This window comes from Microtus oregoni, unplaced genomic scaffold, assembly GCF_018167655.1.
Source record: "Microtus oregoni isolate MIOR12 unplaced genomic scaffold, Mior012 000003F_ref0000135, whole genome shotgun sequence".
NCBI classification, from domain to species: domain Eukaryota; kingdom Metazoa; phylum Chordata; class Mammalia; order Rodentia; family Cricetidae; genus Microtus; species Microtus oregoni.
Genome location: NW_024543062.1, coordinates 9,219,101 through 9,340,996, shown reverse-complemented (window position 1 = coordinate 9,340,996; position 121,896 = coordinate 9,219,101). Strand labels below are relative to the sequence as shown.

Here is a 121,896-nt window from a genome sequence, read left to right as displayed (position 1 = left end):
ATTTTCCATCATGGCCCAAGTGCTTCCTAGTGTCAGAAGTTGGATGGGAGGGAGTGGTAAGACAAGGCTTTCCAAGATGAAGCTTTGAGGTTGGCTTTGAGCTTGAACCATTGGAACTTTGTCAATGTAAGGAGGATTTGATACCCGACCACAGGCATTATCTTAGATCAGCCCATTATCACCCGTGGCTGCTTGAAATGAGGCATCTCTGAAACCCAAGGCTTAGAAAGGATAGCTTGGGCTGACCATTTCCTCCTTCCTTCCCCTCTCCCCCTTCCTTTTAGCTTATGCAAACAAGTTAAGAGAAGTCACCTGAGCCATTTCTGTTCACAGAGAGCCATCACTGGGCTCCAGGTCCAAATACCTTGGTCTTGTTTTCTCCTATGGCCTGCAGTCTGACAAGCAGGGCATGACGTCCAATTCCTGTCCTTAAGTGTTGGAATTACAGGCATGCACTAGCACGATGGTTGATTAGGTTCTAGGGATCAAGCCCAGGGCTTTCTGCATGTTAGGCCCTCTACCAACTGAGCTTCATCTATTTTTCCTCCCCCAGAAGTCTTCAGACAGGGTTCTCTCTCTATTTGGAGTTGACCTTGAATTAATGGTAACTCTCCCATCTCAGCTCCCAAGTAACTGGCATTACAGGTTTGTCCCAGTGCACCCTGGTCCAACCTAGCTTCTGAAAAGCTTGCACAAGCTCTGGCTAGACCACTATCTGTGCTGTATTTGATGGACAGCCCTTCACTGCTCTCCCACCCCTCCTGGAACCTCTTCATTTGCTCTCACCAGCAGGCTTTTAAAATTAATTTTGTTGTTGTTTGGCTCTAAATTCAAGGCCAGCCTGGTTTACAGAGTGAGTCCAGGACAACCAGGGCTACAGAAAAACCCTATCTTTTTTTTTTTTTTTTTTCGAGACAGGGTTTCACTGTGGCTTTGGAGCCTGTCCTGGAACTAGCTCTGTAGACCAGGCTGGTCTCGAACTCACAGAGATCCGCCTGCCTCTGCCTCCCGAGTGCTGGGATTAAAGGCGTGCGCCACCATCGCCCGGCTCGAAAAACCCTATCTTGAAAAGAAAAATTATATATTTTGCCTGTATGTATGCATGTATGGTGCCTGCAGAGCCCAGAACTGAGGTTACAGACAGTTGTGGGCCATCACATGGGTACTGGGAATTGAACCTGGGTCCTCTGCAAGAGCAGTAACAGCTGTTGTAAAACCATCATCCCAGTCCACAAAGATTTATTTTTGTCTGTGTGTATATGCTCACTCACAAGTCCAGTGCCTGCAGAGAGGTCAGAAGAAGGTGACAGACCCCATGAAGTCTGTAAGCCAGCTGATGCTGGTCTGAGGAACTGAACTCTAGTCCTTAGTGAGAGCAGTATGTGCTCTTAACTGCTGAGCCACCTCTCTGCCCCACTCCACCCCACCCCACCTTAGGTTTCTTAATCCCTATCTTTTCTTGATTGCTCCCTCGGAGCCCCCAGACACATGAGGATGCAAGCCCTGCATGGGGAGCACAGAATTGATTTTATTGTTCTGAGTTATGGTTCATTCCTGTCACGGTCACTGGGCAGAGGCAAGTATGTCTTGCCTCCTTCTGTCTTGGTTCCACCAGGGTCTGCTCAGACTCTCTTCCATGTTCAAAGTGCACTGAGAAAGCTTCACAGTTTTAATACATCCTAGATGTTCAACTGAAGCAAAGTGAGGAAATGGCCCTCCCTCCCCCACCCACCTAAACAAAACAGAACAAAAACCAGAACAATCCCCCCCAAGCCCCCGGCAGCGGCTCCTACAGCCGTTATGAAAAAATAATACCAACTCTTCTTAAAAAATAGATCACACAGAAAGAACTCAGAGGGCAGAGGCACCCAAGGAGGACACGGGGCTGCTCCAGCCAGAGGGGAGAGGCCCAAGAAGGGTGCTGAGATGATCCTGGGGGCTGGGGTGCTGGTGGACGGCTGCCTCATCCCCTCTGCCCCTCTGCTGTGTGGGCTGGGACCTCCCTGTCAGCCGGATCCCAGGCATCAGCTGCCCTTCTCCCTCTAGGGATCCCTGCTCATCCTGAGGACTGGGTACCTGCTTTTCACTAAAGTGGCTTTAATCAAGAAATGAGATGAACCCCAAGTAAGAGCAAGGGCCACTGCCTGGCTAGTGGGCACGTGGGATTGGACCTCTCCTTGCTTTGGGGCTTAGATTATTGTCGATACCTGCTTCTATCTAGACTCCCCCAGGGGGATTCTGGACTCCCTGTTGGGTCCCTAGGAACATAGCCTCTCTCTTGGCAAAGAAAGACTCTCTGTGTCCAGCCATCACAGGGGCTCACTTCTAAAGCTTGTCTTCTAGCCCAGCCAAGCTGGGGAAGAGCTGCCGGCAGGTGCAGTGTGTGGATGGCTGCAGGCAATGCATGGAATGGGTCCAGCGTCCCTGGCCAGCTCATGCAAAGACAAGTGAGGGCGTGGCCCCCACAGAAAGGGAGGTAAGGCAGGGCAATGTGACCATGTGAGTGCAGCCTGGTGATTTGGGGGCCAGAGGCAGAGAGAGGCTAGGGGGCACCCTGCATGAGGGGAGAAGGCAAATCAGGGCCTGGGTCAGGGGTATGGGTCTGGGCACCACTACCCTGGCTGAGAGCTCCAATGTCTGGGCCACCTCCTGCTGAGGAATCTGGTGAGGGTGTATTCTCCAGAGGTGGGGATGAGAATGGCAGGGCCAACAGGGCTCAGTCAGGAACCTCAGGGTGGGCAGGCAGTGAGCTCTCGCCCCTCCGGTAGGTCTCCCAGAAGCCCCGCTCCAGTTGTTCCAGCTGTGGGCCCAGTGGCAGGTGACCAGCCAAGTGCATGCGAAGCGTTTCCAGCCATTGTTCCAGCTTAACAAAAGAGGGCCTGGGTGACAGGTGAGACCAGTGGCTGGTGAGTAGACTCTCCTGAAGACACACCCACCCCAAGGTGCTTAAGGCTGAGTATCTACCCCTCCAATACTCACCTTTTCTCAGGATCCAGGTCACAGCAGCGCACAGTGATGGGGAAGAAACTTGGGGGACAATTTGGTGGACAGTAGCGGTCCAAGAAACCCCGCACATTGAGGCCAAAGTCCATAGTCCGAGGCAGATAATCGGGGTCTGCATTCACACGCCCAATAATCTGTCCAGCACAAAGGCCCTGGTTAACGGGGGTCCCTGAGCCTGGAGATTCTGGGAGCCTGTCAAATGCTCTAAGGACAGTTCACTAGGAATGGTCAGTGACACACCATACCCCACTGTTGCCATGCTCTGGCTTTGGGGACCCATATTCCCTGGGTCAGAGGCCCCTGTGGACATCTAGCTGGAGGGTGGGAGGATTGAAGAGTGGAGAGGAACAGTGGGGTCTGGAAACCATGGCTACTCACGTGACCTACCTCACATAGGACAATGCCAAAGGAAAACACGTCCACCTTCTCGTCATACCTATGGCCTGAACAGAGACCAAGTGTCAGCAAGGGATGTAGGACAAGAAATGGTAATAGACAGGCAGGAAAACCACACTCTACTGAGTTCTAAGAGTACCAAGGCGCCAGAGATGTGGCTCAATTGGCAGACTGCTTTAGTGGCATGCATGAAGCCCTGGGTTCCATCTCTAGACAAGGCATAAACAGGGCATGGTGGTACATGGTCTGAGGCCAACCTGAGCTATGTAGGAGACCCTGTCTCAAAACAAAACAAAAATCAAACCCAAACCAAAAGAAAACCAAGGGCACCCCTAGCTCTACAGGGTCTGATATAATGCTGAGATCTTGGAGTGGTGAAGCAGTTTTAACTCTGCCTGGCTGCCATTTGGTCATATATAAAGATATGGATGTTACTTCACTGGGGAAAGGGTCTTGGAGTGGAGTGGGTTGCAGAGCATGGGCTTAGCATCAGAGGCATTGAGAAAGAAATTAGGGAAAGAGGTGTTTAAGGGTGTGTGGAAGTTAGCGTCTTGGGACAAGACATTGCTGGTTCTACCTGGGGCCTAAATACTATTTCAAACACCTGTTTGCTTTTCTTTTTTCTTTTTTTAGATTTATTTTTATGTGTATAAATGTTTTGCCTACATGTGTGTATGTGTACCACACGCGGAGTCACAGACGGTTGGTAGTTGCCATTCAGGTGCTGGCAACTGAACCTGGGTCCTCTGCACAGCATCCAGTGCTCTTAACCACTGAGCCACCACAGCCTGTTTGGTTTGTTTTCATGTTTTATTTTATTTTGTTTTTAGAGACAGGGTTTCTTTGTATAGCCATCCTTAGCTGTCCTGGAGCTCAATCTGTAGGCCACGCTGGTCTTGAACCCACAAAGATCCATAGGCCTTTGCCTCCCAAGTGCTGGGATTAATGACGTGCACCACCACTGCCCAGCACTTTATTTTTAGACAGGGTCTTCTCACTACGTAGCCCTCGATGGCCTGAAACTCTCCAAGATCAAGAAGGTTGGGTTTAAACTCAGAGATCCACCTGCTTTTGCCTCCCAAGTGGATCAAAGATGTTCACCAACATATGCCAGTTTTCTTGGGGTTTTGAGATAGGCCCTCACTCTAGCCCAGGCTAGCCTGAAACTCACTATGCAGCCCAAAATGGCCTTGAACTCACAGCAATCCTTCTGCTTCCATCACTCAGGTGCTAGGATTATAGATATGCACCACCACACCTGGCTTATGCGGTGCTGGGGATGGAACCCAGGGCCTCTTGCATGCTAGACAAGCACTCTATCACCTGAGCCCCACCACCAACCCCACAAACACCTTAAAAAAAAAACAACAAAATGACAAAGCCTGGAGGGGAATGGTGGCGCACACCTTTAATTCAAGCAATCAGGAGGCAAAGGCAGGTCGACCTCTGTGATTTCAAGGCCAGTCTGGTCTACATTGTGAGTTCTAGATCAGCCAGGGTTACATAATAGACGGGGCCTGTCTCAAAACAATACAATACAGGCTGGAGAGATGGCTCAGTGGTTAAGAGCACTGACTGCTCTTCCAAGGGACCCGGGTTCAATTCCCAGCACCCACATGGCAGCTCACAACTGTCTGAAGATCCAGTTGCAGGAGATCTGACACTTTCACACCAATGCACATAAAATAAAGTTAAATAAACCATAAAAATATTTTAAAAAAACCAATACAATACAAAACAAAACGACAACCCAACAACAACCCCAGTACTAAAACCCAAAATAACAACAAACAGAAAGAAGGGAAAGTCAGACAAGCATACAGTGCTCACTTAAAATCCCAGCCCTTTGGGCAGAGTGCTTATCTAACATATACGAGGCCCTGGATTCTACCCAGCACCCCACAAACTGAACACGGTGGCTCATTCCTGTAATCCCAACCCTGGAGGAAGAGGCAGGAGGATTAGGAGTGCAAGGTCATCCTTGGATACAAAGTAGGTTTGAGGCTAATCTGTGTTAAAGGAGACTCGGTCTTTCAAAAAAAAAAAAAAAAAGGTCAGGTGTTATGGTGTATGAATTCCAGGATAATCATGGCTACAGAGTGAGACCTTGCCTCAAAAAAATAAAAAAAAGAAAGAAAAAGGCCTGCTAGATGGAACACCTGACAATTTGAGCCAGACACTGTGAAAACCAAACCAAAACCCACCCAAAACTAAACAAAAGAGGGAGATGAGGAAAGATGAGGTGGGGGCTGGAGGGAGGTGGCCAAGGTCCAGTCAGAGGGAAGCAATAGAAGGAAGTATGGAACCCAGGGAAGGTCAAGGGGTGGAGGAGCCAGGGTGTGGGGTAGCTGCTGCCCCTCCTCCTGGGACTCCTAGAGCAAACACTCACCATTGATCATCTCTGGTGCCATCCAGTAGGGATTGCCCACCACTGTGTAACGCTTCTTGCGGTCTGGCTTCTTGAGGCTGCGCAAGTCTTCAGACTGAGTCTTCTCATCCACCATGAGTCGAGCCAGCCCAAAGTCGGCCACCACCACGTTCTTGTTCTGGAAATTTTATAAGACCTGGTCCTCACACTGTCTGCTTCTACCTGGGACCCTTTCCCTGTCATCCCAGATATGACAAAAGAATACACCCCAGACACCCAGGGACCTGTGTGAGGAAGGGACCTCCCTCTGTCCCAATACTCTCAGCTCTTGGCAAAGAGAGCTACCTGAAATTTTTAGTTTCCAGTGAAGAATGAGAAGTGGGGTTCAATTAGAGCCCCTGTCTAGAATCCTCCAATGAGGGGCTGGGGTGTGGTTCAGAGGTAGAGCACCTGCCTAGAATCCCCCAGTGAGGGGCTGGGGTGTGGTTCAGAGGTAGAGCCCCTGCCTAGAATCCCCCAGTGAGGGGCTGGGTGTGGTTCAGAGGTAGAGCACCTCCCTAGAATCCCCCAGTGAGGGGCTGGAGTGTGGTTCAGAGGTAGAGCACCTGCCTAGAATCCCCCAGTGAGAGGCTGGGGTGTGACTCAGTGGTAGAGCACCTGCCTAGAATTCTCTAGTGAGGGGCTGGGGTGTGGTTCAGAGGTAGAGCACCTGCCTAGAATTCTCTAGTGAGGGCTGGGGTATGGCTCAGAGGTAGAGCCCCTGCCTAGAATCCCCCAGTGAGGGGCTGGGGTGTGGCTCAGAGGTAGAGCATCTCCCTAGAATCCCCCAGTGAGGGGCTGGGTGTGGCTCAGAGGTAGAGCGCCTGCCTAGAATCTCCCAGTGAGGGGCTGGATGTGGTTCAGAGGTAGAGCACCTGCCTAGAATTCTCTAGTGAGGGGCTGGGGTGTGGTTCAGTGGTAGAGCAGCTGCCTAGAATCCCCCAGTGAGGGGCTGGGGTGTGGTTCAGTGGTAGAGCACCTGCCTAGAATCCCCCCGTGAGGGGCTGGGTGTGGTTCAGAGGTAGAGCACCTGCCTAGAGTTCTCTAGTGAGGGGCTGGGTGTGGTTCAGAGGTAGAGCACCTGCCTAGAATTCTCTAGTGAGGGCTGGGGTATGGCTCAGAGGTAGAGCCCCTGCCTAGAATCCCCCAGTGAGGGGCTGGGGTGTGGCTCAGAGGTAGAGCACCTCCCTAGAATCCCCCAGTGAGGGGCTGGGTGTGGCTCAGAGGTAGAGCACCTGCCTAGAATCTCCCAGTGAGGGGCTGGATGTGGTTCAGAGGTAGAGCACCTGCCTAGAATTCTCTAGTGAGGGGCTGGGGTGTGGTTCAGTGGTAGAGCAGCTGCCTAGAATCCCCCAGTGAGGGGTGGGGTGTGGTTCAGTGGTAGAGCACCTGCCTAGAATCCCCCAGTGAGGGGCTGGGTGTGGTTCAGAGGTAGAGCACCTGCCTAGAATTCTCTAGTGAGGGGCTGGGGTGTGGTTCAGTGGTAGAGCACCTCCCTAGAATCCCCCAGTGAGGGGCTGGGTGTGGTTCAGAGGTAGAGCACCTGCCTAGAATTCTCTAGTGAGGGCTGGGGTGTGGCTCAGAGGTAGAGCCCTTGCCTAGAATCCCCCAGTGAGGGGCTGGGGTGTGGTTCAGTGGTAGAGCAGCTCCCTAGAATCCCCCAGTGAGGGGCTGGTGTGTGGCTCAGAGGTAGAGCCCCTGCCTAGAATCCCCCAGTGAGGGTCTGGGTGTGGCTCAGAGGTAGAGAGCCTGCATAGAATCCTCCAGTAAAGGAATAGAGGATAGCTCAGTAGTAGAGTCCTTGCTTAGAATAGCCCCCCCCCCATTGAGGGGCTCAACGTCCTAGATTCTATCTCTAGAACTAAGAAAATCAAAATCCCTTGACCAATCTACCAACTAGCATCTTACCATAGGTGATGGAGTCCCAGCAGACACTATTCACCCAAGGTCACATCAGAGTGGGTGTGGAATGTGTGCTCAGTCCCTTCCCACCTGCTGTCCTTGAAGCTTTCTGGTGACTGTCCTGTGCCACTAGATGAACAGCTGAGGGGCCTTCCTTTGGGGTAAGCCTGGTCCTCTGTGTCCTGCCTTCTCTCCCTTTCTAGACTGTTTCCTACTGTTCACATGGAGTAGTTGACCCTGAGGCTATAAACTGGATGTAGGTCACCAACAATTTAGATAGCAAGACTAAGCAGGACCCATAAGGACTTGTCCAGCTCACTTTCATGGCACCAATGCCCAGGGTTTGAGGTTGACCCTCAGAGTGTCCCACAATCTGGAGTTTTCTATCTTGCTGGACAGTCCCAGCAATTCATATTGTTCTCTGGCAGGGTCCTGGGCAGGCTGAAAGGGCCTAGAGAATCCTTGAACCTAAAACACCGGAATCAGTCCTAGTTTTGTTTGGATCATAGCTCTGTATTGACTGGTTAGAAGGCCTTTGGGAATGTTCTTTTTGTGCATGTGTGGTATTGGAAGTTGAACCCAGGTCCTTGCACATGCTAGGCAAGTGCTCTATTGCTGAGCCACACCCCAGCCCCTCACTGGGGGATTCTAGGCAGGCGCTCTACCACTGAGCCACACCCCAGCCCCTCACTGGCGGATTCCAGGTGTATGCTTTATCCACCTGTACTTCCAGGATTTTGTTTTTCCACTTTTAAACTTGAGACAGGGTCTTGCTAAGTTTTCCAGGCTGTCCCTGACATGGCTCTGTAGCTCACACAGAACTTGAACATCCTATCTTAGCCTTCCTCAGTTCACATGCTGATTGTGGTTATTTTATTACAGGATTAGGACTTTAGGCACCTGCTCTCCAGTTTGGCCCGATCCTCTATGTTCTGTATAATACCTGGGAACCCTTTAGACACCAATGTATAATCTGGGGTTGACTGCCTCTATCTTTTGCCTCTGCTGAAATGCCCCTGCCAAGCCTCCTCTTCCCGAAGCTGTTGGTGCTGCCTGGGTAGCCTGTGCTACATCTACTATAGGTGGCTTCTATAAATGCTGCAGGGAAAGCTGGGGCTTTACATTTCAAAATCAGTCTTCCCTTTACTGATCTGTTGAAACCTTGCACTGCTGGTAGGTCTGAGGGCCAGTGCCATATTAGAAATGGCAGAGCCAGGACTGCAACTCAGGTCTGCCTGCCTCTTGTTCTTGTGCTGTTCACCTAACCTCCATCTTCGTGAAGCCCTCAGAGGAGCGGCTCAGGCTCCTTCTTTCTCCAGCTCACCCAGTTGCCCAGCACTGCTCACCTCACGGACCAGACAGTTGTGGGAGTTGAGGTCTCGGTGAATGATGTTCATAGAGTGGAGGTAGGCCTGAGGGAACGGGAACAAGGTTGTCAGCAAATGTTTGGCCAACAGACTCCCCAGCTCAGCCCTGACCCTCTGCGAGTTCCCTGCCTCCCACCGCAGTCCCAGCAGCCGATGGACTCTAGACCTCTGCTGTGCTGCTGAGCTGTACCCTGTGCTCCACTAGGGGATTGTAGGTAGTCACCTACATCACTGCTGCCACCTCAGAGCTTCCCCATGGGTTCTGCTCGCACATTCCTCATAGCAGACTGGGCCACTTGAGTGAGTGGTTGGTCACTTACCATCCCTGACGCAATGTCCTTGGCAAAGCTGACCCTCTGACTCCATGGGTACTGGCTGTCCTGGGGACAGGAAAGAATGGCTGGGAGGGAGCCCAGGGGAGCCACAGGCACAAGTGTGGTAGAGTCTGCAGGCTCCCAAGGCTCTGTACCCACAGCTGCCTACTAATCATCTTCCAAGTGCTGTGCATGCATGGCTCCAAGGCATCGTCCTCTTTGCTTGTCTGTCAGAGGACAACCTGGGGGACTCTATTCTCTCCTTCCACCATTTGGGTCTCAGGGATCCCACTCATGTCATTAGACTGGGGACAGCACCTTTATCTGCTGAGCTATCTCATAGGCCCTTGTTCAGCTTTTTGAGACAGGACGTCCTATGTAGCCCAGGCTGGCCTTGAACTTACATTTTCCTGCAATAGCCTCGGGGCTAGGGTTATAGGCCTTACAGGCATCTCACTGAAGGCAGAGCTCATGGATCTGCATAGGCTGCCTGGGCAGTGATCCCCAGAGAGCCTACCTCTAGTGATGGGCTTACAGTGTATACCACCATGCTGGGATTTTACATGTGTCTTTGGAGTGGAACTTAGGTCCTCTTGTTTGGGAAGCAAGCACCTTGCCCACTGAGCCATTTCCCCAGTCCCCATTTCAAGTTTGAAAACCAAGCTGAACCAATGTTCAGAGTCAAAGCTGAAGGTCCAACAAGCCACCTGCACTCCCAGCACCAGCTGCTGGGGAGAATGGGGCTCTGGTTCTGCCATGGTTAGGATCTGGAGTGTCCCCCCGAGACCCATGTATTCAAGGCTCAGTCCCCAGCATGGAACTAGTAGGAAGTGATGTCACTTTTCAGAGGCAGAGCTAATGGAGAGTTCTTAGGTTATTGGGGGTCACGGCCCTGCAAGGGGATAGTGCAATCCTGACCTCCTCATCCTTCAACTCCTGTTTTGGTTTTGGTGTTTATGTGTATTTAGAAAGGATGGCACGGAACTTGCTATGTAGACCAGACTGGCCTTGAACTCTGGCCACCTGTCTGTTTCCCTAGTGCTGGGATAAAGGAGGGTGCGATTACACCGGGTTTATGCAGTGCTGGGGATGGAACCCGAAGCCTCATGCATTCTAGGACAGCATTCCACCAACTAAGCCACATCCCCAGGCCCCAGTCCTGCTCACCATGCTTTTGATGATGCCCCGCAGGGTGCCGCCCTTGATGTACTCTGTGATGAAGTTCAGCCGCTTGTCCTTGTACAGCACACCAATGAACTTGAGCACATTAGGGTGCTCCAAGCACCGCATGACCTTCACCTGGAAGGGGACACACAGGCTGAGCCTGGATCTCCTTCCCCTTGCTCTATCCCACCTACACAGCAGGGCACACACTCAGTCTCTTCTCATCTGGTAAGCCACTATGTCTTCTTTTTTATGAGGGTGGTTTTGAGACAGGGTTTCTCTGTGTAGCCTTGGCTGTCTTGGAACTAGATCTGCAGACCAGACTGGTCTTGAACTCACAGGGATTCTCCTGCCCTCCTGCCTCTGCTTCCCAGATTAAAGGTGTGCGCTACCACAGTTCAGCTGTCTTCTGTTTTTTAAGAGTGTCTCTCATAGCTCAAACTGGTCTTGAACTAGCTTTGTAGCCGTGAAGGTCCCTGAACTCCTGATGCTCACACCATCATCTCCTGTGTTGGGCTGACAGGCTTGTACCACCAAGGTCAATTTTTGCATTAGAAGCCAGGGCTTCACGCATGGTAAGCAAGCATCCACCAACCTGCATTCCCAGCACATGGCTGTTCTGACTTTTGACATTGTCTGTTTTGAGTCAACGTCTTGCATAGCCCAGACTGAATTCTCTATGTAGCCAAGGAGTACGTTCAACTCTGATCTTCTTGCCACCATCTCCCAAGTGCTGGGATTACAGATGTGTAGTTCATGCCTGGTAGATGTGGTGCTGGGGATTGAACCCAGGACCTCATGTTTTCAAGGCAAGCACTCTACCACCTGAGCTACACCCACAACTCATGGAGCGATGTCTTTGCTCAAGCTGCCCTGTCCCCAGTGGGGCCTGAACCCTCTCATGTCTTTCAACAGGTGTGTGTGTGACTCATCCTCCAGGAACCCTCTGCCATCCCTTCTCACTGGGGAGGGGAGTGGCAGTCCCTCTCCACTGACCTCCTTGAGGAATGTCCTCTGGGTCTCCTCATCAAACCGGATAAGTTCCTTCATCACCATCACCTCGCCTGTTTCTCGGTGTGTGACCTATGTTGGGGATATGAAAGCACAAAAATCAAGACCAAGTGGGACATAGTGACACATGCCTATAACCCCAGCCACCTGGGAGGCTGAGGCAGGAGGATCTCATGTCCAAGGCCAGTCTGGGATATCTAGTGAATTTGAGGTTAGTATGGGAAACTTAAGAGAGACCTTGTCCTGATATGATAATTTAGCATCACTAGCATGTGTGACCCCAGTACTTGGGGGTGGAAGAGGAGTTCAAGGCCATCCTCAGTCACTTAGTGAGTTTAAGACCAGGTTGAGTTACGTGAGACAAAGTTCTGAGTCTATGCATTTAAACCCCCTCCCTCCTCTTAGCTCAGGGAAATCCAGGAATAGGAGGGAGTAACACTGCGCAGAGAGCACAGAATCTAGATGTGTTGGATTCCCAGGGGGGCAGTGTGAGGGAAGAGGTGGTCAGGTGTCACCCAGCCTGACCCTCTCCATTTGCATACCTTGATGGCCTGGCCGAAACAGCCCTTGCCCAACACCTCCCCATGGATGAGGTCAGATGGCCGGAAGATGCGATGTGGTCGGCAGACCACTCGGAGGGATTCGGAGCGACCCAGGTCCTTGCGCTGGGAGGCTGGTGAGCTGGCACTCGGGGACGTGTCAATACTGCAGCTCCTCCTGGGAAAGGCACACGGGGTCCCAGTGCCATGGGGAGGTGGCACCCAGCTCAGACACTGCCCTTGACTCCTCGCAATAAGTACCATATGAACCAGTCGATGCTCACACCCCCCATCCTGGGAGTAGGTGGTACAGCCTACCATGGCCTCCTCTGCTTGGTGGCCCGGTCTCATCCCTGCCTGGGATGCCCATTACACTGCATGTACACAGGTATCCCCTCCTATGGCCTGAGCTCTAGACAAACAGAGATGAAGGAGTACACGCCTTCGACAGTACATCCTCTTAGAAAGAGGGCTGCCCCTTAAAAGGCTTCTCCAAGAGTCCTGGGGAGGACTCAGCATAAGTGGGATAAGTAGCAGGCTGCCTCTGATTCCTTTTCTGTGTCCCTCTCTTCCTGCCTCTTCAGGTTCAAGGATAGAGGACTCATGGCACCTGCTGCCCGGATCACTGCTGGAGACCATTAGCCAACTCTGACCTGGACATCCCACATCAAATTCTGTCCTTATCTTGGACCACAGTAGTCTTTATGAAACACACCATTGTTTGGCAACAACCCTTCAGAGGAGACCTCAAGGCATGGAAAAAGGTCCAAAGTCTCCTGGCATAGCCAATGCCCTATCACCAACACTCCCATTACCCCAAGCCAATCACTAGCTGCTCCATGAAGTTAAGATGCTAGTCTGCATCCTATTTTCTCCAAAGCTTTGAATGAGCCTTCCTCATTAAGGCACTAAATGAAGAAGCTAAAAACCAGCTGGCTATGGTCAAACATACTTGCAATTGCCAGTACTTCAGAGGTGGAGGTAGGAAGATCACAAGTTCAAAGCCAGCCTGGGCTACGTAGGAATCAAACACATAAACTAAAAACCATAGTAAAACACTGCAGTTTGTGTGTTGTATGTATGCCTTCACGTGAGTGTGCATGCATATTTGTGTATGACATGTGGAGGCCATATATTGATGATAGGTATTTTCCTTACTCACTGTCCACCTTACTACTTATTTATTTTAAAGATTTATTATGTATCAACATTCTGCCTCCATGTATGCCTGCACACCAGAAGAGGGCACCAGATCTCATTAGAGATGGCTGTGAGCCACCATGTGGTTGCTGGGAATTGAACTCAGGACCTCTGGAAAAGCCAGTGCCTTAACCTCTGAGCCATCTCTCCAGTCCCAACCTTACTATTTTTTAGATTTATTATGTTTAATTATCCTATGCAATTTTATCTATGTGTAGATTTGTGTATGTGAGCACCACACTTGTGGAGGCCAGGAAAGGACATCAGATCCTTTAGAAATGGTAGAAGTGAGTGACCCAAAGTGAATGCACACATTCTTATTTCCCCACAAGACACAGTCTCACTGTGTAGACCAGGCTGTCCTGGAACTCAGAGATGCGCCTGCCTCTGCCTCCCAAGCACTGGGGCTAAAGTCATGTGCCACCACCGCCTGGCCTAATTCTATTTGTATTAATGCAACTATTTTTTTTTAAATTTAAGAATTGGCACATCAAAGTGATAAAATGCTTTTTTTTCTAATTTATTTTTAATAAATAGGGTCTCATGTAATCTAGGCTGGCCTCCAACTCACTAGGAAGCCAAGGGTGACCTTGAACTTCTGATCTTCCTGTTTTTACCTCCTGAGAGCTGGGATTACAGGGATGTGCCACCATGCCTGGTTTAGCTCTGTGTATGCTAGGTGAGCATTCTGACTACTGACCTATAGCCCAGTCTTAAAATATGTTTTATCTACGCTTGCTCCTCACTGATTCCTGCCTGCTCTGTTAATCTGCCTACTGAAAAGTAGTGCCAAAAACTGCCTTGCCTTTTAAGCACTTTAAATTTAGAGAGAAGGCCTGCATGATGGTTCAGTGGATACAGGAAACGATGTGGATACAAGCCACATCAAGCTTGACAACCTGAGTTTGATTCCCTGAACACAAGGCAGGGGCAGAGAACTGACTTCTATAAGATGCCCTCTGACCTCTACACAGGTGCTGTGGCATTCTCACCCCCCATCTCGGTGCACCCCTCCCCCCACAAAGTTAATGAATAAATCAATGCAAAATAATTAAAGTGAAAAAAAAAGATATGGGTCTGCCTGGGACAGTCTCTAACTCCCAGAGGAGAGGGGGCGCTGTCTGCCTGGGACTGTCTCTAACTCCCAGCAGGGGGCGCTGTCTGCCTGGGGCAGTCTCTAGCGCCCAGCTGGAGGGGGACACTGTCTGCCTGGGACTGTCTCTAACTCCCAGCTGGGGGCGCTGTCAGCCTGGGGCAGTCTCTGCACAGTCTCTAACTCCCAGCTGGGGGCGCTGTCAGCCTAGAGCAGTCTCTGCACAGTCTCTAACTCCAGCTGGGGGCACTGTGGGCCTCGGACAGTCTAACTCCCAGCAGGGGGCGCTGTCTGCCTGGGGCAGTCTCTAACTCCCAGCTGGGGGCGCTGTCAGCCTAGGGCAGTCTCTGCACAGTCTCTAACTCCAGCTGGGGGCTCTGTCAGCCTGGGGCAATCTCTGCACAGTCTCTAACTCCAGCTGGGGGCACTGTCGGCCTCGGACAGTCTAACTCCCAGTGGGAGCGCTGTCCACTGTTTCTTCTTTTTTATCCTCACATCTTCTCGAATCCCTGTACCACAATGATGGTGGGGCGGAAAAGATGAAACAGCCTAAGAACAGAAGCAAAGGAGCAGGTTGACTTACAAGACAGGTTTCTGCCGGGCAGAGCTGCCTGCCTGTCCACTGGGAGCGTGCACTGGGGAGCCCAGGGGGCTGGGTTCCGACCCTGGCCCGTGGCCCAGAGAATCATGGGGGTCATGCTCAAGGGTCAGCTGGAGCAGACGGCTGGTCTCCTGGATCAGCAAGTCGATCTGGGGACAGGGGAGTGTCCAGGTGAGTGTTCTGAGGTGGCGGTGGAGCGCAGGTGTGAAAGCTCTGCTTCCATCACTCCACCCTGCCCCAGCCTTGGATCCCTGTGGTCCTACCTCATCCAGTGGCACATTCCGGATGGGCGTGCCATTGATTTCCAAGATGCGGTCTCCAACGTGGATGGAATTCTTCACATCTGGGCTCATGCAGCCGGGGTCCACTCTGGGGATAAACCGGCGGTTAGACTGGTTCCCTCCTACTGGTGCCCTTTAGTCCCAATAGGAAACCAAAAGCCAAGATGACCAGAAATGGGGTGGGGAGGGAAATGATTCCACCTTGGTGAAAATCACATCTAGGTGGCCACAAGGGTGTAGAATCCTCTGGACCTGGAGTTATAGATGGCTGTGAGCCGCCATGTGGGTGCTGGGATTGGTTCTCTGTAAGAGCAGCCAGTGTTCTTAACCACTGAGCCATCTCTCCAGCCCCAGTCTCATCTTCTTATTAGCAGATATTAACTATGCTTAATGGTGGGCTTCACTGTGACACCTTCATGTGTTGTATAATGCATTTTGATCACTCCCCTCCATCACTGTTTCCCTCCACTTCTGCTGATCCTCTGAGTCTTTGCAATTAGTCCCCCTTCTTTCATGTCTTTCCTTTTTTTTTGGGGGGGGGTGGCCCAATGAGTTTCATTAATTGCTCACAGATCCAAGAGGACAACTCCTTAACTCCAGGATTATAAGTACAGCCATTTGTTTGACTTAAAATTATTTTTTATATTCATTTCTTTAGTGTGTATGTTTATGTGTATGTTTATGTGTATGTCTTGTGTGTGTATATGTTTATGTATATGAGCACATCTTGTATGTGTGTGTATGTTTACGTGTACGAACATGTCTTATAAGTATATTTATGTCTATAAGCATGTCTTGTGTGTGTATGTTTGTGTATGAGCATATCTTGTGTGTATGTTTATGGTATGAGCATGTCTTGTGTGTGTATGTTTAAGTGTATAAGCATGTCTTGTGTATGTTTGAGTGTATAAGCATGTCTCGTGTGTGTATGTTTAAGTGTATAAGCATGTCTTGTGTGTGTGTTTATATGTATGAGTATGTTGTGTGTGTTTATGCATATGAGCACGCCGTGTGTGTGTGTGTGTGTGTGTGTGTGTGTGTATAAATCAGGACAGCTTACAGAAGCTGGTTCTTTCCTCCACCCTGTGGGAGCTGGGAATAGAACTCAAGCTGTCAAGCTTGATGGCAAGCATCTTTACCTGATGAGCTATTTAACAGCCCTGGTTTTTGTAAATTGACTTATCTCAATTCCTCATGCTTCTAGTACCTGGGTATTTTAGGCCAGAAACAAACTTACTCAATGACTATGGACTGAACCCTCTGGAACTGTGAGCTAAAATCAATCTTTCCCCACTTAGGTTGTTTATGTCGAATATTTTGTTATAGCAACAAAAGGCTAACTAATACAACCAGGTTGCTACAGCAGAGCCCATCCAGCGTGGCAGCCCACTCACCCTTGGACTCGAACAGTGTGCGAATGCTCCGTGCCACAGCCTGGTGGGCCATGAGGGGGGTCGATGGAGACGGACAGGCCTCGCTTGCCATGAGCAGAGGCTGGGATGGACACTAGGGTGACTGTGTGGGGCAGGTGGGAGCCGGGTGAGTCTGGCAGGATCTGTTCAATGACTGGAGTTATCACAGTCTGGTAGTAGCAGCGCCCACTATGAAGGCCGTCGGTAGTGCGGATGCAAAGAGGAGGGGAAGAAGAGAATCAGGGAGAAGTCAGTCATGCTTCTCTGCAGCAGGCTTCTCCCTCCTCCCACACTCCTCCCCCAGCAAAGTGATGGCACTCAGGGCAGGACTGGGTGACCAGTTGTCTCAGCCCTCCCAAATCTGGGTCTCAGTTATTGTGGTAAAAAAAAAAAATTATTTGTTTCAAAATTACATTTATTTATGCATGTGTTTGGTCAAGTATATGTGTGCCAAACTGTGTGTGTATATATATGGGGGTAGTTTAAAGGACAATTTAGAGGAATCAGCTCTCTCCTTCCACCACTTTGGTCATTAGGCTTGGCAGCAAGCACCTTTACACACTGAGCCATCTCGCTGGCCCCATTCTGGCTTGTCTATTCTGTGATGTTGTCAGATGGCCAAGATAAGGCGAGGCCCTTGGGGATACATCTCGTTTGGGAGGAAGTCATTAAAAACCCATTTGGGATCAGGTCCTGTTGTTCTCAAATCCAGCCTTGTTGGTGTTTCATAAGAGAGAATTTGCCTGTTATTTTGTCCTGGCTCTGGGGAGAAAGACTCTAAGTCCTTGGAACAGGGGGATCTTTGTTATTTATGAGCCCCTTGGAGGATGCTCGAGTCTATGCAAATGAGATGAGTCAGATCAGGGCTGGTCCCACAAAGATAGACCATGACTGAAGGCTTGGGGCTTCTAGCCAGCCTGGGTCCCAGGAGCAGGCTAGAGACAGAGTTTAATCATGTGGCCAGATTACTTATAAGGAAACCTCAATGAAATGCTGGACCTCAGTGTGGCATCCTGGTTAGTAAACGTAAGATGGGCTGGGGGAGAGATGGAAGGTGTCCTCACTTGGTGGCTCCTGGGCTGTGTCCTTTGTAATGCAACTGTGACCCAAAGCACAGCACCCTTTGGAGTTCTGTGCATCATTTAGCAAATTACCAAACTTGGGGTCACTGGATTGGAAGCCAATTGCTCTAAGTGTTTGAGGGCCCTGGGGGGTAGTGTGCAGCTGGTGTGTGGAGCAGGAACAGACCTGCTGGTAATGGTATCTGTAGCTGGTAGGCTCTGTGTCAGCTCTGTGGCTAGAGCCAGAACCATACTGCAAAGGCAGAGAGAAGGGGGCTGGTGTTGGGGGCATTCAGGCTTTTGTCATTTTCTTTCTTTTTTAATAATACTGAGAACTGAACCTAGAGCCTTACATATGACATGGAAGCCTTCACTGGGGTAATTCTAGGCAGGGGCTCTACCACTGAGCCACACCCCAGCCCCTCACTGGGGGATTCTAGGCAGGGGCTCTACCACTGAGCCACACCCCAGCCCCTCACTGGGGATTCTAGGCAGGGGCTCTACTAGTGAGATGCACCCTCAATTCTCTTTTTACTTCTTGAGACTGGGTCTCACTAAGTTGCCCGATTGGCCTAGAACTTACAATCCTCTTGCATTAGCCTTCTGAAAAGCTGGGGTGACAGGCACTACAATTCTTGCCATGTCTACAAGGTAGCAGGGAGCTACAGCAATTGCCCTCTCCTATTTTCCCATGTGGAAATAAAAGCCTGAGTAGGGCAGCCTTGATGACAGGTGCAGGCACCTAGGTTTGAAGAGGCCCACAGTACTCACCAGTACAGCTTCGAGTGCTCCACCAGTGTGTAGGTGTCCCCATCGCCGATGAAGGTTCCGCAGGTGAGGCAGATGAAGCACTCAGGGTGGTATTTCAGCTCCCCAGCCACCTGTAGGTGGGGACACAACACAGCTTAGTGGTACCTGCAGTCTCCTTCCCGACCACCATTCTCTATTCAAGGGAGAAGCAGGGCAGCCTAGACAGACAGAGGACTGAAGGATCTGAACAGGCGAAGAAATGGGCTTAGAATGCACAGGGGACGGTGGCAGGGAGAGAGTGCATGCTCACCTCAAGAGGTGGGGCAAGTAGGAGAAGGTGGCTCACCATGACCAGTCCTTTGGTGATGTGTTCAGAGCACCCATGGCAAGACTCGCCATAGCGGGCCCAGTAGTCCTTCTTGCAGAAGAGCTGTCCATCCTTCTCATAGTACTGGTGTGAAAGGGAGATGCTACACTCACAGCACCTGGGTGGAGAGGGGCGGGGCTGAGGTGGCCACATCTACTCTCTCTGCACAGCTTTACTCATGGTGTATGCCTGCTTGTCATCCTGTGTGTGTGGTGCCTGAGGAGGCCAGAGGACACGAGATACCCGCTAGAATATATACTTGGGAGCTTTGCAAAACTAGCAAGTATTCTTGACCCTGAAGCCATCTCTCTAGTCCCCACGTATAGGTATTTATCTTTGGCTTTTGCTTTTAGAAAACTGAAACAAACTAGGGGCTGGAGATGTACTTCTGTTGGTGGACAGCTTGCCTAGCATACACAAAGTCCTGTCTCAAAAAAAAAAAAAATAGCCGGGCAGTGATGGCACATGGCTTTAATCCCAGTATTCGGGAGGCAGAGGCAGGCGGATCTCTGAGTTTGAAGACCAGCCTGGTCTACAGAGTTCCAGGACAGCCAGGGCTACACAAGGAAACCCTGTCTTGAAAACCCAAAGAAAAAAAATTAAACAAACAAACAAAAAGACTAAGAGAAAGGTAGCTGGGTGTGGACGCATAGGCAGGCTATCATTTCAGCAGCTGGGAGGCTGAGGAGGGATCTCAAGCTGCAGTAAGCATGGGCTACACAGATCTTGTCTCAAACAAACAAACACACCAAGTATATTGTAGCCCAATATATTGTAGCCCACCAAGTATATTGTGGCACTTACCTGTCATTCTAGCACTCAAGACACAGTGGCAGGAAGGTTAGGAGTTCAAGTCATAGTTGGTTATATACTCTACAGTGAATCCAGGTCAGAAAGGGACATGAAATACTGTCTCGAAAGTAAAAGAAGGAGGGGCTGGAGGGATGGCTCAGTAGTTAAGAGCACTGGATGCTCTTCCAGAGGAATCGAGCTTGATTGCTAGCATTCAGATGGTGGCTCACAACTATTTGTAATGTCCATTCCAGGGGATCTGACATCCTCTTCCGGCCTTTGCGGGTACCAGGCACACGCATATATGTGAGAAAAACACCCATACACATAAAATAAAATAAACACTAAAAAGAATAAAAGAAAGGAATGTGAGTTTGAGGCCAGTCTGGGCTACATGACAAGTTCCAGACCAGGCTGGGCTACACAGTAAGACCCTTTCTCTAATTAATAATTAAAAAAAAAACTTAAAAAGTAAAAGAAAAATAAGAAAGAACTCCAGCTTTAGAAAGCTGTATCTATGAACACAAGCGGCCTATATGCAAGTCCAGAGCTCAGACTGTGAGAACAGGGAGAGGACTGCACCCCCACATCGCTTTCTAAAAAATGATTATTAATGGCTGGGCACAGTTGTACACACACTTCTGATCTCACTACTTGGAGGCAGAGGAAGATGGTGAATTTGAGGCCAGCCTGGTCTACACAGCCTGACCCAGGACAGCCAGGGTTTCATGGTAAGACCCTACTTGCACAAAATATCCTAAGTGTGTGTGGGGGTACAAGCCTCAGTGTAAATGTAGCGATCACAGGACTCTGAGAAATCAGTTCTCCCCCTGGACTCTTACAGGAGTTCTGGGGCTTGAACTAGTTCATCAGGTTCTTGGGACCAGCCTCTTTACTGGGACCAGCTGAGCAGTCTAGCTGCTTCATCCCTCCAGCTTTTCCCCTTTTTGTTTTGGAGACAGGGTCTCTCTATATAGCCCTAGCCGTCCTACAACTTTCTATGTAGACCATGAGTGCCTTGAACTCACAGCTACCTGCCTGCTTCTCCCTCCTTAGCACCAGGATTAAAGGTGTCACCTCGCCCAGCTCCCTCTAGAGCTTTTCGGCGCACAGCCTGTACAGCCATCCATTTCAGCTCTGCCTAGATGGAGTGGAGGATCTGGCTCGCCTGCTAACCTCAGATGCAAGAGCAGCTTCTAACCCAGGTCTCTGTCTCCTCATGCAAAGAAGATGGCTCAGAAGGAAGGTGACTTGTTTTTGGTTACCAGCCAGATGGATAGAGGAACAGAGGCTGGGAACACGGAGGGCATGAAGCAGACCACAGGCCTCATACATGGATCGGTTGGCTTTCTCCTGTAGGAGTGCAGAGGTCTATAACCCTTTAGAACTGAATGTCAGCACCTTCCTGTTTTAGCACATGGGAGGCAGAGGCAGGTGGATCTGTGGGCATTCAATACCAGACTGTAGAACCGTCGGGCACTGGGAAAATACCAACCCAAAACAAAAAGGAAAATGAAAAACCCAACCAAATACCTTAAGGGGAGCACTGGCTATCCTGTCTCATTGAGGTGTGAAGTAGGTATTGGGCTCAGGATGCAGAGACAGGATCCTGCCAGTGAAGATGCAGGATGCTGTTTCTCCCCAAAGCTCAGCATCCCTAGGCCTTCATGAGCATGCCCAGAGATCAGCTCAGTTCTTGCTACTACCTACCATTAAATCTATGTCCCTGTCTTTCCTCAGGAAACAAGCCCAGCGTCATCAAAGCCAGCAGTCCATCTTAGTCTAAGAGACAACCAGGGAGGCTGGGGTAGGGGCTGAAGGGCAGGGAGGGGGGGGTCTTTGCCTGGCTTCTCCTGGTCCAAGCATCTTGGTGGGACTGGGACTCTCCTGTGAGTCTATGGAGAGCTTAGGGTTCTGTGTGCCTAGATATGCCTGGGCCAGAATGTACACCTGAGCAGAAAACGGGCTGCATATGCAGCTGGTTCTGCTTACGGGTCACACAGGACCTGGAGGAGCTGTGCTGTGCTGGGGACCAGTGCAGGAGAGAATATGTGGGTGAGACTGTTCACTCCACTCCCCAGTGCTAGGACCTGCTGTAACTGGAACTGAGAACAGGACAGGGAGGAGAGCTGTACAACAGCTGGTGGGACACTGTTCCTTTAAGAAGATCCTAGCTTGTTTCCCATTGTCTGGGTGTTTGGCCTGCAGGGAGGGGCTCAAGCTGGGGAAACACAAAATGTCAGAATTTAGTTGTAAGTGGGTGGGGATGTACTCAGGAAAGGGGCCTGATGAGGTGTCCCTGGGGGAGTCAGAGAGCAGAGGAGGAGAGGCTGAGTGCAGGGCAGGAGTCATGATGTCATGCTTACTGGCCCAACTCCCCTGGCAACAGTCCAAGGCAGACTCCAATAGGGGAGAGGCTTTGTACCGCTGGGAGCCGGGCAGTGGGAGGAGGCTCTGAATGTAGGGCCCCAGTACGCCTCTCCTAGGGTTTTCAAACCTAATAGAAGATGCCATGGAAAGAGGTAGCAAGGATCCTGTCCTTTCTAGAAGGTCCCCAGTCCTACACTATCAGTGACTTGCTTCCTGTCCCACGGCTAGGTCACAGGAGTTTCACAGAGGTCTGCCCATCGCCCATCGCTGGTGTCACGCTGCAGGAAGCAGGGCCTCTGCAAGCCTGCTCTCCCTGTGGGTGTGGGCTAAGAACCAGTTACATCCCACCCTGGGAGAGAAAGCTCTTAAGTTCATCTAGAAGGAAACTCCCCAGCTCCTCCTCCACCCACTCATTCATCACAGTCCGCAGCCACTGCTGCTGCGGGGAGCGATCTGACCCTGACTGGCTCACAAGTTCTGCTCAGCATATCCCCTACTAGGTCACTACTTCCTTGAAGCCTCTCCCGGCCCTTACTGCTACACAGCAGCAGCACCACAGCCTCTGTAAATGCACCTTCAGGAGGGGGCTGATCCCACCCAGCACCCTCAGTACTGCTTAGGCACCTCTCTGTCATCTGTGTGCTATGGTTCCCTGGTGGCCTTGCTCTCTGTTGACAGAGGGTCTCATACAGCAGAAGCTGGCCTTGAATTCACTACACAGAAGAGGATGACCTTGAACTGATCCTACTTCTACCACACAGTGCTGGGATTACAGGAAAGTGCCTTGAAGCTTAGTTTGTCCATGCTGGGGGATAGAACCCAAGGATTCATGAAAGCTAGACACATCCCTAGCCTGACCCTGAGTTCCCCATCCTTCTGCCTCTACCTCTCCAGTGCTGGGATGACAGGTGTGTCCTACTCTGCTGGCTTCTGTCTCTGTTTAGAGCAGTTAAGGCTTTACTTGGGCTCAGGATGTGGGCTCACACAAAGGTGTTAGTGGCTGGCCCCAGGCTTCAAAAGACTTTTGCCAACAGAAGGTACAAAGGAGCTTCTGACCTGTCCAACCCCTTAATCCTCAGCCTACATCTTGACAGCAGCAGGAGAAGGGAGAAAGAGGAGCCGCCAGCGGGCGGAGCCATCAGCTTGGGTCTCACAATGCATGTTGAGATGGGCTGGGCACGTGGGTCAAACGGTAGAGTGCTTGCTTCGTAATCAGAAAGCCCGGTTCCATCCCCAGCACCACTATAATCCCAGGACTTGGCAGGTGGAGGCAGGAGGATCAGGAGTCTGAGGTCATTCTGGGCTACCTGGCCAATTTGAGGTCAGTTTGGGATATATAAGATTCTATCTCAGAAAGAGCCCTCCATGTCAAGAGAGGAAGGCTCATTAGATAGCACACATGGCCAGCCAGGTAGAACTCCTAACTAGACTGTCCCGGGTCTTCTCTAGCAGAGCCAGGCTGGGGCATGAGGAGAGAACCCTGCAGAGAAAACAGGTGTATGGGGCTCTGTGGCAAGAAAGCCTGGGTCAAGTGTGTCACAGGGACAGCAATGAGGCTCCTCCCACCTCATTCCAGGACACCAGGGTGAAAGAGTGAGCAGTTGGAAGGTCAGGCTCACTGGGAGAAGGTACCAGATGGCCCAAAAGCTCAGCAATGGCCTGAGTCCCCACAGCCGGTAGACCTGACCAGAGAGTTTCAGTTCTGCCTCACAGTCATCCCCAGATGGGCCTGTCCTTTAGCTCCCTCCACCTTCAGCCCCAGCCTCTCTAAGCCAGGGACCCAGGACAGGTAGGGAAGGGGCTTTCTACTTACTTAGCCCCACGGAGGTAGCGGATTCTTCTCAGAGCCAAGGCTGGTAGCATCCTCTGCAGTTACAGAAGGCTCTGGAGGCCTGTACGAGCCCATGGGCGGCCTGGCCAGAGCTTCCCCATCCTACTACAGGGACTCAGGATTGGAGGCTGCAGGGGGTAGGGCCTGTGTGGCCACACCACAGGGGAGGAGGCAACAGTGTGGGTGAGGAAGGACTCTTTCTCAGCCTGTGACAGGAAGCAGCCAATGTGCTTTCTGCTTGGGCTTTGGAGCAGGGCGTGAGGGAGAGATCTAGCTCTAATCAGGTAGGAGTAAGCAAAGAGTGGTCTCCATTCTGAACGTAGGCAGAGGGGAAGGCAGGGAAGGATCTAGGCTCTGACTATACGTGGGGAGTTGGGAAAGGAGTGACCTAGGTTAGGATAGGACTACAGGCAGAGGAAGTGAAAAGGAGTGGTTCAGTCTACAAGCCCAAGGAAAGAGGCAGGGAGAGGGGACCTAGGCTCTGACTCTAAGAAAGAAGGTGGGAAGGGAGGGAACTGACTTGGCTGTGACCCCCCCCCCCCCCCGCAAAGGTGGGAAGGAGGGCTTTGGCTACAGACAGGGAGAAGGATATAGGCGCTGACACCAATTAGGGAGGCAGGGAGGGATCTAGGCTCTAACTGCACTACTCTGTTCCTAGTCCTCTCGATCTGGAGAAGGGAATCCTGTGTGTTCCTTGGTCTCTTCCTGGACAAGGCACTGAGGGCTTGGGTCTCTCTAGGGACAGAAAGCACCAGAGCAGCTGCCTCTTCCGGTGCTGTCCCCAAGGGAACAGAGACCAACTTCCCTCCTTACAGGGAGGTTCCTCGACTGAGCGCTTTCTCCCCACTGAGGCTACACTACCAGCACACCGCTCATTCACTATTCCCTGCTCAGGGCTACCCCACCCAGCCTCCAGGGAGATTACCCAGGCTACAAAATCTCTAGGAATTGTGCGCTCAAGGCTTTTGGGAAAAGGACCCTGCAGGCATGGCATACAGGAATAGCAGCTGGGCCCCGGAAACCTGGACCACTGGCCTGGCTCTAATCTTCTGGGAGGCAGAGCCAACAGGAAGTGTGGCGGTGGGTAAGGATGAAACCTCAGGGCTAATGCTCACACACCATGAGCTGTCTACAGAGAGCATCCTCAGAAAACACGCGTCCTGGCTCAGCAGGCGTCTGACACAGCATCTAAGGCCTTCCTGGTAGACCAGCCCAGGATTTACTCCAGGTCAGGGGCACTCAGAGAGGACGCACAGCCAGGGAACCTTCCGCAGGTTCCTCCAGCTTCCCCTGGCCCAGTGCTTCTCAACCTTCCTAATGCTATGAATCATAATATAAGTATCTGGTATGTGACCCCCAAAGGGGCTGCGATGGACAGGTTGAGAACTGCTGCCCTAGACACACATCGATACAGCTGGAAGGCTGGGACATGGCACAGTAATAGGGCTTTTCCCTGGTATCCATGAGGCCTGGGTTCAGTCCAACCCTCCCTGCCTCCCGAATTAAGAAATGTGTTGTTTTATTATAAACAGATAGAAGTAAATTTCCCCTTAGCTCTGGGGAACAAGCATGCTAGGTCAGTAATGTATCTATCACTGAGAGATTACTCCGGATGCTCCCCCCCCCCCCCCCGCCTTTATATAAACATTAGTGGTTGGAGATATAGCAGAGGGATTGCCTAGCAAGCTCCAGGGTCCTGGGTTTGGTCTCCAGCATGGCGGGGGGTGGGGAGTGGACGACAAAACAAAACCCAAGGCTGGGTGATTCTATGGCAGCCCCACTGTAAGTCAGTCCTGCAGGGCCCTAGCTGATCCCCAGCCATAGCTATCACGTCCCACCTCAGTGCCTGTGGGCATGCTGAGTTCCTCCCTCACTTCCTTCCACTCTGTGCTTAACTGTCACCTCCTTAGAGGGCCGTCTCTGGCCTCTGACACTGCTCTGTCTCTTCCCTGGCTTTCCTGCTAGAAGGCAGGAGACCACGTCTGGGAGGGGTGGGATGGAGTCCTGAGGACATGGGTTACATAGGGCAGGCTTTTCAGTTAAGCCCCACGGGAGACCTTGGACACGTAAGTGACCTCTGTGCCTGTTTCCTCATCAGTTAAACTGCTTCAGTAACAGCACTTGACTTGCAGGTTGTCCTGAGGGGCCTGTGGAGGACAGGTGCTTAAGAGCGGCTGACTCAGAGGCCCCCGGGGATTCCACCTAGAAGGGCATGCAGAAAGGCAAGGAAGGCAGGGAGTGGGATAACTCATGAAGCTGTCCCCCACCTGTGGCTGAGAAGTGGGCTGTCCAGTCCTGTCACACAGCCCTCTTGCTATGGCAGTTTTATCAATGGCAAAGGGAACAAAGGTTTCAATGTCACTAAGAGGTTTGTGTCATTGGAAATGGAGCCTCGGGTGTCCTGTGAAGAGTTAGGTTAGTTGTCTGTCAGCCATGTACCCAGAGCAGCTGCGATCTTTCTCATAGCTGTTTTCCTAACTGTGGGGGGCAGGACACTGTAGTTTTACCCAGCTTCGGTGAGTGAGCATACACCCCTGGGCCGGGTATGGGGAGGCAGCGATGGGGATCCAGGCTCTGATGATGAATGGAAGGGTGAGGAGGGATCCAGGTTTAGATGACAGGCAGGGAGGTGTGGAGGTAAGGATCTGGACTTTGGCTGTAGGAGAGGAAGCAGAGACAGGAGGATCTAGGCTGACTATAGGCAGGTAGGGATCCAGGCTCTGACTGTAGGTGAGGAGGTAGGGAAGGATGGATCTGGGTTCTGACTATGATATGGGAGCTGTGGGTCACACTGCCTGTGGGCCCTTCCTCACTTTGAGGCCCTTGTGTCCCTCCACTTCAGAGACAGCTGAACATGCTTGTTCCCCGCATTCCCCAGCTGGGTCTCACCCCTCTCTTGGTGGTATGGAGTGGGCCGTCCAAAGCCAGGGATCCTTGCCTCCCTTCGGTGCTGCAACAGAGGGACTACCCTTGGGACTCTCTCCTACCTTCCTTCCCTGCCAGTTACAGGGTCCCCTAAAGACAATTCCTTGATTCTTTTTGGCCCTATTGCCATTCTAATGTTACTAAAGCAACAGGCATAACTAACCTGCCCCCCAACTCTGCTGACAACAGCTATCCTCTCCCCAGTGCAGACCTGCTGCTCATCAGCACCCTTAAAAGAGCCCATTCAGCTCTGCAGAGGTACATAACGTGTAAGAGACAGTCAGATGCCACTTCAAGCAGTGACAACCTTCACTGAGGTACTTGCTGTGGCCGAATCCCTATTTCTCACATGAGAATAGGCAAATATACCCTTGATGGTTATGGTAGAGGCTGGATTAATACTAAAGAATGCTTGAGGACTGGAGAGATGGCTCAGTGCAAGCATGAGGACCCGAGTTCAGATCCCCAGCATCCATGTAAAGCTGGAACAATGGGGGACATCTGTATCCCAGTGTGGATGGGTGGACACAGGAGTACCTTGAAGGTTCACCAGCTAGCCAGCCTAGCTGAAATGGCAAGCTCTAGCTTCAGAGAGAGACCTTATCTCAAAAAAGCCAGGTAGAGGGTGGCAAGGTGGCTCAGTGAGTAAAGGCAGCTGCTGCCAACCTGACCCACCTGAGTCTGATCCTCAAAGACATGGTGGGAAGGAAGATACCCACAGCCAACCTCTGATAACAAGTTATCCACATGCACACCACCATGGCATGGGAGTGAGCACACACGTGGGTATGGCTGATCAGGTTGGCCTGCAGTATAAGCCCAAGGATTTGTCTCCACCTGTGGTGTAAGAGCTTCCTCAGAGATTCAACATTCCCTCCTTCAGGAAGATCCTTAGGCAGAAAGGCAAACAATTGAAAATAGCTTTTACCCTGACTGCTCTTCGGGCTGATGAGGGAGGGGGAGTTGATTGGGGGAGGGGGAAGGAAATGGGAGGCGGTGGCGGCGGGGAGGAGGCAGAAATCTTTAATAAATAAATAAATTTTAAAAAAAAGAAAGTAGCCTCAGGAAGTCCCTGAAACTGACCAGATTCACTCCCCCCCCCCCCCCAGTAAGCAATAAAAGCTGAATTCCTCTCTGAAGAGCAAACCCAAGCTGCAAAGATGACTCTTACACATGTAATGAAACTCTCAGACAAAACTAGCTGCCTGGATAGAGGTTAAGACCGATAAATACTCCTGGAAAGGACACTTTCCCACCTGTTGAGCTGCCTGTAGGCTGTGCAGTGTGCTCCAGGTTCCCAGCTTTGAGAGTATCACCCATGCGGGGCATTGGTGATACAGCTGTCTTGAATCACTTCTGCTCCTGTAAGTAACCCTTCAACCATATTTTTCTGTAAATAACTCCAATAACTCATTGATTCTCCAAGTTGTACTTTGGTGGTATCCGTATTTGGTCTGTTGTGGGTTCCCTATCTGCCGTTGAGTAGACATGTGTGTTGCATCGCCGTAGGAAGAGTTTATCACACAACACTACTTCCCCAGTGCTGGGACTATACATGTACACCCTTTCATCTGGGGGTTCTGGGGCTGGAACTCAGGCCCTCAGGCTAAGAGGACTCCCCAGTCATCTATCAGCCCCTCCTCATCAGAGATCCTCCCTCCTCAGTCACGGTCCTAAGTCAGGCTTATGAGACAGACCCCTGAACTACGACAGTCTCGTCCTGCCAAGCTGCGCCATCTGCCCACGAGAATGACAATCTTCAATAAACAGCAGGCTGCCCAACTAGCTGCCTGCTGCCTCTCTATTGTCTTCAGAAGGGCCTAACGCTGGCATTTAATGCCCACACCAGCTCAGTCTCCACTTGGTCTCCTAACTGCATCCCTTGACTTTTTCACCACCAATAGTCCCCACAGTCTTGTCTCCCTGAGTCTTTCTGTGTGTCAAGATTCCCTCGTGAGCCTCCCTGAGAGACCTTCTGAGCATATGTTTTGAATCCCTGGATGTGTTGCCTGCCTTTCTTCTGGCCTCAGAGTGGGCACTGTGTTTTCCTAGTGCTTCCTGGTCATGTGACTTCAGGCAGAAACACAAACCTCTCTGTGCCCCAATTTTTCTTTGGAGATACAACTAGTATCTATCTATGCAAAGTGTTCAGAATCCTCAGTGTTGGAAAAGGCCGCCTTAGTCTTCTGTTTGAAACAGGGTCTTAGGTAGCTCAGGCTGGCCTTAAACTCAGGATATAGCACAAGGTTGCCTTGCATATCTTTCCTCTTTGTTTCTTGGAATGCTCCTAGTGGGACTCTGGGTCACCTCTAGGTGCCCACTTCTCTACTCAGTCTTTGACCACAGTCATGTTCTGTGTACAGCTGGAGGCCAGGGCTGTTTTCACTGGCAGACACATGTGTATAGCCAGTTATCTAGGGACAGTAGCTAGGATTCCCTTGAGAGCTGGTGTGTCTTTCCCGTCCCTGCAGCAGGAAAGCTCAGGGAAGCTAGGGCAGGTTGCCCTATCCCTCCTCTTCTGCCTGTTCCCGCTCCTCTATGGGTTCCTCTTGGTGAATTCTACCAGCTTCAGACTGAAAAACAAAAAACAAAACAAAACAAAAACCGCATCCTGGCGTGGGGTGAGGTGGGGAAATACTCAGCTGGTAAAGTGTTTGCCCGGATTCAGTCAGATCCCCAGCATCAAAAAACAAAAACAAAAACACCACCTCAACACATCAGTGTGCACCTGTAACTCCAGCACTGGAGTTGGAGGGGGCAATGTGGAGATGGGAGGATTCCTAGATCTCACTGGTTAGCTAGTCTAGGCAAACCAGTGAACTCCTGATTCAGTGGGAGACCCTGCCTCAAAAAGTACAGTGGATAGCAACAGAGGAACCCACCTGCTATCTACCTCTGGCCCCCACATACATGTATGTGTACCTGCACACATACATGTACACAAACATACACACATACACAACTACGTAGTGTAGCTGGACTTTTTTATTATTCCATAAACAATATTGTGTAACGACTGACGTAGAATATAAATTACCTTAAATGTAAGTCACCTAAGGAGGATTTTGTTTGTTTGAACTCACTACACAGCTGAGGAGGAGCTTGGATTTCTAACCTTCCATCATCTCCTAAGCGCTGGGTTTACAGGCATGTGTTACCATGTCTGGTTTATGTGGTGTTGGGGATCAAACCTAGGGCTTCATGCATGCTAGTCAAGTACTCTACCAACCAATACATCCTTAGCTCCTAAGTAGGATTTAAAGTCTACTAGACAAGCTGAGGTATGGTAGCATGTACCTGTAGTCTTAGATACCGTCGAGGCTGAGGCAGGTGAACTGCTTGAGCCCAGGAGTTCCAAGCCAGCCTGGATAAAACATACACACACACACACACACACACACACACAGGTGTATATGTATATATAGAGATATATACATAAGTAAACATACAAATGGAGATAATTTAGTAGGTAATGGTGCTTGCTGGGGAAGCCTGACAACTCAGGTTTGATCCCTAGAACCCATAGAAAAAGCTAGATACAGTGGCAAGCACCAATAATCTCAGCTCTCCTACTTCCGATGGGAGGAGACGACAGGAGAATCATCTGGAAGCTCTCAAAACTGCTAGCCTGAATTAGCTGCACAGTGCCAGACGCAGCCTTAACAAGGTGGAGTTGAGAAGTGACTTTCAAAATCTGTCCTCTGACCTCCATGCACAATGTGCTCCTGAAATGCACATGCCCCCCTCAATATAACAACGCAACAACAAACATACATACCACAGAAAAAGCAAGCTGCTTGTTTTAAGAAACTGAGGCTGAGGACCCTCTAGAGATAACAGGCAAGGACAGTACTAGGAGAAACATCCAGGTCACAGGCAGGCCTTGCTGAGGGCACCCACCCGTTGGCCAGCGCGTCTTACCTGAAGCAGTCTGCATGCCAGTCAGCGTTCAGGGCCTGGAGGTACTGGCCGTCATAGATCTTCTGGCCACAGCTAGCACACACAGGCAACTCACTTCCTGCTTGGGGTAGAAACCAAGTCAGGAGCCATTTTTAAGAGGGTAGTTTGCAGGAGGTCTAGCCTGCCCAGCTCACTGCAGTTAGACTTAGTGCTCACACACTGAACCTTTCTCTACAGGACGAATGCCCAGTGAGAGGATAAAGGATGGCAATCTCAGAGTCCTGCTTGGACACTAAGTCGCCAAGCCTCTCTGGACCCATCTGGAACATGTAGAGGAGAACAGAGGTGCTCCTTTCAGAGACAGCAAGTGTAAACGGGGAGAAAAAAGACAGAATTTAGAAACAAGGTGGAGGGTGGCACTTTCGTGACAGCCTCTTCTGCCCGCCTGCCCAGGAAGAAGTGTGGAAAGGGGCAAGGACTGGCAGAGCTTGGCTGGTCCATCTCAGATTAGAAGTAGCAGGGGAGGAAACCCAAAGGTGGTAGCTTTGGTTGAACCGTGATGAGGGGCCAGGACTGCGAAGCCAGACACTCTGGCAGTTCTTTAAGGCAGCCACTATACATGCTTAGTCATCCCCGGGACCTTGCACCCCTGGAGCTGGTGGGCCCTGCAAAATAGCCTCGGCCTGTTCCCCTTCATTCTACAGACTCCGAAATCTCAGCTGCAGAGAGGGGACCTCTCCTTATGACACAGAGCCAGGCTCCGAAGCCTTTACCTCTTCAAGCACCCAAAGTAGCGTAAGTGCCCATGGGCCTATGCCCCCAACAGGGCTTCAGGAATGTGTGTGAGTGGGAGACAGAACAGGGCTGGAGAGACCAGAACCTGTCTTTGACCAGATGACCCTACTGTGTGGGCTTTGAGAAAGAAACCTAGGGGAGATCCCAGACTGATCCAGGCTGAGGGAATCTCAGAGGCCTCTGAACCCCAACTGTAGTGCGGCTCCAAGCCTAGAGCCCTCTCAGTGAGGCAGGACTCTAGCCAAGACTGATCAAATGAATACTAGAATACTAGCATTGGTGCAGGGGAAACGGGAGGTCACGGTATGACAGAACTGACGGTGGTAGAGACCTCTGCAGCATTCTGTCATCGGATCCAGTGAGTCTACCTTTCCAGTGCTTTTTTATTTTTTATTTTTTTATTTTTGCCCAGTCCCCCAATTCATCTAGTCCCGAACTGCAATGGTGGGGAAACTGAGGCTCCGGGTGTTAGTGACTGGTTCAAGGTCAGTGAGTCCCGCAAACGCGAGTCTGCAGCTCAGGTCCGTGGTTGCTGTGGTTTGGCTCTCCCGGATCAGACTGGATCAAAAGGTGCCCCCCCCCCTCCACCGAAGAGCGAGGACCAGGGTGGGACAGAGAACTAGGGACTAAGGTAGGTGCTGGATGAACAGTAACCTGGGAGATGGGTGAAGACAGGATAGGGTAGGAGAAGAGGAACTTCCTACGTCCGCAAGACAGCAGCTCATCCCGGGGCCAAGGAAGAGAGAAAGAGGGTGGGAGGGTGACAGAGAATGGCCTGCGGGCTTCGGTAGGGCAGGCGCGTCCCTAGGAGGCAGGGGCGCGGCCTTGCAGCTCCTCGGGCCCCTCCAATACTCCCGGTTCCCCTCCCCCGACCCCCAGCCCCGCGCACCTTCCTCTCCCATACGTTCTTCCCTCCAGGTGCAACAAAGTAGCGTCAACCTCATGCACTCGGCGGGGGGCGGGGACCGCCGGCAACCGGCGGGGCACCGGAGAGCTGGGGCCGGGCCCGCGAGCTCGCCCGCCGCCGGCCCGGGAAGGCGGGAGGCGGGGAGCGCGGGGCCGGAGCCGAGCGCTCCGCTCCGAGCTCGGCGATGCCGCCGCGCTGCACTCCCACGCCCGGCTTGGGGCACACCGGCTCGGCGCTGCCGCCGCCTGAGGAGCGCGGAGGGGCGGGCCGGGGCGGGCCTGCGAGCTGCGGCAGGGGCGGGGCGCGTGCGACGCGGCCGGCTGGAACTGCCCCTGCGCGGCTCCGCCTCCGGGATAGCCACTCCCCTCAGAGACAAACCCGCCCCCCGCAGGCTGACAAGGGGCAGGGGCCTGCGGGCACTGCGGGTGGGAACTGTCACTGCGAGGCTCCGCCCCTTATCGCAATAACCACGCCCCTCAACGACCATCCCGCCCCGGAGTGGTAACCACTTTTCAGCTGCAGCCACGCCCTCTGCAGGCTGGCAAGGGGCTTGCCCGCCTCGGCATTGGCGGAATTATCCCTGCTCGGCACCGCCCCTCCTAGGAGGAAGCCCCGCCCCCTCAATGACAACCACGCCCTCTAAGGATCGGCGCCGCCTGTAAGCCCCGGAAAGGGTGGAGCTGAATTGTGAATCTGCTTTTGCGTCGCTCCGCCCCCTCACCGTAGGCCACGCCCCTCACGGCTGCAGTTTCTGCCTCTGCCGCACAGCTGGGGCTGCAGAGCCTGCATTCCCACGCCCACCATAAAACCCGCCTCTAACCCGCCTCTTTCTCCCCCTCCTTTTCTGCCTTTCATTCATTATCAGCTTTACTAGGGTGCGCCCCAGGAGTGCTCAGAGGGTTTCCTTGGAAAAGGCGCCTCTCTTCACAATCTTCCGGGAGCCTCTCTGATCCACCCCACTGGAGTTAATCGCCTGGGACGGATGGTGGCCTTGCGGACCCTGAGGATGCTGCTGGTCCGGAGGAGACGGGGAGTCAGTAGTCAGAGGCAGGGTAGAAAATATAGAAATGTATTATATAGCTTACCCGGTAGAGTGCTTGCCTAGTATGTATGCTCCAAGCCTTGGCTTTTATCTTTTGCGCCACGTATATCCAGCATAGGGTGCACACCTATAATCAATCCCAATCACTTGCCTCCTATTCCAGATTCTGATTGAAACCTTTCATCAGCTGAGACTCAAGAATTCCAACACAATTAAGACCATTTGCTTAAGGGCTTTTCAAAGGGTTTCTGTACCCCGATATTGTCTCTCCGACGATGCAATAAATCAGATCAGGGCAAATTAATAAAACCAGGTTTAATCTGAGCAAAGCATCTCCCTGCCAACAACACACTGGTTGTAAGCATACAATATTATCCGAATCTCGCCAGACTCCCCCTTTACATGTTCTGAACCCCTTGTACAGCCCTAGTAGCACCTGATTTTATGTTATCACATTAAAATCGTATCCAAGGCACCTGGAGAACCAACCTATGATTTCACTTATTAAAAAGAAAAGCCTGGGGCTGAAGAGATGGCTCAGTGGTTAAGAGCACCAGCTGCTTTTCCAGAGGACCTGAGTTCAATTCCCAGCAACAGTGGCATGGTGGTTCATATAGTTGGATCTAATACCCTCTTCTGACCTTCAGGTGTACATGCAGATAGAGCACTCACACATTAAATAAATCTTTAAAAAAAAAGTCTGACAGGGTTTGATGGTGCAGGCCTTTTTGATCCCTTGAGTGGCACAGGTGGATAGATGGCCATGAATTGGAGGCCAGTCTAGTCTTCATAGGGAGTTCCAGGACAGTCCAGAGATACATAGACACCCTGTCTCAAAAACAGAAGAAACAAAACAACAGTCTGTCTGATGAGGCATTCCTACAATCCCAACATTTGTGAGTTAGAGAATCAAGCCTTCAAGGACTCCTTCAGCGACATAACAAGTTTGAGTCAACCTGGGCTATAAGAAACTATGTCTCAAGAAACTACAAATAATAGAGAAAATGAAGAAGTTTTCTTAGCTGCTTTTTGATATATAATGGGAAACCCCAAGCGCTACACATTCCCACTGCTAAGACAATTGCCACCGCCTGAGAAGCCTCTTGAAGACGGCTGCACTCCATATGTCTTTAATCCTCACCGGAGCGGCTCTCTTGCTCTCAACCCTTGTCTTAGTTAGGTTTATTATTGCTGTAATGAAACCAAAAGCAAATTAGGAGGAAAGGGTTTATTTGACTTAAACTTCCACATCACCATTCATTATTGGAGGAAGTCAGGGCAGGTACTTAAGCAGGGCAGGAACCTGGAGGCAGGAGCTGATGCAGAGGCCATGGATGGGTGCTGCTTACTGACTTGCTCCCCATGACTTGCTCAGCCTTCTTCTTTCCTTTCTCCCTCCCTCTCTCCCTCTTTTTCTCCCTCCTTCCCCCCTTTCTCTCTTTCTTCTTTTTTTTTCAAGACAGGATTTCTCTGTAGCTTTGGAGCCTCTCCTCGAACCCACTCTGTAGACCAGGCTGGCCTCGAACTTACATAGATCTGTCTCTGCCTCCTGAGTGCTAGGATTAAAGGCGTGTGCCACCACTGTCCAACTCAGCCTTCTTTTTTTTTTTTATAGAACCCAGGAACCCACCCTCTGCAGAGATGTGGAAAATTTTAGAATGCTAGACCGAGGCAGGGGCAACCCTGTCTCCTAGTGACGTGTCCCAAGGAGGCATGAGGGTCTAAGAGGCAGGACAGCCACCTTTGAGAGGGGCTGATGCAGAGAAGGCTCAGCCAGAAAAGTGAATGCTGTAAATACCAGGGCTCGATCAGATCTCCAGGACTCACCTGGGGCTTGCTGGCCAGCCAGTTCAGCGAAATTGATGAACTCTAGGTTCAATGAGAGGCCCTGCTACAAAAATAAATGAGTAACTAACTAACAAATAAATAAATTAAAATTTAAAAAGTGGAGACGAAGACACCTGACATCAACCTCTGACCTCTGTTCATGCGTGTGCACACGAACACACAGACACACACACACATGCATACCCACACTGACCTTTGGTTTGTGTGTCACTTTCCTGCAGGGTGTGATATTAGATCCTAGTGTCAGGAGAGGTAGCTTAGTGCTGGTTCTCAGCACCCAAAATAGGTGACGCCCAATAGCCTATAACTCAACCTCAGGGGATCTGACATCCTCTTCTAGTCTCCAGGGGCACCTGAGTGCACATGCCCACACACATGGACACACAGGTGGTGTGGGATTTCCTTCTGTCTATGTGTTGCTTTTATTGGTTAATGAATAAAGGAATTGCTTTGGGCCTATAGCAAAGCTATAGGGGAACAAAGCTAGGCTGTATGCTGGGAGGAAGAAGGGTGGAGTCAGAGAGACACCATGGAGCCACTGCCACGTGGTGATACACAGATGAATAGAGATGGGTTAAATTAATATGCAAGAGTTAGCCAATAAGAAGCAAGTGCTAATGGCCCAAGCAGTGATTTAATTAATATAGTTTCTGTGTGATTATTTTGGTTCTTGGCAGCCAGGACGAACAAACAGCCTCCCTGAAACACACAGTAATACACACAACAACAATAACAACAAATCATGCCCTTGCAGTACACAAAAAGTGTACTTTTTGTGGGGTAGTAACTTGTGTAATTAAAAAAATGATTCTGTTATGATGAAATATTTATTTATTATTGTGTATATGTGTGCATGGTGCATCTCCGTGGGTAGCTGTGCAACCGCCTGCATGTGGAGGTCAGAGGACAACCTTAAGGTCAGGTCTTGTCTTCCACCTTTTTACATGGGTCCTGGGGATTGAACTCAGGTTGCTGGGCTTGAAATCAAACACCCTTTTCTCATCCAAACCTCTCACTGGCCTTGTTTTATTTTATTGAAACAGGATCTCATGTATCCCAGGCTGGGCTCAAGCTTGTTGTATAACTGAGGGTGATCTTGAGCTTCTGAATCTGTGGCCTCTGCCTCCTGGCTGTCAGGATTCTAGGTGTGGCCCACCTGTGTCCCGCCACTGTAAATCTTCCCTTGTGGCCTTGTCTAGTTTGGGTATTAGGGCAACGCCAGCTTCTACAAATGGGTTTGGAGATATTCCCTCTTCTTTAATTTTATTTTGGAAGAGCCTCAGGCGTATGTGTGCTAAAGTCTTCACATGTTTGGCAGAGTTCTCCATTGAAGCCATCTGCGCCTGGGCTTTTCTTGGTTGGACTCTTTGGGGCTGACTCAACTCCTTACTCACCATTGATTTGTTCAGATTGCCTGTAGTTCTTAGTAGGTTGTGTGTTTGTAGAGATACACGTATGTTATCTAGATTTTTTTCCCATTTGTTGGCCTACAGTTTTTCTGCTTCCTTACAACAAATGTTCTCCTTCTATGCTCTTCTTCTTCTATGGCTGGTCACATTAGAGATGAGACTCGGGGCCCTGAGAAAGCCAGGAGTATTAGTTATTCTTCACTCTGCTGGACTGCCTGTCAGGAGCAATTTAAGCGGGGAAGGATGTCTTTTGGCTCGTGGTTTGTGGGGATATGGTTCATCATGACGGGGAAGGCTATGGTGGCTGACGTGACTTACTGCACGGTGGCTGGAATATAAGGAAGCTGGTCACACGATGACAATGGACAGAAAACAGATAGGAGACTGGAAGCAGGGCCAGGGTATAGCCCCTGAGACCGTCCTCTAGTGGTGTGTGCCTACCAGCTAGGCCCCAGTTTTCAGAGATTCTACAACCACCCAAAATAGTGCTGCCACCAGGGATCAGGTGTGCAAACACCTAAGCCTTCTTGCCTCCCGCAGATCATTACTCTGTTTGCCATGGCAGTTGCAGAGACCTCCCCCAAAAGCCCACTCTGACAAGGGTGATGATGCATAAACATTGCACCCCTGGGACTCCCTGCACAACCTTGGTGGACCAGGACACAGAAAGTGGCTACTAAAAAACTTGCCTCCAAGTCACCAAATTCCTCTAGCAACATTCCCCCTCTTAAGAAGTTCTACAGCCTTCTGAGTCTGCCACCAGCTGAAGACCAAGTGTTGAAACTCATGAGCTTATAGGAGACATTTTACATTGAAAGCATAGCACTCTGGGAGTATTATTTTCCTTTCTTTGAACATTTTGTTACATTTATTTAGCTATGTGTTGTGTGTGTGCTCACATGACATGACAGACCAAGTGTATGAAGGTCAGAGAACACTTGGTGGGGATCAATTCTCTCCTTTCATGGGTCCCCGGAATTGAACTCGGGTCCTTGGGCTTGGCGGCAAGAGCCTTTGCTCTTTGAGCCATCATGTTAGAGCTAGTTGGCTAGTAAGAGTAGTCACATTGGCAATCTGTGGGCTTGGTTGAGAGACCCTGCTTCAGGGTAGAAAGTTGAAAACTAATCAAAGATAATTCTGGACACCCCCCCCCCACCTCTGTCTCTCCCTCCTGCTCTGCTTCTCACTCACAAAGAGTTAAATTACTCTTTAAAAATCTTTTCTAATTCAAGTAGTTCAGATACAGGCTATTTTAGTTTCCTTTCTGTTGCTGTGATCAAATATGACCAAAGAAACTTTGGGGATAAAAGGTTTATGTCAGTTCACGGGTGATAGCCCATTACTGTGGGGATGTCAAGGCAGCGGGAACTTGAAGCAGCCAGTCATATCACATGAAATGAGTGCATATCTGCTCACTGGTGCTCAGCTCACTCTCTGTAGTTTTATAGTTTAGGACCCCCTGCCTAGGGAATGCTGCTGCCCATAGTGGGCTGGGTCCCCATCAGTTCAATCAAGACAACCCCTGCAGTCATGCCTGTAGACCAACCTGGTCGAGATAAGCTCTCTTTGGGACTCCTGTTCCTGGTGATTCTCCCCTGGGTCAAGACAACAAAACGATCACACCGAGTTCTTAATTATCATGGTTCCTGTACTGGCCATTAAGAACCCCTCTATTGGCATGCTGAATTATGGGTTTTCCCTTCTTGGGCGTTAAAGACCTGGCCTGATGGGTATCTTCCTTCACTCCTAACTTGCTATCTCTTAATCCTCACTGATTCCTCCCATGGGTTCCAAGCTTTTAGATCCGGATAAGAGCTCCTCAGCACAGACTGAATTCTCTTTCCCTTGGATCCTGTCAGCTGTGGGAAATGGCAAGACAACACCTTCGTCTCACTCTTCCCTTCTCCTCACGTTTCTTGCCAAATCCGAGGCTAATGCAGAGGAGGACACCCACCTGCCTCCCTCCTGTTGTAATTCTTCCCTTATACGGGGAAATTTGATCTGGGAAAACAGCCGAGACTCAGTGTCGTGTCTCATCTCCCACAGCAATGGCCACACTATGGGTGCCTACCGCCCCTTCCCATCTGTGCCACTGCTAGAGACTGCCACGTACCCTGTAGTTCCTCAACTGTTCAGAGGCCATGCCTGTGTTAATCAATGTTATCGTCTGGAGAGGGACCTCAGACAGTCATGTTTTCAGTTTTGAATGAGTTTATTTAGTACATAGGAAGTCAAAGCAAAAGAATAAATACCAAGTGACAGATAAGACAGATAGATAGATAGCAAAACAATTGAACTGTGTACTCAAAATACCCAGCACGAATCAGCTAGGGAAGTCATGGGGAAGCAGCCAGCTGGAGTTCCCAATAAAGAGAGTCCTGGGCAGAGCAGAGTGTCCCTTTGGGTGACACTTCCAAGGAAAAGAACAAATAACAACAGCTAAAGATAGAAATAATCAAACCACGAGTCATAGCATCCAGCAGGAACCGTCGGGTGAAGCTGCAGCGGTGACCGGGAAGGAATCCGCATTGACCCTTAACATCCCAAGGCTGAGTTTCTCATGGCCGAGCGTCCAGCTCCTCTCTCCCACTGTGGAGAATTTTGTATCATGGGGTGAGCACTAGGGACTTCTGTTGGGAATGGGTCACCTTCCGGCTTTTCTCAAGCACATGGTATTTTTACTCTTGGGTGGTTTTCGTGTTCTCTTCCCTTCCTGTCACAGAGATGGGGGGGTATGGGGTCATAGAGAACACTTGACATAAGCATGCTTGGGTGTCAAGTTGGGGAACAACCCCACTTTCAGAACCAGTTTAGTTTTGAACTCAAATACACGCAGCACTTTACTGATAGCATATACATTACCACATGGCAGACCCAGTCACCAAGGAGGTGTCTAACCCATATCATACAGAGGAAGATGGACTCCCTGGAGCCCTTCTAAAAATATGCCACTTTTAGACAAGTCAGTCCTGGCTCCGGTCTTATTACTCATTTCCGGGTGCAGCAAGGAGGTGCACCTCCTACAGGGGAAGCTACCGTGGTTGCCCCCACAGCTTCTCTGCTCTCGGTTGACTCTACCCCAGTTGCCTGGCTTATCACCCACCCATAGCAGGGACCATACAGCTAATGCATCTTTGGCGCTGTGAGCCTGTCCCCGTTGGGGTGCTAATTGTGTTGTGTGCTTTCTTCTTGATAGATCTGCACAGATATCCCTTTACTCCTGAGACAGGGCATTGATGACAGATCAGAGAAATGGTTCTAGTTCAAGACTGGCTTGAACTAGAGAATCCATGGGGGTCACTTATAGGAACATAGATGACTCAGGCAGCTGTACCACTGATTAGCCAACCCTGACGTGGGTGACCACTCATGACAGCTATGTGACTGGAATTCCTAGACGACTTGCAGGTGCCCCACCACAGTCTCCTCTCCTAGCAAAGCAGCCACTATCTTCATGAGATCAGCTCTGTCTGCCTGCTGGCATCCATCCCTGCGGAGCCTGTGGACCCTCACCTGACGGTCCAGCAACTCTTCCCAGAATGTATATACGATTTTCTGCCCTCATTTCACAAGACATTGAGGTCTCTAGAAGTGGGAGGGTGCACAGACTAGGGGAAGTGGATTGACAGGGGCTCCACCTATGTGTGGTGATGTGGAAACCATCATTTGTTTTTTGGGGGGAAGACTTCACAGTATGGCAGCTTTGGGATTAGCCCCACTCCTGTTGACGCTCTGTAAGTAAGTCCCATAAACCCATTGGTTCCCCAGGGTGAATTTTGGTGAAATTGCACTTTGGTTTGTCATTGGGATTTTGGGAGGAGGGAGTAGACATTTAAATCTCCTGGGGAAAAAAAAATAAATCTCCGGGGGGAGGGAAGGAATTCTCCCAACACTCCCTTCTCCTCCTAGGAGGGACTGTTTCAAATTAGAGGAAATAATTGTAGGCTAGGTCATGTCTATGCGATTTCTGATGGGGATGTTAGAGCTGGCCTTGAAACCAGGAATGGTCACACATGATTATAATCTCTGGAGTTGAGACAATAGGATTGTGAGCTTGAGGCCAGCTTGGGTTATGGAGGGAGACCTCATCCCGAATAAGCAAATACAGAATTGACCTGGGTATACAAGTCCTGGGTTTATGCTAAACTTAACAACTTGGCAGTTAATCATTAAGATACACGGTATTCCTTTCCTTTCCTATTTCTTTTTTCTTTTACTTTTTCTTTTCCTTTAAGACAGGGGTTCCCTGAGTAACAGCTCTGGCCGACCTGAAACTTGCTTTGTAGATCAGGTTGGTCTCAAACTCACAGAGATCCACCTGTCTCTCCTCCTGAGTGCTGGGATTACAGGTATGAGTGACCGCAGCCCAGCTGGTATTAATTTTTTTTATCACACTTATTTATTTATGTAGCATCTATTTAGTAACACACTAATTTGAGGGTCAGAGACACACATGTGAGAGTCAGTTCCCGCCTTCCACGGTGGAGGTTCAGGGATTTGAACTGATGTTGTCAGGCTTGACAGCAAGTTCATTAAGCTGGTGAGACAGCTGGCTGGCCCCTCTGTGGTATTTAAAGTCATGAGCTGGTCTGAGGTTGTAGCTCAGTGGTGGGGCATTGCCTAGTATGTATGATGTCCAAGGTTTAACCCCCAGGACCATGAAACAAACTAGCAAACAACTTGTGAGGAACCAAGGCAGGGAATCCTAGGTCTCAAGGTCACGGCTTGCCAATCTGGGAGCAGAGGATGTCAAACCAGCAAGTGATTTTTTTTTCCTTCGGATTGAAGTACTGAAAAGATGCATGGATGGATGGATCTCCTTTTCCACTTTCTTGGAGAAGCTGGGTTGCCTTCACTGCAGTTTTCCTGAAAGGTATCCATGAACTTCAGTGGCCTTCTGAGGGTTCTTGAGTTAGCTCTTCCTCCACCCTATCCCCAGTGTTGAGAATGAGTCTCCGCCTCTGATTTCCCAGTCCCAGCCCCTCACTGCAAAACTGCAGGCAGACACTCAGATCCCCTCACTGGGGGATTCTAGGCAGGGGCTCTACCACTGAGCCACACCCCAGCCCCTCACTGGGGGATTCTAGGCAGGGGCTCTACCACTGAGCCACACCCCAGCCCCTCACTGGGGGATTCTAGGCAGGGGCTCTACCACTGAGCCACACCCCAGCCCCTCACTGGGGGATTCTAGGCAGGGGCTCTACCACTGAGCCACACCCCAGCCCCTCACTGGGGGATTCTAGGCCCTCACTGGGGGATTCTAGGCAGGGCCTCTACCACTGAGCCACACCCCAGCCCCTCACTGGGGGATTCTAGGCAGGAGCTCAACTGCTTAGCTTACTTATATCCCCAGGTGACAACAGCTGAATTGGGTCAACAGCCTCCTCACTATATCCTGGGCAGTAGATATTCCTCACATTAGAACCAATTTATCACTGGGCCAGAAGTTGAAAGCAGATGATAAAACACAAAGGTGGCCGAGGAGATGGCTCACTTGATAGAATGCTTGCTGTTGCCGGGCAGTGGTGGCGCACGCCTTTAATCCTCGGGAGGCAGAGGCAGCCTGGTCTACAAGAGCTAGTTCCAGGACAGGAACCAAAAAGCTACAGAGAAACCCTGTCTCAAAAAAAAAAAAAAAGAACGCTTGCATGATGATCTGAGTTCGATCCCCGGAACTGGGCTCTTGGGAAGCGGCGGGGCGGGTGGGGGGGGGGGGGGAAGCAAACACAAACTAGCCTGCTTGGTGAGTGGACAGCTCCTGGAGGGTAACACTCAGGGTTGTCCTCTGGCTTCTACGCACACCTTGTGTGTACTTGCACACGCACCAACACATACACATAAAGCAAAGAAACCCAAGACAATTTCCTTTAAAAGGTTTTCATTTATTAGTCTTTTCTAAAGCAGTTAATTCTCTTTTCTTATTTTGTTTTTGTTGTTTTTAAAAAAATGTGTGTTTCATCCAGAGTTATACCAAAGCGATTAAAATGAATTTTCTCCTGAGGTTACAGCTCCTCAGATTAGAAAAGTTTTTTCTTTTCCCCCAATTAACCATAAAAATAAAACCCAAAAGCACACCAACAATCAAACATCATCCCCAAATATCCAGGACAAAAAATAAAATATTTATTGATCTATCACAGCGAAACACAAAGAGGTGGGGGCGGTGGGACATGCTCGGTGATGGAGTGGCTCCGGGAAGGGACTGGGGGATACAGTACTGCATGTGGGGAGGATCGTCCTGCCCCAGCCCACACAACCCCTCGCACCCCAGGCCAGCATTTGGGGTGTGTGGCGGGCGTGGGAACAGGGTACAGGCTGCCATGACAGGTGAACCAGGTTGATAGTAGGTGTGCCCAGCCAGCTAGTGGCCCTAGGCAGTCGGGATGGACGGATGGATGGATGGACGAATGGGTGGGGTAGGTGGATTCCACTAGAACAAGGGAGCTATTCCCAGTGTGGGGAGCCTTCCGACTCCAAGATGTCCCAGATGTGGGAAATAGCTACTGGTAGAGGGGGACAGGGCCAAGGGACCCAGAGAGAGAGGGATTGTGTCATCAGATCCAGCGCCAAGGCTTTCGGCACTTGGGTACCAGTGGGATGAATCCAGGGATGGCTCCTGATGGGCAGGGGAGGTGGGACTGCCCAACAAACATGTGCACCATCTTAACAGAGGGGTTTCAAGGAAGGGAGGGTCCCCTTGGGACCCCCTTCCCTCCTCCCTCCCCCCACGAAAAAGAAGCACCAACATGTAGCACCAATTTCTCTTGGAGATGGAGACTGTGTGGAGGGCTCCTGGGTGGAAAGAGATGGGGCACCCGCCCTGGCCTCTGATGGAGGGGGGGGATATTTCTGGTTAGGGGTACATGGCCGCTGCTGTCTGGTTTCCTTGTCCTGTGGGTTTCTAAGGCCACTGGCCTGTTGTCCCCTCCCAGGTGGGGGTCAGAGGGATGGAGTAGGGGGCGGTCATGGAAGGTTTACATTCTCCACCAAGCAGTAGCACCAACGTTGATGAGGTCGCGAGTCAGGGGTCTCCAGAAGATCACTTCCTCTTCCGGCCACAAGATTTCCCAAAGCAGCCCCCACCTGGGTTGGAAGGAGGCGTAAACAGTTATGGTCAGTTTGGTCCCTGTGGGCTACTTTGAGTCTCTGTCTCCTCTGCTTCCAGAGGCTCATAGCTCAAGCTGGCCATGAATTCAGTATGGAGCTGAGGATGGCCTTGAACTCACGATCCTCACGTCTCTACCTCCTGAGTCCTGAAATTACAGGCACCCACCACCTTGCTTGGTTTTATGCTGTGCTGAGGAGGAAACCTAGCTCATGCTAGGCAAGCGTTCTATCAACAGGGCTGTATCCTCAGCCAACTCTCTCTCTCTCTCTTTCTTTTTGTATGGCGATGGAGCTGTTGAGATTGTCTCCTTACGGAGTTCATGCTGGCCTCTAACTCAAAATCCTGCTGCCTCAGCCTCCTGAGTGCCCTGTTCAACAAACCTGGCCATAGATGACCTGGGGTAGGGAGGTACCACAGGTTGGTGCACAGCCATCATGCAGTTTCTGCTAGATGTGGCCTCTTAGCGCCACCTGGTGGCGCCAAGCAAATGGCCCATCCTGGAAGTCCTCACTGTCGCTTGTAAGTCCTAGACTCCTCTGTGCAGGTGTAGGCAGAGCAAAGGGATATGGATAAAAACGTCCAGGTCACACTGGAGGTGCATGGAGGACCCTAGACTTGATCCGAGCTCTGACGATCTGCATGGAGGCACCTCTACTCTAGCCCAGGCTGGTGGGATGCGAATTGATCTCTGATTTCGCCTCTTTCTTCCCTATGGACAAATTCTCTACTTACCTTGGTATCCCAGGGCTCCAAGGGCTCCTCCATAGGGCTTCGGGGGTTTTCCTGTGGGGGTTGGTAGCAGAGGATGAGATAGGATAGATCTTGGGCTCCCCTACCTCTCCCAGCATCCTCACCGTGTGCTAGCTCTGGCCTGTTTTTGTAGGTTCCCAAGACCTCCCTGCCAATCAGCGCACCCACCCTGGTGGGTTCTTAGTCCCCAGAACCAAACTACATAGTACTAGGGATGGAATCTGGGCCTAGTGCATTCTAGGAAAATGCTCTACAGATGAGCCCACCTCAGCCCCTCACTGGGGGATTCTAGGCAGGGGCTCTACCATGGAGCCATGCCCTGTTTCCTCATTGGGAGATTCTAGGCTGGTGCTCTATCACTAAGTAATGGTCCCAGCCTCTTATGAGGCGATTCTAAGCACCTACTCTATTATTGATTTACATCACCAGCCCTTTAAAAAGTGTTTATGAGTTAGAGGTCATCCTGGTCTACAAGAGCTAGTTCCAGGACAGGCTACAGAGAAACCCTGTCTCGAAAAACAAAAAAAAAAAAAATTGTTTATAAAAAAACTTTGAGACAGAGTTTTGCTAAGTTGATCAAGTTGTCTGCAACTCTCTCTGTATCCCAGGCTAGTCTTGAACTTTGATCCTTCTGTTTCACTCCCATCTGCACCTCCTCCCCTCCCCACCAGAGCTAAGATTCCTTCCACCAACATGGCTAGTTTATATCTTTTTACTGCAGACTCACCACCAACTCCCAGGCCCCCAGCACCACCACCTATGAAGTAAGAAGAAGAGCTGTCAGTGTGGGCACACTTCTGGGACCCCCTCATGCCTTCCCTGATTGGAGCAGGGCATGTAACACAAGAAGGGTCAAGTCCTGGGCTTGGGTAGCAGGAGTCTTCAGCTCTATCTCTGCTCACTGTGTGACCTTGGAACAGTGTTTAGCAGTCTTGGAGCCTCAGTTTACCTCAGGAGATGTATGATAGGGAAACTAGTCGACTCCCAGGGACCTCAAGAGAGGTGAAAGATGCTTTAGAAAAGCTGGTGTAGTGTCCCCTGATCTTAGAAGTGTCCTTAGGTTAGATCGGGGTCTGGCCTCCTCTTGGGGTCTCCTGCAGACATTAGCTCAACTCTCCTAAGCGAATGGAGCAGAGGAGAGCGAAGGGCCTGGCAGAGCCAGGACAGGGCCCCAGGGCAGGACGCTTGGGCATACCTGGGTAAATAGGAGAAAGTCCAAAGCCAGGTCTTGCTGCCACTCCTGCAGGAGAGATTTGGGGTTGGTGATGAATAGTGGCAGGCCACGTTCTGGCCTTGCCACCTGGCCTTGATGCCTGGAACCAGCTCCTTCCTATTGCTGTGCCCTACAGAAGCCACATTCTTTGTGGTGCATGCATGCGTGCATGTATGTGTGTGTGTGTGCGTGTGCGTGTGTGTTTGCTCTCTACCTTTCACTTTGAGGCAGGGTCTCTTACTAACCCTTCTTTCTTTTCACCAGTTTGGCAAAACTAGCTGGACTAGCAAGTCCCAGGGATCCTCCAGTCACTGCCTTCCCAGCTCGCAAATTTTATGTCCGTGATGGGGGATTGAACTCAGGTCTTCATGCCTACTCAGTGAGAGGGTGAGTGCTTTACTGAGCCTGGAAGTCACTTTCTTGGTTAAACTTGTCCTTGTCTTATCTGCCTGTGTGGTGTCTTGTGCCTTTGTTATGAGCTTGGTTGCACTATCCTCAGCTCGTGAGGAAGGCACTCCCTCTGCCCCATTGGTTTCCTGACCTAGAGTGATTTGTCCATCTCCGACCCTGGGCCCTCATGTGAATTCAATGTCTGGGACCCTGTTGTTTGTTTCCTAGAGCCAGGCAGAGCTAAGAACAACACTAGAGCTGGTCATACCTCCACCTGGGAATGGCCTGGCTCCTAGGACGCCTCCGAGGCCAGCAGCACCTGAGGAAAGGACAGAGGGGTGTCAGGGTGGTGGGGATAACATCTTGGACAAGACCTTTTGGGAGTACCATGAGCTGGGCAGGTGTGGGTGATGGTGATGGTGATGGGGGTAAAAACCTGTGTTGGGGAGGGGGCGGGCATGGAGGAAACTCACCGTATTTGGCTGCTTTAGCAGCTGCAGCTGGGGATACTCCTAGGGGAAACAGATACAGGAGGGCTCAGGAAAGCCACCTTTCCCTGCCACTCAGGCCGTCTTAGCTAATCTATTCATCAGCATCTGCCCATGACATGGCCTCCCGTATCTCACTATTCCATCATCTCTCCTCCTTCACACACCCATCATTCTAATAGCCTCGTGTGTGTGTGTGTGTGCTCACGCTAGAGATGGAATCCAGGGTCTCACACATGCTATGCAAGTGTTCTACTATTGAACAATGCTTCTGGCCACTTACTAGTAGGGAAGTCTAGGCAAGCACTTTACTACTGAGCCACACCCCAGCCCCTCACTGGGGGATTCTAGGCAGGGGCTCTACCACTGAACTATCTCCCCAGACCTCCAGTAGTTTATATTAAGCATAAGGCTTGTTTAGGTAGGAGACACATGGGGGGCAGGCAGAGAGAGAGAGAGAGAGATCCACCATGGTGGTAGAGATTTTGGGGATGTCTTTGACTTTTCTTGTCTGAGAAATGGGTCTGACCATCATTATGCTAATGAGCCCTCACCTGTGGTAGTTCGTGGATTGAACGATAGAGAAGATAGTTTTTTTTTTAAATATTTGTTTATTTATTATGTATACAATATTCTGTGTGTATGCCTGCAAGCCAGAAGAGGGCACCAGACCTCATTACAGATGGTTGTGAGCCACCATGTGGTTGCTGGGAATTGAATTCAGGAAGAGTTCTGGAAGAGCAGTCAGTGCTCTTAACCTCTGAGCCATCTCTCCAGCCCCCGAGAAGATGGGTTTTGGTACCTCTATGTCAATGGGCAGACCTGGCTCTTCCCTGCTTAAGCTTTCTACCCCTTTGTTTCAAGTAGGGTCTAAATATAGCCTAGGCTGACCTTGAACTCACTGTGTAGCCCAGGTTAGCCTCCAACTAATGATCCTCCCGCCCTAGCCTCCCTAGTGCTGGGATGACAGGTGTTTGTCTTCACTTGTCTTTAGTATGTATATCTTTCTCCCGCTCAGATACCTCATTCACTCCTTACCTCCAAGGCCTGCAGCACCAGGGATTGCTCCACCAGCCCCCAGTCCACCGGCTCCCAGTCCACCGGCCCCCAGTCCACCGGCTCCTAGTCCACCAGCTCCCAGTCCACCAGCTCCACCAAGACCTGGGGAGAGACCCATGCATTACACACATTGGTCAGAAGCTTATAATTAGGCCCTGTTGCCAAGGGAATCCCTGAGCTCCCAGGTCACTTCTGGGGTACCTAATGACCAGGAAATGGCCGGGCCCTAGGGGTTCAAGGATAGGCCAGGGAGGCTGAATTCTTTTTTTTTTTTTTTTTTTTTTTTTTGATTTTTCGAGACAGGGTTTCTCCGTAGCTTTTGGTTCCTGTCCTGGAACTAGCTCTTGTAGACCAGGCTGGCCTCGAACTCATAGAGATCTGCCTGCCTCTGCCTCCCGAGTGCTGGGATTAAAGGCGTGCGCCACCACCGCCCGGCCTGAATTCTTACTCACCATACTGGGCAGCCTTGGCTGCAGCCTTGGCGGCAGCAGCAGCAGCAGCAGGTGCAGCTCCTGGGGACACAGAGGGACTCAAGGAAGGACTGCTTCAGGGGTCTCAGTCTCCATCCCCAGCCAGTTTCATTGTGGGGAGAGCAAAAACATACCTGCTACACCACCTGGAACACCAGCCCCACCGAGACCCCCAGGCCCTCCGAGGCCACCAACACCTCCAAGACCTCCAGCACCTCCAAGGCCACCAGCTCCTGCTGCTCCTGTGGAGAGAGAACTGAGGGTCAGTGCCTATATCTTTGTTGATTTGAGACCAGGTTACTTAGAGCTCAGGTTGGCTTTGGGCTTCTTTGTGGCTGAAGATTGACTTTGAACTGATTTCCCTGCCTCCACCTTCCAAGTGCTGGGATTTCTAGGCATGAGCTCTGATGCCTGGAACTTTTTCCTTTTGGCCTTGGCTTTATTTGTTTGTTTTTGTTTTTCCAGACAGGTGTGTGTGTGTGTGTGTGTGTGTGTACACATACAAACATACATAGCACTGGCTGTCCTGCAACTCATTCTGTAGACCAGACTGGCCACAGACTCACAGAGATCTACCTGTGTCCACCTTTCGAGTTCTGGGATTAAAGGTGTGTGCAACCACTGCCTGGATCCTTTTTATCTTTTTTTTTTCTTTTTTCCTAGTGAGACAGGATCTCACCAAGTGGCAGAGACTGACCTTGCACTCACGCTCTACCTGTCCCATCTCAGCCTCGTGACTGCAGGGGTGATAGGTCTGTGCCAACATGCCTGCCTTCAGTCCCCTATGTCTGAAAGATATGTTCATGCCTTAGGGCCATAAGGCATAACAGAGGCCTGTGGGATTCTAGGCAAGCCCTCTACCCCTGAGTCAGACCTCCAGGCCCTCACTAGAGGAGTCTAGGCAAGCACTCTCCCACTGAGACATGTCTTCTGCCCTTTGTTGGGGGATTCTAGGCAGGTGCTCTACCTCTGAGCCACACCCCAGCCCTTCACTAGGGGATTCTAGGCAGGTGCTCTACCTCTGAGCCACACTCCAGCCCCTCACTGGGGGGTTCTAGGCAGGTGCTCTACCACTGAGCCACACCCCAGCCCTTCACTGGGGGATTCTAGGCAGGGGCTCTACCACTGAGCCACACCCCAGCCTCTCACTGGGGGATTATAGGCAGGTGTTCTAACTCTGAGCCATGCGCTCATCTCTCTATTGATTTTCTGAGACAGGCTCTCCCCATTTAGCCCATGCTGTCTTTGAACTTGAGATGCTCCTGCCTCAGCCTTCAAAATGCTAGCCTCAGAGGTATGAACCACCATGCCTGGCAGTCACACCAGTTTTGCAGATGAGAAGGTTGAGGCAAAGGAGAGGTTTTGAATATACACAAGAATTCTGTGTTCAAGGTCCTAAGGCAGATGACCCGGTGGCTGCTCTTCCAGGGAGTCCTTGGTGTATTTTTCTGGCAATGTCTGTTGACTAGGGCCAAGAGCAGCCAGCAAGAAACTTGAGAGAAAGCTGTGAGTGACCAGGGGCTGTGTGTGTGTGTGTGTGTGTGTGTGTGTGTGTGTGTGTGTGCATGTGTAGCTGAGGAATGGGATTTTCCGAGGTGGAAACTGGCCTCAAGTGGACAAACTGTAGCCAGTTGGCGCATCCCTGGTAGAGGCCCCCCTGCCTGGCTCTTGAGGAGGCCAGGAATGTGGGGGTCACAGACAGTGTGGGTCTGGCCAGAGTGCCAAGTGGCAAGGCAGGCAGGTCTGCCACGTCTTCCAGGCTGGCAGGTGTTAGGCAAAGTCACGCTGGCAGGAAAGGAGGGAGGAGGCCTGGGGATGCCTGCGCAAGGAACAAGTATCCACGACTCCACAGGCCAAAGGGTGGAGCCGAGGCTGACGCTGCCAAGCCTTGTGGGACCAACAGCTATAAGCCTCCCCCTGCACCAAGAAAACTGTCAGTGTCATAGTGAGGTTTGGAGAGCTGTTATGAATGACACAGGGTTTCCTATAGATTAGGTTGGCCTTGAAGTCTCCATGTAGCGAAGGGTGACCTCCTGCCTCCCCTTTCCAAGAGCAGGGAATATAGGTGTTTACTGGCATGCTGGCCACTGACAGCTGATGAACACAGGGGTCAATAGGCAGGCACTAGGTCTGCCACCGTCATTCAGATGTCCCCTAGCTAGCCTTTCTCTGTGCTGAGCACCTCAGTCCTATTCTGTCAAGGCTGGTGGGGTGACAAGGGGACCAGGTGGCATGCCACACTCACCGTATTTAGCAGCTTTGGATGCAGCCAGGGATCCAGGGACTGCGGGAAAAGGGAAAGAGAGGTCAGCTGCTGAGCTCTGTAACCTGGGGGTGCTGCTGCCTCTTCCAGAAAGCCTGCCCTGACTTCCTCTACTTAGATCATGTTTCTTCTCAAGCCCTGAAACTCCATGGCACTCTAGTCAGGAGGCCCTACTTGCAAGTGCAGGACTCTAGTATTTAGCCTTGACATTGTTCATCTAGGACTCCTGGAGGGGTAGCTCGTGCCTTTTCCCTTCATCTGTCCCTTCTTGTCCCCCACTTCATGCCCACCATTGCATGCCTGAGGCTGGGCACAGAGTGAGGCTCAGATGGGGTTCCTAGTGGTCCCCTTTACCTAGAGCAGGGGTTCCCAACCATCCTTGAATGCAGTTCCTCATGTTGCGATCATCCCGCAATCATAAGACTATTTCATTGCTACTGTTAGGAATCGCAATGTAAATAGTTTTGAAGATAGAGATTTGCCAAAGAGGTTGCGGCTCACAGGTTGAGAACCACTGCTCTGGGGCCTTCTGGAAGGCTATCTGGCCCAGAGGAAGAGACTTCTACCTTCTTGTCTGTGGGTGTTAGGGGGCTTTTGGTCAGGCTACAGCCTTCTTTTTTTTTTAAATATTTATTTATTTATTATGTATACAATATTCTGTTTGTGTGTATGTCTGCAGGCCAGAAGAGGGCACCAGACCTCATCAAAGATGGTTGTGAGCCACCATGTGGTTGCCGGGAATTGAACTCAGGACCTTTGGAAGAGCAGGCAATGCTCTTAACCACTGAGCCATCTCTCCAGCCCCAGGCTACAGCCTTCTTACACCTCCCTCTAGAATCTCATACCCTGGCATTGCTTGGCTAGTCTGTCCCTCACCTATTATCCGACCTGCTCCACCTCCTCTTGTTACTAGAAATGAAACCCAGGACCTCACCTGTGCTAGGCAGGTGTTCTACTGCTGAGCCACCTGGCCAACCTCTTATTGAGGCATTCTAGGAAGATGCTCTACCACTGAGCTGCAGTTTTAGCCCCTGGTTATATCAATCAATCAATCAATCAATCAATCAATCAATTTAAAGATAGCGCCTCACAAAGTTATGCAGGCTTTCTCTAGAGTAGGCTGTCCTTGGACTTGTAATCCTCAGTCTTAGTCTCCTGAGTGTCTTAGATCACAGGCCTGCCTTATCTACCTAGGACCCATTTGCTTTTGCCTGCTTAGGAAAATCTAATAGATGCTGTGTGGAGACACAAGGACAGAGTCCTGGGAGGAGGCAGGCCCTCTTTCTCTGAGTTTAAGGACACTTTCTATCCAATTTCTAGAATTTTCCTTACCTGCTCCAGCCCCAAATCCAGGGACACCAGCACCTGCCCCAAATCCAGGGACACCAGCACCTGCCCCAAATCCAGGGACACCAGCGCCAAGTCCGGCAGCAGCCCCTGTAGAAAAGAGGTAGGAAGTGGTTGTAGATAGTAGGCCTGTGCCCCTGTAGTGCTGCTCAGACTCAGGAGCTGAGTCAGGCCCCAAAGAAAGGGGGCCCCAAGGCAGTGGCAGCCTCCTACCCAGCCTTGTCCTCCTCTACTAACTCACCCCAGAGTCCATGTGTTTTTTATTATTATTATTTATTATTTTTGAGACAGGTTCTCACTATGTAGCTTCTGCGCCCTGTTCTAGGTACCATGGGGAACTAAAGATGGTAAGGATGTATCTGCGAGGTTGTTTCCTGTGGCAGCGCTTGGGCAATGTGCCCTGGCCAGGTGGGTGGGGACAGGAGAGGGCAGTCACGATGTACTTACTGTACTGGGCTTTGGCGGCTGCCTTAGCAGCAGACTTGGCGGCAGCTGGCGTCCCTGCTCCTGAAGAGAGAGAAAGGACATTCAAGGTGGTACCCGTGGAGGTTCCAGGGAACTCTTGGACCCACTCACCCACCACAGCTCACCTCCAATACCACCAGGTACAAGGCCGATGCCGGGACCAGCTCCAATGCCAGTAACACCACCAGGGCCAACTCCGCCGGGAACCCCACCAACACCAACTCCGCCAGGAACCCCACCAACACCAACTCCGCCGGGAACCCCACCAACGCCAGGGCCCAAACCTACAAGAGAAGGAGTAGTTTCTATAATCCTGTAGTTTAGCTATAATCAAGGCCCAAACAAAGAAGGCAGGAGCCGAAAAAAGAGCACACAGCTAGGAGTTAGAAGCTGTGGGTTCTCTTCTCAGCCCTGGCGAAAACTTGCTGTGTGATCTTGGGGCAGATACTATCCCTTGCAGGGCCTCTTTTTGCTCCTATGTAATAAAAGTCAGATGTAAATTTAGTAGTTTGTAACCTTTTGAAGGACAGGGGCACCTTGGAGGCTTGAGGATGACAGAGGACAAGCAGGGTTTTTTTTTTTTTTTTGGCTGTTTGTTAGTTTTCCTTTCTCCTTTTTTAGTACTGGAGAATGAATGGGAGGCCTTGAACATGCTATCCAAGTGTTCTAGCACTGAGCCAGACCCCACCCCTCACTGGGGGATTCTAGGCAGGTGCTCTACCACTGAGTCACACCCCAGCCCCTCACTGGGGGATTCTAGGCAGGGGCTCTACCACTGAGTCACACCCCAGTCCCTCACTGGGGGATTCTAGGCAGGGGCTCTACCACTGAGCCACACCCCAGCCCCTCACTGGGGGATTCTAGGCAGGGGCTCTACCACTGAGCCACACCCCAGCCCCTCACTGGGGGATTCTAGGCAGGGGCTCTACCACTGAGCCACACCCCAGCCCCTCACTGGGGGATTCTAGGCAGGGGCTCTACCACTGAGCCACACCCCAGCCCCTCACTGGGGGATTCTAGGCAGGGGCTCTACCACTAAGGGTGAAAAGGTCCCAGATTTTTCATCACTATTTTATTATTTACTTTGAGACAGGGTCTCACTAGATTTCTCAGGCTGGCCTTGAACTTTCAATGTCCTTGCTCAGCTCTCTGAGTAGCTGATATTACAAACCAGTGCCACTAGGCTTGGCTACCAAATTCATCAAGGCCAAGTTTTACCAAGCCCCTGCCCCAGCATATGACTGGACCCCTGCTGAATTCCTACAAGTAGAGCATCCACCGTTAATCATATTCAGGAAATGTATACATTCTTGGGACTCTAAGGGTCAACTTGACCTCTGTCAAGAGAAAGCAGGAGCAATACAGCCCCTCAAGCGGATAAGGCTGGACTCTAGCTTGAGACTGAGAAGAGGACCAGCCATAGTTAGACTTGGGGTATCAGGAGCTTTCAGCATAGGGCAAGGCCATGGAGGTGTTGGCAGACCTATATTGCTAAAGGGGAGCAGGCAAGCTAAAAGCTATGAGAAAAACCCATACTCAGGGTTTGGGGTGTGGCTCAGTTGATAGAGTGCTTACCTAGCATGCAGGAAGCCCTGGGTTCTAGCCCCCAGCACTGCATACACAAAGCATGGAAAAGCACATGCCTGGAATCCCAGCATATGAGATGGAGAGGCAGGAGGAATAGGAGTTCAAGATCACCCTTAGCTCCTCAGCAGGAGATGTGAGAAGGCTATGGTCTAGGGTCAAAGATCAGATACAGATAGGGACAACTTACCATACTGGCCTGCTTTGGCGGCTGCCTTGGCAGCAGCGGCAGCAGCTGCAGCTGCAGGGGTACCTGCTCCTATTTGGATAAATGGAGTATAAGATGATACCCAATACCCCTCCCCATTGTTACCCATCCCTTCCAGAGTCTGCCCATGGGTATCCCTCTCTGGGTACCACGGCCTCACCCTGGAGACAGGGAAGGGTGCTGAGGTGGGTGACCTGGGCTTCAGGCATAGTACTGCTGATGCCCTCTGCAGGGCACCTGGGCATGCCCCTGTTTTGCTTGGGTTTCAGCGAAGAGCCGAGAGGCATCTCTGAGCCTATGGGATCCCAGTCCTGTTTGGGATGCTCTTAAGTAAAAAATTCCTAGTAGAACCTGTATCCCAAGCTATTGTAGGAAATGACCCCTTCCTCATGTTTTATTTATTTTTAAACACATGTGCACACACGTATTTACAATTTTTTTTGGGTGGGATTTAACTAAGGGAGTACTGAATATACAGATCGGTTTTGGAAAATTTGATTTCTAACAGGTTTTTTTTTTTTCTATAAATACTACAGGAATCACACCATTCACAGAGGTCCTTCTTCTTTCCTCCCTCCTTCCCTCCCTCTCTCCCTCCTTCTGTTGGTGGTTTTTTAATACAGGGTTTCTCTGTGTAACAGCCCAGCTACCCTAGAACTTGCTTTGTAGACAAGGCTAGCCTCAGAGATCTGCCTACTTCTGCCTCCTGAGTGCTGGGACAAAAGTGTGTGCCACCCTGCCTGGCTACCTTTGTCTTCTTTCTGATCCCACATTGTACTTTGAGGCAACATCTTCCGCTGAACTCAGAGCTCACTGTTTCAGCTGTTCTAGCTGGATGGGGAAGCTCAGCCAATCACATTTGGCTAGGGTGTGGCCGCCTGGGGCCAGGGAAGAAAACCTGGGAATCCAGGTGTGCTAGCTCTCTTCTCTGTGCAAGGTGTTCCCGATCCTGTGAGTTTCCCCATTTTCAATTATTAAATTATATCTGTTGTTTTGAGCTGATCTGTTTATTTAAGCATACCAGTCGAATACGCCGTTACTAGCTAGCCATCTTGCTCTGGGGAGTCCCCATCTCTCCCTCCCATATGCTAAGATTACAGGCAGGCTGCCACGTCCACTGGCTTTTATGTAGTTTCTGGGGGATTCAACCTCTGGTCCCTACACTAACTGCAATGCAGATGCTTCTATCCCTGTACCATCTCCCAAGCATCCTTTCTTGTGCCTTTTAAAATTTCATGTTCATTTACTTATTTATATGTGTGCATGCTCGCGTGCACCCCAGTACACATTTGGGAGTTAGAAGGCAATTACGGGAGTCATTTCTCTCATTTTAGTATGTGGGGTTTTAGGATTTGAACTCAGGTTGTCAGGCTTGGCTGCAAGTGCCTCTACCCACTGAGTGCCCCTTCTTTCTTTGCAATACTGGGAATGAACCCAAGTTCTTCTGCATGTTCAGCAAGTGCTCTATTACTCAGGCACCTCCCAGCCCTAGCTCCTTTCTGTAAAAAATACAGAAGGACAGTTTTCTCCTGGGTGTGGCGGGAAGAATATGGAAGAAAAATCTTCCAACGGGAAAACAACAACTAAAAAGGCTGTCCTTAAATGCCAAGTTTTTAAAATCATCTTTCTCTTCTCTCTGATTGGTGGATGGGAAAGGACCTAATGTCACCTGAATGAAGGGTCCTCTGTTGACAAGAAACTAGAAATTCCTCAGAGTAAAAGGCAGGTCATTCAACTCTGGGTTACATGAGGATCTTCAGAGCTGGCTGAGTCTCCCCAGGCAGGAAGAGGCTTTCCAGAGAGCAACCGGGTCCCTACAGAGTGTTCCTCTTCACTCAACTGCTTTAGGGGAAACTGTCCCCTCCTCCCACTCATCTTTGGGGTCAGTTTTCCTATCTGTAAAATGTCAAGCCCCAAACCTCTTCCATAAAACAATACAAACCCATCTCAGGATGGGGGAACACAGCTCACCTGGCACTCCACCAGTGCCTGGTACACCTGGTATTGCTCCTGGTACTCCACCTGCTCCTACACCTGGCACCAGGCCTCCCAGGCCTCCGGCTCCTCCAGCACCTTGAGGAGAGAACCATAAACACCTGTGTTTACTCCATCCATCCATCCATCCATCCATCCATGTATCCATCCATGTATCCATCCATGTATCCATCCATATATCCATCCATATATCCATCCATATATCCATCCATCCATCCATCCATCCATCCATCCATCCATCCATGTATCCATCCATATATCCATCCATCCTTCCATCCATTCATCCATCCATCCTTCCATCCATTTATCCACCACTATCCACCCAATCACATGTGCATATATATACACATATACATATATATGTTTGTGTGCATGGATAAATGGAGCGGGAGGTAGGAGGCAGGATTGTCCAGCATCTCCAACTCACTCTTTTGGAGTGAGCTGGTAAACAAGGTACCAATAATCTTAATGGCAAATGGAAAAGGTAGAAGAGTTGGGCATGGCTTAGAAGGCAGATGGGGGCTGTGGATTTGCATCTTTGCCCTGAAGGCCCAAGGGTGAGGCTGCTCTGCCCTTGCTCAGAGCCTGGGTTCCACAGAGAGAATGGCATCAGACATGGCAAATTTACTCACCGTATTTAGCAGCTTTGGCAGCAGCAGCAGCAGCTGCTGGGCCTGCACCTGCTAGGAAAAGAGAAGAACAGGTGGGTACATAGATAGAAGGGTTAAAAGAACGGGACAGTGGGAAGACAGGTGGTCAGGGGGGCAGGGGAGTGGATGGGTGTGTGAATGGATTGATGGACAGATAGGTAAATGGATAGATGAATGGATGTATCTATTGGTGGATGGATATACAGATGGGTAGATGGGTAGATAAGTGGATGGATACATAGATGGCTGGAGAGATGTATGTGCATACACTTGGATAGATATATGGATGAATAGGAGGTGAATGATGCATAGATGTGTGGATAAATGAGATGACTAGGTAGATGGATTAATGGATGAAAATACAATAGGTTAATGGGTAGATGGATGGATAAATAGATGAGTGAATGGATAATGGATTGATAGATAGTTGGACAAGACAGAGATGAATGGATGAATTGATAGATGGATGGAGAAATGGATGGATGGGTGGTCCTTTGCCTGGATTGCTGCTGAGTAAGGACCACAGCTTTCCCATCCACTAAAGCTTACTTCTCTCTTCCCTAGCACACCAAAACCCACATCTACTCCCCAACTCCCTGCAAGACTCAGAGATAAGCTCATGGGGAAGGATACCTCCGAGTCCGGCTCCGGCTCCAACACCGTAGCCAGGAAAGCCCCCAGCACCAACTCCATATGTTGGAATGCCAACTCCACCTCTGGCTCCTGTAGAAGAGAAAGAATCCAATTAAAAGAGACCCCTGTGAGGCTGGGCAAACTCTGGAAGAATGCTCATTGGCTGGGAAAAAGGATGCGATGCATGCTTCCTTTAAGTTGGTCCTTAAGGACAAGAAACTGGGATTCATGGGGTCCCTGATCAGTCTCCTTCATGAAGTGTGAGTCTTCCCTGGTTCTCTTTCCTGGATATATGGGAAAGCATTGCTTTGTTATGGAGAAGTGAGTGGGTTTACTTCTGCCCTTTGAGAGGACTTTGGCCAGAGCATGGGAAGTTAGGGACTCTGTATAGACTGGGAATGTCATTCTGGGATGGGCCAATCACTCAGCAGTATGGCTTCATGGTGGGAGACAATTGGAGAGATACAATTGATCCTGGGGTCCAATGGTTCCAAGTAGCTCTGTCTGGGGCTTTCCCTGAGCAAGTTGCTCTCTTTTGAGCAAGAGGATGAAGGGCTTTCACTCTGGCAAGCAGGAGCCAGAGCAGGGATGGTCAGGGCACTCACCATATTTGGCAGCTTTGGCAGCAGCTTTAGCAGCAGCAGCTGGTGACACAGCCCCTGGAGAGAGATCAAGGGGGACAGAATTCTCAGGAGAGAATGGAGGAGAGATGGTTGCTGTATATCCCTCTGCCTACCTGTCTGTTACTCCATCTTTTTTTTTATCTGTAGAGCTATTTGTCCATTCACCCATTCATCTTCTATCCTGTCTCTGTCTCTCCATTTGCTCTCTGTCCTTAGATCACTGTCCATCCACCCATCCACTAGCTCTCTGTCTGTTTGTAGATTGGTGGATAAGACAGATAAATGGATGGGAGAATATATGCATGGATATGTGGCTGGATGGAAGGATGGAGGAATGAATGGATGGAAACTCATACACCTATCACTCAGTTATCCATCATGCACCCATCTACCCATCAGCTTACTTACCCACCACCCTGTCTGTCCATCAGATTATCCATCCCACTGTCCATCTATCAATATCTTACATGCCCACCTATCCATCTACCCATCAACTTGTCTAGCGGTCTGCCAGTCTATTCATTGATCTTAGCCACACACTTACCCATGCACCCATGTATCCACACACCCGTTCTTCTAAGCACTTATGTAGCTTCCTACCTGCATATCCATCTGTTTTTTTTTCAATCTACTAATTCATCTTTCCAACTATTAGTCCCTGTATTCACCGATTCTCGCATCTATTCATGCTGTGCTCACATTGGTTAGTTTAGCTGCTCATCTACTTGATCACTTCTATGGCCACACACTTGACCATTTACCAATCTATCCACTTTCTCATCTATACACCATTTACTGAGCACCTACTTAGCTAAGGGTGGGGCCATGTTAACGAAAGACATGGTTCCTGCCTCGGCAGCTTGCTGTCAATTAAAAGGGAAGCTGGAGATGCTGCTTTTGCTGGAAGCTAGTTAGAAAGTTGTTATAGTCCAAAGAGGAGGAGATTGGACTTGGTCAAGAATATGTATAGATGAATGAAGAAGAAGACTTAGGGATCAGCCAAAGTCTTGGCAATACTCTACATTGCATTCACACACACACACACACACACACACACACACACACACACACACATAAATACAAACACATAGAGCCCAACTTACCTGGTCCACCCACAATGCCTGGGCCCCCAACACCTGGGATGCCCCCAACACCTGGGATTCCAACACCTGGGATGCCACCAACACCTGGAATACCACCAACACCTGGGATCCCAACACCTGGGATTCCAACACCTGGGACCCTAACTCCTGGTCCACCAGGTACTAAGCCTCCAGCAGCTCCTGTAGATGGAAAGAGGATTGTCTCAGACTAAGCCTTGTGAGAACCTCTGTAGGCCTCCCAGGGCAGATATATAGGTCAGCTTTGGGACCACACAGTCTATCCTGAGTACAGAATCACATGCAGATGGGTTGGTGATTCTCTACAAGGATCCAACTCATTGGAGAGCTGGAAGTGTACTAAGATGGAGCCCAGAGAGACCTCTAGTTTGGATATGTAGCTGGGAAGAACATGGTCAATTCCAAGGCAAAATCAAATGTCCGTTGTAGGCACCTATGCTGTGAGTTTTTGTTTGTTTGTTTGTTTGTTTTGTTTTTGTTGTTTTGTTATTATGTTTTATTTTGCAGTACTGGGAATTGAAACCAGGATTTTGCATATAATACCACTCTACTACTGAGTAATATCTTCAGCTCCTCTCTGGAGATTCTAGGCAGCTGCTCTACCACTGAGCCACACCCCAGCCCCTCACTGGGGGATTCTAGGCAGGTTATGTATGGTAGTATCTCTTCTCCTGCCAAGTCCATGCAGAAAAGGAGCTGCCTTCCAGGTAAAGCAACCAGGGTGGGCAAAAGCCTCCCTCTGGGGTGGTCAGAGTGGCCCGACGTGATCAGAGGCAAAGTCTACCCCTCCTCATGGAGTTTCAGTGTTCATGCAGAGCCGCAACCTGCTGCTTCTCGGGGGACACTCACCATACTTAGCAGCCTTAGCAGCAGCCTTTGCAGCAGCAGCTGCTGCGGGAGTCCCAGCACCTGAAAAGACAGGCACAGAGGGTGAGGTTCTGCCCTGGTGGCTCCTCAAGGACACCTCCACCCTCCAGCTGGGAGAAGCATTACCTGCAATGCCTCCAATCCCAGGAATTGCGCCAGCACCACCAGGAATGCCAGCCCCTCCAACACCAGGAAGGACTCCAGCTCCTCCAGCACCTGTTGGGACAGGGATAGCACCATGTGGCTCCCCAGACTTCTGAGGCCAGAAAGGAAGGCTCCAGGGGTGCCAGTATATATTGTGTGTGTGTGTGTGTGTGTGTGTGGTGTGTGTACTTGTGTATGTACACGAGTGTCAGGGCCGGAGGTTAATTTTGAGGGACACTGTCTCAGGAACTTTTTTCTTTTTCTCTTTGTCACATGCACGCCCATGTATGTGGATATGCGTGTTTTTCCATGCATGTGGGAGCACATACACGTGGGTGTTCACGCATCTGTCCGTGCATGCATGCGGAGGCCCAAGGCTGATTTCCGGGACTCATCCCCGGTGTTCCGTCACTTTATTTATTGAGGCGGGCTCTCCCAATCAATATGGCTCGCCTTACTAGCCAGCTTGACTCTGAGGAATTCCCCACCTCTGCCTTCCAAGGCTGGAATTATAGATGGGTCACCTATGTGGGTTTCTGGGGGACCCGGACTCCAGTCCTCATGCTTACAAAGCACACGCTTTAACCATGGTGACTCCAGCGCTACGATCACGGATATGTGCCACCTCGCCTGCCTTTCTAATGTGGATTATGGCGCATGGCACTCGGGTCCTCATGCTTGTGTGGCAAGCACTGTACCAATTGGGTTATCTCCCTAGGCCTCCTACTGCCTGCTCTTTTATGAGACAGGATCTCAACTAGGTAGCCCAGGCTGGCCTTGAACTCTCAGTCCTGTTGCCACGGCTTCCAGGCAGGGTGCTGGCTTTTTACCCACCATTCGCTCACCCAGGAACAAGCCTCAGCATGTCCACATGGGCTTGCTTGGGAAGGTTCTTACCCCAGGGTTCTTGGGTTTGCCTCTGAAGTGTCCATTTCCACACGCCTATTAAGGGAGTCTGATGTTCACAGACAAACCCCTCTCTAATCACTGCTACATACTGAGAAACCACAAGCTCCGTTCCTTGGGCCAGAGGGGCCCCCAAAGGAATGCTGAAGGCTTCCTTTCCCTGTGTTCCGAAGACTCAGCCAAATTCATAATCCAAGTGTCTGGCTGCCCGGCTCTGGCAGCCCCTCTCTCCAGGCTCTCCAGCTCCCATATCCCAGCTATTCCCACCAAGCCTGATCCACCAAGGGGCCGCTGTGCCTGGAGAAAAGCCCGGGGGCCTCCGCAAGGCAGGGTCAGTTCTTCCTCTAACTCTGTCCTACCTTCCTGCCCCTGACCTGGAAACAGGAAGGCCTTCTGGGCTGGGGACAGGGGAGAAGGCTTTCCTAGTGGACTGGTCTCTATCTGAAGAGGGAGAAGATGCCCGCTTTGTCTACTGGAAGGACATGGCACCACCACACCACACTCCCACCATGCCATTTTCACAGCTAGGCTGTCCCAGGGATTGTGTGGATGGGGGGGGGAGTTACATTTTTGTATGTGAAATGGATGTATAACATTAAAACATTCTTCTACAGATACTGCTGCTATTTCTCTCTCCAATCACCAAGACACTCGTCTTTTAAGCTCTGCGGCCTTCTTCATCTCTTGTTTTTGTTTTGAGAAGGGCCTCGTGTAGCTCAGGATAGCCTCAAACTTGCTATGTAGCAAAGGAAGGCCTCAAACTTCCAATGTCCCTATCGCCCCCTTCTAAATGCTGAGCCCTCACCCTCGGTTCTTTCTGTCTGACTCACACGGCAAACTCTCCCTGTCTGCTAGGGCCTTAAATGACAGGTCACTTTCTCCAATAACCTTCTATCAGTTTCCCTGCAGAGAAATAATGGCTTGCGGGGCTTTGTCCATAGCCCCTGAGATAGGCGGGTGGAGAAAGGGGTGATGGATGAAGGAAAGGAAGGATGCGGGGATGGAGAGAGGAAGGCTCGAGGAGGGATAAAAGGAGGCATAGAGTGGGTAGAGGATGGGTAGGTGAATGGATAAGAGAGATGGCTGGATGGAGGGATGGGTATAGTGTGTGTGTGTGTGTGTGTGTGTGTGTGTGTGTGTGTGTGTGATTAGGAAAGGGATAGGTGTGGGAGGAAGATGGGTAGGATAGCTAGATGAATAGGAGATGGATGGATGAATGGATGGATGGATGGAGGGAAAAGGAAGAGAAGGTTAGATGGGTGGATGAATGAATAGAGTGAGGAAGAATAGGGGATGGAGGGAGGTTGAAGGATGGAAGGAGAGGAGGAACAATACAGGATGGATAAGGAGAGATGCTGGAAGAGAGAGGTGAAGGAATGAATGGATGGATGGAGGGTGGGATAAAGAAAAGAGGGAGTGTAGATAGAGAGAAGGATGGATGAATGGGTGGAGATGAGTGATTGAAGAACAGAGGGGTTGATGGGTGAGTAGGGTATGAATGGATGAGGGAAGGGAGGGAGATATGGAGGGACAGGTAGAGAGATGGATGGGGGGAAGGGAGAGCCATATGTATGGGTCTTGTTGAAAGGGGGATAAGAAGGGGACACAGAAACCATCTGGCTTGTTATTCTTCTGACCATCGCAGGATGGGGGAGGTGGGAGCCTGGAAGCTGGCAAGGACTCCAGTGTACTCACCATACTTGGCTGCTTTAGCTGCTGCTGCCGCCGCCTGTGATCCAACCCCTGGAAGAGGGGAGATGAGGGGGACACTAAACATGGTGCTGATGTCTAGGTATCTCCAGAGTCCCATGCTCCCAGCCCCACAGACACCCAGATGTAGCTGGGGACTTCATAGCTAGTAAAGGCCAAAGAGCTGCCCCTACCCAGATCAGAGTCTCGGCTTGGCCCAATGTCTTCATGCAAGATGGGCAAGCTTGTGTTTGGGATAGTCCCTGGAGCTTGGTGGTGGGGGGGGGGGGGGGACACTGGTGTTCCTTTGGCTGTAAGCAAGTGAGATTTTTTTACTTCCTTACCTGTCCCTGTTGGGTAGCCAGCCTTGCCCCCTGCACCAGCCACTCCTGTGAAGAAGATCCTTGGTTGTCACTCACACAAACGTCACACTCTGCCCTCCCCTGTTCCATTCATCTGGGGTCCCTCCCCCAACACAACCAAAGTGTATACAGATACAAGCATGCATAGGGGCTGACATCCCGTTTTACAAAGACACTGAAGCTTAGAGAAGGAAAATAATGGCTTGCTTAGGGTGTTGTGATTAGCAATAAGACCAGGACTGAATGCTAGCCCACGTCCCCAGAGCCAGCCTTTGTTCTTTGAGAACTTTTATTCTAGCACCTTGCTCCTACTCCAGTCTAGCTGGGTGTATTTTTGGCCCACGGCTGGGGCCTCAGTACCCTTGCCAGGCCCACAGAGCAGGAAAGGGTCAGAACGCCACAAATCCATGAGGGCCTACTTACCATAGGGTGACTTCCCATTGGTATAAGGCAGTCCGTAGCCACCTATGAGCAGAGCAAGGGATGGATGGGATAAAAGATCAGTGCATGGATAGATAGTTAGGGTAGGCACAGGGGTGGGAGGAAGGGGTAGGTAGGGTATGTGGGTGGATGGAGGGATGGATGTGTGATGCAGGAGAGGAGGGATGGATGGAGAGATGAATTGGGATAAGGAAGAAGTGATGGATAGATGAATGGAACGGGATAGGTAGGAGGAAGGCAGGATAATGGGAGATAAAAGGGTAGAAGTAATGGATGTAGAGGAATGGGTGAAGAGAAGGAGTGATGATATGGATGGATGTGTTTGTATGTGTACAAATTTGTATATATATGTGTGTACAAATTTATATATATGTATACACACATATACACACACACATATATATACACACACACATATATATATACACACACACACACATATATACACACACACATTATATATACACACACACACACACACACACACACACACACACACACTTGTGCAGCAAGTGCTTGCCCCCTGGACCATCTCCCTCCATCCTGGTCAAGCATCTTGAAACCAACTCTGGCTTACCTGGCAGCTTTGGTGCTTTGATGGGGTAACCCAGTGGGACACCAGGCTGCTGTCCCCCAAAGGGCCCAACCCCTGCAAGAATAGAGAAAGTAAATTAGAGTCCCAGGCCTTGGGGTAACAGCCCTTTTTTCAACCCCTTGTCAGTCAGTCTACGATATTCAGATGGAGGGAAATTGTTCCCCATGGCACTCAGGAACCATCCTGCACAGAGGGCCTCACTGTCCCTTTGTCACAGGTCAGATAAGCACTACCCAGTGGTAAACCATGGACTGGCAGGAGCCCAGAGTCACACTCCTGCACTCCTCTGTGCTGCCTTAGGGCACTGCTGGGTATCTTGGTTCATTTTGGATCCACATCGATGGAGTTTGGCTTAGAGCAGTGGTTCTCAGCCTTCCTAACGCTGTGACACTTTAATTCAGTTTCTCACATTGTGTGACCCCCAGCCATAGAAATATTTTCATTGCTGCTTCATAAATGTCATGTTGCTGCTGTTGTGAACCATAACACAAATATCTGATATACAGGATATTTGATAAATGACCCCTGTGGAAGTGTCGCTCAACCCCCAAAGGAGTTGTGGCCCACAGGTGGGGAACCACTGAGTTATGGGATCATGGTGGCCTGGGACTGATGACACTTTGGGTTGAATCCTACCTGTCTATCTATCTATCTATCTATCTATCTATCTATCTATCTATCTATATATCTCATATATATATATATATATATATATATATATATATATATATATATAAAGTTTTAGAATGTGGGTTCTGGGATGGAGTTTAGGTCCACATACTTGTGTGCTAAACTCTTTATCAAGCCTTGCAGCGAGAGACATGAGGGAGATGGGGCAGGCATGGCTAGGTTTCTGGGTGTCTAGCTTACCTAGGGAGAACAGCTTCAACTCACCTGGGATTCCAGCAAAAGCACCACCTCCACCTGCAAAGATAAAGAGCTATCACTGCAACCCAGTGCTGAGGGTGCAGGGCACAGAGCCCTGGCTCCATTCCTTTGTTTATGCTGGACGAGAGATCTACCACTGAGCAACGGCCCATGCCCCTCACTGGGGGATTCTAGGCAAGACCTCCATGACTAAACTAAGCTTATCCTGCCCCATTCATTCTCTAGTTTTTTTTTTTTGTTGTTCTTTGTTTTCTAGACAGGGTTTCTCTGAGTAGCCCTGATTGTCCTGTTAATTGGAGATCCACCTGCCTCTGCCTCCCAAGTGCTGGGATTAAGTGTACACTATCACTACTTGACTCAATAGGGCTTTCCAAGCAAGTGCTCTACTACTGAGCCTTACCCCTCAGCCCTCTTTTTACTTTGAATTTGAAACAGTGGCCCAGTCCACTAGGTTGCCCAGTCTGGCCTTGAACTTTCAAACCTCTTGCCTCAGCCTTCTTGGGATTAAGTCAGGGTTACTCTTCGGGCTTTCTGAACAGCATTCTGCTCTTCCTAGCCAGTAGAAGCAGGGCTGGGACATAAGAAGTGCCTCCCTGTCCCCACAGAAGTCCCCAAATAAGCCTAGAATCCCAAGGTATCCCTTACACCCCAGATCAGCACGGCTTGTCGGCTGACAGAGGATCCTACCCTGACCCCCAGCACAGTTGGCTGTCCATACCTGGACCTTTGGCCTTGACTCCTGTGCCAGTGGGAACTCCAGGGAGTACCCCCACACCTGGGAACCGAGTTCCTGATGGGCAAACACATGGGTGGACAGTGAGAGAAGGGAAACTCTGCTTGGCAACCCCTGCCCACCTTAGGTCTATTAACTAATCTGTTTCTGTACTGATGGCCAATTACAGGCTCACAGGGCAAGTAAAGCAAGGACCAGCTGGTGGGGACTTCCTTCCCCTGTGTGGCTCAAGCTCAGAGATGATTTATTTATTTATTTATTTATTTATTTATTATTTTTTGGTAGTGCTGTGAAATTGAATCCAGGGTCACAAACATGCACTAACCCCTCACTGGGGATTCTAGGCAGTTGTTCTATCACCAAGTCATGCCCCAGTTCCTCACTGGGGGATTCTAGGCAGGTGCTCTACCACTGAGCCACACCTAGCCCCTCACTGGGGGATTTTAGGCAGGGGCTCTACCACTGAGCCACACCTCCAGCCCCTCACTGGGGTATTCTAGGCAGGAGCTTTACCACTGAGCCACACCCCAGCCCCACACTAGGAGAGTCTAGGTGGGTACTCTAATGCCAAGCCATGGCCCCACCCCTAGTGCTCTTCTTTTGGAAACAGACAGACTGGTTAAGTTGTCCAGGCCAGACTTGAACTTCTGATTCACCTATCTCAGCCTTCTAAATGGCTGGGGTAGCAGGCCTGTGCCACTAGGCCTGGCTGGAAGATTCGACTCTTAATCCCAACTCATCTGTGCCTGATTTCAGCCTCGGTGGACCTCAGCTGTAAGTTAGAGATCCATCGTGACCAAGAGGAAAGGGACAGAGAGATCTATAGCCACACCACCCTGAATGTGTCTGATTGCAGAAGCAAAACTAAGTAGGGTGGAGCTACTTAGTACTTGGATGGGAGAAAGCGCAGAGAGGCCCAGCCAGTGTGCCATGTCTCCTGGTGGCTACCTCACAATGGATTGGAATCTGCCCGATTTTTCCCTCCTCTCCTGCCTCCCCTGGGGCTTGGCTACCTCAACCAGGAAGGAAGGGGTGCTCTGTCAGCAAATCCCTGAATCTGGGCTTTTGGGGGATTTCAGGAGGCCTTGCTGGGTGGGGAGGTATGTCCTGGCAGGGAAAGAAGTGAGGGACAGTTCTTAGGGGGTATCCTGGAGGGCACATTTCCTGGGCGTGCCAATGCCTGGTGACTCAGGACTTTTGGGAAGAAGCTGGCTACACTAGGGAGTCCATCTGTCCTCTGAGGACGGTTTTAAGACTGTGATGAGGGTGTTGGCCAGGGGTGAGGGACTGGGTGGGGCTGGGGAAGCTGACCTCGGTTGCCAAGGACCCAATGTTCATTAAGTTGAACTTGGACACTTAGGGAAACAGCCACTGGGCTCAGCTTGTCTCAGTTTTAGTAGGGAGAGCAAGAGGGTAGATCCCAACTCCTTCCTTCCTTCCTTCCTTCCTTCCTTCCTTCCTTCCTTCCTTCCTCCCCCCTCCTCTTTCTTTCTGATAGAGTTTAAGCTGGCCCAACACTTGTTCAGGGATGACCTTGAACTCTGTCTCCACCTTCCAAGTGCTGGCAGTCCAAGAGTGTGTCACCCTATCTGGTTTAGGAGGTGCCGGAGGTGGAACCCAGGGCTTTGTGTATGCTAGGCAAGTACTCTACCCACTGAATCATCCCCAACCTACTCTCTTTAAAAATTATCTTTATTTTATGTGTATGGTGTTTAGCCTGGGTGCATGTCTGTACACTGCACGCATGCCTGATGCCCTTGGAGAACAGAAGAGTCAACAGACCGTTGTGAGCAACCATAAGTGTGCTAGGAATTGAACCCAGGGTCCTCTGGAAGAGCAGCCTGTGCTCTTAAGCTCTGAGCCATCTCCTTAGCCCCACTTTTTGTTTTTCAAAATCAGGTCACATTATGTAGCCCTGGCTGACCTCAAACTTAAGATCCTTATGCCTCATCCTTCAAAGTGCTGGAGTTAAACGCATGTACCACCACACCTGGTTTATGGGATGCTGAGGATGGAACCCATGCTAAGCAAGTGCTGTATCAGCCGAGCTACATCCCCAGTCCATCCTTCTCGTTCTCACCTGTGCCCGGGAGCACTCCGCCTGGGTACACACCTGGAAGACCAACACCTGGAGGCAAAAGAACAAGGAACCTTAGTAGAGGTTCTGCCGTGTCCCTTCAGACAGGGGCAACAAGCGGTCCAGGCCTTGCAAGCCAGTGTGCGCACTGGGATAGCTTGGGCCAGATAGAGCGTGACCACAGCACTCCCTGCTCCATGTCAGAGCCTGCACATCCTCCAAGGCCCGATTTAACTGTCTTCTGGAGCCCACAGCCTGTTGACGCAGCCCCGCCAGCCCACCTCAAGTCTAAAGGCTTCCAGATGTTCGCCTTTTATTTAACCTGAAGTCACTTCCTAAAGAGCATGGGGCCAAATGAGCACCAGATGGGGGTGCCGCAGGATGCTGGGCTCCCCTCCAGCTCTACCGGGAACAGCTGTGGGCCCTTCTGTTCTGACTCAACATTTAAAACCTCAGTTTCCCCATCTGTGATCCAGAGCCCGTCTGTGAGGTCTCTTTTTACTCCAAGATCATAGAGATTTTTAGAAGCCAGGATCAAGTCACTCAGCCGCATTGCCCAAACAGGTCTGCTGCCGGATCCAGTTTGTACTGCTCCCTTCATCTTCCAGCTTGTTGGAGCAGGAGAGGGCTCTGACCTCAGCGGACTCCTAGACCTCTGACCTATGACCTTCACCCCCCCATAGATTCTGCACTGACCCGGAACTTTTCCAGGCTTTGCTCCCACTCCAACGCCAGCAGCTCCAGCTCCGACTTGTGGCACCACGGCACCTGAATGGAGGGAATGGCAGAGCTGACTCCACCCAGGTCTGCAGGCACCACCTTGAGTCACTCAAGTCTGGTCACCATACCTGTTGATACTCCTAAGCCACCAATGCCACCAAGACCAGCAACACCACCAGGGACGCCGCCAATTCCGACACCAGGGACTCCACCAACTCCACCAACTCCACCAACTCCACCAACTCCAGCACCAGGAACGCCACCGACTCCACCAAGCCCGACCCCTGCATAGCCAGAAACAGGAGAGTTCAGGGATCAGACAGGGACCGTGCCTTAAGGTCTCTCCTGTCACCAAACCACTTTAAGATTAGGTACAAGCCGGTTGGTGGTGGTGGTGCACACCTTTAATCCCAGCACTTGGGAGGCAGAGGCAGGAAGATCTCTGTGAGTTCGAGGCCAGACTGGTCTACAGAGAGAGTTCCAGGACAGGCTCCAAAGCTACAGATAAACCCTGCCTTGATCCCCGCCCCCCCCCCCCCAAAAAAAAGCAAAGACTGGGTACAACTAGCGGCCTACATCATCTCCCCAGGGAAGTAGGATCTCCCCACCCCACAACTCTTGTCTCCAGGGTCTGGATGAGGGAGCATTCTCTGAGAATTTCAGTGTCTGGGAAAGTCACGGGGCAGATAGAACTATCCCAAAAATATTCCACTCACCGGCTTTGGCAGCAGCTTTGTAAGCTGCAGCTGCCCCCGCTCCGGGCAACAGAGCTCCTGCGGCTCCTGCACCAGGCACCACACCTCCTGCCCCTGGAAAGGCCCCGAGACCTGTGGAGGAGAGCATAAATGAGGTCCGGAAGTGCCCTGCTCAGTGGGAGCTGCCAAACCTCAGCCCAGCCTGGGCCCTTCCACTCAGGAGAGTATTCAAGGTTCTTTGTCCTCTGAAGGCCTTCAACATGGTTGGCCCTGCTCTCCAGGACGGGAGCATGTGTTAGAGCAACGGTTCTCAGCCTGTGGGTTGTGACCATTTGGGGGTGGAATAACCCTTTCACAGCAGTGGTACAAGACCGTCGGAAAACACAGATTTTACTTTATGATTCATAATCGGCAACAATACAGCTATGAAATAACAATGAGAAATAATATGGCTGGGGGTCACTGCAACATGAGGAGCTGTATCAAAGGGTCCTGGCATTAGGAAGGTCGAGAACCACTGTGTTAGAGGATTCTTATGTCTAGCTGCTCAGCTCGGCCAGACAAAGCTGTGTGAATCGCTTAGTCCTTGAGTCAAAGTCTGGCTTATGTATGTAGTCCAGGCTGGCCTGGACATCGTTATGTGGCCGAGGATAACCGAGAACTCCTTGATCCTCCACCTCCCATGTGCTGGGGTCACAGGCACTTCACTACCTCTGGTTTATGCAATGCTGGAGATGGAAGCCAGAGCAGGCAAGCTCAGTCTTAACATGTATGTATACATGTGTGTATACATATACATGTGCATGTATACATATACAAATGCATATATAAATATGCATTTGAGAAAAGGTCTCACCATGGAACTCTAGCTGTACTGGAACTCCCTATGCAGACCAGGAGGGCCTTGAACTCACAGAGATCTTTCTGCCTCTGCCTCCTGAGTGCTGAGATTAAAGGTGTCTGCTGCCATGCCCAGCCTCAATATATATATATATATATATATATATATATATATATATATATATATATATATTTGAGACAAGGTCTATATAGCTAGGCTGGCCTTGAACTTGCTATGTAGCCCAGGCTGGCCTTGAACCCATGTCGTTATGCCTTTGTCCCCCAAGCGCTGTTACTCTGAGCATTGCACCACACCATCTCCGGTCCCCAGTTTGCTCCGATGCCTTTTCTGGTGGGCAGATCTGCTGGGCCAGCAAGGAGATGCCTCCTTCTAGTCTCATCTCTCTATTATAATTGTCCCCCTGGGTGGCTTCTTAGGAGCAGGTGACTAGTGTCATGCTTCATCTCATCAACACCTGCCTCCCACTCTGTGCCCTGACTGCTGTTTATCCCAGGCAGGTGCCCCAGGCTGGGGAGAGAGACTGGCATCTTGCTCAGGGGTTCACACTAACCTGCCCCAGGGCCAGCACCGGCAATTCCTCCAGGGCCTGTAAAGAAGAGAGAGGAAGAGAAGTTAAGGATGTGGGTTTCACACCTGGGCTCGAGTGCCGTCGTGGAGTGAGTGGGGTGGGTGTCTAGGCTGGTCCCTATGTCTTTGGTTCTGTGGTGGTGGAGGGCAATGGTCCTGATAAATCTGCAGCCATCAGATAGTAATCAAATGCTCTGTGTGGAGGTGACTGATTATCTCTAACAAGTGTGACCAGCTCGTGCGTCTCCTAGGATGCCTGACCGCTGGCAGGATCCAACTGGTTTTCTATGAAGGCGGAAGTGGTCTGTAAGCAAACCCTCACCCCTCCAAGACCAGCCTTGCTCCCATTAGTAGCTGTCACGCCAGGCATCTTCTCTGCTTCCTTGATTGTACATCCTGACATAGACCCCTCCCCTCACCCTGGATCTGTAAATGTGTCTCCACCACTTCCTGCTTTTTGTGTTTTGAGTCAGTCTAATGTAGCCCAGGCTTGACTCAAACTCGCTATGTATCTTAAGGGTGACCTTGAACTTCTGATTCTCCTGGCTCTACCTCCCAAATGCTGGGATTTTAGGCAGTTAATAGGAAAGTCCAGTTTATGTGGTCCTGAGCTTTGTGCACGCTAGGTTAGGGTTGTGTGACCTGAACCACATCCCCTGTCCTGGGGGTCCTTCCTGTACAGCATCTAGACATCCTTCTATCCAGAATCCTCCTTGCTAAGATTCATGAGAAGCCAAATGGGTCCCTCTTGCTCTCTCCTTTCCACATCTGGGCCCGATCATTCCTTCTCCTCCTCCAGGAGACATTCCACGGCCTTGGCCTTGACCGATGGGCCCAGTTAGGTTGGAGTTTTGGAGGCTTGCCTTGGCAGGTTTGTTTCCAATTATGGGAAAAATCTCTCTTGCCAGCACCAGCTCTGGTTGTGGGGTCTAGAGTTGTAGGGCAAAGTCCTCTAAGGGATCCCCCCCCCCTCAACGCATAGGGTCTGCTGCTAAGGAGGGGTCTACCTGGCTCTCACTGGATAGTATCTTTCCTCTGACCAGCTTTTCCCACTTATCCTCTGACTGTAAGAGCATATATCTTAGTAGAGTGATTGCCAAGCATGTAGCAAAAGTCTTCTAAGTGTGTGTATATTGCAGACATCTGTAAGGTGGGTCTGTAATGTAGTATGGTATGGTGGTGGGCAGGGACTGGGACTGCCTGGCTCAATCATTTCCTGGTCTCACCTCCCAGTCCCTCCTCAGTTCTGTCAACAGCTCCCCTGAAGCTAGCCCTGTTTCCTACGCTTGTAGAGGATGGAGGGGCACACTCAGATCTTTCCTGTCTGATGGAGGGGCTGAGAGGACAAGACTGGATGGGAAGTAAGAAAGATTGGGGTGAAGTTTGGGGGTGGCCTGTGGTCTCTGCGGTTGCCCCTCTTTATCAGCAGTCTTGCGCAGTTTATCCTCATCACCGGCAACCCTCTGTTCTCCCTCTCTTTCGGACTCACCTGCTCCAAAGGCCCCCAGAAGCCCGGCACCTGAAGAGACGGAGAAAAAGTTAGAGTCGGATCACAGCTGGGAGCCCAGGGCCTTCTGGGCCTGTCCCCTTCTTTTCCGGGTCAGAAAGTTCTAGACTCAGGTCCTGGGCCTCTTCCCATGGTCTTTGTAGATGAAAGAGTCACCTTACCATTTCTTGAGCCTCAGTTTCCCCATCTTTATGATTACTTTTAAAATGATAACTTTTAAAAAGATGTATTTTATCTTTTTAAATGATGTGTATTTGTATGTGTCTTGTGTGTGGGCATGTGCAAATGGGTGCAGGTGCTCACGGATGTCACAGCTGTCCGATCCCCCAAAGCTGAGATAACAGACCACTGTGGGCTGCCTGATGTGAGTACTGGGAGATGAACCTGGGTCTTCTGTAAGAGCAGCATATGTTCTTGATCACTGAGCCACCTCTCTAGTCCCTTAAATGATAATCTTTAAAAGGTCTATTTCTTTTTTTTAAATATTTATTTATTTATTTATTTATTTATTTATTTATTTATTATGTATACAATAGTCTGTCTGTATGTATGTCTGCAGGCCAGAAGAGGGCACCAGACCTCATTACAGATGGTTGTGAGCCACCATGTGGTTGCCGGGAATTGAACTCAGGACCTTTGGAAGAGCAGGCAATGCTCTTAACCACTGAGCCATCTCTCCAGCCGGTCTATTTCTATTATATGTATGAGTGTTTAGGCTGCTTGTATGTGTGTGCATCACATGTGTGTGTCTGGTACTGGTGGGGGGGGGGGTCAGTAAAGAGAGTCTAATTCCCAGGAACCAGAGTTACATGTGAGCTATGTTATATGTGCATGCCGGGAACTGAACCCTGGTTCTCTGCAAGATCATCAAGTGCCCGTAATTGCTAAGCCATCTCTCTAGTCTCCCCTACTTTCCTTTCCTTTTCTTTCTTTTCTTTTCTTTTTTTCTTTCTTTCTTTCTTTTTTTTTTTTTTTTTTTTTTTTTTTTTTTTTTGGTTTTTCGAAACAGGGCTTCTCTGTAGCTTTGGTGCCTGTCCTGGAACTAGCTCTTGTAGACCAGGCTGGCCTCGAACTCCCAGAGATCCACCTGCCTCTGCCTCCCGAGTGCTGGGATTAAAGGTGTGCGCCACCACCGCCCGGCTCCCTACTTTCCTTTTCGAGACAGGGTTTCATATACTTCTGGCTGACTTTAAACGCAATAGGCAGCCAATATGACCTTGAACTCCTGATCCCCTGGTCTGTACATCCTGGTTGCTGAGATTACAGGCACATGCCTCCATGTTCTATTATGCAGCGTTAGGGATGGAAACCAGGATTTCTGCATGTTAGGCAAGTGTTCTACCAACCAACAGAGCCACCACAAACCCAGCCTTTTTTTTTTTTTTTTTTTTTTTTTTTTTTTTTTTTTAAGAAAGGGTCTCACTGTGTAGCCCTGGCTGGCTGGCTTGGAACTTGCTATGTAGACCAGGCTGGCCTCAAATTTGTAGATATCTGCCTGTCTCTACTTCTCAAGTGCTAGGGTTAAAGTCGTGTGTTACTATGTCTGTTTTTTATCTATCTGTCTATCTTGCTGTCTATCTATCTGTCTATCTATCTATCTATCTATCTATCATCTATCTATCTATCTATCTATCTATCTACCTACCTACCTATCTATTTATCTATCTCTCATCTTCTGCTTTCTTGACTTGAGGGTCTCACTGTATAATTCAGGCTGATTTTGAACTTGCATGTAGCCCAGACTGGCCTTGAACTGGTGATTTTCCTGCTTCAGTTTCCACAACACTTAACTCACTCTGTAGCCTTGAACTCAAGGTCCTCTGGCCTCTGCCTCTTGAATGTCAGAACGACAGGCTTCTACCGTGTGCTCGGCTCATATGCCCATCTACTTGTGGCTTTCATGATCCCTACTTTCTTAGGGCCACTGACTTTGTGAGTAGGAAGCACCTACTATGTGCAGCCTACATGGGTGTCCTGTGGATACTCATCCTGGCTCCTTCTCATCTTTGCCCGTACCCCTTGTTTGTAGTGGCTGGCCAGCCTGCTGGCCTCCAGCTTGTGCTCTGGGTGTGGGCAGGGCTGGCTCCCAGCTGCCTGGTCCCCCACTGAGAGCTCAGGCAGGGAGGGGCCAGCCTACAGCACCCACATGGAGGAGCAGCTGCCAAGTCACCCACCCCTGCTCCCAGGGGATTAATTGTTCCCAAACACGATCTGCACAATCCCTACACCCCATCCCATCCTGCCTGGGCAGGCCCAGACATCCCTTTAGCCAGGACGTGGGGACCTTCATCGGGTTATTCATGGTGGTCTGGCCAAGCCTGTTACAGACTTCAGTCTATGTATCCTGAGGCTAAAAGATGACCGTAGGAACTGGACCTGGTAGCACATGCCTATCATTTCAGCTACTCAGGAGGCTGAGGCAGCAGGATCTATATATCAAGGCCTGTCTGGGTTATATAGTTCAAAGTCAGCCTGGACAACTTAGGGAGAGCCTGTATCAAAATAAAAATAAGGCTCAGTGGGTGAAGGCCCTTGTCACTAAGCCTGACAACATGAGTTCGATTATTGGAACCTACAAGGTGGAAGAAGAGAATCAATGCTCAAAAGTTGCCCTCTGACCTCTACAGGCACACTGGGGTACATGCATACCATACCCATAATAAATAAATATACAAACCAATAAATGAATGTAGTTTTTGAAGAAATGTAAAAAGAGATCCAGGGATGTAGCTCAGTGGTCGAGTGCTTGCCTTGCATATAACAGGCTCTGAGTTCCATCTTTGGTACCACAAAGAGAATTAATGAGCCATGGAATCTCCTGGCTTTACAAATTCTCAGTCCCTAGAACCTAGCTTGTCCAGATGCCCCGTTCTTTTCCTCCCTTGCTGGCCCCGGTCCTGAAGTTTCACAACTCCCATAGAGTTTAGGGAAGGAGAATCAGCTTCTCGCACATTCATTAGTAGTTGGGTCATCTGTCATCAGGGTTTTGTAAGAGCAGTTGGACCTCCAACTGTCCAGGAGCATGTGACTTTGGAGCCAGGGTGACAGGCACTGGGTGGGGATGCCTATGCCACATAGAGGGCATCACACACAGGGGAGGGGCATCAATATGACTAGGGTGCCGTGTGTGCGTGTGTGTGTGTGTGTGTGTGTGTGTGTGTGTGTGTGTGTGTATTAAGAGGGATGCAACACAGGGTTTCCAACTTGCTTACCCCTGTGTGATACTCCTAGCCCCTCACTGGGGGATTCTAGGCAGGGGCTCTACCACTGAGCCACACCCCAGCCCCTCACTGGGGGATTCTAGGCAGGGGCTCTACTACTGAGTCACACCCCAGCCCCTCACTGGAGGATTTTAGGCAGGGGCTCTACCACTGAGCCACACCCCAGCTGCTCACTGGGGGATTCTAGGCAGGTGCTCTACCATTGACCTATATCCTCAGTATTCTTTCTACCTTTTATTCTGAAACAGGTCTTGATATCTACCTGAGGCTGACCTCTCTAACTCAGAACCCTCCTGTCTCAACCTTCTAAGGAGCTAAGATCACAGGTGTGTGCCACCAGACCATGGCCTCCACCTGCTTCTTATTCCACAGCTTTCCATTGAAAGACACCCCGCCACTTTGCCACCTCAAAGCTGAGAGTGACCACTGTTGGAAGATCCCAGCACTGCTGATGAAGCAGAGCTATGATTTTTTTTCCTTACTAGAAAATTCCATGATCTAGACACAGCTGGAAGGAGGCAGGGAGGTCATCTGGGGCCAGGGGTCAGGTTTAACTTAAAGTTGAGCTCACATCTGGCTCAGAAGTCAAATGTCTAGATATAACGTCTGGGGTCCTCCATTCTAAGTGCTGCCTTACAGGAGACCATGGGGACCTCAGATGCTGCTTTGCCTGAGACATCAGGGTTTTTTTTTTTTTTTCTGGGACTGGGAGCAGAGTACAGTCTCCAGGAAGCTGGCACATTGGGCCCATGCTGGACATAGGCCACTGAACTGCCCCCAACCTCTTGTGTCCGGCCAACTTGTGGCCTGACTCTAGCCTGTTGATACCTGTTGATACCTGATAGCTGCTGCCTACAGCTCCCTCCTTTTGGATCCCTTGCCAGGCATGGCTCTGTGAGTCCTACCTTCCCCATTTCAGGGGCCTTGCTTAGATCTTACCTGGTTTAGGTGGTTTTCCTCCAGGTCCCAGAGCTGCAGAGAGAAAAGATGATGATGAATGGCAGGGAAGAAGTGACTCATTTCCCTTTCTCTGTCTGTCTTTCTCTCTCTGTCTCTGTCTGTCTGTCTGTCTGTCTGTCTGAGACAGGGACTCATGATAGCCCAGGCTGGCCTCAAATCCATGATATAGCCAAGGATGACTTTGAACTCCTAAATCTCCTACCCCTAACTCCCAAGTTCTGGTATTACAGGCATGTACCTCCTCCCATCTCTTAGTACTTATCCATTGCTTACGCCTGCCCCACAGTAGAGGGTGAAGGCTGTATGTGGGTCTTTTCCTCAAGTGCTAGAGTGATGCCTAGAAAGTTCTCTTGCTTAGTCATGGAGTCCCTGGGAGCCCATCTTTCCCTCTGGAGTTTGTTGAGTGACTGCTTCCCGGCTTATTTTGAGATTATGTCTCGTGTCGTTCAGGCTGGTCTTGAACTTGCTATATAGACAAGGATGACTCTGAATTCCTGATCCATAGTTCTACCTCCTCAGTTCTGGGGTTATAGGCATGCACCAACATCTCCAGCAATTTCTCAGTTTTTTTTTTTCCCTTAAGAGGAGTTAATCTCCATCTGGCAGGATTGTTGAGAGAGGAGATCAAAGAAAATATAAAAGTAGGTAGGGCCATGAGGACCCTAAAAGGGCCATCAGGGTTTTGTTTTTAAGTAGGTCTCTTTCCCAGGGGATGCTCAACCTGTACAACATTAGTTGCTGGGATCTCTTGAAGACCTGAGGTCTAATGTGTGTTGGGGGGGGGGGTCATGATGACACCAAGATGCTTTCATTGAGGAGCCTAAGGCTAGTTTCTGAGCTTACCTCCTGCTCCTCCCAGTCCTCCGATACCAGCCCCTATTGTGTGCATTGAGAGAGAGAAACATCAGAGGTTAGTATCCAGACAAGCCACACCCCATCGCCATCAAATTCTAGCTGTAGAACTTTGGGCAAGTCAACTCCTATGACCCAGTTTCTTCTTCTGTCTTATTGACTCAATAGCCTTGTGTCAGTTTGTCCTAGGATGGAACTAGAGGGACTTTTGACTTCATATCAGTTATTTTCTTTCCATTTTTTCATGTATGTGTGTCTGGTATGCGTGTGTATATGCATGTGTGCATGTGTGTGTGTGTGTGTGTGTGTGCATTCCTATGGAGGCCCAAAGTTGATGTCTAGAGTCATCCACCATCACTCTTGTACCTTATTCATTGGTGCAGGGTGTGCCAATCAAACCCCAAGTTCACCAGTGTGGATAGCTAGCTCGCTCCACAATTACAGGCATTCACCATGACCCATGGTTTTTGAAATGCTGGGGCTTCACACACACTAGGCAGATGCTCTACCCATCAAGCTGCATCCCCAGTTTAGTCGCTCTATTTATCTTCTCTGTTATTCGCCTCTGGGGGATTGCCAAGAGTAGGATTAAAGCTTTGAGGACTGCGAACCCTTCCAATGACAGGAATGTGTGAAGGCGCCAGCCTCCTGACAGCAGGGATTATGCTCCATCTTGTACAATATTTATGCTCTTAATAGATGTTCCATTAGCAGCTTTTCTTAGGGTGGAGACTACGCAGCTCAAGCTGGCTTTGAACTCTTGACTCTCTATGTCTGGGATGCTACTGTTACAGATGGGTGCCTTCACACCTCGCTCTACTGATTGGATTGCTTTTTTTTTTGAGGCAGGGTCTCTCACAGCCCAGGCTAGCCTGAGCTCCTTCTATAGCCAAGGGATGTCCTTGAATGTCTGTCCTTCCATGCTGGGATTTATAGGTATGCAGCCACTATATCTGGTTTAAGCAGTGCTGGGGATGGTACCCGGGGTTTCACACATGCTAGGCAAACACTCTGCTAACTGAGCCACATCCCCAGCCTGGTTAACTTCTTCAGAAAATGGGCCTGATTTGCTTGTCCTCAGTGGCAGGAATGGAAATGTGATAACTTCTCTGGCCTATGAACTAGCTCAGTGGGTAAAGTTCATTTGCTGCCAAGCCTAACATATTGAGTTTCAGCCCTGGGACCCACACAGTGGTAGCAAAGATCCGATTCCCAAACGTTGTCCTATGGAACTGGGCATGGTGTCACATGCTTTTAATCCCAGCCCCCCCAGAGGATCTCTGTGAGTTCCAGTCCGGCCAGGGATACACAGTGGGACTCTGTCTCAAAAAACAAAACAAACAAACCAAAAGAAACACCCAAACAAAAAGAGTTGTTCTCTGACCTCCACGTGCAAGCCCTAAAAATAAGTGTAATAAAAATATTTAAAAATATTTTATCTCTCATGAGCAATCCATCCCCATCTGTCATAAACAGGCGTGTGGAAACTTCATGTACTTACCTGGATAATAGACTCCGCCAGGAACTCCACCAGGAACTCCACCGGGCACAGCTCCTGGAACCCCTAGAAGGAAGAGGGTAGACTCTGATTAGCCAGGCACTCAGGCTTTTTGTTTGATTGTTTTTGGGACAGGGTTTCACTATGTTGTGTAGCCCTGGCTGCCCTGGAGCTCGTTCTGTAAACCAGGCTGTCCTCAAACTCACAGACACCCCGTCTGCCACTGACCCCTGAGGGCTGGGGTTAAAGACATCCACTACTACTGCCTGTCACCAACCGTGTTTTAATGAAGATATAGTGATTATGGTATTGTTTGTCTATAAATCAATGTCTGAGGGTAAACAACACACACACACATATGATATTATATTATATTGGTTTCTTTTGTGTATGTGTGCTTAGCAAGCACTCTACCACTGAACCACACCCCAGCCCCTCACTGGAGGATTCTAGGCAGGGGCTCTACCACTGAGCCACACCCCAGCCCCTCACTGGGGAATTCTAGGCAGGGGCTCTACCACTGAGCCACACCCCAGCCCCTCACTGGGGGATTCTAGGCAGGGGCTCTGCCACTTAGCCACACCCCAGCCCCTCACTGGGGGATTTTAGGAAGGAGCTCTACTACCGACTTGACCCCAGTTCTTGTTTTATTTATTGAGACAGGTCCTCACTACGTGGTTCAGACTTGTCTTGATCTTACACCTCCTTCCCCCATCCCCAGCCTCCTGAGAAGCCAAGATTATAAGCATGAACCACCACATCTGACTTTGTATTTTCTCATTCTTCCCAAAGTGTCTCAATGAAGCTGGAGGGGCAGAAGTTCTGAATTGTAGTTGCAGTAGACTTGAAATCAGGCCCAGAGAGGTTAAGGGAAGTGGTTGGGGCCACACAGCTGGGTAAACATGAAGCCTGGAGCAAACCCAGGCCACTTCTCTGAGCAGGATGCTTAACACTGTTGACGAGAAGGGACCTGCCTGTGGTTGTGACTGGACGTTGGGCAAGGGACTCTGCCTACTTGCTTTACCCATGACTTTGCTCAGAGCTGGGCGGCAAGGCTGGAATCAAATGTAAGAGGGCAGGCTGGGTGGTGACATCAGTTAGGAGTTAGCTGCTGTCTGGCTTTAGCCATTCCTACTCTGGTAGGATAGTGCTAGGTCAGTGTCCTTGGCCCCTGGGCAACTCTCTTTGGGTGGGGTTCTGGCCACGACCCAGGGCTGTTTTGGGAGGCGCCAGGGACTGGAGGGGGTGGGAACATCATGAATGAGCCAATCGAATAGTTTCCTAAGGAACAGTTAATTCCAAGCCAAGGTCACGAATTTAGTCCCCAGGGACCAGCCAAAGCTTTCATTGGAGATGCTGGCCCTGGAGTTGTCATGGCAACAAATGGAGACTCCTATACTGAGCCATGACCTCTAATCTTGACAAGTCACCTTGTCACCAGGGCCCAAATTCTACTTTGCTGAAGGGACCCTGAGAGTCATATGGTGAGGGATGCAAGGTGGGTGCCAGCCAGTCATGCAGCTTTTCAGTGGGTTCAGGGAGACCTCTCAGCCAGATGTCTGTGTGTCTGGTCTCAAACACTCGGTGACAATACACAGCTGGGCCTGTCTGGTCCCTGGACCTTGTCATCCTAAGCAGAGTTAGGAATGTCTGGCCACCATGGGCAGACTGTGCTAAAGTCCTGGCGCCACCACCTCCTGGGGTCTGTGCCCCTCCCCTCGCAACCCTTGAGAGACTGAGAGCCAGGCCTGGATGATCTCTAGTGATCTGCTCAGAGCCTGGGGGCTCAGGGAGGGTGGCCCCAGGGATCTGAGTCTGCAGGAAACAGACTTCTAGCATTGTCCTGAGCTGCCAAACACACATGGCCCCCCAAGCTTTTGATACCCTCCCAGGCTCTGGCCTCCAGCTCTGAGCCCCAAGCGGGGAGTTCCAGTCTCTGCCTCTCTCCTGCACTTTCTCTCCTTCTCTTCCTGTTCTTTCTGGTCTCCAGCCCCAGAGCTGCCTGTGGGAACAACAGGAACAAGGGAACAATGTGGTGGGAACGGCAAGGGGACCCAGGGTATGGCCCTCTGGCTTCTCTCCCAGCTCCTCATTCGGTGTGTGACCTCAGGCAAGTAACTGCATCTCCCCAGTGGCTGGGGTGACAGACCTATGCCACCCCACCTGGTTTGTTCCAGGCCTGGGAATAGAACCCAAGGGCTTCATGCTCGCTAGGCACTCACCCTGCCAACGGAACCACCTCCTTAGCCAAGCCTCACTTTTTTTTTTTCTTCCTCACAATGTAGGTGTGAGGTTTGCTGCTCCGCATGGTTGCAAGCATTCAAATGAAAGGACAGATCCTAGTCAGACCCCCCACCCCGCACAGAAATAATTGTTAAAATAAGGTGCTGGTGATCTTGGGTCCCCTGTTTTCTCTTAGTGCATGGCTAGGCCCAGGTATACAATAGGTACTCAATAAATGATGAGGGGGGGGGAGGCAGAGAGATTGGATTGTGTCTGATTTGTTTCCTCACTCCCCCATAAGGCCCCTGGGGGTGGTCTTGCTGAGCCCCTGACTTGACTAAACCCTACGTCCTCTCTCTTAGCGTTCTGTTCTCCAACACTGTCTATAACCAGGTTCCCTCTTGAGGGCGCTGTTACTTCCCCCCTCTCCAGCTCCTCTCTGTTTTCCACAACCGTGTTTCATAGCCCAATCACATTGGTCCAGCGTCACACCCAACCTGGGACACCCCAGATAGTTGGAATGTTGTTTTGAGACCGGATCTCATTGTGTAGCATAAGCTGGTTTCAAACATGAGATTCTCCAGTCTCAGCCACTAGACCGCTGAGAGGGCAGGCGTGTGCCACCAGGCCTGGCTAGAGTTTTTGATTCCTGTTTTTCACTGAGAAAACAGAGGAGGCTGAGTAGCTGCCTTCTCTTATCTTGGCTGCCAAGCCTCATGGCTTGAGTTCAATCCCCAGAACCCGCATGACGGAGGGGAAGAGTCGACTCCCCGTCATTGTTTTCTGACCACCCCCCACAGTGATATGTGCATATACACACAATAAATATAATAAGAATAAAGGACTCTGTAGATAGGACATGTGGGCACACACCTGTAATTCCCGCACTCAGAGGTGGAGACAGGAGGAGTGTGAGTCTGAGATCACGTTGCACTTCCTAGAGAGCTGGAGGCTTTCCTGGGCTACACAGCGAGGTTCAGGCTAGCCTGTGCAACATAGCAAACCCCTTGTCTCAAAAATCATACACTGCTTATGGAGGTCTCCCTGCCCCCCATGGTCTTCATTCCCACCATCTCTCCTTTGTGCCAGCAGGGTTTCCTACCGAGAACATCCTCACCTCCCTCCAAGTTCTCTTCTCCTCTAACCCTGCTGGAAGTCTTCGCCTCTCCTTCTCCTAGCCCGCCACAGTTTCTCCTGCCTTCAATGCTCGGTCGGCCACAAGCAGCTGGCTTGGAACACACTTGTGTCTTGTTTTATGTGAGTCTGGCTCATTCCTCCTGCTAGCCTTGGGGCGAATCTCATCTCTCACATGTGTGAATCATGACCCTAGACTCCCAGGGATCCGAACAGTCCTCTGACCTGGGCTAGAAGCCCCGAAAACACCCCTTAGTCCTCTGCCTGTAAACTCTCCGGGAAGGGAGATTTTCAACCTTTTCTTCTGTGTGGTCTGACTCGGCTTGCTCCTGGGCGGCAGCCTGCTCCTCAGCGCCTCAGATTGTTTTTGGTTTTGCCTTCCTCTCTTCCTCCCTCCCTTCCCTTTGCCTAATTCTCCTCTCCTCTCCTCCTTTTCCCTCCCCTCCTTTTCTCTTTTCTCCTGTCTCCTCTTCTCTTCTCTTTTCTAACACAGGGCTTCTTTGTAGCCCAGGCTAGCTTGAACTCTGTATATAGCTTAGGCTGGATTTGGGTTTACAATCCTGTCTCAGCATCCTAAATCCTGGGGGATTAAAGGCCTGGGTTCCCATATTCAGTTAAATTTTTCTCTCAAGAGTCCCCTCAGATTCTCTGGAGAACCCTCCCTGAGTCCTCTCCATTTCGGTTACCTGTTTATATACCAATCACCAGGGAGAATTAAGCCTTAGAAACTGGGCTGGGTAGGTCAGGGGCAGTGATGGGCACTGATAATCCTGGTACTTGGCAGGCAGAGGCAGGAGGATTGCTGTAAACTGGAGAGGACAATATGTCCTACCTACCAAGTTCCAGGCCAGCCAGAGTTACATATTCGAGAAACAAAAGTATTCTTTAACCTTAGGAAATTGGATCCAGGCTCAGTGGCTCACAGACGTAATTCCAACTTTCGGGAAGTAGAAGTGGGAAGATCAGGAGTTCAAGGTCACCCTCAACCACAAAGTGAGTTCAAGGTCATCTTGGCCCTTGTCTCAATAAAACAAAAACAAACACACAAACAAAAAACAAAACAAGACAAAACAAAAAAACCCATCTTAGAGGTTGGGCTTTTAGCTCAGAGGTAGCACACTTGCCTAGCCTGCAGAAAGCTTTGGGTTCAGTCCCCAGTACAACCCCTCCCTAAACAAACAAGCAAACAAACAAAAAGAACAAACAACAACAACAACAGAACAATAAAAACCAAAGAAAACGCAAAATAACAAAAGTCAATAACAAATAAATAATTTTAAAAAACCTAGAAAAGTAAAGATAGGAGCTAATTTCATGGCTCACCAGATCCTGAGCAAACTGTAAGAGAAAGTCACTCCACAGCGTTGCTGTCCCATGATCGTCCAGTGGATATATTTTTGGCAGCTGTCAAGTCGCTACTGTTACCCTTGCACCCAAACCCCAGGGATGCTTAGAGGCTGGGTGCTAAAAATAGGGATTTTTTCCCCTTCCGCAGCCAGGGAAACTGAGAGTCAACCAGACGCAGCACCTTGGCCTGGTATCTATGTACATTTGACCTTGCCACTAGGAGGTTATCGGGGCTAATGGGTCCTGGCAGGGGGCTCTGCCAAGCCCAAATCCAGTGGGGTAGCCTGGATTGAGCAGAGAAAACCTCGCCAAGATGCTTGTTGTGTGTGTTTGCCAGACCCTTTGCAAAAGTTGTCCATGCTCCTGCGTTTGGGTGAGCTATCCCTTGCTCCAACCAGACGCCCAGAGCGGGATCAAGGCACTAAATCTTTGGGAGCTTATCAGAGGCACCTGGGGAGCTGTCAACCCTCAAATCCCTCGAACAAGAGCCTCCACAGATCAAATAGAGGAAGAATTCTTAGGTCACGGCATAGGTCCAGGCAACCATCATGCCCATCAGCGTGTAAGTGTGGGGGGGTATGGAAAACATTTCTGGGGTCAGGAAGATCACTGAACTTCGTTTTATGTCCAATACTATAACATGTACTTTTTTGAAGGAAGAGTTTCTTGTAGCCCAGGCTAGCCTAGAACTCACTCTATAGATGATGATATCGAACCCCTGATCCTCCTGTCTCCATCTTTCCAAAGTGCAAGGCTATAGGCAAGGGTGCTACCATGCTTGATTTTTTTTTCTCCTTTTGGTGACCTTTTATTTTAATTTTGGTTTTGGGGGATAGAGTCTCACCATCTAGCACAGGCTGGCTTGGAATTCCCTCTGTGGCACAGTATTCACATCCACGGTGATCCCACTGTCCTAGTCTCGGGAGCTCCTGAGCCACACCTGGTTTATATATCCCCTCTAACACAGGGGCCGACGCAAGCCATTAGTCAGAGGAAATGTTACTATCACCCCCATCAGCGACGAGGAACTGGTGCCCATGACATCTTTCTCTTGGGGAGACCAGGCTCCCCCTCCCAGGACCAGACAGGTGGGAGACTAGGTAGGTGTGACCAGTGTCCAGCCCCGCGCAGATCTCTGACCTCTTAGGAGTTCAGTGGACTCAGAACAAATCTTGAAAGGCCTCATCAATCCACATGCCTCTTGCTTGAACCTAGTGACTCCGGCCACCTGGGACAGAGTTGAGATTTATCTTCACCGGGGGAATGATGCCAGCAGAGTACTGAGTGATGTCACCCAGACTACAAGGGGGAGGGTTTGTTCTGCCCTTATAGGAAGACTCCGCCCCAGGGCTGTCTCTCCCCAGTATTCCCTGGCACTTCCCCCCCCCTCCTTTTTCTTTTTCTTTTTTTGACTCAGGGCAGAAAGCTGGCTGATATTAACTTCCAGTGGTGGCCTTAGCCTGCCTCAGGCTCTATTTCTGTACCTTTCAAGAAAGGGTCTTGTGTAGCCCAGGCTAGACTTGAACTCCCTCTATAGCTAAGTGTGACCTTGAACTCCTGATCCTTCTGCCTCCACCACCTGAGAACTGGGACCACAGGTGGGAGCCGCCACCACACCTGGTTTGTGAGGTGCTGGGGGTAAAACCCAGGCCTTCTAGCATGCGAGGCAAGTGCTCTATTAGCTGATTTCCATCTCTGCCTTCTTTTAGATTCTTTTGAAAGACGATCTCAATGTCTAGTTCAGGTTGCCCTCCAACTAGATAGCCTCCTGCCTCAGGTGTGTTCAGATAGTAGTTTCTTTATGATGAACTAATACTAGTTTACAACTGCTTATACAACCATCGAGAGAGGAGGGTGGGCAGATGTTAGGTAACCACATCTGGAGCAGGAGGGGCAGGTGATCCAGAGTCACGGCTCTTAACCACTGGCTGGCTGAAGCTGCAGGGTCCTCCTGTTGGTACCTATAACCCTCAGTCTTGTCCCAGTCTAGGAACTCTTGTCCTCCAGTGGGCTCCTACCCTGAGCAGGTCAGTCTCACGGACCTGCTGCTGCTCCCACCCAGCCTCTGACCACAGCCCAGCCCTGCCCTGCCCTGTCCTGCCCTGCCCCACCCTGCCCTGAAGCCCCCTGTCCCCAGTTCAAGTTCAGGTTAACAGGAGGGCTCTTAAGGAAACCAGATTCCACCTAGATGACCTCAGCAGATGGCCCATGGGTTTGCACCTCTTTCCCCATGGCCGGATGCACCTTCCCTCTGTGAGCCGTCTCCTTCCTCTCCCATAACCCAATGTGCCTGGTCCGGACACGTAGCAGAGGACCAGAATGATAACTGGCAGCTCAGTGTAGCCTCTGACACCAGCTGTGCCCTGTCTGCTGGGAGATGGGCACCTTCCCCAGCTCACCCCCTGGCCTGTACTCCACCCCAGGAAAACCTCCTACGGCAAGGACTCGCACACACAGTGACAACCTACACCTGGGCACCAGACTTCTTCAGGATGTTGGTTTTTTCGAGACGGTGTCACGTAGCCCATATGGCCTTGAACTCACTACATAGCCAACTACACACTGAATTCCTGATTGTGGGGCCACCACACAGGTGTGCATCACCATGCCAATCTGGTTTACCCAGGGCTTTGTGCGTATTTAGCAAGCGCTCTACCAACGGAGACATCCTTAACCCTCATTCATGGTTTTTTTTTTTTTTTTTTGAGATGGCGTCTAGTTGGCTTTGAACTTACATGCTGGGAACACAGGTGTGGCTCACCGTGCCCAACTGTGTGTTGGACTTTGGCAGGTCCCACCAGACAACTTCATGGTTGCCTCCCTCCACCTCCACCTGTCTAGGGATGGACTCCTCAACAGATCATACCTTTCCCAGATACTTCTCCTTCAGGGACATGATCGGCCAGATCCTCACATTGACACCTGTGCAACACAGTGTGAAACACCACACACACACACACATACACACACACACACACCACACACACACACACTCCCAGCATCCCCCAAGCAACCAGGATAGTCTCTCCCCAGGCTGGTATGTGTACAGGTGTGCAAACCGCCTCCACTGGACAAGCACCCAGGTGGCTCCGAGGACCGCCCCCCTCTCGAGCTTGGACAGAGGCTAGGGACCATCCTGATTTGTGGAATGCATGTTTGACAGGATCCCCCTCCGCGGAGCTAGCTCTCTAGAGGAGACAGTTCCCAGGACCCTGCCTGGAAGAGGGACGGGGGTTGGGGGGGGGGGTGGAATCTGGAGGCGAAGGGCTCATCCATCTCCGGGATCCCCCATCAGTCTTGTCTCCTGGCCGGCTGGGTCCCGCAGATGTAGGCAGCATGGGACCGGCGAGGGGCAGCATGGGACCAGCGAGGGGCAGCATGGGACCAGCGAGGGGCAGTATGGGACCGGCGAGGGGCCCCTTACCTCCAGGCTGCGCGGGATGGAGGAGGTTGAGCAAGAAGATCAGCAAAACGCCAGGCTGCGGGACTGCCGCTGTCAGACTCGCCATCTCGGGGAGGACTGCCCCAGCCTGCTCTCTGCGCCTCGTTTTATCCCCAAAGCGTAATTGCTGCCTGGTAGGCTGCTGTGAGGGAGGGAGGGAGGGATAGAGGGCGGGTGGGAGGAGGGCGGGAGGAGGGGGAGCTGGGAGAGGGGGTCGCGGGGGAGGGGGCAATTACGAAAGGCCAGGCTTGCAAGCCTCCTAGGCTGAATCTGCCTGGACCATGGGTCTATTTTCCTACACACACACACACACACACACACACACACACACACACACACACACGCGTGCGCGGCTTTTCCCTCTGTAGCTGTTTGCTTGCTCCTGGCCCTGTTCCCGCCAGAAAGTGCGAGGGGGCCTTTGCCAGGACAGTCCTCTGGAGAGGAAGCAGGAGGGAGGGCCCAGGCAGCCCAGCCAAAAAATCCCAGCCCTAGCCAAGGCTGGAGTAGCCAGGCCCCCGCCCCTCTGACTGGGCCCCAGGCCCAGTGTGGGGACACAGGCCAGCTGTCCCGCGCCTCAGCTCCCACCCTGGCCCCGCAGACACCCTGACACCCCCAAGCATAGCTAAAGACAGACCTTACCCAAAACTGGGCTGGAAAGGTTGATGGGTCTAAAGGGGTCTGCCTATAGAATCTGTAGGCGGAATTGCCTGGGAGAGAAAACCAGAGGGTATGGCACCGTGGGGCATTTTGGGGACAGAATGGGGATGCTGACATTGTGGTTGAGACAAGGTCTTAAGTCATCTGTTTGAAGCCAGGGAAAGGGTGTTGGATAAGTCTAGGATCTATGGTTGCAGAAACCAAGGGGCTGAGGTCAGTGAACGGCTTGGGAGTGAAAGTCATATATTTAGTGTCTCCCAAGGACTCCAAGATGCTCCTTGCATAAGGTGTTGGTTGGTTTTGTACGGGCCACGAACATAGTTTTGCACCATCCCTGAGCAAACCAGTGTTCAACAGAGGTTAAACTGGATCCTAAGTGCCAGTGCCTGGTGGGGAACATGGAGGCGGGAGCTCCGTGCAGATGATGATCAGCTCAGTATTCTCATTGCTTGGTCACCACCTGTCCTAAGCTGAGCACCACTAGCTCTAGCCTGTATCTGAAACCATTCTTTTGGCGCCTCTGGGAAGGCTTGAGGATGCTATTCCTCTGTTGACCAGAAGGGGGCAGCCTTTACTGAACCAACAGAACTGTCCCGTCAGGAAAGTGTAGTGCCCTGGCCACCCGATCCTTGAGCAAATGGGGACCCTGGGAAGTTTTTGGGAGGTGAAGGGGTGGGTCAAGGGGAGGTTATGTCACTCCAAGACCCCTGCATGTATGAAAGAAATGTGGGTGCTACAGGAAAGGAGACCATGATCATTACCTGCTCTAGGTCATATTTGGTCGGAGAAAAAAGTCCACCGTTTGTCCTGGGGTCTTTCTCCTGCAATAAGTGGCTCAGAGTGCTAAGTTAAAGATATCTGTCTAGCACAGGGCATAGAGGAGTCTGCCGCTCTGATAGTAATGGCCAGGAGGGAAGCGACCAAAGGCAGGTGGCTTAGGTGGATCTGGGCTAATTTTTGGGTCTCTGTTTTTCTTTCCTTTTCCCCTTTTCTTTTGTCTCCCTCTCTCCTTCCTTCCTTCCTTCTTTCCTTCCTTCCTTCCTTCCTTCCTCCATAATTTCTTCTCTCTTTCCTCCCTCCCCCTCTCTTCCTTCCCCCTCCTTCTCCCCTTCCTTCTCTTCATCCCTTCCTTCAACATGGTCATTGTCTCACTATATAACCCAGGCTGGCCTTGATCCTCCTGCCTCAGCCTCCTGAGTATTGGGATGACTGGTGTTCACCACTGAACACAGCTAGTTCTAGCACTTTCTAGGGGACAACTCCCTAGAGTTCACTTGCCTCGTGTGTTAGCTGATGTCAGTTACCCTTAACTTGGAGATGATGGTGAAGGCGAAGAAAGTGTGGGTGCATGTCTCTGTCCTGTGCCTAGACGTGTGCTGTATCCATTCGGTGCCGACAGCGCCGTGGCTGAAGCTAATCCTGCAAGCTCTGTCCCTGTTTGTGGTGTAGCTGTATGGCTTGATTGAGTCTAGAGATCCTGGGCAGTCTTTCCCTTTTCCGTGGTCTACCAGCTATGCTACGGAATCACCATTTTGGAAAGTGGGGGGACGTGATGGGAGAGTCCTCTCAAAGCTGGGCATGGCACCTTGGAGGCTGCAACATGAGGATAGAGTGTTTATTACCAGCCTGGGCTATATAGCAAGCTCTAGGTTAGCCTGGGCTGGATAGGTATAGTTGGTACGTTCCTGGAATCTCAGCACTTGGGAGGTAGAGGCAGGAAGACCAGGAGTCCAAAGTCATCCTTGCTAGTGAATTTGAGGCCAGCCTGGGGTACATGAGACTCTTAAAAACAAACAAACAAAAAAACCCCTAAAAGTCAAACCAAAATATGAGATCGAGAGAGGGAGAGGGAGAGAGAGAGAGAGAGAGAGAGAGAGAGAGAGAGAGAGAGAAATTCAAGTGAGTGAGAACATGGGAATCGTCTAGAAACTGCACAGCATGTGTGTAGCTCTTTTGTAGTGTGTGTGTTCGGGGGGGGGGATTCCTGAGTGTACAGAAGATTCAAGAGCCCAAAGTCCCCAGTCCATCCTTTGCTGGGAAAAGGGACTACACCATGGGCAGGGCCTGAGGCTCCAAGCCCTGGATGAGGAGAGCAGCGGGGCTGGTGGGGAGCTGGGCCCCACTCCTCTTGGAGTAGTGACGCGGGCAGGAACTGGCTTGCAGACTTGCAAACCACAGTCTGCTTGGAGTTTTATTAATTCCAGGACTGGGAGAGGGGTTGGAGCCAGCAGGAGAGGCTTTCTGTGGGGATCCAGGAGAGGTACAGAGGGAGGACTTGCTAGGATAGGCTTCGAGTTGTCGGGCCAGGGCCCTGCTTTGTGCCCCAGTTTTTGATCTCTTGAACTCAGTGCTGCAGCTGGCTTCATATATTGCTGCAAAAGGCTCCATGTACCTGCAACGAGGGGTGGGGCGGATCTTTTGCATGCCTCATCCATGCAAGCTAATGTGGCAGTGACCAGGCAAAGGCTAAGAATGCCAGTCATGGACTGACATATCCATTCATTAGCCAGTTGTTGGAACATTCCAGCAATCCAGCAGTCCTCAAATGCTCAGTGCCACCTCCCTGGATAGCGGACAGATGCAATGAGCTCATTTACCAAATGGCTCTGACTCTCTGAGTGTGGCTGGGTGCCCTTGACCAAGATCATTGACAAATTCCAGTGCCTGCAGGGTGCCCAGCTCGCCGTGGGCTGAGGGGTGTCTAGGAAAGTCATTTGGGCAAAGTCTGTGATGGGCTCCTGCTCCTCCAGGGCTCTGTTCTGGAGGGACCCAAAATCTAGCTTCCACTGGCTCTAAGAACACCAGCGATTTGTGCAGAGACCCTCAGTAGCCATTCAGGTAACTGTAAGCCCTTCCTTCCTTCCTTCCTTCCTTCCTTCCTTCCTTCCTTCCTCCCTTTCTTCTACAGACCTGGGGATAACATCTGGGGCTTTGCATTGGTTAGGTAAACACTCTACCACTGAGCCACAGCCCAGCCCCTCACTGGGGGATTCTAGGCAGGGGCTCTACCACTGAGCCACACCCCAGCCCCTCATTGGGAGATTCTAGGCAGAGGCTCTACCACTGAGCGACACCCCACCCCCTTACTGGGGGATTCTAGGCAGGTGCTCTACCACTGAGCGACACCCCAGCCCATCACTGGGGGATTCTAGGCAGGTGCTCTACCACTGAGCCACACTCCAGCCCCTCACTGGGGGATTCTAGGCAGGTGCTCTACCACTGAGCCACACCCCCAGCCCCTGACTTATTGGCAGATTCTAGGCTGACCCTTCACTACTGACCTACATTCCTAGCCCTCTTTAGCTTCTATTTCAAGCTAGCGTCTTGCTAAGTGGCACATGATAGCTCTGAACTTGCTTACTATGTAGCACAGGCTGGCCTCGGAACTTGTGATTCTCCCACCCCAGTCTCTTAAATGGCTAGGATGACAGATATACATTACCATCGCCAGTTCAGTATCCAGGCTTCTGAGTCTGGCCTCCCAGGCCCTGTATGATTGACTTAACCCACTCTCGTAGCCTCCTTCCCTGACTGGCCTGGGCTCCCCAGCTCCCAAGCTGCTACCTAGGTTGGGGTACTACACAACTGGTGAGTTCCCGGGTCCTGTAATATCTCCTTCCACCCTATTTCCTGAACCACTTTGGAGATCCATAGAACAGAGTCCTTTGGGGTCCATTTCCTTTTCTCATCTCAACAGTGGCTTGCTGTCATGGCTGGCAGACAGAAGGACCCACCGGTTTCAGAGTGTTGAGCCAAGAGCACCAGTGAGACTTCCAGAAAATGCAGGTAGAGAGCGCTGGTGTAGACAGACCTCTCCAATCCCTGGGGAATGCTTGGGTGTACTTCCTTGTCCACAGAGGGCATTGTCAAGATCGTGTGAGGGACAGACACACATTGGGGGCTAGCCGGGGCAGAACTGAATTCAGGTAGCACCCTTGTTCTGTTTTGTCCTTGGGAAACTAAAGACTGGCTGGCAGTCGTTCATACTTTAGTGTGAGCAAGTGCCCTGCCTCAAGCTAATCCCAGAGGAAACAGAGTTAGTAGGTTACATTAGTAGAACATGAATTTTCGTATGCACGGAACAGAGGCTTGGGAATGGAATACGTACGAGCAGGGACGGAAACCCAAGGGCAGAATATGCTTCCCCCAGCTTCTTACTGCACACAGATACCCATTCTTCTCTGGTTTTATTTTAATTGCTAATGAATATTTATTCTTAAATTTTTTTTATGGTACTAGGGATGGGATCCAGAGCTTCATGCAAATACTACCAACTGAGCTACCCTCTCCGCTCCCCTACACTCATTTAAACTATGCAGCCTGTGCTGGCCTTGAGTCTGAGTGCTCTCCCAGCCTCTTGAGTGTGGGACTCTAGGCCTGTACCATTAAGGCCAGCCTCTTCCTCTGATTTTATTTTATTATTATTATTATTATTATTATTTTTGGATTTTCGAGACAGGGTTTCTCCGTAGCATTTTGGTTCTTGTCCTGGAACTAGCTCTTGTAGACCACGCTGGCCTCGAACTCACAGAGATCCGCCTGCCTCTGCCTCCTGAGTGCTGGGATTAAAGGCGTGCGCCACCACCGCCCGGCCTTCCTCTGATTTTAAATCTCCTAGTAGCTCCATAAGATAAAAGAAACTCAGAGCTGGTACTATGGCTCAGTGGGTAAAGGGGCTTGCTGTTAATCCCAAGGACCTGAGTTCAATCCTGGAACCCACAAGGTGGAAAGTGAGATTCATTCCCCTTCACCTGCAGGATGTGACACATGCACACACACAAATAAATAAATAAATGTAGTAAAAATAAGCCTAAAGTGAACATTAATTTTAATAATATGCTATATCAAACCAACACACTTAAAATATTATCATTTTGCAGGTAATTTATATAAAATCATAAGATATTTTGCATTCTTTTTTCATACTAACTCTCAAAACTACTGTGCTTTCACATTAATAGTACATCTTTCTGGACTAACTACTTTTAAGGGCTTGATAACTGCAGGTGCCCAGTAGCCCTGGCAGAAGGAAGTGAAGGCTTAGACTAAGAAGGGATGGGTGACAACGAGGGCGACCTAGCTATGGTGGGTGGAAGGGAACATGCAAAGATATGAATGCTGATCTGATGTGAGGGTTTAAGGCAAGATAGGGCTTGTCAGGGCCCCGGGGTGTGGCTCAGTGGGAGAGCCCCTGCCTAGAATCCCCCAGTGAGGGGCTGGGGTGTGGCTCAGTGGGAGAGCCCCTGCCTAGAATCCCCAGTGAGGGTCTGGGGTGTGGCTCAGTGGTAGAGCCCCTGCCTAGAATCTCCCAGTGAGGGGCTGGGGTGTGGCTCAGAGGTAGGGCACCTGCCTAGGATATGCTAGGCCCTGAGTGACATCCCTGGTGTCACAGAAAACAAAGGAAAAATATCAACCCTCAGAGTCATGCCTGAGGGTATAGTCTATGACATCATTTGGCACAGTGAAGTAGATGATGGTGGCCGGTTGAAGGGCAGGTACAGAAAGAAATCCCTTCCCACAGACACTTGTGTCTTCCCTCCGCTGCTGCCCTGGGATGCCCTGGCTCCTGCAGAGCCTGTTTCTGACCCAGCAACCTAGCACTTTCTCCCAGACCGGGCTGTTTGTGCGTCTGAATCATTTGTCAGTCTGGGTCGTTGACCGGTGTGAGCCGTGAGCCTGGGGGCGGCGCGGGGGGCGGGGGGAAATGTCCTGGACTCGCTGTTTTCATATCGCCTCGTGAGCTGTCTGCTGCTGTCTGGGGATGCAGAACACAACGAGCTGGGCTCTGTGACCCCCTCTCCCCCCGAGGGACCCAGAATGGAGGAGTCCAGAACACGTCTTTCATCTGTTTGACACTCAACAGTTTACAGAGCACACATCTCTAGTTTTGATCAGGGATATTATTATCCCAGTTTATAAACAGAGGGGTTAGGAGGACTGTCTACACACCCACAGAAAAAGCTCAGTTCCCATCTCCTTAGATCTATTTAGCTTTAACCTTAAGCCCCTGTCATGTGGAGGGAGGGTGACAACGAATTCCATCCCGGTTACTGAGTTTCTTGCACCCTCTTCCTGAGTCCCAAATCTAGGCATCCCCCGAGGACAACGGTCAGGGTCTCATGAAGCCCAGGCTGGTATTGAATTTACTGTGCAGTGACTTCTTCCTGTTCCACCTCCTGAGTGCTGGGATTGCAAATGCATGCCTCCACACCCTGTTCAGAGGATGGTACCCAGGGCATTGTGCATGCTAGGCAAGCTCTCTACCAAATGAGCCACATCCCAGCCTTCTGACCTCTCCCACACTTTTGGTCTGCATGCTCCTGTATGTGTTAAGCTTGTACAGAAGTCTTGCTGAAGTTAGGTAGCTCACATTTGAACCACCTCTGGTTAGAACCCTTATTAGTACTCACTTCTAAGAGACTGGGATGCCTTTAGTGCCAGGGTATGTGCCGTTGGGTCTTGATGTCCCTTTGGGATACTAGTGTGTGTGTGTGTGTGTGTGTTATGTGTTTGTATGTGTGCGTATGTACTGCAAGTGTATGTGCACATGTATGGGAATGCATGTGGAAGTCAGACATCAGCCATCAGCATCAAATGTCTTCTGAATCACTGAGCCTGGAGCTCATAAATTAGGCTATGTTTGGCTCCCCAGCAAGACCTAGGGATGCTCTTGTCTCTGCCTCCCCAGTGCTGAGAGAAAGGGCACCACCTTGTCTGGCTTTTCTACGTGGGTGCTTGTGATCTGGACTCAGGTCCTTATGCTTGTGTGGCAAGCACTTCACACACTCAGTCTTCCCACAATCCCCTTAAGCTTCTTTTGAGACAGAACTCTCACAGTGTAGTTCAGGCTGGCCTCCGAATTGCGATTGTTCTGCCTCGGCCTCTGGCGTGCTGGAATTCCATCTGTGCACCGCCATGCCCGACTCTGTGCCATTTTGTTTTATTTATTTTGAAATGGAGTCTTGCTATGCATCCAGGCTGGCTCAGACTTCTGAAGCCTCTGCCTTAGCGTGTGAGTGCTGGGTGTTGAGCACTGAACCCAGGTCCTTTGCAAGAGCAAGTGCCCTCAGCCACAGAGTCAAGCAAGTCTCCAGCCTCTGATGCGTGTTCTTTTTGTTTGTTTGTTTTTGTTTTTTTTTTGTTGTTGTTTGTTTTTTGAGACAGGGTTTCTCTGTAGCTTTGAAGCCTTTCCTGGAACTAGCTCTTGTAGACCAGGCTGGCCTTCTGATACCTGTTCTTAATTCATAGGAAAGACAGTGTCTCAGGCTTTTGACTTTCCTCTTGGGGTGCTGCTTAAGATGAGCCAAGAGGGTAGGAAGGGATTCAGGATGGACACACACTCACACTGATATAAAGGGCTATGCAGATAAGAAAGCAGAGACCAGAGCAGCTGTAGAACAGTCAAAGGCACTGTGCCTTTTATCCCAGCTCCTGGAAGATTGAAATAGGGTGATCCTGAGTTCCAGTCCGGTCTAAGCTATGTAGTGAGGCCTCATTTCAATGGCCCACCACCCACTCTAACGACTATAAAAGCACCCTTCAAAGTCTCTGGTTCAATTACTCTGCTCAGGACTTGGATACCATGAGCCTAGCATCCCTAGATACTTAGGAGGACTCAAGGTTGAGCTGTGGATGTCCTGGTGTCCCAGAGCAGATTCCAGGATCTAGTAGGGTTGAAGTTCACGTGGAGACCACTTGCTAACCCGTGCCCTCTCCCTTGCCCAGGGTGCTTATCTCTTGCTGTCTCCCCAGCCTGCTGCGTGCCCAGGAGCCTTTCCAAGGGCCTGGAATGGGAACTCGGCCCAGCAGGGTGTGGGGCTCACTTCCTCCAGCGTTTTACTGGTCTCCATCCCCACATCACGTTTAGCTGCTCTCCGCCCAAGGTAGCACCCTCCACCCATGCCCGGAACCCTCAGCTGGTCTGATCCCCGTGGCGCCAGGCAGGTCCCAGGGGGTTGTAAGGGCAGCTGCCAGGACGCAGGGTAGGAGGCTGGGGAGGCTGTGCAGGGGCTCCCATAGAGCTCCAGCTTAGCTGAGCTCCCGGGTCCTGGTTCCGCATTCCGGAGCAGTATCTTTGGTCAGGATCTATCTTCGAAGGAGATACAGGCAGAGAGGACCCCAAGAACCCCGAGACCTGGGAACCAAGAGTTAGAATCCATACCGGCAGAGACTCCCTGGAGTCTCTATCACGAACCCCCCTCAAATCTTGCTATTCCTGGTTCCTAACGGAATTTGGGATTTGCTTTATTCAAAAGTAGGCAGCTGAAGGCAGCCTTCAGCTAGTTGGGGGGGGGGGGGGGGGCTTTGCCCTCAGGCCAACCAAGGTGCGCTGCCGCAGCTTCCTAGGAGCTAATTGTGCCTCCCTTTCTGAGTTAGTGCCTTGAGGACTTCCTGCTCTATGCAGATTGTGCCCACGAATTTAGTGAAGGACCTTCAGGGCTCTAGTCTGTCTGTCTGTCTTTCTCTCTCCTTTCCGAATCTCTCTTGTATGTGTGGAAGGAGCTCAGGGATTTGCATACTGGGCCAGTGCTCCTTAAATCAAGGCTGAACTCTGCCACGGAGCTACACCCTAGCACAAACACATGCACAAACACACATGTGCATACACATCCATGCACGTACCCACACGCACACACATGTGCATACACATCCATGCACGTACTCACATGTGCACAAACACACACGTGCATACACACCCATGCACGTACCCACATTGCACCCACACACGTAAGAACATCCAACACATACACATAGGCACATACAAATGGAAAACAGCTCATTTCAGTGTAGTGGGCGCATGTGAGCAGGTGAACTCAAGCGCCAGGTGCAAGGCTCAGCCCTGAATAGAGACGTGTGTACTGCACTACTGTGTGCAGGTTACAGAGCTGTGTGCCCTTACAGAGCCGCGCACACCACATCACTGTATGCAGGTTACAGAGCCAGGCGCACCGCACCGCTGTGTGCAGGTTACTCAGTCGTGTGCACCGCTGTGTGCAGGTCACTCAACCTGCTGTGTGCAGGTTCTCCTGGCCTTCTTGAATTCCACCACAGTGGGCCCACTATAAACAGAAAACACCGTTAAGTGGAAAAGGCATTTGATGCAAGTGACCTATAGAATGGTCCAGCCTAGTGACACAGCCCACCATAGAGTGCTCTTGCTCTCTGTCCTGATCACAGAGGTGACTGCCACCCCCTTCAGTGTGAGAGAATGTTGACCTGGAAAAGATCAAAGTTTCTACCAAAGACATATGGCTTTCACGTTATTGTAAAGGAAAAATAATAGCCACAACGTCTTGTTGCTGTGACCGCTGTTGTTTGGTTTTCGGAGCTAGGAACACGGAACACTTTTTAAATTACTATTATCATGTTTTATTGTGTGTCTATGTATCTGTTTGTAGTATGTGTGTATATATGTGTCCGCAGTATATATGTGAGTGCATATGCACATATGTGTGCACATTTGTTCTCACGCACATGAAGTCAGAGGTGAATGTGCCTTGTCTTCCTCCATTGCTCTCCACCCTATTGTTTGAGACAAGGTCTCTCGCTGAGCCTCGAGCTCGCCAGTTGCTGAAACTGGCTGGCCAGTATGCCTCCCACGCAGGGATCGCAAACCGTGCCAGCATGCCTAGCCTTTACTTGGTGGCTGGGACCTGAACTCAGGACTTAGGCTTGCACATCAGGTACCTCTTAAAACAGTCATTTCCCCAGTCTTCTGGCCTGGGCTTCTCTGTACATCCAAGTCTGGCCTTGGACTCATTGGCCTCCCATCTTAAACTTCCACGTGCTGGTTTGATAGGTGTCCACCGCCACACCCAGCTTTAATTTTTTATTTTTAATAATTATATATGTGTGTATGTGCATGTGAGTACAGGTGGCCAATGCATTAGATCCCCTGGGATTGGAGCTATAAGAAGCTGTGTGTTGCTGGATCTGGGTGTTGGGAATCAAACTCAGGTCCTCTTGAAAGTGCAGTATGCATTCTTAGTGGTTGAGCCATCTCTCTGGCCCCATAATTTAATGTGTGTGTGTGTGTGTGTGTGTGTGTGTGTGTGTGTGTATTCACACATGTGTCAAGTGTGAGCAGGTATACCTGGGGCCAGAGAGTGGGTGTCATATCTTTGGAGTTGTAGTTACAGATGGCTGTGAGCTGTCTGTGGCTCACAGGTGCTAGGAACCAAACTCAGGCCCTCTGGATGAGCAGCAAGTGCTGTTAACCACTTAGCCACCACCTCAACCCTACCTCGACTTTAGTTATTATCTTTATTTTGTTGTAGTGCTACAGTAGAGATCCAGCTCCTCGTGCAAGCTACCCAAGTGCTCTGTCACTGAGCCACATCCCCAGCTCCAAAGTTGAAAAAAACCACAAGTCATGCCATCGTTATGTTGGGACTAGGGTTATTCTTAGCGGACTCAGTTCCATGAGATTGGCAGCTGCTGTGTGTGAGCTATTACACAAATGCCACACTGTACTGATGGACTGTAACCTGGCATTTCAAGGGGCCTGAGGACTGGAGATGTGGCTCAGTGGTAGAGCACCTGCCTAGAATGCCCCAGTGAGGGGAAAGGGGTATGGCTCAGTGGTAGAGCATTAGCCTAGGATCTACCAGGTCAGGTTACCAAGAACCTCTGAGCCAGCTCTCCAGCCCCCACCTCAGAAGACTCTATTAATAAGCCTTTGGTGGGGGCTCAGAGGTTAGGAGCACTGGCTTCTCTTCCAGAGGAATCCAGGTTTGATTCAATCCCCAGCACCCACATGGCTGCTCATAACCATCTGTAATTTCAGTTTCATGGGGTCTGACACCACCACACAGACATACATGCAGGCAAAACACCAATGCCCATAGAAATAAAAAGCCATTGGATGTGATGGTGCAGGCCTTTAATCCCAACAGAAACTGGCAGATCTCTATGCTGGTTCGAGGCCAGCCTGGTCTATGTAGTGAATTCCAGGACAGTTAGGGTTACATAGAGAGACCCTGTTTCAAAACAAACAAACACGCAAACAACACACACACACACACACACAAAACAAAACACCCTGTTACAGAAGATCTCTGTTCACACTCCCGTCTTAGTCAGCCTGATTACCTTTTTAGAGTTACAGTCATGTCCTCAGTTTGGGGTTGTCAACAAATAAATTTTAGGGGGACATAATTTAATCCATAGCTGAGAGCTTTTAGGGACCTGAGAAGGGGGCTCCTCCTTCTACCCAGCCCCAGGTACTGAGAACATTCTAGATAAAGACTGTGGGGCTCTGATTCCTTTCCTGGCCATGGCAACCTCCTCCGCTGTGTCCTGGGAGCTGAACATCTTCACCTTCTTGCCCAGCTGAGGTGTGGCTCTCCTGAGATGCACACCGTGGCAAATAGTCAAAATGTCTGTTAGAGAAGAGACGCCTGCCACCTGCACAACTTGGTGGAAACATTCTTTCTGGCCATGTGGTATTTCTTTATTTTTGTTTCTCAAGATAAGATTTCTCTGTGTAGTTCTGGCTGTCCTGGAACCCTCTCTGTAGATCAGTCTGGCCTCGAATTCAGAGATCTGCCTGCCTCTGCCCAGAAGAGCTCAATGGCAATACTTTTGTCAGTGCTCCCTCTTTGTTGACATTGCTCTACCAAAACAAAAGCTCTATTTCAAAGCACCCCGCCATATTTCAAGTGAGTATGCCAGGGCTTGGAGAGGTTAAATGATTTTACCCAAACTTCACAGTCAGGAAATAGTGAAGTCGAAGGGACTTGAAGTTGAGCCTGAGGCCAGGTCCAGCGTCTTCCCCTTCCTGTTTGCAGATAGGACAGGGATGGGAAGGAGGTGGGGAGATGAAAGGGGAGTGGGGAGGAGTAGAAGGAAGGACGAAGGAGGAGCGGGAGGAGAGAAGCACATATGCACACATGCACAAGGAAGGCTGTGGCACATGTGTCCACCCAGGCTCCGCACCAGGTGTCCCCTGCCCAGGCCGCTTCTCCATCACTTCCTTCTGCCGTCTGAACTTCATCCATCTTTGGGTCCTCAAGAAAGTCTACAAAAAGGGGGGTGATATGTAAACTCCCCCAAGAGAGAGGGGAAGATGGTGAGTGGAGCTGCCTCAAGCCTGTCCTGCCTCCATCTGGCCATCTGAAGTTTGTGTTCCTCACCCACGTGCTCCCGGTGGGTGCTTCCCTGGTCCTTCTGTGTCTCTCCTACTCACTGTGTGCCTATGGCCAGAACGTGCACCTGGAGGGAAGGGAAAGTGAAAACGACATTGGGTACGTGGGTAAATGGGTGGACGGATGCATCTGTGTCTGGATGCTTGTGTGGATGAGCGGGCATATGGATCCAAGGGGGAGTGGAGGGACAGATAGACACACACATATACATGTGTGTATATGTATGAGGGTGGATGAGTGGATCAATCAGATAGATGGAGGAATGGGTGGATGGATAAATGGATGAAGGGATAGATGGATGGATGAATGAGTGGTGGATGGATAGATAGATAGGTGGACAGACGGATGAATGAGTGTGTAGGTGAGTGGATGGATGGATGGACGAGCGAATGCATGGATGGACAGATAGATGGTGGATGCCCCAATTTCCATCTCTTTCCGCCAACCTTTCTGTCTCCCTGTGTTTCTTCCTCTTTCACCCCCTGCCCACCCCTCCATGTATTCCTATCTGCATCTCTTCCTCCCAGGGAGTCTCTCACCTTGTGAGCTTTCTTTTAATGTCTGTATTGAGCAGTCTTTGCTGATTTTGTTATTTTTTTGGAGATGAGGTTATCCTGTAGTTTAGGACGGCCCACACTGCATTAAACTGGCCTTGGACTTTTAGTAATTTTGCCTCAGCCTCAACTACTAGATTAGAGATGTGAGCTACCATACTTGGCTCTGAAGTTTGCTTTTTGGGATAGGGCCTTGCTGTGTAGCCCAGAATAGCCTTGAAGTCATGATCCTCCTGCTTCAGCTTCCAAAGTGTTGGGATAACAGAGATATACCTCCATGCACACTTTGATGTGTGTGTGTGTGTGTGCACATGTGTGCAGGTGCACGAGGAGGCCAGCGGACATCCTGTCACCTTGCAATTAGAGACAGGCTCTCTCATTGTCCTGGAACTTGATAAATAGGTGAGGTTGGTGGCCAGTGGGTGCCAGGGGTCTGTTGATTTCTGCATCCCCAGTCCTAGTATTGCAAGCTCTGATACCATGCCCATCTTAATTTTTTTTAAAATTAGAGTTTTGGGGGTTTGAATTTGGGTCCTTGTCCGGAGTACTTTATGGACTGAGACATTGTCCCAAATCCCATATCCTGATATTTAATGAAGTTGAACTTATCATTTTTTTCCCTCTGGTGTTAACATTTTTTCTTTTCTTTTTCTTTCTTTTGTATTCATTTTAAAAAAAAATTTTTTTGGTCCTGCCTTAAAGAGCTTTAGGTAAGACTTGCCTGCACATACCTGCAATCCCCACTTGGGAGGTCATAGCTTGAGCTACATAGAGAGAGACAGGAAAAAGCTAAGGATGTAGCCTGTTGGCTAGAGTGTTTGCCCAGCATGTACAAAGCCCTGGGTTCCATCCCTAGCACTATATAAACTAGGCATGGCTGTACATATTAATCATGCCAGTACTTGGAAGTGGAGGCAGGAGGATTAGTTCAAAGTCCTTGGCTACACAGTGAGTTTGAGGCCAGCCCGGGTTCCATGAGACCTTGTCACAAAGCAAAACAAAACAAAACAGCCCTTGCCTACCCAAAGCTTACATTGACATTCTCTGTTTTATCCCGGGAGTCAGCTAGCTTAGCCTTTCCCATTCAGGACAATGGTGTGCGCCAACAGAACATTAAAAATGTCAGCAGACTCGGCCTTAGGATGCCTGCCTGAGCCTCCCTGAGCTCGGTGGCATTACTGTTTGGAAAGGACTTTTCCCTCCTGGGTCACTAGCTGCAGAGCCTGTCTCCACAGCCACTGTCCTTTCCTCCAGGGCCTGGAATTAATAAAAGCCCATTATTTGCAGCCTGAGAGTCACTTCTTATGTCTGCCAGGATTCAGGAAGCGAGGTGGGGTGTGCTATTCTTTCTCCACGCTGGCTCCTTTTCCATGGGATGTCGGACAAATCCACCTGCTCTTGTTACTCTCAGGGTTCCCAGATTGTACTCGGGAATGTCCCAGGAGCCTCCCTACCTATCCTCCTAGATCCCCCTAAACCCTGCCATAGTCCATCTTGTCTTTCCAGTTGCTTCTCTCCAGTCATTTAGAAAAGAAATCTCTCCCTCACTTTTTTCCCCCCAGCATTGGGGATTGAACCTAGAGCCACTGTTTGGCTTCCAAGCCATATCTTCAATTCCTCCCAGGGGATTCTAGCATGGCTCTACGCTGAGCTAGAGGTCCGTCTCTCTTTATAAATTTTATTTATTTATTAATTTTCTTCTGCTTCTCTTATTCCTTCTCGTGTGTGTGTGTGTGTGTTTGTGTGTGTGTGTGTGTGTGTGTGTGTGTGTGTGTGTGGTGCGTTTGGAAGGCAAGGCCTCAGCTTTTTTTTCCTTTTTGAGACAGGGTCTTACTAAATTGCACAGGCCTGTCTTACACTCAGACCATCGTCTATCCAGAACTGAAGCTCTTGATCCTCCTGCCTTAGCCCCTGAATAGTTGGAACTACAAGTCCAGACCCCTCAAGCTCCACTGGTTTAAAGGGCAGAGGGGCCTGGCAGACAGCAGCTCGTTAGTTAGTGTTAATTAGAATTCCAAGGCAGTCCAGCTCAGCAGGGGACAATCAGACAGACAGCGTCTCCGTGGGAGCCAGGGGCAGGCGTTGTGTCTCGAATGACCTTGATCCTGTCCAAGTTCCCCGCAAACATTCATCTTGAACTGGGTGGAAATGATCTATTAATATTCAGGGATGAAATTTGTGCAATTTGTAAATGCTGCATTTTTGTGTGTGTGCAATATGTATATGTGTGCTGGAGAGAACATGTATATCTATGTGTGTGTGTATGAGCGTGGTATTAGGTGTTTGTGAACATGTACATGTATACATGCATTAGTGCATGTGTGTGCATAAACTCACACGTGCTCTTTTGCATGCAGAGGCCAGAGGAGGGTATCAGGTGCATTCTCCTAGTACTCTCTGCCTTATTTTTTTGAGGCAGGATCTCTCCCTGAACCTGAACTCAGAGTGCCTCTTCCATCCCCTTCTGTAAGACGGCATCTTAGATGGGGTTTCATGTAGCCTAGGTTAGCTTCAAAGTTGCTGTGTAGCCAAGGATAACCTTGAACTCTGGTCCTTCTGCTTAGACCTCCTGTGATAGGATTAGAGGCGTGCAACCACCACACCCAGCTTATGTGGTGCCGGGGAATGAACACAGGCTGTCATGAATGCTGGGTATGCACCCTACCGACTGAGCCGCCGCCATCACTGTCTCCCCCTTTCTGGTCATATCTACCCAAATTCCAGTGCTAGCTGCTTCACTCCCAGCTACTCCCCGAGCCTCAGTTTCCTCTTCTGATGGAGAGGATTCTGCAGGGGAGTTGAAGAACTAATGAGTGTTGTGTATTCCTGCCCCAGGGTAGTGGCTCGGAGGCTGTGAGCCTTGGCTCCCTCTCCCTATAGCTTCCCCTCCGGCTTGCTGGCTCAGGGCCTCTCCAAGAAACCTGAACAGTGGGAAGGGGCCGGATGAAGAACTCTTTTTACTTGGCTCAAGGCCGAGAACATGTTAGAGACTCAATGGGGGCCTGTTAGGGGAGGGTGGACCAAGGCTTTCCTCTAATTCTTCAGACTTGTTCTCTCTTGGGGAAGCCCTGATTGGTTTCAGAGAGTGGGGTGTGTGTGCGTGTGCAGGATCTGTCCATGTTCCTTGCCAGGTAAGCTGAGGAGAATGCGTGTGACTTCCACAGGACAAGGAGGACTTCAGAATAAGTCCAACATTGCATTGCAAGGCCATTGACCAGAGCCCAAGCTGGGCCCCTGCTGCCTTCCTGCCGTCGTTCTAGTCCTTCATGCTGTCCACTGCCCAGGCTGGGCCACTGCCAAGCTCTCACTCACAGGTGGGCATGGAGCCCAGGCTGTGCCAGGCTCAGCAGGGGCCCTCAGCCAAGAACAGCAGATCTGTACTCAGGAAATCTGGGGGATTAGGCCAGAGGGGACTCAGGTAACAGACTCCTGCCCCGGCTGGGGCACCACAGGCTTTATACATGGGAATGTAGGGACACGACAAGGACCAGCGTTGGGGAAGAATTGAGGCTATGTAAGGGGTCAGCTAAGCTAGGAATTCTTCATAACATAGCACCTCCGACTCAGTCCATCTCGGGATGGACATTCAGTGCCACTGGCCTAGAGTGTATCCCTGATCCTGGCAGACTCTGCTTTGGACTCAGGTTGTCTTGAGGCCAGGCCTTTCCTGGAGGGGATGAGCAGTAAGATAGGGGTGGGGCTGAGTATGGGCAGTCCCTTCTAATGGGTCCTTGGTAGTCATCTGGGTACATACGGGGTTAGTGGGTATATGTGACTGTCGGGACACAGTGCGAGGGTGGGCATTCAGATGACAGCGCCATTTGGGCTCTCTGCATCTAACCACGAAGGGGCAGAAAGTCCTCAGATTGATTCTGGGATGATTCTTGGAGCTCTAGGGCACTCTGTCCCTGTCACCTGTCTAGGGATTCCTTATATGTTTCCTTTATTTCTTCCTTGATTATAACTAACCTATCCTTTAGGATCTGGCTCTCTGAGGAAGCCTCTTTCTCATTCTGGGCTGTGTTGAAGGTCCCCTCTATACTTCTCCAGGACCCCAACCTTTATTAGCGGTGTGCGTGTGTGTACACCTGAGTATCATATCTCACATGTGGAGATCAGAGGATAGCTTGTCATGAGTTAGCTTTATTCTTCCATCACGTGGATCCCAGAAGAGCAAACTATCTTCCGAGCCATCTGCCAGCCTGACCATCCCCAGCTCTTTTATGAAGTGGACCTGTGGATTTATTTTTAAATTTATTTATTTTTATTTATGTACGTTGGTGTCTTGCCCGCATATATGCCTGTGTAAAGGGGTTCAATCCCCTGGAACTGGAGCTACAGACAGTTGTGAGCTGCCATGTGGGTGCTGAGACTTGAACCCAGGTCCTCTGGAAGAGCACCCAGTGCTCTTAACCCCTGAGCCATCTCTCTAACTCTGGACCTGTGGATTTTGTCTGCACTTCAAACCCCTTGCTTATTGTGTGGTCAACCCCAAACCTCGCTCTCTCAGGGCCTTCAGATGTATCTCTACTGACCACAGACCCCTGCGTCAGGCTGCCCCTCCTTCGTATCTCTCCACAGCTTCCATCCCCTCACTTTGACCATCTTGCTGCTCCGTGGGCCCCATTCACTGGCTGAGGTCTCACAGAGCCAACGACTGCCTGACCTGGTTTGGTTATCAGTCTGGGTCTCTGGGCTATCTGTAGGTTCCTCCCTTGGGCCCTGGCGGGTGGGGGTGTCTATAGGGACATTGACTCAGAAGTTATTTTGGGCACCCCCTGGGCCCAACAAACTCTGGGGCCTCAGGCCTGTTTAGACGGCTGGGCCGGATGTAGCTGGTTCCAGACTTCACTGTGGGCCAAATGAGTAAGGCTGGGCAGGAGGGCAGGCAGGAGGCCCGGCAGGTCAGGAGAGCCAAGGAATGGCCCAGCCTCTCATCTGGACTATGGTTGACCCTGACTGGAGGCCCTGCCTGCTTTGCTTGGGATTCCTCACTGTCTCGTGTCTGGAGTCTGGGTGCTATTACACATGTCCTGGAGGTAGATTTGGAATCTCAAACTCTTTGAGCTAGAAGGCCAGGCATGGAAGCCAGGTCCCAAGGGTAAGGGGGCTTGAGACGAGTGAGGCCCATAGCAGTTTGAATCTCTCATCTCTGCAAATACCTCTTCTTCCAAGCTGGAACTCAGAAACTATTTGGATAAAACCTGAGTGTGTGGGCTGGGTGGTGGCTCAGTTGATAGCACACTTGTCTAACATACTTGAGGACTCGGGTTCCGTTTCCATTATTTTATAAGCCAAGCGTGGTAGTATATGTCTGTAAGCCCAGTGCTTGGGAGGTGGAGACGAAGGGACCAGGAGGTCAAGATCACCCTCAGATACTCATTGAGTTTGAGGCTAGCCCGGGCTACATGAGACTCTACCTCAAAAGCCCTCAAACCAAAATACTTTAGCTGTAACTGCTCTGGGCTCCCATATGGGGTCTGTCTTCAGCCCTGAGTTTTGGCTTGGCATCTTCCACCTTTATTCAGCCTCCAGCTACCGATAGCAGTTTGGGTACCACATTGAGGTCAGATGAACGCCAAACCTGCCAATCACATGTAGCAAGTAGAAAATAGGTACTTCCAGGAGGTGAGGCTCCACCATCTTCCTTCCTGTCCCTGCTTTCCCAAAGGCAGGTGTCCTCTGCCCAGACATATTTAAAGACCCCTGGGTATCCTTGGGCTCTCTCTAACATGTCCTAAGTGAAAATGGGTGGAAGCCAAATCTGGTGACACAGGCCCATCACTCTAGCTACTTGGGAGGCTGTGTCGGGAGGATTATAAATTCCAGGACTGCTTGGCTTTGTGGTTGGGGAGATGGTACAGCCATGCAGGTATGAGGAACTGAATTTAGATCCCCAGCTCCCACAAAATAGCCAGGCACAGTTGGGTGCATCTGTAACCCTACAGCCATGTGTGTGGAGACAGGTGGGTCCTCAGAACCCTCTGGCCAGGTAGTCCAGAGGTGAGTGTTGGATTCAGTGAGTGTCCCAGCCTTGAAAGATATAGTGGAGGGACTAGCAAGATGGCCCAAAGGGTAAAAACACTAGCCACTAAGACTGATGGCCTGAGTTTGACCCCCTAGGACGCTTGTGGAGGAACAAGAGAATTGATTGCAGCCGGCTATGTTCTGATTGATCTTCACATGGGACCATGGCGTGCATGCCCCCTACATGTATGTCAGACAGATAAATATAGAAAAGATAAGGGGAGAGCAATGGAGGAAGACACTTGTCGACCTCTGGCCTCTACGTGCACGTCACCTGCTACACAAGGTCTTGCCTAGTATGCACTTGGCTCCTCAGAAAGGGCAGGGAGAAACCGAAACTAGAGGTTTAGAGACGTTATCAAAGCACAAACTTGTCAACTGCCCCACGTGACCCTGTGTCCAGAGATAGCTACAGACAGAGCCCCTGTCAGTTAAGACAGAGTATTGTAGCTGGTTCCCAGGCGGGGCATACTCGCAAAGTGTGTCCAGTTTGGGAAGACTGGACTGGATGTGAAGGAAGGTCACTCAGTAGCGCCCACCTATGGTGAAGGTTGCAAGAATGCGGGGTGGTGGCAGCTGTTCTTCTGGGGACAGAGGACCAGGGCATTGGCTGTGCACAGGTTGGATGCTGTGGACTTGCGTGGCACAGCCATGGGAAGGCCCAGGAACCAGAGTCAGCGGAGTTCACAAGTCAGGACTGCGCAGGCGCGGACAGAGCCCAGGTTCCCACTGCCGGCTCCCATCCACACTTCACGGCCCTCCGCAGGAATGCACGACTTCAGATACCGACTATGTCATCTAAGAAGCGTTCCATGTTTTCCTTGGTGTGTGCTCTGGGAACGCCGCGGGAACAGCAGTCCACACTCTGGGCCGCATACTTGGGTGGCTGCCGGGACAGCAAGCCACCCTTGCCAGCTGTGTCCTTGGTCCAGCCCGCCAGGCCCCTCCCATGCAGTGCCACCTGCCTGGGAAAGTGGTTGGGAAGTCTTGGGTCAAGGATCAAGTTGGGGGGGAATGCTTGCCAGGGATGGGCGTCCCTCTGTCCCTACCCACCCATACAACCCCAAACCGTGACGCTCAAGTGCTATCTGTGAGTCCGGGAGAGAGAAAAGTAGATTCCTCGAGCCATGCCCCGTTCTGAGCCTCAGTCTAACCCTCTGTGCAATGGGCTGGCTCCAGATCTTTCTGATTCTGAGGGGTTTAAAGTTAGAAATCTCCAGTCTTGGTTTTGAGAGCTGACACCAGCAAATACAAAATGGTACCAAGCCTAACTTCTAGGACCCTGAACTACGTTACACACACACACACACACACACACACACACACACAAAATGGCTGCACCTCAACCCTTCCCCTTCTGTGTGTGTGTGTGTGTGTAGGGCAGAGGTCAATGTTGGGTACCTTTCTTGATAAATCTCTACCTTTTTTTTTTTTTTTTTTTTTGAGACAGGGTCTCTTGTTAAACCTAGAACTCACTCATTCCGTTAGACTGGCTGGCCAGTTGAGCCCCAGGGATTCCTCCTGTCCCCACCTCCTTAGTACTACGAAGACCCAAATGCCTGCCTTTTTGCATGAGTGCTAAGGATCCAAGCTCAGGTCCTCACGCTTTTGAGGGGAGCACTTTACCAACCGAACAATCTCTTTAGCCCCTTCACGTTTTATTCTGAGACAAGGTCTTACTGTGTACCCTAGGCTGGCCTCGACTTCCTGACGCAAATAAACGGGGTGGGGGGGGGGCTTCTGGATTTCTCCTTTCTCCAGTGGGGCATACGGGGGTGTGCTTCAGTCACCTGGCACTTGGCTAGCTACCAACTCTTCCATCCCTCAGAAATGTCTCCATGCCGTGGAGGGTGCCCTCAGAGGGGGTGTCGGAGCTGTGATTATGGGACTGTCTTAGCTCTGAGGATTTGGTTGGCCGCTCTTGGATCTAGCGCCCAAACCCTTGGATTTCTGTGCACCTCATGCCTGCGGGAGCCAGTGGAGTCAGATCCCCTGGGACTAGAGCATGGTTGTGAGCTGTCAACCTGGGTCCTCTGCAAGGGAAGCAAGTGCCCTCAACTGCCAAACCTTCTCTCCAGTCCCTGCCTTTAAACTGAAAAAAAAAATCATTCTATTTTTATGTGTGCATGTGTACACATGCACACACACACACAGAGGCCAGAAGAAAGCATCAAATCCCACAGAGCTGGAGGTACAGGAGATCATGAGGCACCTCACACGGGTGCCGGAAACTGAACTCCGGTCCCCTGGAAGAACAGCAAGCACCGTGAACCACTTAGCCGGGTCTCCAACTTCGGCTAGGGTTTTGAAAGCCAAATAGGAGTTTGCCTGTTGAATAAGAGAGCAGAGACAAGGAATCGGGTATATGAAAGTGCACAGATGGACGCGAGTACCAGGCGCAGGCAGGGAAGGTGTGGGTGAGACGAGCTGTGGAGGAAAAACCGGCAGGCGTGAGAAGGAAGATGGAGTCCATGCTCAAGGCTCAGATGTTATTCCGAGGGTACCAGGGAGCAGGCTATGAGAAGGGCGAGGTCAGGTTTAGAAGACGGAAGTGGGCACTCAGGTATCAGGGCATGCGGTTTGCTTGGAGACCTGAGCAGAGCTGGGCAGGGTTCTCCCTGGGACAGGGTGATGTACTAGAAGGCTTGGTGGTTCTAGTGCAGGGAACTAGGGGTCCAGTCTGCTGCAGAGCAGGGAGAGAGCTGTGCCTGGCCTTGGGAAACCTCAGGGCCTCTTTCCATCCAACATGGCTGCCTTGTGTCTCCGGCTGGTACGGGGAGCCGGATGCTCGGTGCCTGGTGTTTACATCCTTGACATACCTCTGGCCTCTTATCTTTGAGGGTCTGTCATGCGTGCCCACCTTGCCAAGTGGCCCCATCACTATTTGCATCGTAAATCAGGCACCACACCCTGACACTTCTCTGCAGGCCCATCCCAACCTGTCTCACCTGGCGCCAGAGGTAGATAGGGGCCCAAGGTCTGGCCTGAGGCTGCTCGTGCACCAGCTAACACCCTTTTAGAAGCTCTTCTGCGAAGTCATATCTGTGCTCTGCAAAAAACCCGAGCCATAGCCACGCTTTGTTGGGCTCTCGTATGTCCCCCTCTATGAAATGGGTATATTCACTTACTCATTTACAGAGGTGAGACACAGACGTATGGAGGAATCAGGTGGATTCTCTTGCTGATGAGGCGACAGACTAAAGAGAGGCGGTCCCCAAAGTGTCTAATGGTCCAGGACAGAGGGTGAGGGGTAGGTACCACAATATCACTGAGACACTATGGTCCCTGCTTTCTTGAGAAGGAGTGGGTGGGTTGCTAATTGAAAGAGGGACAGGGACACCACAATAAGGGCAATTCTAAAATCCTCAATGAGAGAAATATCAGGCTAGGTGTAGGATAGGGGCTTGAGAGAGAAGGGTTGAAAGAAAATGGAGGTGATGGGGCCATGGATACAGTTCCTCGTGCACTAGTGGCCCCCAACCATAAAATTCAAAATCAATTATTATAACTGTAATTTTGCTACTGTTATAATCATTATGTGAATATCTGATACACAGGATATCTGATATGTGATCCCCCAAAGGGGTCACGACGCACACATTGAGAACCAATGGTTTAAGGAATCTCTTTCCTGGTCTGGAGGCCTCTGTTTGTCCCGGGTACCAGCTTTTTGTAGACTTCGCCATAGTGCATTCTGGGAAGGTAGGAGAAGAGGGCCCTGGGGAATTTGGGGGCCTGTCCCTCTGGCCTGTGTGAGGGCATAAAACTAGATGCTTTTAGAGCAGGTGACAACTTCAGGGGGATGGAGCTTCGTTGGCAACCCCTGACCTCTCCGTGACTCTCTCGTTTCTGGTCTCCCACCAGCTGCACAGTCCCGGCCTTGACCTCATGTCTGTTGGCTGTGACTGAGGGGAGATAAGGTCCCCTTAAGCAGGTTGTTCCCCACTGGGTACAGACAGGAAGGGCGGGCCCTGCTGCCAGCCCAGAGGGCCCATGACTCACTGAGTGGGCAGGGTCCCCGCTATGTCCGGGAGGAAAACCACTCCCTGTGGATAAGACTGGAGACTGGCCCCTGGCACCCCAAGCAGACCTGTGCCTCAGTTTTATTTCTGAAGTCCTTTGCATCCCTATGCTCTACAGACATTCTCTGCCAATTTACTGGAGCGACTCCACGGCCTATGGGCTTTGCATTCAGTCCAGCCGGAGTTGCTTTTCGTTTTAATTTTGCGTGTGTGTGTGTGTGTGTGTGTGTGTGTGTGTGTGTGTGCAGGAACTGGTTCTCTCTTTACTGTGTGGGTCCCAGGGATTGAACTCAGATTGTCAGGCTTGGCAGCAAGTATTTTTATCCATTGAACTATCTCACCAGCTCCTTTTGTTTTTTTGTCTCCCCTTATGATGATGTAAAAACAGTACAGTGGAAACTATTTCAAATTTTGAGTTTTAATCTTTTCCTGAGATAGTAATACTTGTTTTTTTTTTTTTTATCATGAGCTCAGGTAGCCTCAGGCTGGACCCACTTCACATTATCTTCCCTTGAGTCGTGAGGATGACCTTGAACTCCTGATCCTTCTTGCCTTTACCTCCACAGTGCTGGGAGGCTAGCGGACACGCCTGCGCAGCTGGTGATGCTGTGGGGTGATGCCAGGCAGATTTATGATGCCAGTTGTCTGCTTGATCACAGACCCCACCCCCCAAGCAGGAATACAGATTCCAAGCAATTGAATTGAAATTGCTGTAACATAAACCAACCCAGAATCACTTAAAAGTGTACATTCCAGCCATATTTAGCACATCTACACATGGCATAACCATCAGCTCTACCTGGCTCCTAGACGTGTTCCTCAGCCTCCAAAGGAAACCGCATCCCCATTGGTCGTTGCCGGGGACCCACATTTTACAGGAACACACATCGAATGCCTTAGAAAATTTGCCCATGAGGCAGGAGGCACATGGCAACTGAAATGACCGAGTAAATGCAGCTCTTCCCTCTTATCCAGTTACATTTTCAGTTAATCGTGGTTAACCGCAGTCTGAAACTATGAGATGGAAAATTCCAGAAGCAGACAAACCATGTTTTCAATTGTATGTGGTTCTGAGTACTGTGATGAAACTCCTGCTGCCCTACTCCATCCTGCTCAGGGTGTGAATTGTTCCTCTGTCCCCAAAATTGGTACTGTATACACTACCCTCTCATCTGTCACTCAGTAGCCAGCACAGTCATCAGACCATGGGTGACCAATGGATCCACTCTGTATACACTACCCTCTCGTCCGTCACTCGGTAGCCAGCTCAGTCATCAGACCACTGGTGACCAATGGATCCGCCCTGTATACACTACCCTCCTTTAATCACTTAGCAGCTATCCCATCTATTAGGTCATTTATCATCTGTCATATACAAGCTGAGGACAGTCTTGTCAGTCACTCAGTAGCTGTCTTAAATGTCAATTCACACTGTATATGCTACCCTTCTGTTAATCACACAGTAACTTAAAACTGCCTCTAAGTCCAACTCCAGGAGACCCAATGCCTTCTTCCAGCATCCGTGGATACCTGTACATGTTTCATACACGTCCATGGACACACACATACTCATCAGTTTAAAAAATGGAAACAGACACCATGAGACTGGGTGTGGGTGACTCACACCTGTGAGTCTCAGCGCTTGGGAAACTCAGACGGGAAGATTGTGAGTTCGAGGCCGGCCTTGGCTACAGAGTGGGGCTGGTCTCAAAACCAAAAATCAAATAAAATACAAATAGAACAGAAGCTCAAGGTTGTGCTCCTGTCTCTTCCAGGCATCCGGGGAACCCTGCAAGAAGCTGGGTACCTCTTGCCTCCTCCCTAAGAGAATAAAGAGGAGGAGTCACTTGTCTTGGGGCTAAACAAGCTTGTTTGGGGGAGATAGCTGTGAGGGGAGGCAGGCAAGGATGTTGGGAACAGAACGAAGAGGAGCAGTCCTATTGGGGTACATGGTGTAGGACTTTCTGAGCAGCTGAGACCTGAGATGCATCAGGTCACAGCCTCCGCTGGCCCTGGACTCCTGGACACCACACAGTCTCATTTTCCAAGCAAGGGATCCAGACTCATAGCTTGCCAAAGTTTTTTTTAAACTTGAGAATTTATTTATATGAAAAGTCTTACCAAGGTATAAATATTCGGGGCCCTTGCACATACAGTAGGCTTTGCTGGAATGCCCCCCACCCCCAGTTCAGTCTCCATTTGTGTATCCGCCTTGTGAACCCCAGCTGCCCACCAGAGTGCACCAACCTCCAGCCACTTTCCTTGTCTACTCTTTCTCCATGACCCCAGAGCAGTCCTCAGTGCCCCTTCAATGGCTTCATGTGATTGTCAGCGTCCCTTTTCTTGCCTGTCTGCTTCAACCTCCTGCTCAGAGGTGAAGCATCTGTTGTCTTGTTCAAGGTTTTCAGATACTCATGGCATGGTGAGACTCAGCTGTGAGTAGACACAGCTGGATAGGGTACCACTGTCACAGGTTCACATCACCTGACTTTGAATTTGCATTGTTTTAGCACTACTCACCTCTCCTTTCTCCCCTGGGTGGCCCTGTTAGTTGGGAGGAGGCTGGAAGTTGTCTGTTTCCTGCTGCCAAGGATCTAGGGTGTGTGAGAAGGTGTTCTGGCCCCTTATAGCAATATGTGAGTGTTGTCCGGACATCAGCCTCTGGGCTGGTATCCTGGCTACAGGGAGGCAAATGCATGGAAAGTTCAAAGCCTGAGCTACAGAGTGAGTTCAAGGCCAGCCTGGGTAACTTAGAAAAAATAAAGGATGACTGGGAATGTAGCTTATAGGTACAACACCGGCCTGGAACCCCCAGTGTGGGGCTGGGTGTGGCTCAGTGGTAGAGCCCCTGCCTAGAATCCCCCAGTGAGGGGCTGGGGTGTGGCTCAGTGGTAGAGCCCCTGCCTAGAATCCCCCAGTGAGGGGCTGGGGTGTGGCTCAGTGGTAGAACACCAGCCTGGAACCCCCATTGCGGGGTTTGGGTGTGGCTCAGTGCCTAGAATCCCCCAGTGAGGGGCTGGGGTGTGGCTCAGTGGTAGAGCCCCTGCCTAGAATCCCCCAGTGAGGGGCTGGGGTGTGGCTCAGTGGTAGAACACCAGCCTGGAACCCCCAGTGCGGGGCTGGGGTGTGGCTCAGTGCCTAGAATCCCCCAGTGAGGGGCTGGGATATGGCTCAGTTCCAGGAATCCCCCAGTGAGGGGCTGGGTGTGGCTCAGTGGTAGAGCCCCTGCCTGGAATCTCCCCGTGAGGGACTGGGGTGTGCTCAGTGGTAGAGCCCCTGGCTAGAATCCCCCAGTGAGGGGCTGGGACATCACTCAGTGGAGGAGAATTTGCTTAGCATTGTGACTCCCTGGGTCTGTCCCCAGCATCCTGAAACACCTAAAGCAATCAGACCACACCAAAGAGATAACACACTTTAGCAGTCCCAGGGGAGCTGAGTGAGGCAGGTTCCCACTTTGTGCCCCTTTTTCCTGTCTCAGCTGCTGATCAGGGGAGTGGGGACATGGTTAGCCTTTTACATATTACCTGAATTTTAGGGGTGCTGCTGAGCGTGTGGCTTAGATTCAGGGTTACTTCTAGACCCACTAATGGCCAGAGGTACCCCTGACATTCCCCCTTCAACTTCTCAGGCTCTCTCTCTAGGAAAGGCCTTGTTCCCCAGCAAGGGGTTCACTCATGCAGGGTTGGTGACCCCTTGTCTGAGCTCTTCTAGTGTGGGAACCTGCAGGTCAGAAGGGATTTGCTAATGCAGGCACTCTTGTCTTTTGTGCGCCCAGCTCCTCAAGTCCCGGCTCCCCTCCACGCTTGGCAGCCCTGCCCGCCTCACGCTGTTGACCTTGGCTGTGGGTTTGCAGGGGCTGGAACTCTCACACCATAAATTCCTGTCTTCTAGGAATCTAGCCTGGGAAAGAAAGGAAACATGGAGGAGAGTATTTGATTAACATTTTTCCAACGTGACCACATCACAGGGACGTGTGGCCGGAATTCTCGCCCTGGCCTGGGTGGAGTGGGATTCGGCTCGTGGCCCAAATGGCTGGGTAGGGTGGGCCTGGACTGGAAGTAGGGGGGGGGGACCCTTCGGGTCTAAAGGAATAGCAAGGTTTGGGCTGGCATTTCCTCTTGGGGCGGGGGGTTCTCAGATGGGACCTGGGCTAGTTCAGATACCTGGAAGGGGATTAGTCTAGAAGAATTCACCCTTGACCTTTGATGGCTCCAATCTGGAATCCAGGGTTTTGGGATTTGTTCTTAACAGCCTGTCCCTCACTGTGGTCCAAGATTTCTCTGACCCCTGGTTAAGCTATTTCTGTTTTTGTGTGTAGGGAATGGAACCCAGGGCTTCCCACATGCTGGACTTTACCTCTGAGTCATAGCCCAGCCCCTCACTGGGGGATCTAGGCAGGGGCTCTACACTGACCTACAGTTCCAGCCCCTCACTGGGGGATTCTAGGCAGGTTCTCTACCACTGAGCCACACCCCAGCCCCTCACTGGGGGATTCTAGGCAGGTGTTCTACCACTGAGCCACACCCCAGCCCCTCACTGGGGGATTCTAGGCAGGTGTTCTACCACTGAGCCACACCCCAGCCCCTCACTGGGGGATTCTAGGCAGATGCTCTCCCACTAGCCCCTTTGTGTGTGAGCTCCAGTCATGTGTACGAGGACCTTAGTTCACATATTTATAATGCAAACACTAGGGTGGACGGTGGAAACAGAGTGGTTCCTGCACTTACTGACCAGCCAGTCCAGCTAAATTGGCAAGCTTCGGGTTCAATAAGAGACCCTGTCTTGAAAAGAAAGGTAGAACTGAGGAGGACACCTGATATTAACCTCTGCACACCACATGTATATATGTGCACACACACAGGCACATGAACACATGCACTCAACTCCCTCCCCCCACCCCCCCAGATCTCAAAGCAAGCTCACCGTATTCCTAGTATCCAGGACTATGGTCCACCTGATTCCCAAGATCCTTTACTCCATGCTCCCATAAACCCAGGCTGACAACATCACCCCATCTGGCTTTGTCTTACACACTTTGACCTCAGAAAGAACAAAGCACAGTTTCCCTTCTCCCTGAACCCATACCTCCAGCCCTTTTCCCGCCTCAGCAGACTGTACCAGCTTACAAGTGTCAAGACGCACCATGAGGGGCTGGAGAGATGGCTCAGTGGTTAAGAGCACTGACTGCTCTTCCAGAGGACCCGAGTTCAATTCCCAGCACCCACATAGCAGCTCACAGTTGTCTGTAACTCCAGTTCCAGAGAATCTGACATTGTTATACCAGTGCACATGAAATAAAGTTAAATAAAATTAAAAAAAAAAAAGACGCACCATGAACAAGGAAGGGTTTAATCTTGGTTCACAGTGGGGAAGGCACGGCGGCAGGAGCCTGAGGCAGCTGACCGCATGGCAACCACAGTCAGGAAGAAGAGAGAGATGGGTGCTGGTGCTCAGCTCACTTTCTCCTTTTTAACTCTTTTTCCTATTTTTTATGTGTGCTCAAACTGAGGAAGTTGTCGTTCACGCCGTCCTAAGTTCTCCTCATCACTGTGTGACCTGTGAGTGTCCTTTATGGCTGGCCATTTTTCTGTTTCTGTTTCTACTCATTGCCATCTGTATTACTCAGGGCTCTTTAGAAGGACAGAACCCAGGGATTGAATATGTATTAAAAGGAGATTTATTAGACTGGCTTGCAAGTTATGGTTGGAGTCCTCTAACCCTGCTTGCCTCACGCCACAGAGGCCCAGACCCTGGCATTACCCGATCCAAGAGACTGGATGTCTTAGCAGATCCAATATGGTACTAAAGGCCTGAAGGATTCTTGGCTAGCCTCTGTTCTTTGACCTGCTTTGAAAGCCAAAAGGAGCTGGTTCTAATATAAGGGAAGGAACAGGGTAGATGAACTCACCAGAAAGAGTGAAGGCCCAGTGAGTAGAACAGTAACATCTTTCTTTGCTGTCCTTCTATCTGGGCCTCTACTAGAAGGTGATGATCACATTTAAGTTGGGTATTCCCATGTCAATCATCAGTCAAGACAACCTCTTACAGACATGCCAATCATGTCTAGATAATTCCTCAGTCTCCCTTTTCAGGTGATTTGAGGTGACAGTCAAAATTAACTACCATTCCATCCTTGTCACCACGCCCGCATCCTCTTTAGTCACCTGCCCCATTCTGTGGTGTTTGCATCAGAAATATACTCCAAAGTGGCATGTGTTTAAGGATCAAGCCACAACACAATATTCAGGGCTGGGGCTCTGGCTTTGTTTTATTTGAGACGGGGTCTCATGTAGCCTCAAACTTGCTATGTAGCTAAGAATGACCTTGAGATCTTGACTCTTCTGCTTCCACCCCAGGGTTGGAGTTACAGGTGTACATGACCATGTCCATCCTGGGCATTTGGGAAGCAGTTGGATCACGAGTGCTCTGATATCCCCAGTGGATTAACCCACTGATTGATTTATTATTTAATGGGCTTTGGGAGGTGGTAGGAAGTGTAGAAGGTGGGAAATGACCACGAGAAATGATTCTATGAAGGGTGTGCTTTCCTCCCAGCTTCTTTCTGTCTTTGTCTGCTGCCCGACCACCATGAAGTGGGTAACCTCTACAGACACATGCTCCAGCTGCTGTGATGCTCAGTCTTGCCACAGGTTTCTAGCAAGGGAGCTGTCTGTGATGGGCGAGAATACTCTGAGACCCTAAGCCCAAATAAATCTTTCTTTCATTAAGATGGTTTGTCCAGACTACTATCACCATGATCTCTCTCATCCTTGTCAATATTCCCTCCCCAAAATTCCACACTACTCTCCCTTCACTGCAGAAGTCATTGTAACCTTTCTCCCAACTGTCCTCATCTACCCCCACATCAGGCAGATGTCCATTCTTGTCTGACTTTCTGTGACCCTGTGTGTGACAAGAAGCCACTTAAGGCAGAGAGGGCCTGTCTTGGCTCACAGTTTGAGGGGACACAGTCCATCATGGTGGGGGAAGTCACAGTGGCAGAAACACGAGGCAGGTGGTCAGGTGGCATCCACAGTTGGGAAGCAGAGAGAGATGCATGCTGGTGCTCAGCTCACCCTCTCCCTTTAAATCTTTTTCCACTTTTTGGGTGTGCAGTGTGTTCTTATGTGTGCCTGCATGTGAAGGCCTAGTGCTGATGATAGAAATCATCTTCAATGCTCTTCCACAGTTTTCATTAAGGCAAGGTCTCTCAATCAAACCCTGAGCTTGCTGATAAAGCTAGTCTTGCTAGCCAGCTTGCTCTGGAAATCCTTCTGCCTCAGCCTTTTGAGGCTGGAATTATATGCCACCATGCCCACACGACATGTCCATAGGTCTCTGGGGATCCAAATCCAGTCCTCATGCTTGTATGGCAAATGCTTTCACCATTGGGCATTCACTCTAGAACCCCTTCATCCTTTTTATTCATCCCAGTCCCCAGCTCATCTTCAGAGTGAGTTTTCCCTAATTTAAAGGTCTCTGGAAGCTCCCTTAATGGCAGTGCCTAGAGGTGTGTCTCCCAGGTGATTCTAAGTACAGCCATCACCAATGGTTTCCTGACTGGTCCACCTTCACCCAATCACACTCTTTGATTTCACTTGATCTTTTAGTAATCTTTAGCAATGCAAGCCTTTTTTGTTTTGTTTTGTTTTGTCTGAAGACAACATCTCACTATATAGCCCTGGCTGTCCCAGAACTGTCTAGGTAGACAGGCTACCCTCAAATTCACAGAGATCTTCCTGTCTCTGCCTCCCTAGTGTGGGGATTAAAGATGTGCGCCACCATTCCCAGTCTCAAATCTTTAGGAAAAGCTTATTTATGTGTGTCTGTACGTGTGTGTGCACATGCAAGTGAGTACAGGTACTCAGAGGAACTAGAAGGAGATATTGGACTCCCCTGGAGCTGGCGTTATAGACAGGCATTTGTGAGCTGCCTCGTGTGGGTACTGAAATTAGAACTCCATCCCTCTGATAGAGCAGTGTTTGTCACCGCTGAGATGTTTTTCCATCTCCTAGGAATGCATATCTTAGCATGTCACATTCCTGAAACTCACCAATTACTTCTCACAGGCTGCAGGGAATAGAAAACCTCCCGGGAGTTTCAGGACTAAGGGAGATGGAACAAGACCCTGTGAATACTGCCAACAAAAGTAGCATTGAGAGTCAGGCATGGTGGCACACATTTCTAATCCCAGCGCCCTGGAGACTGAACACTAAAGTTCAAGGTCGAGCTTGCCTATAAACTGTATATAGGAGATAACAGAAAACCAAAACCAAACAGCATTTGCTACATGCCTATTGTGTGATCAGGCACCATGCTGAGCACCTCACAGATATCAGCAACTCATGCACACCACGGTCCTAAAACATGGGATGGCGACTGGAGGTGTCCCCACTATTGCCCTCAACTCATCTCCATGTGTGGAGGGGTCTCAGCTGAAAGTCTTTGTTCCCACTCTTTCTGAGGCGTGTTTTTATGTTCTGCTGTGCACTAGAGTAAGTTCGTCCATCCCTTCTTTTGCTAGACATTCTATCTTTTGTACTACTCAGTTTTCCATACCCATCATTAAATGTGTGAGATAATTAACCTAGAAAAGGTAGCCCAGTGGTGGGTCTGATGGGTCAAGGTGCTGGCTGAGAATCCGTGTGACCTGGGTTGGATCCCTGAGATCTGCATGATAGGAAGAGCAAGCCCACTCCTGCAGCTTGTCCTCTGATCTCTGTGAGAATGGCATGGGACACGTTTCCCCCTAGCAAAACAAATGAAAACAACCATAATAAATAAGATAGAATGGTTATTTTGGCTCAGAGTCTTGCTGGTGTCTACCCATGATAAATCCTGGGCCTGTGGAGAGTTAAAACATCATGGTGGGAGCACACAGGGTGAACCCACACATCTCATGACCAGGAATCAAAAGAAAACAACGCATGGACCAGGCTCCCACAGACTTTGGGGGCACACTTCCAGTGACACAATTACTGCCCACAAGACCCTGCCACCTCCCTTTGGCACAACCCTGGGGACCAAGCTTTTAATGCGTATGCCTTAGGGAGACATTAAAAATGCATTTTATGGTGCCTCTCTTTCTCTTGCCTTATTGCACAGGCTAGCGTCTCTGATCTAGGAGGACATAGAGATGGTTGCACTGCACAGCCGTCGACTTTAACCTACGAGGTATTATTTTCTGCTTGATGGATTTTTATGTCTAGTTCTCAGTTCATTCTGAACGTGTGAGGAGAATGTTATTTACGGGCCTTCAAGTATTCCATTTTATAGATGACGAACTGTGAGGGAACTCGCTCACACTCTCGCATTTGCTAAGAGGCAAAGTGGTTATGCAGCTCTCCGCCAGTCAGACTTCAAGGCCCGTCATCTTAATTACCATACTATAAAGCCTTCAATAAAACGTGGCCTAAGTGGATAATAATTTAATAGTGAGATCCTGGAGGAAGGGCAGGGTACCCTGTAATAGCGGAGCAATTACAATAACTTCAATTATATAGAAGAACCCAGTACAAACGCAGCACACGAGGCAACAGGAGAGCAAGGGGCCAACAATTTGTGGTGAGAGGCGATTAGCCAACCTTTTATATCTCAGATGACATGATCTCCAGACAGAGTACAAAAGTCTGGGCATATATAAATAAGCCGTGAAACTCTAGATCAGCTTGTAGGAAATCAACGGAATTCTTCACTCTCTGGAAAAGTGCTTCTAAAGGTTCTTTTCTTTCTTTACTATTTCCTAAGAACAAATCAGACAGAAAGAGATGAACATGAGCCAACGAGCTGGTTCGGTAGGTAAAGGCACTTGCCACCAATCCTGATGACCTGAGTTTGATCCCTGGGATCCACGTGGTGAAAGGAGAGAACCGAGCACTGTAATTTATCTTGTGACACACACACACACACACACACACACACACACACACTGTAATTTGTCTTGTTACATGCACACACACATATGCATGCACACAACAGAGGCATGCACGCACACACATAAACACAGAGGCATGCACTCACACACACAGAGACATGCATGCACACACACACACTTGCACACACATACAAACCTTGTAATTTGTCTTGTGATACACACACACAAACATACATGCACACCCACAAATACAGAGGCATGCACTCACACAGAGAGAGGCATGCATATATACACATGCACACACACTTACACGCATGTGATGGATGACAAGATCATTTTGTGGGCATATAAGGCAATGACCTACTGTGCCGTTCGAAGTCAATGTTAACAGTTGCTGAAGAGTGAGAAATAGATGCCAATGCATTTTCATGACCTGGGTTGCAATCCCCAGGTAGACCCCGGATGCTTACAAAAGCCATGCTCGTCCTGGTTCATCTCTGGCCCTTGATGTCTTCCAGGTTTGGTCCCCAACCCAGGTTGCTTCTCCAAGAACAGGGATCTGTCTGGAGCTTGGCTGAGCTCTTTGTTGCATCTCCAGTTGCCTGTGAGATCTGTTGGCGGACCAGACTCATTTCCCACCACGTTGCCCAGAGACTCCTGCCATAGCTGAGCAGTCTGAGACCCTCCTGAAGGAGGCATGGTGTCTCTGGTGTCTGTCTCAGGGTTTTAGATCAGGCTTCCTCAGGGCTGTATTCACTCTGACAGTTGCCATAAGGACCCTTCTGGGTAAGACATTTGTGTGCCACCAGCGAAGGGTCCCTCTGAAAGCATCCTCAGAAGATTCTAGATGATTCTAAGACCGCCTCTCCACCACCCTGAGAAGGGAAGGATTGCCATGATGCCTGCCTTTCTCATCAGTCCTTGCTTGTCTCTGTCCATCCTGAAACCTTTTTTGATTTATCTGTAAGTTAATGTTGCTGTGAGTTCTGGTGTTTTTCTTGGGGGGTGCTTTTTTACTTTTTAATTTTTTATTTTTAGGTAGGGTCTCATGTAACCCAAGCTGGCCTAGAATTTCTGATAAAAACAGGACAGTTTTGAGTACCTGGTCCCCTTGCAGTGCTGGGATTACAGGCATGTAGCACCAAGCCTCATTTCACATAATCCAGGGCTTCCTAACTGCTAGGCAGTCCTGTTTGGCACAGCCTCAGATAGAAAACCCGATTCCTTTGCCTCTATGTTTCTGACTGTTGGTGTTGTTTTGCATGCTGTATGTTTCTGTGCATGCATGTATGTGTACAGAGATGTGCATCGGAAGCCAATGGTGTCTTCCTCAATTCTCTACCTTATCTTTTGAGACAAGGACTCTCACGGAATCTGGGCATCACCCACTTGACTAGATGTTAGTGAGGCCCGGGGGATCCTCTTGCCTCTACCTCCCCAGAGTTGAGATTATAGGCACACGTTTCAGGTCCGGGTTCTTTACACAAGTTCTGAGCATTGAACTCGGCTTCTCATGATTGCACACCGAGCTCTTTACCAGCTGAGCCGCCTCTACAGTTCTGCCTGTCTTGGCTTGTTTGCCGTGCTGGGACCTGAGCCCTAGACCCTGCACGTATAAGGCAGGCACTTTACCACTGAGCCACATGTCTGTCTCTGGTCTTGAAGCCGTGCTATCCCTTTCCAAAATCTGTATGTGTGTGTGTGTGCGTGTGCACCTACACGTGTGTGCCTGTGCCTTGGTGTGCATGAGGAAGGATAATTTGTAGAAGTCACTTCTCTCTTTCCACCTTGTGTGTCCCAGGAATTGAACTTGGATCGTCAGGCTTGTTGGC

The 121,896-nt window shown here is 50.4% G+C and overlaps 2 protein-coding genes and 1 non-coding gene across 4 annotated transcripts; all 3 read right to left on the bottom strand.

Annotated features, from left to right (window-relative positions):
- Nucleotides 1–1,508: 1,508 nt before the first annotated feature.
- Limk1 (LIM domain kinase 1) lies at nt 1,509–32,652 on the bottom strand. Its single transcript, XM_041649038.1, has 16 exons — nt 32,371–32,652; nt 30,708–30,804; nt 18,848–18,986; nt 18,523–18,632; nt 16,673–16,879; nt 15,261–15,366; nt 14,980–15,146; nt 12,107–12,281; nt 11,550–11,636; nt 10,557–10,688; nt 9,396–9,455; nt 9,055–9,120; nt 5,789–5,945; nt 3,391–3,446; nt 2,980–3,137; nt 1,509–2,879 (listed from the first exon to the last, which is right to left on the bottom strand). Exons 1-16 carry the CDS (start codon nt 32,423–32,425, stop codon nt 2,717–2,719), a joined length of 1,935 nt encoding a protein of 644 aa, XP_041504972.1. The 5' UTR covers nt 32,426–32,652; the 3' UTR covers nt 1,509–2,716.
- Nucleotides 11,321–11,394, bottom strand: Trnas-uga. The gene has a single exon. It is a non-coding gene; the product is annotated as a tRNA-Ser (tRNA).
- A 10,136-nt stretch (nt 32,653–42,788) lies between the features above and the next one.
- Nucleotides 42,789–86,953, bottom strand: Eln (elastin). Of its 2 annotated transcripts, none has more exons than XM_041648997.1 (37): nt 86,767–86,953; nt 78,642–78,704; nt 77,132–77,164; nt 76,268–76,300; nt 72,090–72,119; nt 70,584–70,619; nt 69,193–69,303; nt 68,605–68,760; nt 68,453–68,524; nt 67,760–67,807; nt 65,665–65,736; nt 64,953–64,982; nt 64,041–64,112; nt 63,446–63,487; nt 63,005–63,049; nt 62,667–62,714; nt 60,048–60,137; nt 59,904–59,963; nt 59,037–59,216; nt 57,916–57,969; nt 57,311–57,400; nt 56,660–56,707; nt 56,004–56,105; nt 54,015–54,083; nt 52,366–52,524; nt 52,223–52,282; nt 51,761–51,865; nt 50,411–50,449; nt 48,300–48,407; nt 48,148–48,207; nt 47,675–47,797; nt 46,622–46,660; nt 46,417–46,467; nt 45,741–45,785; nt 45,273–45,302; nt 44,528–44,578; nt 42,789–43,770 (listed from the first exon to the last, which is right to left on the bottom strand). In XM_041648997.1, the coding sequence occupies exons 1-37, from the start codon at nt 86,849–86,851 to the stop codon at nt 43,727–43,729; spliced, it is 2,583 nt and encodes an 860-aa protein (XP_041504931.1). In that variant the 5' UTR covers nt 86,852–86,953; the 3' UTR covers nt 42,789–43,726. The 2 variants fall into 2 exon arrangements, with proteins under 2 accessions (XP_041504931.1, XP_041504930.1); XM_041648996.1 differs by having other exon boundaries at nt 56,660–56,710; nt 86,767–86,951.
- Between the last annotated feature and the right edge of the window lie 34,943 nt (nt 86,954–121,896).

Bases quoted from the DNA above. Each gene is read 5' to 3' on its own strand.
- Limk1 (XM_041649038.1), bottom strand. From the start codon at position 32,425: ATGAGGTTGACGCTACTTTGTTGCACCTGGAGGGAAGAACGTATGGGA. The intron at 9,456-10,556 runs GTGAGCAGGACT...TCCTGTCCCCAG, and splicing joins GGGGCATCATCAAAAGCATG to GACAGCCAGTACCCATGGAG. The intron at 2,880-2,979 runs GTGAGTATTGGA...CCTGTCACCCAG, and splicing joins GACCTGGATCCTGAGAAAAG to GCCCTCTTTTGTTAAGCTGG.
- Eln (XM_041648996.1), bottom strand. From the start codon at position 86,851: ATGGCGAGTCTGACAGCGGCAGTCCCGCAGCCTGGCGTTTTGCTGATC. The intron at 62,715-63,004 runs GTAAGGAAGTAA...CCCCTCTTCCAG, and splicing joins TGGCTACCCAACAGGGACAG to GGGTTGGATCACAGGCGGCG. The intron at 56,711-57,310 runs GTATCCTTCCCC...CTCTTTTCCTAG, and splicing joins AGCCGGAGCCGGACTCGGAG to CAGGTGCAGGCCCAGCAGCT.